The 101616-nt window shown below is 41.4% G+C and overlaps 1 protein-coding gene across 4 annotated transcripts; it reads right to left on the reverse strand.

Moving 5' to 3' along the window:
• Positions 1-10043: 10043 nt before the first annotated feature.
• On the reverse strand, positions 10044-94026 carry SUGT1 (SGT1 homolog, MIS12 kinetochore complex assembly cochaperone). Of its 4 annotated transcripts, none has more exons than XM_063425954.1 (14): positions 93960-94026; positions 93453-93517; positions 88095-88143; positions 85018-85108; positions 82255-82324; positions 77485-77555; positions 68206-68259; positions 67674-67693; positions 55237-55268; positions 50446-50542; positions 34630-34737; positions 14640-14727; positions 13555-13736; positions 10044-10821 (listed from the first exon to the last, which is right to left on the reverse strand). In XM_063425954.1, exons 2-14 carry the CDS (start codon positions 93479-93481, stop codon positions 10720-10722), a joined length of 993 nt encoding a protein of 330 aa, XP_063282024.1. In that variant the 5' UTR covers positions 93482-93517; positions 93960-94026; the 3' UTR covers positions 10044-10719. The 4 variants fall into 4 exon arrangements, with proteins under 4 accessions (XP_063282024.1, XP_063282027.1, XP_063282026.1 ...); XM_063425957.1 differs by lacking the exon at positions 93960-94026 and adding an exon at positions 93897-93957; XM_063425956.1 differs by lacking the exon at positions 93960-94026 and adding an exon at positions 93881-93921.
• Between the last annotated feature and the right edge of the window lie 7590 nt (positions 94027-101616).

Consider the following 101616-nt stretch of genomic DNA (forward strand, 5'->3'; position numbering starts at 1 on the left):
ATTATCCTCCCCCCGGCCCCCACCCCTGAGCGGCGGGTGGGGGCCCTAAAGTAAAATAATAGTGGGGGGGGACCTAATGTCCTCCCCCCTGGCCCCCACCCCTGAGCGGTGGGTGGGGGCCCTAAAAACTAATTGGAGGGGGAACCTAACATCCTCCCCCCTGGCCCCCACCCCTGAGTGGTGGGTGGGGTCCCTAAATTAGAATGAGGGGGGGTACCTAATGTCCTTCCCCCTGGCCCCCACCCCTGAGCGGTGGGTGGGGGCCTTAAATACTAATTGGGGGGGACCTAATGTCCTCCCCCTGGCCCCCACCCCTGAGCGGTGGGTGGGGGCCCTAAATTAGAATGAGGGGGGAGGACCTAATGTCCTCCCCCCTGAGCGGTGGGTGGGGGCCCTAAAATACTAATTAGGGGAGACCTAATGTCCACCCCCCTGCCCCCTACCCCTGAACTTACTATTTGATGTTTTCTTTCTTCTAAAATCTTCTTTTTTCAGCCTCACAAAAGGCCAAATAAAAAGCCATAATAACCGACGCACTTAAAAAAAAAAATTACAAAAAATAAACTAGCGCCAAAAAAAAATCCATCTTCACCCGGCGAGGGCTCCGCGCAGACTGAGCTCTGCAGGGCGGGGGAAGCTTATAAAGCCTTGCCCCGCCCTGCAAGTAGGCTCAGAGCACTCTGATTGGTGGGTTTAAGCCATCCAATCAGAGTGCTCTGACAGGCAAATGAAGAGACTGACAGGTAAGTCTCTACATTTACCTGTCACAGCACTCTGATTGGTTGGCTTGAAATCCACCAGAGTTTATTTAGGTTACTTAATCCACCAGAGTGTTATGAGTCAAATTACACAGCGTGGGAAAATTCCAAAGAACTTTCCCACGCTGTGTAAAATGACACAGAGCACTCTGATTGGTGGATTTCAAACCAACCAATCAGAGTGCTGTGACAGGTAAATGTAGAGACTTACCTGTCAGTCTCTTCATTTACCTGTCAGAGCACTCTGATTGGATGGCTTAAACCCACCAATCAGAGTGCTCTGAGCCTAATTGCAGGGCGGGTCAAGGCTTTATAAGCCTTTCCCCGCCCTGCAGAACTCAGTCTGCACGGAGCCCTCGCCGGGTGAAGATGGATTATTATTTTTTGCGCTGTTTTTTTTTTTTTAAGTGGGTCGGTTATTATGGCTTTTTATTTGGCCTTTTTTGGGGCTGAAAAAATAAGATTTTAGAAGAAAGAAAACATCAAATGGTAAGTTTTTTGGTTTTTTTTCAGGTACTTAGTTAAACGGTCCCCCCCTCATTATTTTTAGGGTGAGGGGGGTAGGTAGGGGTTCATTTTTGGGGGGAGGGGGGTGACTAGGGGTTTGGGGACCCCTAGTCACCCGGGGGAGGTGGGGTTATTTTTTTAATTTAGGGCCCCCACCCTCCGCTCAGAGGTGGGGGCCAGGGGGGAGGACATTAGGTCCCCCTCCCTAATTAGTATTTTAGGGCCCCCACCCACTGCTCAGGGGTGGGGGCCAGGGGGGAGGACATTAGGTCCTCCCCCCTCTTTCTAATTTAGGGCCCCCACCCACCGCTCAGGGGTGGGGGCTAGGACATTAGGTCCTCCCCCCTAATTAGTATTTTAGGGCCCCCACCCACCACTCAGGGGTGGGGGCTAGGGGAGAAGACATTAGGTCCCCCCTAATCAGTATTTTAGGGCCCCCCACCCACCGCTCAGGGGTGGAGGCCAGGGGGGAGGACATTAGGTCCTCTCCCTCATTCTAATTTAGGTCCCCCACCCACCGCTCAGGGGTGGGGGCCAGGGGGGAGGACATTAGGTCCCCCCAATTAGTATTTAGGGCCCCCACCCACCGCTCAGGGGTGGGGGCCAGGGGGCAGGACATTAGGTCCCCCCACCAATTAGTATTTAGGGCCCCCACCCACCGCTCAGGGGTGGGGGGCAGGGGGGAGGACATTAGGTCCCCCAATTAGTATTTAGGGCCCCCACCCACCGCTCAGGGGTGGGGGCCAGGGGGCAGGACATTAGGTCCCCCCCCGCCAATTAGTATTTAGGGCCCCCACCCACCGCTCAAGGGTGGGGGCCAGAGGGGAGGACATTAGGTCCTCCCCCCTAATTAGTATTTTAGGGCCCCCTGGAGGCCAGGGGGGTGGACATTAGGTCTCCCCCATTAGTATTTAGGGCCCCCACCCACCACTCAGGGGTGGGGGCCAAGGGGCAGGACATTAGGTCCCCTTGCCAATTAGTATTTTAGGCCCCCCCCCATTACTTTACGGCCCCCACTCGCCGCTCATGGGTGGGGGCCAGGGGGAGGTCCCCCTAATTAGTATTTTAGGGCCCCCACCCACCACTCAGGGGTGGGGGCCAGGGGGGAGGACATTAGGTCCTCCCCCCTGGCCCCCACCCCTGAGTGGTGGGGGCCCTATATACGAATTGGCAGGGGGACCTAATGTCCTCCCCCTGGCCCCCACCCCTGAGCGGTGGGTGGGGGCCCTAAATTAGAATGAGGGGGAGGACCTAATGTCCTCCACCCCTGAGCGGTGGGTGGGAGCTAGGGGGGGGAGGACATTAGGTCCCCCCCCTAATTAGTATTTTAGGGCCCCCACCCACTGCTCAGGGGTGGCGGCCAAGGGTGAGGACATTAGGTGTCCCCCCAATTAGTATTCAGGGCCCCCACCTGCCGCTCATGGGTGGGGGCCGGGGGGAGTCCCCCCCATTTTACTTTAGGGGCCCCACCCACCGTTCAGGGGTGGGGGCAATAGGTCCCCTCTTCAGGTTAGGAGGGGGAGGGGGGACTTGTCTTTTTATTTTTTTACAGGGAGCAGCCACAGGCTGGGGCTGAAAAAAATAAGATTTCCAGCCTTTGAGTAGATCGCTCCCTAATAACATGGGAATTAGGGAGTTATCTACTTATTCATTCCTGTCATTACATGACTGGCTAAGTACCTTACATTTTATATGAATGTATGTTACTTGATTGTTGTAAGTGTTGCAAATGCTTACAGCTGAATCCTGGCTATGTTTGTATACTTTTTATTTGAAATTGTATACAATGTAACATTCTTCTTCTTTCACTGGGTATAGTATATTAGTACTTAGGCAATACTGTGCTTCGGAACTTCGGCAATACTACACTTCGGAAATTCAGTAATTTCGGCAATTCACCTATTCGGACATTCGGAAGCACCCGAATGTCCGAATTACCCGAAATTCGGGCCGTAACTAATTGCACATGTCTAGTACAGAGACCTCCACAGTCTGCTCAGTGTGGATGGTGGTTAGAAAGTACACATTCTTCTTGTCACTGTACTTACCTGCCAACAGCTCTTCTTGGTCCAGAGCTAAGGTCTCCACCCTTCATAGCCGGGCGCGTGCAAGTTGTCCTGGGAAACCTGCATGTTTCTTTCTGATTATACCGCAAGCTACTGTATCAAAACAATACGCTTGAACAAATGGACATTTGTATCAAATTGCCTATATACAAGTGATACCCTTTGTTCATCAGGGGGAATATCAGGTCCCAGACAATCTTGCCACTGGTTCCCAAATGTTCTGGGCAACCTGGAGGGTCAAGGTGGGTATTCTTTCCCTCTTACACCCAGAAGGCCTGAGTGTACCCAGGATCGCTCTCACAGAGCTTATACACCTTTACACCATACCTGGAGCGCTTGGAAGGAATATACTGCTTGAATCCCATCCTTCCCTTATACTTCATCAGGGATTCATCCATGCATATATTCCTTCAAGGTGTATAAGCCTCTGCAAACCTGGCAGTGAAGAGGGTAATCAGGGGGCACAGGCTGTTGTCACTGAGGTGCATGAAATGTAGAATCATTTCATACCTCTTCCTCAAAATACACTAGGAGTAAATGGGGGTAGAGCAGATAGGGTTAATGCTCCAGTAGGAGCGGATGGAGGGCCTCTTTATGATGCCCATCAGCATTGTCAATGTCATGAATTTATTTTGAATTGTGGCACATCGATGGGGGCCCATTGCTACTTTGCCATAAAAAGAGTCAGGCTTTGAAGCACAGAACTGATAAGCATATAAATTAGTTTGGGCGACAATGTTCCCCAATACATCATCGCCCAGAAACACCTCCATAAACTGTTAGGGGCTAAATCCTGCGACATCCACAGGAGAGGTATTGCAGGATGCCTCTACATCGAGACTATACCCTTAGAGCAGGGGTCAAGTCCTGGGTAAAAAAGTGCAGGAACTCACCCAAGATCCACTCCCCACCCCCTCACCCCAAAAAAATGATACGCTTGTATGCAGGGGCTGAGTAAGGGCACGGGGCTGAGGAGGGGGACAGGAGCTGAGGAAGAGGGACAGGAGCTAAGGAGGGGGGGGGGCATGGGCTGAGGTAAGGGATAGGGGCTGAGGAAAGGGATAGGAACTGAGGGGCTGAGGAAAGGGATAGGAACTGAGGGGCTGAGGAGGGGGACAGGGGCTGACGAAGGGGGCAGGGACTTGAGGAGGCAGACAGGGACTTGAGGAGGGAGACAGGGACTTGAGGAGGGAGACAGGGACTTGAGGAGGGAGACAGGGACTTGAGGAGGGAGACAGGGACTTGAGGAGGGAGACAGGGACTTGAGGAGGGAGACAGGGACTTGAGGAGGGAGACAGGGACTTGAGGAGGGAGACAGGGACTTGAGGAGGGAGACAGGGACTTGAGGAGGGAGACAGGGACTTGAGGAGGGAGACAGGGACTTGAGGAGGGAGACAGGGACTTGAGGAGGGAGACAGGGACTTGAGGAGGGAGACAGGGACTTGAGGAGGGAGACAGGGACTTGAGGAGGGAGACAGGGACTTGAGGAGGGAGACAGGGCCTGAGTAAGGGGACAGGGCCTGAGTAAGGGGACAGGGCCTGAGTAAGGGGACAGGGCCTGAGTAAGGGGACAGGGCCTGAGTAAGGGGACAGGGCCTGAGTAAGGGGACAGGGCCTGAGTAAGGGGACAGGGCTTGAGGAGGGAGACAGGGACTTGAGGAGGGAGACAGGGCCTGAGGAGGGGGGCAGGAACCGAGGAAGGGGAACAGGGCCTTAAATAGGGGGACAGGGACTCAGAAAAGGGACAGGCCTGAGGATGGGGGCAGGGACTGAGGAGGGGGGCAGGGACTGGGTAAGGGGATAGGGCTTGAGGAGGGGGGCAGGGACTGGAGACAGGGACTTGAGGAGGGAGACAGGGACTTGAGGAGGGAGACAGGGACTTGAGGAGGGAGACAGGGACTTGAGGAGGGGGACAGGGCCTGAGGAGTGGGACAGGGCCTGAGTAAGGGGACAGGGCCTGAGGAGGGAGACAGGACCTGAGGAGGGAGACAGGGCCTGAGGAGGGGGGCAGGAACTGAGGAAGGGGAACAGGGCCTTAAATAGGGGGACAGGGACTCAGAAAAGGGACAGGCCTGAGGATGGGGGCAGGGACTGGGTAAGGGGATAGGGCTTGAGGAGGGGGGCAGGGACTGGAGACAGGGACTAAGGAGGGAGACAGGGACTGAGGAGGGGGGACAGGGCCTTAAATAGGGGGACAGGGCCTTCAATAGGGGGACAGGGACTGAGGAGGGGGAACAGGGCCTTAAATATGGGGACAAGGACTGAGGGGGGGACAGGGCCTTAAATAGGGGGACAGGGACTGAGGAGGGGGGACAGGCCCTTAAATAGGGGGACAGGGACTCAGGAAAGAGACAGGCCTGAGGAGGGGGACAGGGACTGAGTAAGGGGATAGGGCTTGAGGAGGGGGATAGGGCTTGAGGAGGGGGACAGGGACTGGGGAAAGGGGCTAAGGAGGGGGACAGGGACTGGGGAAAGGGGCTAAGGAGGGGGGCAGGAACTGAGGAGGGGGGGACAGGGACTGAGGAAAGGGATAAAAAAAAAAACCGAAAGTGCCTTTCCCCCCTCCCTGAGGCTTACCTTGGGCCAGGAGGGGTGGGACAGGATCTGGAACCTGCAGTCAGTGGAGTAAGCCGGCCTCTCCTGATGATGTCAGGAGGAGGGGGCGTGACTTCCTCTGCTCCCCAGCGGTCCTGTGAGAAGAGCAGAGAAAGTCATCATCAGGAGAGGCCGGACGACTCCACTGACTGCAGGGGGAGAGGTGAGTTTAAAAATCCGTCCCCAGTCAGAGGCAGGGGATTCGGATTTGTGCTCTCCCTGCTCTGGCAGCCGCTTGTGCCAGCCCTGGGTCCTGCAGGACTAGTAATGGGAACGGCGTTCCTGCTGTGGAAAAAGTGCAGGAACGCCGTTCCCACGCGTTCCTGCAGGACTCGAGCCCTGCCTTAGAGCGTCTGGAAGTGATCACAATCGCTTCCAGCGCTCATATTTGTTGCAGACGAACTAGGAACGTTCGCAGTCCTTAAGTATTGTTTTTTGTCAGACATACCTAGTATGTCCACGGTCCTTAAGGGGTTAAATAACTGGAGGTTTGTTAATATCTCTCCAATGGCCATTAAAGTGTAAGCTCACCTGCCACATCAAAGCAAACCTCTTAGGCAAGTCCTATACTAATAATTCACCTTGCTTCTTATAGCAAAAAGGTAAAATCTCCAATGAGACAAAGAGGGGTATTTTTTATGCGCCCCATCACAGTTATTAACCCTTAATATAGTGCAGCAGCACTCTAACATGACTAATACAGAAGGATGTAAATAGAGTAAGGAGCACACCAAAAATCTTTATATATATGAAATGAATAAACTTTATTTACATGGGTATATACTCTGGGTCTGTCTCTTTAAATAGTATCCACAGAAATACAAAGTCATGTCTTTGTATTTCTGTGGATACTATTTAAAGAGACAGACCCAGAGTATATACCCATGTAAATAAAGTTTATTCATTTTATATATATATATATAAAATGAATAAACTTTATATATTTTATATATATATATATATATATATATATATATATATATATATATATATAGATTTTTGGTGTGCTCCTTACTCTATTTACATTGTCATGTTTTGGGGGGGTTTCAGGGGATAGAGCCCTATGTGGGTGAGCACCCAGCATATATTACATTAGCCTTTTCCTGGGGCTAATTCAACGTTTAGTCGAGTGTGCCCACCTTTTCTCATTTTTTTTTATCTAATACAGAAGGAAACACAAAATTAAGCCCTGCGCTCAAACTCTCGCTATTCATGGGCAACAGTATACATCAGCCAAAATACATAGATACAATATATAAATGATCAAAAGTTGTTTTGCTTTTTTCCTCATTAAACTATTTCTCTAATCTTTTCTCTCTTGCTTTGCCTGTGAGGCACACACAGGGGAGATACATTCGATAAATAGACAGACAGATATTTAGCTTATTTTAATACAACCATAAAAGCTTTGCCACAGTGTATATAAATCCATAAACCTGGCAAAGCCCGCTCTGCTGTATACATTGAATCAAATGAAGTGTTTGTTAATGAAAATTTCCTTTCAAGAACATCACGTAGCGAATCTGAAACATCTTTCACATATTAATTTCTTGCTTCATGCAGCGAAGCCTTTGATTAAAGAAGATGGATAAGGCAGAAATTGAGTCCACAGATCACCTGTTCTTCATTACAGTTTGTCATTGAGTAATCTGTTCCTTGTGAAATGCACTTATATAAAATCCATATCACTTCATTTCAATGCCACACATCCTGTGTGAATCTGCTGTGAACGTGCATGTTGTATACATTAATCCACGGCATTTGGCATCATATAACTCCTAGTATACTCAGGCAGCAACATACTCTGCTCAGCATATGATGCCATATCTTATGAAAAAAAGTTAGGATAATTTAACGAGTACAGCGATCAGCGAACACACTGCATCTTTACCATGGGAACTCGAATGTCAATAGTTGGATCATTTTTAAAGGGACTCATTTATACAAAATCTCTAAATCCTTCCAGCTTATCTAATATCAATCACTGCATTGTGCAAACTACACCAACAGCTATATAAAAAAAGGCAGCATCACATAGATCTATCACTGGGTAATCCTAATACCAAGGGACGTAAATGGAAATGTCGCATTTATATATAAGGGTTAAGAAAGCAGTCTAATAACACATTAATTAGTAAGCTATAATGACATTCCTAAGATGAAAATGAGGGGGAAAAAACACAAATGAAAGCAAGTGAAACAGTGGAAACAGATAATGAATATATATTTATTTGTCAACGTGAAATAAAAATAACAGGGGAAAAAAGATAAATGGCACATGTAGTTTTGTTTTGACAACTTGCAAGAGCAGGCCCACCCACTGTGCCTGGTTGTCTATATAGTGGTTTGCCAATAAACCTGGAATATTAACTATACTTGAGTGGCCATGTTTTTTTTTTTTTTTTTTTTTTAAATATGCAGCTGCTGTCCCTCTCCATTATTTTAATAGATGGACAGGTTTCTCATTCCAGTCTTTTCCCAGCTGTATTTTTCTCTACATGAGAGAGTGAAAAGTACAGCTTCGATGAAAACGGCAAACAAAAATAAGTAAATTAAATGTGTGTTGGGGAAGATTTGCACCGAATGAATATTAAGATTAAAGGACCACTATAGGCACCCAGACCACTTCAGCTTGAAGTGGTCTGGGTGCCAGGTCCCTCTAGTTTTAACCCTGCAGCTGAAAACATAGCAGTTTCAGAGAAACTGCTATGTCTCACTGAGGGTTAATCCAGCCTCTAGGGGCTGTCTCACTGACAGTCGCTAGAGGCCGCTTCCGCGATTCTTACTGTAAAAATCACAGTGAGAAGACACTGGACGTCCATAGGAGTAATGCTTTCCTATGGGCGCTTTGAATGCGCGTGCGGCTCTTGGTTTTAACCCCTTCAGCCCAGCAGGAGGGGGGCCCTGAGGGTGGGGGGTACCTAATGATCCTATAGTGCTAGGAAAACGAGTTTGTTTTCCTGGCACTGTAGTGGTCCTTTAATTAAATAAGAGTTGCTTTTACTTTAATGTAGGCTAATTTTAAAAAGGTAAAATTCATTTGGATTTTGAAAGATATATTAGACTAAATATAATGTAAGATTTCATAATACACCTTCAAACATAGAACACAGTGTACATATTACTTTGTCACAGCAACAGAATTGAAGGCAAAAAGGTTCCACTGTATGGAAAATAACAAGCTAAATGAATAAAGTAATTTTACATTAGCTTGGAAATCATTTCAATACATCAGCTCAGGGTACTGTGCAGGGTCTAATTCAGCAATAACAAGGTAGAAGAATAATCAGCCGATTTCTTTATGTACAAGGTTATTAATTGTCATATAAATAGCAGGCAAAAACCAACAAAACAAGAGTCTCGGGCCTAGCATGGTAAATAGCAGTGGTTTCCTGAACATCAAATTTATCACACATTACTATGTGAAGCACAATATGAAAAGAGGAAGTCAATGTCCAAGATGAGCAAGTGTCTGCATAAAACAAACAGGCCTTCAAATACTCTAAGATTGAATAAATCTTTCACATCCACCATCTTGCTGCAGCGAAAAAGTCATTTTTATGTCAAATTTTGAGTGTCGAAAACCCATTTTCAGAACTCAGACTAGTTTTTCCAAGTTTCTTTAGAATGTAAGCTCATGTGCGCAGGGCAACCCAATCTTCTTTAGAGGAAATACAGTATTAAACATTTCATAATAAATAGCAGCTTGTAAAGATATGTACTGTACACGTTTCATACAAGTGTAATTACTTGTTGGTGGTATTTGTAGGAATAAAATGTAATCCCATTTCTGGATTTTGATTTACATAGAATGTGTTTCTTATATTCGTTATATATTTTTGCCACACATACTGTATATGATAGAATGGTATTCTGCTTGTAGAATAATGTTTTAGAACCTAACTGAAATACAAAGAAATATATGATGGCATGCAGAGGTTTTATACCGATTAAAAGTGTAAATGCACTGAACGGTTATCTTCGAGGTATCCCTAAACAGCAATATGCACAAAACCGCTGCCATATTCTACATACATGAATTAGCTGTACATTCCAAGTTTCTAATGTTCTGCTATTTTATTATATATTTTTTTAAATTGCAGGCAAAGTAACTTTAAATATTACATCTTACATTTCTACCAAGTCATCTAGCAAGAAATGAGCCCCTTCCAAAGTCTGTGTTCTCCTGATTATACCTGTCCAATTCATCAAGTCTATTTTTTGACAAACGTAAGAGTGATATGAAATGAGCAACCCATTTCCGTTCACGTCAATCAGCAGTCAGTGTTTTCAACTTAATGTGCAAATGAAACAGGACATGAATTCGCATTGCTAATGTATAAATTACAAACTGCTAATGTGAAAATCTGTACTGGAATTAGCGATAAACATACAACACAAACTGAGCACAAGTAATAAACAACAACACTTTTTTGAAAAAGAAATTTAGATTTATATTTTGCAATTCATAAAAGTGAAAACAGTAGGCCATGTGAGAGATTTACAGCAGCTTGCCAAATGTGATTAACATTACCCCCACTCCCCTAATAAAATAGCTGGTATTGTGGACATTAAACATTATTGTACACAGTACTAGGCTGGCTGCTTCTCACAGCAAAATAGTAGATATGGTAGACTTCAGATTCAATACTTAGCAACATTTATTAAGAGCAATGAATGATGGCATTCTGATTAAAGAAATGGCTCTGAAAGCACACAATAGTTGTAAGGACATGTAAGGCTGAACAGCAGACAATGCAGATCTCAGATAGTGTGCACTCCCAAGACGTACATTAGAATTTCTTCCATTCCATATCATCAGGAGGATTTACGTCCACTTTCCTTTTGCCCACATCTGTCCAGTTGGTGCTTAGCACGGTTCCTCCAGACTCCATCTACAAAAAAACAAAGCAAGGGATATTCAGTTTTAGTGCAATAGCAATCTTCCATGACAATCTGTTAAATAAAACGCAGATAAATATTAGAACTAGATATAAATGACTAAAATAAATCAAATATTATAATATATTAACAAGCCATTATATTCAGCCTTCACATGAGACATCTGGGAGAGAAAGCAGACTTCCTTTTGATGCCCAGATTTATCAATCACAGTAGGACTTGTTATTAATATGGCAAAGTGTCTCTGCAGTGGGGGACGTGCTGCTAGTGGCTGGGGACTCTCATTCAGTATCAAACAGTTTGAAAATAGTTTAACACTGAATAATGGAATGGCGGTGGAAGATTAAGTGATTATGGTGCCTAGAGTGTTCCTTTAACAGGAGATATACTAATAACAACCTGCCCAATAGGATGTGCACCTCTACAATGAAAAACAGTAGAAGTAAGAGACAGATTTGTTATTAGAAAGGTTCTATGAAAATAGAAATCTGTATGAAATTTTGCTTTAAAAGGATAAATGAAATTTGTTTTCTCCTTGTGTTTCTTGCCCAGTCCCTTACAAAGAGAAAAAAATATATATATGAAAAGTGCTCTCTTTGCTCATAGTTAGTGTACACATTTAATAAGCACGATATAGGACTGTTTAAATAAAGTGAAGCATGTTATACCGTACAAAGTTATGAATACATTTCTAGTCAAGTTGAAATCACCCAATGGCAATGGACAAACTTCACTGGCTGAGAGTATTGGCAACAACAAAAAATGTTTAAATATACTGTGAAGAGGGAACAGCAGGAATAGACACCCAGGATTCTCAGGAGAGGAGAGTATCAAAGAATTCAAAAACTATTTGACTACTTATTCCTGTATGGTACCAGGACACTCTTGGCACCATAATGAATACAGTTGGATGTAAACTACCCATGTAATACTTAGACTTAAATCAGAGGGAATATTGTTAGCTAACATTTTTTAATTTAGCAAATTTCTATAAAGACCTGTTAAAAGAAAAACACTTTTAAATGGCTATTAGTTAAATTTTTTTCAGGAAACAGATCTTGCAGGATTTTATTGCAAAGAAAGATTATGTTAATTTCATTCCTGCATATGTTATTTTTCAGTCTAGAAGCTGGTGAAATTGCAGTCATGGGTAAAACGGTATTTCAAGCACAACATTAATTTACACCCATTTTACAAAGCGGACATAATTTTACATTTTCTTTCGCTCTTCTTTTAAAACTACCTTAGGATTCTGTGTGTTAAAATGTGATCAAAAAGAAATCTGACACAAAGGGATCATAAAACAAATGTATAACTTTGTAAATACGACCTGCCATTTTCATATATAATTTTCTAATCAATATTTAGACCCATTCAGCAACTTCCAGATAGACAGACAGATCAGTCTGGTTATTAAGCAGTAGCACATTAGTTGTCAGTTTAAAACCAGGTGAATAAAATTCCCTAGTCTATTCACCTATTTCTAAATTTACTATTCATGGAAGCAAGCCCCCTAGCATAATAGTCAGCTTTTAAACTCTCATGAGAGTTTAATATGTATTTTCAAAGTCTACTGCAAATTCAATCCAAAATAAAAAAAGAACTGCTTAACACATGCATAATTTATAGGTGGGCATCTGGGCTAAAAGTCTAGTGGATGATGTAAGAAACAATAATGAGTATTATTAATAAATGGTTTTCTTTCACAGTTTTTCAGAAAAATAAAATAGGTATAAAATAGGTGTAGGATATTTTGGATATTCCAAAAGACAAAGAGATTATTTATCTGCAGGCCTGCACTAAGTACTTGCTACATAGGTTTGTTTTATCTGTATGTAAGGAAAAAATATCACTCATGTCTACCAATCATATGCTACAATTACACTCACATATAACATTTTTGTTACTGGAATAACAGAATTTTAAAACAAGATACCAGTCACTATTTTGTCTAATGATAAGTCGCAGGTTGACAAAATTTGACAAAAAGGCAGAGCTCCGCCATCAACTTTTGTCCAACCTCAGCAGTCGTCAATGCTGAAAGCTGCAGATTTCAACATCAATCTATGGAGGCTCCTGGTAAATGAAGTGCCATGAGACGAGCTGAAAAGTACAGCAGGATGAAGATGGCGACATCATCAAAGGAAAGCTTGAGGTAAGTCAAACTTACCTTTTCCTGCACCTCGTGCCCACAGCACCCACTCCAGATCTGTCACTGTGTTACTTATCTTTGTGACATTTGCAAAGACCCCAAAAGTAACAGAGCCAGTTTAAATGCCAGGGCCCGATTCTTGCCCCAGTCCAGCCCTGACCACTTCAATAAGCTGTAGTAGGAGCGATTAAACAGTGCAGGCAAGACATTAATGAAAAAGAAACAAACATGTTTTTATAGAAAACTGTAGGGTGAAAAAAGCAATTTATGGAAACTTGATAGAAAAAGCAATGACAACGATTTATATTTTCTGTAGACAACAAACAATTGCATTGCACCGGAATGGGTGAACACTCAGAAAAGGCTGAAGGTTTAAAAAAGATTTTAGACAGACGTATACAAGTCTGTATATTTTGATAGATGTATAAGTATTGGACCATTTATTTTGGACTAAATGATGACTCTTGTGTGCTTTCGCCTTTTTTTAATTTGAAACTTTATTTCACTTGTTCTTTCTGTTGGTCTTGTGTTTGGATTTTTATACACCAGTTTAAATGAAATATCTTTCACTTACAAAGGACTTGTTCATTGCCCGCTTTACTTCATCATTTCCATCGGTGTAAATCTGCTGGAAGAGTTTGTTTAAAGCGGCATCCCCTTCAACTTTTTCATTTTTCTCCTCTTCTTTGATTTCAACCACAAGTTTATCCCAGTTCTTGGTATAATGTGAGGATGATGGGTATTTATGCAAGGAATCTGACAAACAAATTCTTGATTAGAACTGCATGTTTCAGAAAAAAATAAAAAAATAAATCTTACAGTAATCTACTACTATTTATAAAAAAAAAAAAAAAGTGTTACCACATAGGAGACAAAATCAGTATTGGTATTTACATTTCTATTGTATCAGGTTTTGATATTTGCTCATTTACGTGATTGGTACCACCATCTTTGCACTGTTCAGTATATCATTCATACTTTCCTATATTCTAAACTTGGGGAAGCCCACTACTCAGTTTTTGCTTTATTGGATCGGTTACTAGAGTTGTGGGACAATGCATAAGGCACTGCACCTGCTGTTTCTGGCTCTTTAAGCACACCTTGCTTTTACCTTTTATTTAAATCCGTTGACACCCACCTTCCACAGTTGGGACAAGGAAGACCTCATTCTAGAGATATGACGGATTAGAAAATAAATATAAATTATAATCTGTGCTGTCTGTTTAGAGATATCCTCATAGTTGAACAGTTGAAGGTAAATGAACACTAGCAGTGTGCATGGGTTTTGTAAAATAAAATTAAAAAAATAATCCCATATTGACATCTCCAGAGTTTGAAAAATCAATCACGGCAACCAGAGCAAACATTTTAAAATCCATTGAGTCTATAATTAAGTATCCTGCTCTGATTTTTTTTTTTTTTTTTTACTATTCTGCATGTTTTTCCTTCTATTTAATTTTAATAAAAGAAGGGTTTTTAAACATTTTCTACAGTCAAAGTGTGGCTTTGTTATGAAGAGCTGAAGCATATATATTTTTTCACATTCTTGCTTTTCAATTACTTGCAACTCCCACCACCACCACCACCACATTTGCTCTTATTAGAGTAGTAAAAACCAGATCCTGTTATTTCAAAATGCTTTTTACAGTAACTGCTTACCTGCGGTAAAGTGTTTCAGAAGAGACTGCTCCTGTCCCTCTAATTTTTCCCACCACATTGCCTCTGTTTTCTTCATTTTTATCTCAATCTAGAATGGGTGAAGCACAAAAGTCAGTTTAATAGTACATTCAAGCACAAACTGCCATACAGAGAAAGTATACTATTACGAAGTCTGTAAAACACTACTTTCACATTAGCCATACTGCCGGTGAATGGGGGTTTAAATATAAACCAATCTAAAGGGAACACAAGTAATAACACAGTCCTAAAGCAAAATGATTTGCCTTAGATAACGGACCACGTACTGAATCTCCATTCCAAAGTCAGAATTAACTCCAAAGCGAATGCTCATTGAGAGTAATAACAGAAAACAAATCTATGAACATTGTAAGCCATTAAAGGACCACTATAGGCACCCAGACCACTTCAGCTTAATGAAGTGGTCTGGGTGCCAGGTCCATCTAGGGTTAACCCTGCCTGCTGTAAACACAGCAGTTGCAGAGAAACTGCTATGTTTACTTTAGGGTTAATCCAGCCTCTAGTGGCTGTCTCACTGACAGCCGCTAGAGGCGCTTCCGCGCTTCTCACTGTGATTTTCACAGTGAGAAGACGCCAGCATCCATAGTAAAGCATTGAGAATGCTTTCCTATGGACTGGCTGAATGTGCTGGAGAAAGTTAAAATATTAACCCCTTCTTCCCCCTTCAGCCCGGCGGGAGGGGGGCCATGAGGGTGGGGGGGGGGGTGTTGAGTGTTGAGTGTTTGCACTGGGAGGAATCATGGCTTGTATTGCAAATAGAAAAAGCAAGTTATCCCACAGAAAAGAACATGAGAATTAAAAAAAATATATATATAGTATCTGTTTCTTAAACTTGGAGGCTGATCCCTGGAGAAGGACATTCAAAAAGCACCATGTGTACGCAGCTTGATACCTGCTGCCACTGGAGTTAGTGAAAGTGCATTATTGGGCCAGATCGTGTACTCAGCATTTGTTTCTATTTAGAAAGAGCTATATTTGCAGCCCATGATACCACTAACAAGCCTTTATTACAATTATCATCAAAAGGTGACCAGGCTCACTCCTGAAGTGTGGGTACCATAGAAAGGTCTGGGGGGAACTAACAGCAACCCCAGGAGTCTTGACAGTAAGGGCGCGCACGGGGGCTGCCGGTGGGCGGCACCCAGGGGTAGAGGGACAAAGAGGGGGAGGGGGCCCAGGGTTGAAGGGGCTAAAGAATATAGCAACCGCATTAGACCAATACAATACCTACGAACTAAGTTCAAAGGGAACGTATACATCTCTCACACACACACATGCGCAAAGACGAGAAAAACGCGACTGAAGTGCAACATAGTTACTGTTAATGTTTAAAATTATGTTTTTTTCTATGTGTATATAAACGTAAATACGTTGACGTCTTGTGCCACTGTAGAACCGAAATGCTAGACATGTACATATGACCTAATCTACACGTCCTTTCTGTAAAAAACAATCAAGCTTGGGTACACTGTTGATAGGCCTTTGCGAAGACATACTGTCACAGCTTAATACTTAAAATGCTGAAACGCTGTACCATTGCCATTCTGTTATGCTCGACAAGATGTACAATTTACCTAACCATGTCTTTCATTCTGTAAAAAGATATCCTGTTCCAACGCACTATAGACGGGCCTCTGCGCAGACCCAATGTGACTTATGCCACACATTATGTCAATGCAAAAATAAAGATTTAAAAAAAAAAAAAAAGGTGACCAAGCTTTAATTCTATTTTAGGATTTAAGAAGATTCTAGCGCAAAATAATCTCATTAACAATAAATCATCAAATAAAACAACTCCTAATAAAAAGTAGTGCAGAGGTAACCCGACCACCCCCCCAAATTTTTTTTAAAAAAATTCAAAACAGAAAACAATATGCAAAAACTTATGTAAAGATAATATGCCTTATATCTTGAGTAATAATATGCTTTACAGTCCAGTGGAGCAATATAGATGTCCCCATGCATCACCAAGTGCATGTTCAGACAGAAAATCATGGAGCCAGGAAATAAATAAAATCACACACATTCTATATATTCGCTGTACGATATACTGAGCTATTTATCAACATTGGACAGTTGTCATCTCTAAGGCTTACGGCTAATTGGCACATTACACAGATACTGAACAACAATGAAAGTCTAATATCTCTCACAGACCTGGTAATACAATATTATGGCACTTGCTTCTTTATGTTTCTCGTGAGGTACATAGGAATAGTCTGCATTTAATGGGATGTAGACATGTGGACCACAGAACCAATAAGACCAACATACATTATGTAGCAGAGGTCTGCGCAAGCAATCCTCAGTTTCCATTCAACAAATGGTTAAATTAATTTGTACAGCTCTCTGTGTTTGTTTTACTTAATAAAAGACAATCTCTGTGCAAATATTGCCCACGTGTGTTGCCCCTAACTTTATTTAAGATTCAATTACCATCAGGCAAAGTAATAAAACGGAGATATTGTTCTACACACAGCCTGGCACGTCCAATGTATTTAAGTGCCATCAAGTATAAGACAGCACCTACTCCCCACCAGTTAAACTGGTCAGTTCTTATATAAAAGGATAGCCATTACAATTACAATCATTGATACAGATCTCACTATGGCACTTGTTTTCAAGGCGTGCTGCCGTGGAAACATTTATACATGCAAGTGTAGCCTTCTCAGAAGTCGCTTTGCAAAAGGTCACTATTTAGAGAAGTATGCAGAGAATCACAAGTACAACCACCACTTCCTCGGGAGCCCTGTAGACCCTACAACAAAAAGCTCTTTGTAGCAAGTAATACGGGCTCCAATCTACAGCAAGGACTTGATGAAACGGAGACATGCTTGTTTGCAATTTAATATATACTTCTGCCTTTCTCTGAGCTAGCTGAAGGTAGAATTTAATTGCATTAGTAGTTTTATTTATGTATTTACCAATCTCCAAGATATTTCACAGTAATGCACAACCCATGATCTAGAATCTAGACCTAGTTCATTATATTGAAAAAAAAGTGCCATAGTGAGTTCAGTTATCTTTCTAATTCACTTAATTATTGAAAAAGATAACTGAAGAAAAAAAAAGTAACCATTTTGACAAAGAAAATAAAATGTATGCCTGTATATGTGTGTGTCTCTACAATTCTGCTGTCTTGTAGGTCACAATTTCAATTAAGGCTTGCGGTATAGACAAGGTTGTCACTAACACATACTGCAATTTAACTCGAAATTGTAATTCCAATCTGGCTCAAGTTTCAGCAAGAGACAATTTTCAACTGTAACTCTCCATTACTGTGACAAACCATATTAACTTCGATCACATTATGGGCCAATCTGATGAAAGACTCCCTGCATACTATATGCACAGGAACAAAATGGAACTCCACACACAAAGGGTATGTCCTGTTTTTTTTTTCATTTTACAAATAGAATAGAATATTGGCAATTTTATAAATTAACCTAGTCAATCAGACGACCAGTCCTGTTACTTCCTGGTTCTTTAGTCAAGAGGCAACAATTGCCCAGAGCACCAGCTTTGCAATTACCGTATATACTCGAGTATAAGCAGAGTTTTTCAGCACATTTTTTGTGCTGAAAACCCCCAACTCGGCTTATGCTCAAGTCAATAGTCTGTATTATGGCAATTTGCATTGCCATAATACAGACTGGGGGCTGGCAGAGCTGTAACTTACCTCTCCTGCAGCTCCTGTCAGCTCTCTCCTCCTCCGTGCCGGTCCGTTCAGCACCTCGGTCAGCTCCCAGTGTAAATCTCGCGAGAGCCGCTACAGTGGGAGCTGACAGAAGAGCTGCACGGACCGGCGCGGAGGAGGAGAGAGCTGACAGGAGCTGCAGGAGAGGTAAGTTACAGCTCTGCCAGCCCCCCTCTCCCCCACTGAACTACCAATGCCACTGGACCACCAGGGAAGGAGAGCCCCCCTCCCTGCCATATATCAAGCAGGGAGGGGGGACGAAAAAAAATATATAATACAAAAATAATTAAATTAAATAAAAATAATAATAAGAAATAATAATAAAAAAAATAATAATAAAATTGCCCACCCCCCACCAAGGCTCTGCAACACACACACACACACACTGCATTCTCATACACACACACACACTGCTCTCATACGCACACACACTGCACTCATACGCACACACTGCATTCATTATACACACACTGTAAATAAATATTCAATTAATATATTTTTTTTAGGATCTAATTTTATTTAGAAATTTACCAGTAGCTGCTGCATTTCCCACCCTAGTCTTAAACTCGAGTCAATAAGTTTTCCCAGTTTTTTGGGGTAAAATTAGGGGCCTCGGCTTATACTCGAGTATATATACGGTACTTCTCATTGAGCTTCATTTTAAAGTCTATGATTGGACATCCACAAAAAGTCTGGGCATTGCAAAGGCTGCAGACAAGATCTGAAGCGGCTTTTGCTAGCTGTTTTAGATATACCCCAATTACGAAATGCATAATTAAGTGCATACAGGTTTTCATTGTGGTGTAAAGACTAAGTAGTGATTTGTTTGTACTTGAGTGTCTCTCTAAAATGCCAAAATAGGCCTGAATTTCAGAAAACAAAACTAAAGGAACAACCCAAGCAATGTAGTGGTTATAGTGCCTGAAATGCTCTTGACATTTCCCGCAGTAAGGCATCAAGCGGGCTGTAGTGGATATGGTGGTTGGAGTGTTCTTTGTAAAGTAATATATCAGCTTAATAAATTAGTTAGGGTGCCAAGACACAGTCCAGGGTTTTGTATAACAATAAATTCTAGAGCAGAGTTATGCTTTAAAGTGGCTCTGTCACTATAATATAATCTTTATGAAATACTGGCCAAGACTACATTAAAATTTCACTGAAATTCTAATGTAATCCAGAGAGATCATAAAGCAAAGTAGGGACTCTACTTTGTCTTGAGATTAATCTGAGGTTGACAAAAGTTGGCAAAAGGCGGAGTTCTGCCATCAACTTTTGTCTAATCCGTGCAGCTGTCACAACCGATGGCTGTGGAATTCAGACATCAATCCTTAGTAATATGCAAATATCTTTGCAAGATCCACTTTAAAGTCACATCAATCAAAGAGCTGGGACTTACACTTTTCCTCTCTAGGGATGCACAACATGCTGACAAACAGTGGCTTTAAAGTACTTGCAAGTCCAAAAACTATCCCTGTCCCTGTGTTGATTGGTGTTGGGTGGGCAATCAGAGAGACAGGTGCAGTCTTTGGATTTGCAAGAAGTTACTCCAGGGGAATAACGCCTGCATGACCATCTATGTGTATGCTGACATACCACCTCATTGGTATGAGTTGGTATGCAAGCCAGGCAGTGCCATTTCTGCTTCTCTGATTGATGGGTTTTGTATGGGCTTTGTAGAACTGTGAACCAATTTCATAATGTACAAACACAAAAAAAAAGCACAGCGCTTACAGCAGTTCCAACAGCTCAAAATACATAGTAAAAACAAAGAGAACGTTACCTGCACTCTGGCCTAATTCCCTATGTACATTTAAACAAAATGGAGGCTCTTTAGTTTTATTCCAATGGCCATTTGAGTATATAAGCTCACCTGCCACATCAAGGCAAGCCTCAAAAGGTGAGTCCTACACTAGCCATTAGATATGCTGATATAAATCTCCAGTGAGACAGGAAGGGGTATTTAGGGGCAGCACCCCTTCCTGTCTCAACAGAGCTGATACCAGCAAGGTGATTCGTATGTGTTGTAGCTCTATTCAGGGTTAATAAGTATGTAGGGGTTTATAAAACACCCCTTCATGTCTCATTAGAGATGTTTACACTTTGTCTGATACCAGCAACGTTTATTGTATGTGTAGAAGCCCTATAAAGGGTTAAATGTGAATAGGTATATAAAATACCCCTTTCTGTCTCACTGGAGATTCTTGGCTGATATCAGCATATCTAATGGCTAGTGTTGAGGCTTGCCTTGACGTGGCAGGTGAGCTTATATATTCAAATGGCCATTGGAATAAAACTAAAAAGAGCCTCCATTTTGTTTAAATGTACATAGGGAGTTAGGCCAGAGTGCAGATAACGTTCTCTTTGTTTTTACAATTTCATAATATGTCAAATGACTGCCTGCAGGTACATGGTCTTAGTAACTTAAAGGACCACTATAGTGCCAGGAAAACATACTCATTTTCCTGGCACTATAGTGCCCTGAGGGTGCCTCCACTCTCAGGGTCCCCCTCCCGCCCGGCTCTGGAAAGGGAAAAAGGGGTAAAACGTACCTTTTTCCAGCGCTGGGCGGGGAGATCTCTGCCTCAGATCCTCCTCCGTTCTGCCCCGTCGGCTGAATGCGCACACGCGGCAAGAGTTGCGCGCGCATTCAGCCGGCCGCATAGGAAAGCATTTACAATGCTTTCCTATGGACGCTTGCGTGCTCTCACTGTGATTTTCACAGTGAGAATCACGCAAGCGCCTCTAGCGGCTGTCAATGAGACAGCCACTAGAGGATTTGGGGGGAAGGCTTAACCCATTAATAAACATAGCAGTTTCTAACCCTAGCTGGACCTGGCACCCAGACCACTTCATTAAGCTGAAGTGGTCTTGATACCGGAGAAACTGACGGAAGCGAAGCACAGAGAGATGGACACAGGTTTCTTCAGGAAGGAAGAGATTCTTTATTGGATCACCGATCGGGACTCAGAGGGACTAATGTCACCAAAATACAGCAAGTTCTGAGCCCCGGACAATAGTGCAGGCTCCTTATATAGGCACATAACTCCTCCCATATTAAGCTCCACCCGCACATTCTCTTGACCAATCAATACAAATAAGAATTAACTTCCTGCTTGACCGCATGGCTTGTCCAGCACAATGGAGGAGGGGAATACTACATCCTGTATTCTTGCACATGCTCCGTATACTACTGATCGTATCTTGCCTCGTGCAACCAACTGATCGATACGTCAGCATATGCACGTACACATGCCACGTGGTAATCTCGGCCTACTAAATTTATTTTTACCGAGATTCCACCACAGTCTGGGTGCCTAGAGTGGTCCTTTAACTCCTTCAATATGCTAATGTTGTTATGATGCCTAGCATATCACTTTAAAGTACTTATAAAGAAGCATTATGGACCTGATTAGCATGTGTGGTGCATGCCACACGTGCATCCAATGCTTTCCTATGAGCTGCAGCATCACAAACACAAATTTTACTGTGTCAGTGCAGTGGAAGCACCTCTAATGGCAGTCAGACAAAATGGCAATGCTTTAGCTTGAAGGATTAAACATACAGGACCACTGCACTCAGGCCACTTCAGTGAGTGCTCTCGGTGACTTTAGTGTTCCTTTAAGTAGATGACCGCATCGTACGAAAACAATTTTTTTTAATTAGGCCTCATTCGTAATAAAATCAAGCAAATTCATACTTTTCATTATGCTTCATCCTGTAAAGAAAATAGCACAAAAAGGGACATATGGTTTCTAACATATAGAGGACCTTTGGTTTAGATAACTTTCTGGGGAGGAGGTGCACTGGATTTCTACCCACAGCAGTTAGGCAGTCCTATAACTCAATTTCCATAATGCAATAAAGCCCATGCATACTGGCACTACAACCACATGTAAATTGGACCCTAGCAAATCAAAACTACTGAAATTCATGTTTATCAAATGTGAGAACATCAAGTAACCAAGGAATGCTTTCACCAACACTGAAGGAATTCATAAACCAACAGCTACCAGAGAGGGCAAACAATGACGCAGGTGACACACTAGGGACGGACAAACATACTTGTGTGAAATAAAGTCATCGCCATATAAACCCAAAGTCACAGTAAAACCAACAATATTTTTAACACCAGCAATGAAAGTTTAGATCTAAGTACTGAAGCAACCAAGACATTTTCCGTATACGTATCCATAACGATCTACAACATTCCACACACCCAGGAGGTTGCAGGTCTTCACTTCACGGATCACCGATTTGTTTTCAGTCTGGAAACACACTGCATATAGGAACAGTGAAGCAAGTCCATGAACATGTGGATTACCAAGATGTTTTCCACTTTCTCTGCTTCTATTCGAAACCTTTACGGACCAGGAAAGATTCAATTCCACATATACATCAAAGACTAAAAACTATGCATTCAAATATTTAAAACAAACAAAATACTCTTCTATAAAACTGAATATTTTCTATTTTCTTTTTTTAATTTCCCCAAAAAGATTTACACTAAATTGGGTCTGTGCACCTGGTTTGTGGTTTCATTCATAAGCATCCTTTAACTCAACACGAGTAAGACAATAGACGAAGATCCTAATAAAGAAGGGGCTCGTTACTGGTAGTTCTAGGATATCTGTAGATCTCTCCCCCAATGCCAAAGCAACAAATTATGCACAGAAACAAATCATAACTAGCATAGGAGAATTTTACATACAATTCTACAAAAGTAGACAATCATAAAACAAGTGATGTCAAACCTTTAGAAAATCCTACTGGCTTGATCCAAATGACCTTTCGTGGTGGCAACTGTTTAATGAAGTGTCTGACTACTCCCTATTTTTTTTTTTATCCGAGAGCAGTTTGTAGCTGTTTTCAAGCATGTCCAGATGTGCAACATAAAATGTAAAGTTTTGGGGGAGGAGCTTGACCACCAGCCTGAACAGACGCCATGCTTGCTAGCTCCTCCGAGCAAAAATCGCATAAAACGACAGCAGGGACATTGGCACAATGTTACAAAAGCCTGCACAGCCCAAACCCGCTCCCGCAGAAACCCTTCGGCCAACTACCCATACCTACCCAAACGAGCAAACACTGCCCGAACACCCGGTGGCCACACAACCAATACCGCCTGAAGCCCCCACCGACGACTAGACACGATCTGAAAGTCTTATTGGCAGATTATCAGAAAATACTAGCGACAGAACCCGCTCCCATCAAAAATTACATGAAAGCCATCACAGACAGAGTACAGGCCTCTGAAAGAGACATCTCGGAAATACAAACACACATGACAGAGCTCCAGAACTCAGTACAGCAGGTCTAGTCCCAACAAAGAGCAATATCCGCACAAGTGACGGCCATGGAGGACCGCTATCGCCGCACTAACATAAAAATAAGGGGCATCCCAATGGCAGTCCCCCGCGGACAAACTACTTCACTATGTCAGGCGCTTACTGGCCTCCATCCTACCTCATGCTGTGGCCAAAAAACTGACGGTTGAGGGGACTTACCGCCTACCTGGACCCGCAGGAGCATTGACCACGGTGACAAGAGACGTCATACTCCGATGTCTCACAGCTCACGCCAAAATATAAATCATGTCGGCAATCAAAGGCAAAACACCTATACACTTCGAAGAGGCTTCTCTAACGTTTTACCAAGACTTAACAAAGGCAACCCTTCTATGGCGCAAAACATTTCATCCAGTGACAAGCCAGCTTCGCTCAGCAAACATAAGCTACAGGTGGGGAATAAGCGGATCCCTGACAGTAACCCGAAATGGAAGCCTGCACACGCTTATCTCGATAGAAGACACATCGCCATTCCTGACAGCACTGGGCCTGGCGCACTTGCCGGCCAGCACACCGAGTGCCTCCACTTGGGACTCTGCACATGCGGCACTGTTCGTCCAGAGGACAGAGAGCACATGAACGACGGGACCAGGAACAAGCTCAAGAAATGATCCGACATAAGGCACCGGAAACCCGGCCGGGAACCCACTCACCCTGCCCAACTGTTCCAAGTCTCCCAAGGGACTGTGTGTTCAGGACTATAGGTTCAGATAACTCATACCTATATGCTTCCCCTCTCTCTCCCTCCCCCTTATATTTTATTCACCACGATTGATAGGACAAATGCTAGCAACATGGCACATAACCCAAGGTTGGGGACACATCTACAACACCAACTTTCCCGCAACAGGGAATGATAACCCACTCCCTCCCCCCCCCCCCCCCTACACACACACACACACTCACATATTCAGGGGTAATCTCTAAACCCTTCACACACCATCCCCTCCCCCGCTACTCCCTCGGTCAGGAGTAACTACACCCAGCGCATAGACCGTGACAAGGCACCTCACGAACACCCACACTTATTCAGCCGCCACAATGGACACCAACCATCACTGCCCACACTCTATGCCCTCATCGCTGCCTCACAGCACAAACGCAAGCAAGCACACATGCTGAGTCTCCAGCTCAGTGACCCTCTACCTGCACCCTCAGCATAGTGAGACATCACCCTTAGGACAGCACGAGAACACCACACACTCGCACACCCTCTATACAAAGGGTGACACACTAGCTGCCTAGGCTTACACAAACCTGTCAAAAATAAAAATGGTGCATGAACCCAATGTAAACCATCTCATACTTATACTGCATATATTCTACCTACTGTCTACCACTGCATTGTTTATGCTCTGCACTGAAAAATAAAGAATAAAAAAAAAATTTTAACGTTTTTTTTAAAACTGGTCATTTTGAACACTGACTGCATTTGACTTGAACAATATGGAGACTGACTGTACTTGCCTCCTACGATATATAACACTGACACACACATCAGACACATATGAAGTGAAATTGCAAAGTAAGACAAGGGGATAGGTGGGGTAAGGATAGACAAAAGGTGGTGAGGTAGGTAAGAAAAAACACAAAGCTGGGGTGGGGTGGGGTGAAGAAACACTAGTTAGAGTTGACTGATTTTTTACACAATACAAAAAAGCACACTATGAATTTCAGGGTGGTGACAGAGAACTCAAACTTGGGTCATAAACTCTTACATACGCCTTTAAAATACAACAGAAGGACAGGAATACTGATCCAAGTATTTTTGTTTCTGAATAAATTATTGGTTTATACTTCGGATTCACGAATGTATCCTTTGATTTTATACTGTACACACCTAAACTAAAAAAAACTTTTAAAATAAAATAACATAAAAGATCAAGAGAAATCCAGGTCTGTCAAGAATAAAGAATATGCATAGCAGTGGACTTGCGTCTGCGATGTTTCAAGAATAAAACAATTGATACTTCCAATAAATAAAATATATGAATAGACAGTTAGCCTCCTGGCATATATAAAATATTCTTGGAAACAAAAATCCTATTTCAGCATTGGATTCCTGGGCTTTGATTGGGAGTTGTAGAAATAGAACATCATCTAGATTTTTGAACGCAGACTGTCACCTGTCACACAAAGGAGCAACAGCTAATTGTTATTCTTACTCATTGTTTTAACTATCATTCTAATAAAAAAAGGTTTAATTTCCATATATCCAGATGCGAGATATACAAGAAATGCCCCACCTAAACCCCGAGTTGCATGCAGGCCACCACATATTCTGACTAATTAGAAACTACTGTGCCCTAAACTAATTAGTTATGCTACTAAGCCTGTTCTTCTGTCAAACAGTGCAAGCAATTAAGGCATGTGTTCCCGGCACATCAGAGCTTTATTTACTGCCATCCATAAGAATAGATATTCTCACAGACAATTTCTTTCATCGGTGAGATTTTCAATAACATTCTGTTTCTATCTCAGTTATGCCGAGAATGCTAATGCCTTAAGGGCATAAGATCTGTCTTCAACGGAATGTTCTTCATAAAACCAACCTACATTGAATACAAAATTCCATCTATTTTCTGTTTTATTGTGTCATATCCTAAGAACTAGGTTTTTTAACCTGGAGCATTTCAAATTCCTTGAGCAGATTCAAATGAAGCATTCCTAAGGGAGGGTGCTAAGCCTATATCCATGCTAGCTTAAGAAATAAAAACAAAATTCCACTCACTGTAAATGTCCTTTTTTCCATAGGTTTAATGACAGAGAGGACAGTGGGGTTATGGATCCTTTTCTCAATGCAACACAGAAGACCTTATAAAACCTTAAAGATAGAGTGTTTCTGCAATCCAAAGTGAGAGTGATACTGCTGAAGCTTTTACTCCTTTTCATTATTTTCAGAGGAAAATCAAAAGATGTTCAGATATCCTATAGTCATATGTAAGGTCTAATTAAGCCTAAGTGCCCACTTCACATCACATCCAAGTGATATTTTCCCTTGTTGCTGAAGGGGTTAAAATCCCTTCAGTGACTTATCAGAATCCAGCGTCGATGTCCCTCGGCGCTGGGTTAGGCTCTGCCTCCGCCAGACGAGGGAGACCAAATGCGCATGCACAGCAATGGCCGTGCGCGCATTAGAACTCCCCATAGGAAAGCATTATTCAATACTTTCCTATGGGGATTCCGGCGACGCTGGAGGTCCTCATGCAGAGCGTGAGGACGTCCAGCGTCGTTTAAAAAACTTTTGGGTTCTAAGAATACGGAAGTCCCTCAAGTAGCTATCTGACAGACAGCCACAAAAGGAGGACTTAACCCTGCAATGTAATTATTGCAGTTTATAAAAACTGCAATAATTACGCTTGCAGGGGTAAGGGTGGTGGGAGTTGGCACCCAGACTACCCTAATGGGCAGAAGTGGTCTGGGTGCCTGGAGTGTCCCTTTAAGACAGTGGTTCCCAAACCTTTTAGGTTCAAGACGTTCTTCAAAATTACTAGGTTGTATATCTGTACAACGCTGCGGCATTTACTGGCGTTCTAGTGTAATGTAAAGTGCTGGTGTTTGAAGGGATGCTTGTATACATTTGTGTTTTAATACTGGGGTGTGTTTGTATGTAATGTTTGCGTTTGATTGCAGGGGTGTATCTGAATGTAATGTTAATTTTTAAATGTGGATGAACATTTGTGTTTGAGTGAAGGGGTGTGTTTGTATGTCATATTTGTGTTAGATTGCAGGAGTGTGCTTGTATGTCGTGCTGGTGTTTGACTGCTTGGATGTATGCACATACACTATCACAGACACAGATACATATAAATACACCAACAAATACACACAAATTCATATAGACACCGACAGATACACACACACACACACATATATATATATATATACATATACACACACACAAACTTAGATACATACCGACACAGACACACATGCACCGATACACACACAAACATTGATACATGCCCACACCATGACACAGACACACACCCTGACACACAGGTACACATACACAGATGTCTGCTCAGACACAGAAGCACCATGACATATATACACACCTAAAAGATTATTATTATTATTATTTTTTTATTTATTTTTTTAATATCTCCAGCCACCCTACTGTTAGCTTACCTTATGTGCCAGGATGGTGGCTTGGAGTCCTGCTGCTTGTGGGAGTGAGGGGTCTGGAGCTCTTCATGCTCCTCTCACACTGCGGCTGCCTCCTCTCCCTCCTGTACTGTCTCCCTGCAGGATGCTGGGAGGAAGTGACAGGCTGTCACTTCCTCCCAGCCGGCCGACATTAAAGCGGCCCGGTCGCGGACCTAAAGGATCGCGGGTCCTTGTTGAGCAGTAATGTTTCCCCGGCACACAGTTTGGAAACCGCTGCCTTAAGAGGATAGTAAGGATACTGTGAGGAAAGTTGGTAAAACCATCTCTTGATAAGTTTATTCCATATTCCGAGGTAAATGGAATGTGTATTTCTTCTTGGCCTAAAATAATGTCTACAACTTCTGTGACCAAACCTTGCTTTTAAAATGCTACTTTCCGACAGAAAACGGTCAGATTTCTTCCTCTTTTGGTTGCATTTAGGTCTTTTTGGACAAAACAGAATGGCTCCCTAAACAGATATTCGATCCATCATATTTTTTGGAATAAGAGCTATTGGAAAAAAAGATATACAATGAGAAAGTTCCAAGTGAATGAGAATACATGCAGAACACGTGGTTTGTCTATTTTGCAAATTGACACATTTCTGTAACTTTTCTTTTGATGTCACAAGGTCTATCACTGGCATTTCAAAGCAGTCTGTGATCTTTTGAAAAATCTTCTGAGTTAATGAACAATATATTTGTTTTAATTTGCTCCTGCTGAGGCTGTAGGCAAGACACATTTTGGATCCTTTTATGTGGACTGCAAGGATCCAAAAACATCACAGTATGATTTTCTTGCAAAATGTAGACAGAAACATAGTCCTGGTTCCTTAATGGTGACTGATGTATAGTACTGTTGCTGAATTGTCTTATCTGCCCTGTAGCCACTGATCCTATAATTGGTATTTCCGATACCCAGATGGACTAAGCAGCAGAGATGAATGGAACACAGGCTTCTGGCATGCTTTACAACTGGAGAACAGGGAATTCTGATGCAGTTCCCCAAGAAGCAGCCCATGCAAAACCACCAGGGAGAAAACATTAAAGTGGCACTATCATCAAACCCTGAAAAACGAGTATTAATTATACTTATTTTCACTGTGTTGAAATTTCACTGAAATTCCAACCCAATCAAGAGATATATAAAGACAAAGTAGTCCCTGCCTTGTCTCAGTATATTTCCTCCACCTGACACTTGGCGGAGCTACCACCGTCTAAACGGGTCAACCAGTGATGGCTGCAGGGAATTGACTGTCTATGAAGGATCCCCTCCATAGACCTCAATGCTGTACTCTTCAGTATCATTGAGAGTACAGCAGTGATGTCGGCTCCTGGTGAAGACGAACCGCCGGAAGAAGAGGACAGTGCCAAGAAGGACAGGATCAGATAAGTAAAACTCACTTTTACCTGCCCCTAACCCCCCTTTGCAAAGTCCCCAGACAGTAACAGTGCCATTTTTGAGTGCTACCTAAACTGTCACCTCAAGAGATAAGCACTTACTGGAGTCCTGAACTGCAAAGTACTTAAAGTAAAATGAGGAGGATTAACCCCTTAAGGACACATGACATGTCTGACACGTCATGATTCCCTTTTATTCCAGAAGTTTGGTCCTTAACCCCTTAAGGACACGTGACGTGTGACATGTCATTATTCCCTTTTATCTCAGAAGTTTGGTCCTTAAGGGGTTAAGGGGTTATTGGAACACTAAAGCGTAAGGAAGCACCTACATTTTTTTTTAACTCACCTTTCTCCAGTGCCTATGCTCTCTTAGTGCGGATTCCTCTCCTCCTCCCGCAATGTCACAGAGGAGGCATAGCTTTCTTCCACAATGGTCAAAAGCAATTCTACTCACAGAGAAGCATTGGGGACCATATGTGCATGCGTAGCTAGAACATCCAAGCTTCCCCATAGAATTTTTTTTTCCTACAGGGGCTTCCGCGTCATGTCGTCATTGCCGCAGAAGCACCTCTAGTAGCTGGCAGTACAAGACGCCGGGAGTAATGCATACTAGGAGCCCTGGGTAGTACTGGTGAGTAACAAGTCATCTGTGGCAAGTAGAAAGGTATCGCTGGTTAGTATGCCATGGGCCTCAAGGCTTGCGGTGAGTAGTTTTTAACTCTCGCTAGTAGCGTAATTAGACATTTTAAGCCCTGCTAGGAATACATGAATGGCTGGTTTTGCCGATTTACTAGGTACATTATTTCATTAGTTACCTTGAGCTAAGTGCTGCAATGTATGCAAAGTCAGCTCACTGGCTGAGGGTGTTAAGAGTGTTTTCCACTGCCAAGTGCAGGGAGCTCTCCACAATGCAGGGTGTTTGCAGTCTGCAGTGATAGAGACTACTTACACTGGGAGGGAATAGGGCACTCCTCGAACCATAACCACTACATCAATACTCAAGTAGTTATGATGCTTGGAGTGTTCCTTTAAGAAAATATGGAATGTTTGTCCTACCTACCATATTTCAATTGGAAGTACAATACTTTAATTTAAAATCAATAAAAAAACAAATACAGAATTGTGGATTTTATAATTAAAAACAACACAAAGCAAAACTAAAAGCATGCATAATTAGCAGAGAAAGACAGATATACACAGAGACACACAACCTGACTTTTCCCATCTAATCTCTCTAGCAGAATCCCCAATGCAACATAGTCGCAGGTGCAGGTTTTTCAATAACAGAATACGTATAAAACACCTGCTCACAGACTCAGTGATTTGAAGAATGAAAACAAGTTCAGCTCCTAATGTATTCAGATGCTTATTATTTGGTTTAATGACAAGTACATTACAATATGGCAATTAGCAAAATATTTAGTCACCACAGTCCATACACTGCAAACACATTATGAGCTCAAAAAAAAAAAAAAAAAAAAAAAAAAAAAGGGGAGCTAGGAAACCAGAGCTCAGGGGAGGGCTGGCAGCCTTAGGCCTAGGGGGCAAAACCAGTCAAGTGGCCCATTGCACCAAGATGAGAGTAAAAACACCTTTCCCATGTGATTGAAAGGAGGGGGGGGGGAGGGGCAGTCACCTAAACAGACACTCAATGACAGGCACACACACACACACTTGCTGATTTGGCACACACTAAAAACACACACACACACACACACACACACACACACACACTGTTACAGGCATACTGACTCAGACAGACAGATATACTGACACACACACACAGGCATACTGACGCGCGCGCACACACACAGACATACTCATATACACACACACATACACCCAAACATTACACTTTTAAAACCAGTAGACAGGGGCTGAATAAGGGGACAGGGTTGTAGTAGGGGGACAGGGGCTGTAGTGGAGGGTATAAGCTGTAATTGGTGGTTTAGGAAATGTAGGGGGGGTAGGGGCTGAATCAGGTTAATTTGTACGAGACTCTGACCGGGGTATACTCATGGGGGCCACAAGAGGCTCCACCACAGTGCCATTTGAAGGAGCTCAATTGGCGCTATACAGAGACTTCTCAAGACACACCGTAATGTGAAGGCAGTCCTTCCGGTAGGTTACCCAGCTACTCCGCGAGCAAACCATTCCTTACAAGTGGGGCCCACACCGACTACAGGTTGTCAAAGTGAAGTGGGCAAGACGTACAAGCTATCACACGCCTCTGAGATACCGACCTTCCTTCAATCGCTTGGCCTACCAACACTGACGGCACAGGAGGCACCTCGTCCAACTTGGACTGTCGCAGAAATTACCCCGAAAATGCTGCAGATGAACATGTTCCCCTTCTCTCTCTCTCTTTATCGGTTGCAGTTTGTAAGAGTTTTCAAAGTTCCCTATAATGATGCAAAAACCCTTTTCCACTGGCTCCGTATGCTGCCAATTAGCTTACCGGGTTCAGTTATCCCCCCCACCCTTACTCTGGTGTGTGCTAGGCAGCCCTTTTTCTGCACATTTAACAAGTGACCCAGGCCGTCCCACCCAGCTATGGCACTAAGCCAACATAGAGGCACGCTACAGATGGATCCATACCAGCTAACTACATGTCCAGAGGAGCCTAATGTCTACTGTAAACGCAGCACAGCGCTACTAAGCCTATGGGCACTAACCGATGCATATTTTTTTTTAGTTCTGCGTGGCATTTTAACTGTGAATGTCATAATACGGTTAGCGGTTACTGCAATAAAATGCACATATTTGTATTGAGCGATGTCTCACGGGTTAAATAGCACCCCCCAAGTACAGGTTTTATAGTGTTTTGGAAAGTTACAGGGTCAAATTTAGCACATTACATTTTTTTAGTTTATACACATTGAAATTTGCCAGACTGGTTATGTTGCCTTTGAGACTGTATGGTAGCCCAGGAATAAAATTACCCCCCTGATAGTATACCATTTGCAAAAGTAGACAACCCAAGGTATTACAAATGGGATATGTCCTGTCTTTTGTAGTAGCCACTTAGTCACAAACTCCACAGTTGAAAATACCATAAAACCTGTACATGGTGGGTACTGCTATATTAGAGAGACTTTGCTGAACACAAATATTAGTGTTTCCAAACATTACAACTTATCACAACAATTATATCATAGACTTTCACAGACAATATCATTGTTGTGATATGTTTTACGGTTTTGAAACACTAATATTTATGATCAGTGAAGTCTCCCGAGTAACACAGTACCCCCTTATGTACAGGTTTTATGGTGTCTTGGAAAGTTACAGGGCTAAATATAGGGCTTGCGATCCATATTCTCTGGACTTACTGTCTGGGTTGTCAGGCAAGTCCCTGAAATAGTAATTAATGTAATGACTTAATCATGTAAAACAATTATATAAATATCTATGTAGAATTTAAATATATATGTGTGTGTATATATATATATATATATATATATATACACACACACATATATATTTTAATATTATTTTATGTATTTATAGACTCCCGATTTGTGCTACAATGTAATTACAGGACCCACCATTGTGACATGCTAAAAGAACTAAACTGGCTGTCATTGGAATCCAGACACATCGTTCATCTTTCCAGCCTTGTGTTTAAGAGCTTTTCTGGGAAGCTCCCGCCCTATAACCTCTGATCCAGTACCAGCATTGTATTTAGTCTACTTCAATACATAGAGAAGCATTGTCTGTGAGTAATTAGTGTGTGTCTGTTAGTGAATGTGTGTATCTATGAATGAGTGCTTGTGTCTGTCAGAGTGCGTCTATTAGTGAGTGAATGTGTGGTCTGTCAGTGAATTTGTCAGTGAGTGTATGTCACTGTATGTTTAGCTGAGACTGTGTGTCAGTGACTGTCAGTCAAACTGCGTGTTGGCCTTAAACGGGAAGAGGTGCGGCCTTGACAGGAAGGGGTGGAGCAAATTTAGATTGGGGGGGGGGGGTGCACAAGTTTCGTCATGCCGAGGGCAGCACAAATGTAAAATACATCACTTGCTATAGTGTCCCTTTAACTTTTAATGTCCAATGCAAACTGCTTTTTAAAGTGTCCATTGGATTTAACACATTCTCAAGCAATATTAGAAAGCAACATACTATCCTCTATTTATGACAAACATATAGTAGCTACCTCTTGGTTCACACATGGTTACCACTTCAATGCCCCTGCCCCGACCTGCTAGTAGGTCACCTGCTCACAGAAGAGCATAACCATTGCAGATTTGAATGGTAGTATACTGCGTGCTTAAAATCCATTTGTAAAATGTCACTAGGACTGATTCTTAAATGAACACATAAAAAGATACATGTTCTCAGATCAGAATGTACCTTGTTTAAATACATTTCTTCCAGGACAGCAATAATGTACAGCAGCTAAAATGGTGGTGATGAATAGCATACACCCCTGCAGCTTTCAAATGGAAAATATTTACAAAATGTCCCGTTGGAATATACTCCTAGCTGCTCACCAGACTTTCATGGACTTTAAAGTATAGTTCTATTCAGACCGTGCCATGCCTCAAGTACTTGGGGACACTTCATGCAAAACATACAATAGAGTCTGATATAGAAAATGTCCGATCTTTATTAAGTAGAATAAAGGTTTTATAATAACATGCAATAAAGGGAAGGGGTCTAGGGGGAGTATCATTAATTACCAAATATTGACAACGATTAACAAATACCATGGACAGCTCGTACAAGCAACATGGTGAAAGCAAACAAATCGCTGCTCTAAAACTTATCTAGGGGGGGCATTACTAGGTGGGGTCTTCTTAGCATAGAAGGATGTAGGGGTAGTGACTTCTTAAAAGAGGGAGGAGCAAAGATTGTCATGTGCATAGAAGATACTACATACATGATGTCCTTGCAGTTGCAGTATACAAGGCTGCTTGTCTTATGAGTTAGCTAAACAGAAATTAACACTTCCAATTCCTATATATTCACCATAATATTTGCTTATAATATACTAAACATTTTAACCAATCATACGTTTAAAACATACACTCGCATGTGATTTAAAATATCAATTACAGATTAAAGTTATTTGATGAATAATGTCAAAACCATTCATTGGCTGAATGATACAATCACAAAGCATTTACATGAAAATATACACAGTGAACAGTGACATTTTAAACATTTTGACACTTCATTATGTTGTTTTGCTTTGACAAAAAAAAACAAAAGTGTGTGTTTCAACCTCTCAGAACTAGTGATATACAAAGACTGCCATGGTACACATTTGTCTTCAAGGACTTAAGCTCCCAACATGTGACTAAAGCATCATGCAATGGCAAATGTGAATGAAGGGGCACGACATTATTTAATGGACTCACCTTTGTTGAAAGGACTTTGAATATACTCTGTTCTGGTACAATAGCATGCAGAAGAAACAGGTTTAAGCTGTAATTGTCTTCAGAAGCTAGGGTTATGTGTACATTTAACTGTTGGAAAAGGAACAAAATGTTTCAACATTGCAGACACCCTCAATGCTAACAACAAAATGTAATAATGCATACAATTTAATAATTCTTTAGAAAAATTAGGTGTTAAGAGAACATGTTTGCATAATCAGATTTATTACTTACAGTGCAAGGATCACTGCACACCAGCCCAGCACTGAATTGGTTACTGAAACAGAAGGCCATAATAATTTGTCTTCTCAAAACAGGCCTTTAATTCAGACTTCACATAAAAGAATGCATTTTTTTTCTATTTTGCAGGCAGGGTGAAAAAAATAAGCATCTGAATAATAAGCACAGGTGCATTTTCCGACAGGGGCTATGAGCTGGTACTTTTTAAATGTATTTTAGATGAAAGGCAGGTGCAGAGCTGAATACGAACCAATGAATGCACAGTGGTAACTAATGTCTGGAAGAAGAAAAAACAGCCCACTAAAGAACACTGTGAAATTCTTATTCTACATGTTAACAAATAAGCAGATGATATATTACAGAAACAGCCACCATGTTTAGAGAGAAAAGAAATTAAAGGGAGCTTTAATTTGTTTAACTAAATCACTACATCTGGATTGCCAAATCACTACTTCCTAGAGTTTATTGAACACCCAGAATTCCCAGAATTATGGTTATTTGTAGTTTGTGTAGTTCACTGGTCGGGGATCTTGGGTAGCCATGCTATGCAGAGTGTGAATACATATAAAATAGAAACCAGAACTGACCTGTCTGCCCTACACCACTAGGAATTTTCCTAAAGAGGAATTTATTATTGCTTAAAAAAAAAAAAAAAAAAAAAGGAAGAAGCAAGAACAAACTGCCCTACAGGAGCTCAATGCATACAATCGCTGATGTTTGGGGAAATGGATGCTCTCAATAAAAATCCAGGTTTTCATGAAAAATGCAAATGCATCCCCTATAAAGCAATGAACTCAAAGAACTTGCTCTCTGTGCTTGTAAATTAGGCATGTAGTCCCATGTACCATGTACAAACTGCATTTTAGAAAGCAATGTAATATTTCATTACATATAAAAATACAAACAATGCGATAAAAAGTATTTCACCACTAGTTGCAATTGTGGAGTGCTAATAAAAGTAAACACTTACCCCTAAGGGTTGAAACAGTAATACAGAGCTGTAAAAATGATAAAACATATATAGTGCAATGTAGTTAAAATACAATTGGTGGTATATAGAATTACAATGGGTACACTCACATGGGAAAGAACCTCTTAAGATAGGCTCAAATCACATGCGCTTGTGCGTACTAAGGTGACAGTGGACCTCTTACTTTTTATCGTATTGTTTGTATCTCTCTCTCTCTCTCTCTCTCTCTCTCTCTCTCTCTCAAATAAATATAAATTGTGTAAAGGTTGAGAGCATTTCCTTTATGTGGCTGCTTTTATAGATTTGCACTTGACTACATTAGAAGCGCCTTTAAGCACAGAGGACTTTGATTTTTAATATTTCATTATGATTGGGAGATTCATATTTAAATTAAGACGAAAACTTTAAAATCTGCTTTAAAAATGGTTCATACAGCCCTTTGTATTTAGGAATACATTTCTTTAAAACCATTCATCAAATGCATTGGTTGCTCACAAGTGTTCATTACATTTACAGGAAAACAATGGCTAAAATACAATGAAGGAAACGAATCTATAAAACCTTAATGTTTTATTCCCATGTCACTGCATTTTACTTAAGAATATATTAGATTCAGTTTAAACGTTGTCAATTGATTATTGCATTACAGTAAATGCTGTCATCTCAGGATATCTTGACAGCCAAGCACATAACTTTCAAAAGCACCATATTTCTGCTCTTACTATTTTTACTTGTTTTAACACTTTCACTAACATTACGTTCCAACTATACTAGACATTAATGCATTTACACATCCTAACGTTTTGGTGTGAGCAAGATTAAATCTCTGATGACACCAGGGAGTGCCATGTATCAATAGATACCTAGGGCTCCCCTCTGTCAGCTGGGGCATATTTTTGGTGGTCCCAGACTGACTGATAAGCTCTAGGCGGCGCAGAAAGTCATTGCTGCATATAACCATTTAAATCCATTGAGAAAACAGCGGCTGAGAGATCAAATGAGAAGCACTGGATTGGACAGGAGACAACATTACTGATATCTTCACAGAGATAGAGAGGCTGCCCTATGGAGCCTGACTAAGTGTTGGAATAAAGAGGAGTTTTAATGAATTAAAAAAAAAAAAAAAAAAAGTGGTTGAGGGGTGCCAGTAATCTATTCAATAACACTATAATCTTAAACATATATACATATTGCTATAAAAGTTATAATCTCAGCATGCCAAATTTTGCAACATTATGGCTTTAAAACCGTAATTCACACTATGCAATATTTTATAACCTCTAAAAATTAATTTGAATCCTACACATATTGGGCATTTTAAAAATCAGAACTAATTGGCAAGTTAGTTTTCTTTAGTTGCACATGGGTAGAAATTAAAAAAAAAAAAAAAAAAAAAAAAAGGATTTCTAATTTATATAATATTATGTTGTGTATGCATATAGTGTATCAAAAGCGGATATAACATATATAACTATTATAAAGAGTGGCACTGTTGTAGAATGAGAGATGGCAAAACTGCCAAAAAGGCCTTGGTCACAAATGTGTTGCATCTCAAAAGAGCCTCGGTCTTTAAAGAGTTGTGTTTATAAAAAATATATATATTTTTAGTACCATGTTTGCCACCCTGATAAAAGCTCCTAAGGTTAGCTAAAACGTTTACTTCTTATTTTATAATATCAATTAAAAGTTATATTTTATCTTTTTGTACCAAGTTCTAGGAGCGTGGTCATTTTTTGGATATAAAGAGATATATATATAAATAAAATATAAATCTAAGGCTCCTGCACTCCAACTTTAACAAAATAAATACCTGGTGCTCTGGTCACAAAAAGTATAAATAATAAAAAAAAATACCGGCACTCCAGGGTTTGGTAAAAAAAAGAGAGGTTAGTTCTTGCCCTGATGAAAGCTCTGTGCTAGAGCTGAAACATTGACTGGAACTGTAAGAATAAAGATGAACTAACCTCTTTTACCAAATCCTGGAGTGTCGTGTTTTTATATATATATATATATATATATATATATATATATATATATATATATATATATATATATATATATATATATATATATATTTATCTCTATATCTACACATATACACACACACACACAGTATCTCACAAAAGTGAGTACACCCCTCACATTTTTGTCAATATTTTATTACATAGCTGAAAAGAGACATTTGTTTTTTGATGTTGATCCAAAAGAAGGCAAAAAAAAAACAACACAGTTTGAAGCACTTACAATTTTGCAACAAGCTAGGAAAAAAAATTCCTTCTTGACCCCAGAATGGCAGTCAGATTTATCCTTGGATCAAGCAGTGATTACCCTACATTGAAAGATTATATCCTTGAATATTCTGTTTTTGCAAGTATGCTGTAGCTGTTTAAACATCTGTATGGACTCTGATAAAACCACCTCTTCAGGCAGAGAATTCCACATCCTGATTGTTCTTACAGTAAAAAAGCCTTTCCTTTGCCTTAGACGAAATCTTCTTTCTAATCTAAACGCATGACCTCGTGTCCTATGTAAAGTCCGGTTTGTGAATAGATTTCCACACAATGGTTTGGCCCCGAATATATTTGTATAATGTTATCATATCCTCTCTCAGGCGACTTTTTTCTAAACTAAATAGGTTTAAATTTGTTAACCTTTCTTGATAACTGATATGTTCCATTCCTTTTATTAATTTTGTAGCCCGCCTCTGCACTTTATCTACTGCCATAATATCCTTCTTTAGAACAGGTGCCCAAAATACCACAGCATATTCAATATGTGGTCTTAGCAGTGATGTATAAAGAGGCAAAATGATATTCTCATCCCAAGAATGAATGCCCTTTTTCATGCATGACAATACCCTACTGGCCTTGGCCACTGCTGATTGACATTGCACATTGTTGCATAGTGTGTTGTCTATAACAATTCCCAAGTCCTTTTCGTGTGTTGTTATGCCTAATTCACTTCCATTAAGGGTATACGTTGCGTGTGTATTCTTTACGCCGAAGTGCATAACTTTGCATTTTTCAACATTAAATTTCATCTGCCATTTGAGTGCCCAGTCACCCAGTCGATCTAAATTACTCTTCCGCAAAGTAATATCTTGCTCACATTGTATTATTTTACAGAGTTTTGTGTCATCTGCAAACACTGAAACATGACTTTCAATGCTTTTTTCAAGATCATTTATAAACATGTTAAATAGAAAGGGTCCCAGAACAGAACCCTGAGGAACACCACTTGCCACCTCTGTCCAGCTTAAAAATGTACCATTAATAACTCTTTGTACTCTGTTTTTAAGCCAACGTTCTACCCAAGAACAAGCATTTTCATCTAGACCGATTTTCTTGAGTTTGAATACTAATCTATTGTGTGGAACTGTATCAAATGCCTTGGCAAAATCCAAAAAGATCACATCCACTGCAACACCCTGATCTATACTTCTACTTACTACTTCGTAGAACTCAAGTTAGTTTGACATTATTATATCTTTTCATGTGACAACACTGAAGAAATGACACTCCGCTACAATGTAAAGTAGTAAGTGTACAGCCTGTATAACAGTGTAAATCTGTCCCCTCAAAATAACTCACAATCATTAATGTCTAAACCGTGAGTACAACCCTAAGTGGAAATGTCCAAATTGTCAATATTTTGTGTGGCCACCATTATGTGCCTTAACCTTCATGGGCATTGAGTACACCAGAGCTTCACAGTTTGCCATTGGAGTCCTCTTCCACTCCTCCATGACAACATCACAGAGCTGGTGGATGTTAGAGACTTTGCGCTCCACCACCGTCCGTTTGAGGATGCCCCACAGATGCTCAATAGGGGCATGCTAGGTGAGTCCATCACCTTTACCTTCAGCTTCTTTAGCAAGGCAGTGGTCGTCTTGGAGGTGTGTTTGGGGTCATTATGATGTTGGAATACTGTTTTGCTAATGTGTGCGGCAACATTCCTCTTGGATGCTGTGGTAGCAGCTCCTATACGGAATGAATGACCCGAGTATTTGGCCGGGTTAAAGCCTAATCGTACCAATAACATTCTCACATAGAGCATGAACCTACTAGTAGTGAGTGTATTGACGTGTAAAGCTAGAAGTGGCTGATTCGATGCGCTTTGAATGGAGGAAAGGTAATGGTCAAAAACTTCCACAAGGCACCATTTATTGCTTGTGGGTTAATACGTGATTGTGACAGTCTGACCCCTTCCACCAGTTTTGGTATGGTTTAGTGAAAGTAGGTAGTGGTCGTCTGATTTTATTAGATGTTCTCTTGTGATGAAGTTTGGGGAGCAAGTGTTAGAGGTGGTGAATTCTCTAGGCCGCAGAAACCCGTAAAATCCTAAATAGATGGCAGTTTTTATGACGTGATTTGTCTGTGTTTCAAAAGGTGAGGCATCTAGGAGGTCTGAAAGTGACTGGAACAGGTGATCATGGATGGGTAATCTAGAAGGTGTGGGTGTAGGTGTGAAGTCCTTGATACCTTTTAATATGGCTTTAACCTGGTAAGACAAAAGGAAACATTGTTTATTAGGCCATGTGGTGAGGATGTGGTGTTGAATACCGGTGAGATATAATTAAATAGTGTTGAAGGATAGCTTTAAGTGAAGGTGGCAAAAGGAAATGAAAGCAATCAAAGTTTCCATTGAGAATTTGTCAATGTGGAATTCAATTAAAAATCGATTGAAAATATAAAAAGCCCTATCGTACAATTTCCTTGTGTTAGATCTAGTTGTGAGAGGTGATGCCCATGAGTATTTAGACCATCTAATTGATAACCATGTCATGCCACCGCAGTGAAAGGGTAGGTATCAGGGCTGCTGTTGGTAGTGCCGCCTGGAACTCCTGAAATCGAGATCAAGATAAATGATTGTCACGGTAAGGCGTGGCCGCCCCTTTAAGAGACCTGGCTGGATTTTAATTCTCAGCTCCAGCATCCCAGTCAGGTTCTCTGCCATAATATCCACCAGGGGGGCTTTAGTTTCTCTTTGCATTATTCTGCTTCCTGACCCCCTTGCCTGGATTAAGCAGTGCTGACCCACCTGCAGCCCTTTTCCAATTAGGGTCAGCTGCATCTAATTAGCAGGCTGTAAAAGCCAGCCCTGCCTGAAACCTAGCATCTGGTCATTTTGCCTGTTTGGTGTTTCCTGCTGGATCTCTGCTTCGTTACTGACCGATTTCCTGGACTCTGACCTCTGCCTGCTTTACCGACTACGTTACTCCGCTGCCAGCCCTGACTTCTGCTTCTTAATCTGTACTGCGCTTTTGTTTTTTGCCTCCTTCATGTGCCATCTCCTGCAATTGGGCTCCAACTCCTGTTAAACTGTTACATAAGTCCCCAGGTGACTGTTACAATGATCAGCTGCGATATTCAGGACTCCAGGAATATGTACGCATGTCAAGAAAAAACTGTGCCTAGCTGCATGCCATGTCAGATTCCTCATGAATTGCAAGATGGCCAGGGATGACAAACGTCCCTTGTTAACAATATGGCAAGTCGCCATGTTATCAGAAAAGCACCGCACCGTATTACCCGACCAGCAAGAGCCCCATTTGACTGCTGCAGCCAATCTGGGGTAAAGCTCAAATTAGTGAACTCCGGGATATATTTAATCTCATCAGGCCAGTTACCCCACATCCAGTTGTTGCCAAAAATTGCAACAAACCCAGATGTGGCAGAAGCATCTGTCCAGGTTGAAAAAGACTTGTCAGTCAAAACTAGAATATGCTTTTCCCGTCCTAATTAAGCAAGAATTCCATCCACATGCGTAAATCTGCGGTGGCATGCGAATCTAGAGCAATGCGTGAGGAATCCGACGAAAAGTGGTGAAAAAGAGAGTAATCAGGATATAAATGCCCGCCCTTGTGGAATAATCATCATGGCAAAATTTAGTGAAGGTACTGGTCAATAGATGAGAGGAGTCCAGAACTACCCCCAGAAAATTGATGATCTTATCGGGGCCTTCAGTTTTGGTTGGTGAAACCGGAATACCCAAGCGTTCAAACAAATGTATAGTAGCCTGGAGGCTACTGGATGGAAGTAGGTTCCTTTCTACAGTCAGAAAATTGTCAAGGTGGGGCATCTAACAGATGTTAAGCAGGATCCAACACAACGTCTCTGCGAACATATCAAAAATCCTCGGACTGCTTTTTGAAACAAAAGTGAGCCGTGTGAAGAAATACTATGATCCTTGCCACTTAACACCATATAGATGCTACGGGGAAGGGTGAAGAGTGAGGAGTTTGAATGCGTTTACTATGTCCGTCTTGCTAAGCCAAGCTCCTACACCTGCTGACAGGATAGCATTTATGGCATTGTCCATAATAGCGTAATGAAGTAAAAATTCCTAAGATGGAATGAGCGAGTTAAGACTAGGTGTTGTCGCAGTATGGGGAGCAGAGCGGTCAATGATCAACTTCTGATTATTAGAGGATTTTCCAGTAACCATACCTATGGGGTTAGTTCACCATACTGAAAAGGGCGGAGAAGTCTAATGTACCCTGGTAGTAAAAAACCCTGGTATATTTCCTTCTGAAGCAGCTCATTAATATTGTATCAGGATTACACAGAGGACTGATAGGCAACGTATACCGGACCTTAGAATGGGCGGACTAACGTACCAAAGAATAGTCAGGAATAGCCGAGGTCAAGGGATACAGAAAGAAACACAACGATAAGTAAAAGCCATGATTCAGGGATGCCAGAAAACAGGGAAGTCAAAAACAATGCGAAAGTCAAATAACCAGAATTACCAGAGTCAATAACGCGTTCTTGGACAACCACAAGGGAAACCACGACAGGGCACTGAGCAGGATGTGAACTGGGCCTAAATACCCCTCCTCTGGATCCAATAGGCTGTAATCGGCCTTTGACCCCAAAGGCAGTTACCAGGTTCCATTTGTATAATTGCTGCTCAGCACAAACCCTCCCGTGGATTTGACTGCTGCTCGGCACAACTTTTCCTGTCAGGACAGTAAATTCCATTAATCACATTTTTATAAGCGGATGAATACGTGACATATTGTCAGTACCAGCAAGGGCAGTCTGCAAGTTTTTACATTCGACTATCCCTGACGGCATATAAATGATCACCGTGTGAAACTCTACCGTGAACCCAGACACCAGAAATTCTACCAGATGTTGAGAGGGGTGGTTACCCAGTATTTCTCGTAGTAGTGAGACATTGAGAGATGACAGATAAGGCTTAGGGTATAATTTATTAGGACACATCGTCTTGGAGTGAGCCCAAAAACCCTGTGAGCACACACTGTAGCCCACACTGTGAGCCCTTCTTATTGCCAAGCGACTTGGAGGCACGATCTATGATTTGGCTCGAGTAGGATACGTGGCCACAGACATTGTGGCAGGATGATGGCCTCTTGGTGACTTGTAAAAGCATAAGACAGAATGGAAGTGACAAGTGAGGCCCTCTATCCAACCAAGCGAGGCGACTAAGAGTTGGCCCAAAGGGCTAACGTACCTCCGAGTTGAGGATGGGTGATGGCCTTAGCGGGACCACTGAGCTAAAGCATAGAAGGCCTGGAAATATCATCCCTAGAGGCTTCCTATCCTCATAAGCCAGTATGCACCTATTGCAAGAACCCCAATGGAGTAATGTAGAAAAATTACACATAAGGACCATGCCCTATGAGACCAAAAGTGGCCAGAATAACCATAATCACTAACCTATATACACAGTGAAATGCAAATGGTAGGAGAGCTGAAGCTCAATTGTTGAATGCTGCGGAGAACTGAAACATAAGATGTCTTTAATCAAACTTATGAACATAATGATAATACACCATGTTTGAATTTACTACCAATTACATAATACACTGAGACCTGGTAATAACTGAATTAACCGAGTCTAAAGACATTAATGCAAGATTAACTAATAAGCGACATACCTAATAAGTAATACTGCTAATGTAACGAAAAAACACAATTAGCAGACAACATCTAAATAACTACTTGTAATAATAAATATGACCACCGGAGGCCTTATATATAAATATGACCACCGGAGGCCTTATATATAAATATGACCACCGGAGGCCACCATCTAACACACAGAAATGGGCGGCCTGACTTACAGTTTTACCAGACACAGCCTCTTGAAGCCACTGTCAGAAACCGTCTCAGGGACGCTCATCTGCATGCTCGTAGTTTTAATCAGGGTCTCGATCTGACTGCAGTTCGTCGTCGTCACCAACATGAGTGGGCAAATGCTCACATTCAATGGCATCTGGCACTTTGGAGAGGTGTTCTCTTCACGGATGAATCACAGTTTTCGCTGTACAGGGCAGATGGCAGCAGGGCCGGACTGGGAAAAAAATTCGGCCCGGGCATTTTTTTACCCCAGCGGCCCACTAAGAAGGGGGCGGGGCAGAGAGGGTGTGTTTTGTCATCACTAATGACAAACACGCCCCCTCTCAAAGTGAGCATGTTGGTTCAATGCTCTTCCAGGACAGACCATGCGCAGAGCTCTGCTGAAGAGCTCTAGCATGAGAAAAAAGCCCTGTATTTGTTCTGCACAGCGCAAGCAATTTTAATAACATGCTTGCACTGTGTTTCCTTGCAACTTGTCTCTGGTGTCTCTATAAATGGAGACCAGGAGACAAAAATGCCAGGAAAGAGTATTGTGCATGTGTTTGGAGCCTGCTTGTGGTAGTGTGTGTGTGCAGAGTGAGCTGATTGTGGTGTGGTATTGTGTTATAAGGTTGGTTTTAGGCGTGTTGTGTTTGTGGTGTAATGTAATGCATATGTGGCTATGGGCTGTAGAGAATGTGTGTGTATATGGGGATGTAGCAAGAGTGTGCATGCAGGCTATGGTGTGTGTGTGTATAAGTGATGTAGTGTTTGTAGAGAGTGTGTGTTTAGGAGTGTAGTATGTGTTTGCTTACAAGGAATCTAGTGTGTGTGTGTATATATATATATATATATATATATATATATATATGTTTGGAAGTATTGTGTATGTGTGTGGTGCAATGTGTCGGGGGGATTCTGTGTGTATGTGAGGGGTGCAGTATGTGTGTATGTGAGGGGTGCAGTATGTGTGTGTGTGTCAGGGTGCTGTGTGTGATTGATTTGTGTGAGGGTGCTGTGTGTGTGGGTGCTGTGGGTGATTTGTGTGTGTGGGTGCTGTGGATGATGTGTGTGTGAGTGCTGTGTGTGATGTGTGTGTGTGAGTGCTGTGTGTGATGTGTGTGTGTGAGTGCTGTGTGTGATGTGTGTGTGTGAGTGCTGTGTGTGATGTGTGTGTGTGTGAGTGCTGTGTGTGATGTGTGTGTGTGTGAGTGCTGTGTGTGATGTGTGTGTGTGAGAGTGCTGTGTGTGATGTGTGTGTGTGAGTGCTGTGTGTGATGTGTGTGTGTGAGAGTGCTGTGTGTGATGTGTGAGAGTGTGATGTGTGTGAGAGAGTGCTGAGTGTGAGAGTGCTGAGTGTGAGAGTGCTGTGTGTGATGTGTGTGAGAGTGCTGTGTGTGATGTGTGTTGGAGTGCTGTGTGTGAGAGTGCTGAGTGTGATGTGTGTGAGAGTGCTGAGTGTGATGTGTGTGATAGTGCTGAGTGTGATGTGTGTGATAGTGCTGTGGATGATGTGTGTGAGTGCTGTGGATGATGTGTGTGAGAGTGCTGAATGTGATAGTGCTGTGGATGATGTGTGTGAGAGTGCTGAGTGTGATAGTGCTGGGGATGATGTGTGTGAGTGCTGTGGATGATGTGTGTGAGAGTGCTGAGTGTGATAGTGCTGGGGATGATGTGTGTGAGTGCTGTGGATGATGTTTGTGAGAGTGCTGAGTGTGATAGTGCTGTGGATGATGTGTGTGAGAGTGCTGAGTGTGATAGTGCTGTGGATGATGTGTTAGTGCTGAGTGTGATAGTGCTGGGGATGATGTGTGTGAGTGCTGTGGATGATGTGTGTGAGAGTGCTGAGTGTGATAGTGCTGGGGATGATGTGTGTGAGTGCTGTGGATGATGTGTGTGAGAAGGGATAAAATAATAATGTGTTATAAAAGGGATAATATAAAATGTGTTTTGGGGGGTAAATAAAAACAAACAAAAATAAGTAATGTATGTCCCCCCCTCCCTTCTTACCTTTTAGCCTGGGAGGGGGGGACCGGCATGCTGGTGAGTGGGTGGGGGGGACCGGCACTCCGACACCATCCCTGGTGGTCCAGTGGTGAGTGAACTCTAGCCTGCGGGCTAGAGTTCACTCTCGCGAGATCCGGTCGTTGCCATGGCAACGCTCCGGATCTCGCGAGAGGAACCCGGCGGAGCTGCAAGATAGAGCTCCGCCGGGTTCCTCTGCTGGCAGGTTGGCTCCCACCCTCTCTCCCCGCCGGCGGCCGCCTTTGACAGCATGTGGGCCGGTGAGGGAGATCTTTGATCTCCCCACCGGCCCTCCATGGAATACAGCGGGGCCGGCGCTAGGATAGTGCCGGCCCTGCAGGGGCCGGCCGGGGAGATCCTGTGATCTCCCTGCCGGCCTCGGCCCACGGCCACCGCGGCCCACCGGGCATTTGCCCGGTGTGCCCGATGGCCAGTCCGGGCCTGGATGGCAGACAGCATGTATGGCGTTGTGTAGGTCAGAGGTTTGCCAATGTCAACGTTGTGGATCGAGTGGTCCATGGTGGCGGTGGGGTTATGGTATGGGCAGGAGTAGGTTATGGACACAGGTACATTTTATTGATGGCATTTTAAATGCACAGAGATAACCTGGTGGGTTTTGTGCACCTCTTGGGCTGTTGGGTAGTAGACTGGGCTTTATTAAATTTATGTCCCTGGGTATTGCTTAAGTGGCGGGCTGGTCGTCAAAGGTACAGTGGCGGGGGTTTGGGTAGCGTTGGAAGTTGGGCCGTATTGAACCTCAACGGCGGTGTAAGGACTTTGTGTGTCTAAGAGCATAGAAAACCTTTGCAGGCATTAACTAATAAAACAAGCAACATTAACTTAAAACAATATGATTGGTCAGGTGTGGCTGTAGTATGGATATTCGCTGGAACAAAAGGGGTCATTTTCACTATGTCCCATGTATGTGGTGGCACTGGGGCGCCACGTGGGCCAGGCCTGGCCATAGAGTCCTGCGGGAGGCCCAGGGTCTCAAGAAGGGCGGCAGACTCTGTCAAGTCACTAACCTCATGGATAACTTTGCCCTGCAGGACCTGCAGCTTCCTCGGTGAGCACCATCTATAATGAATGTTTCTGCTTTGCAGTTCTGCTGTGAAGGGTTGCAGGGATCGTCTCCATGTTAGCGTTTCCCCTGAGAGGTCAGTGTAAAAGGTCAGCAACATATTCTCGAACACGTAAGGTGATGTCCCCTACAGCGCCGCCAGTACTGCTGCTTTATCCCTGTTGCAGGTAAATCATATCACTATGTCATTAGTGGCGGACTCTGGTGCTCTCTGGGGTTTCGGGACTCGAACAGTCCTATCTTTTTGGATGCTTTTGGCCTGTTTGGGAGTTAACAAGGCCCCAATTAATCAGTCTGCGCACCATGTGTGGGAGTTCTGTCGTGGGTAATTCATCGGGTACTCCTCGAACCTTGATATTGTTGTGGCGCCTTGAGTCTTCTAGTAGGGAGAACCGCTGCTCGGATGTAAGTTGTTGCTTTTTAAGATATCGCACTTCCTCTTCTAGAGAGGCGAGCTGTTTAGACTGCTGTGTGGACACGCCCATAAGATCCGAGAGGTCAGAGCGTAGGGAGGCCACATCGGCCTGAATGGTTTTCTGAAGGATGGCAAGCCGTTCTTTCAGGGTGGCCGTGGTCACAGGCTGGGAGTCAGCACTCTGTGGGCCTTTCTGGGTGTGGTGTGGAGGTGACATGATAGTTGTCCCCCAGTCCAGCATCAGTTCTTCCGAGGAGTCTGAGAAGTCATTGTTGTAGTCGGCGGCCATCACGGGTCCTCTCGTGCCATGTGCTTGTCTCAGTAGATCCCTGATATTCATATCCATCCTGGGCTTGTCGGGCTTTTGTTTCTTACTCTTGTGGCCAATTGTGAGTGTGGGTGGCTGTATCTCAGTTTTCGGGTCACTGTGGGGTCTTGATCGCTATTATTATCGCGGTGAAGTACGGAGCCCATGTAATGTGCGTCTGTCTTGCTTGGCTCCCCCACCGGCTCCTAACTTTTTAACTGGCTCCTAGATTCAAAGCAAACTTGTAAAGCACCTAAAATTTCTCAGAACAACCCCACCGCCCAAAATGTAAAGTATCCCTCTTCGACTATTTCAAATATTCGGAGGTATGTAATGCGTAGTCTGTATTTAACACAATCTTTAGTTATTATGACAATCTATAGTAATTTTGCTTTTGTTTTTGAAGTCTTGGAGTGATACATTTTTGTCTGATTAGACAGGACCGCCACGTTCATGTGTGTGTGTGGGGGGGGGGGGAGGAGTTGTTCCCTTTTTTCCTAATTTTGCAAACTGTGTGGAATGCACATTGTCCAACTAATTTTTCTACAAGCGGGCAGTTTGCATAACAATGTTCCTATCTTGTAAATTGCTCCCCAAAACACTAATAAACCTGCTTGATTTCACAACTAGCCCAGTATCCAGATAATAGACTATTCTTGAAATAGAATAATGTTGTAGACACCGTACCTGCCCTCTTACACAAGCTTCACTTCTGAACACTGCCTTTAATGTGCGTGATCTGTCATTTGCTGTAATCATCCTCCATTTTTCTTTTGATCACAACTAACTTTTTTTTTTTTAACTAATTTTAAACTGCCGCTATTAGAATACATTTTTTTTATTTTTTTTATTTCCAAAACAATTCTAAGGTTTGGATTTGCTTCCAAACAATATTCCAATCATATTCCCAGTATACTGGAAGAAAAACTACATTAAAAATAAACTATACACACACTTTTCTTCAGAGTTATATTTTTACATGCCATGGACAAGCCCATGGGCAAGTTAATATAGTTATGCACGAAATATAGTAGTAGAATAGAATAGTAGGGTGGTAATACACAATGTTTACGTGTGCCTTAGCAAATTCTAGTCCTATTCATCGCTCCCACCGATGCACAATACAGAACTAATTGACCATATAAACAGCACAGTAATCTAACTCGATGTCAAGTGATCTACACATTTCTAGAAGCATACAAGGGATATACACTCAGGAATAAATTGGTAGGCATGTTAATTCCTACTCATCACCCACAGGACCTATGTCAATTGGCCCGCTAAAAGCACAATTTTCGAAGTGTCCTGCGCGACCTCAGAAATAACCAATATATGCTCAAAAAATAACAAGAATCACGGTTCCAACTGCAGTACTGTCCAGGGTGCACAAACGGTTACTGTCTTTCTGGACAGCAAACTATGTTTATTGCCTTACTTCTAATGTTAACATACAATGCAGGGTTTATGCTTTTTATTTAAATACTGGAATTTGTGGAAAATCCAGTATCATAAACCACTATTAATAAGGGCACAGGAACGGAGTTCAGGAGCCCTTTAATTGTTTTCTTTTTAGGCATGTTTCAACAAGCTCTGAAATGATGGGAAGATTTTGTCACGTCGTCCTGGATTTTAAACTTCGGATTTTATCGTCTCAATTTTGCTTTGCTGCAGCATTTCTTTCTGCATTGTCACTTATTACCATTATATCAATGTTAAGTCATACGTCACATAGCTGTCAGCATAATATATGGTGGTGGTGTAGCTGCACCTCTATTAAAAGATAAGGGCCAGAGAAAGAATTGGTTCAGCTCGTGTGTATTACTCCACTGCACAGACTAATGAATGGGATGCAGAATTTTACAATATTAAAGGAATTCTATCATTAAAATCTACTCAAATGTAAACATGGCCTAGGGGGATGAAAATGTTCGAATTGGTGAACATAATTTTATGCCTTTTGCTGTTTTTCTTTGAATCAATCCTCCCCCCATGTCACATTAGCTATATTTGTCCTTTCTTGTTTCCTGAATAAACCATTTCTTAGTATCACATAACATTACAGAATGGCTACATGTATAGATTTGTTAAGGATCCCTATTTCATTAAACAACTCAGATTCCACAGAGCTAAAACTGCTCTCAAGCAATACAGTTTTCATGAGGAAGCGGCATTAGACTTTAATGAAAAACGTGTCCATAAAGAATGATTTCAAAACCAGGAAAAATCTCAATGCAAACAAAATTCCCTAGAACATTTGCGAATGTATAAAACCATTACTTACATCTTCATACTTATAAGAAGACACTATATTTTTACGTGACGAATTTGTCAATTGAATGTAATCGTTTATTTTTTCCTCAGCAATTGGTTACCCATGACAGAAAACCAACAAAGACATCAGCAAGTAGAAGTTCAACCCCGGTGAGTGTGCCATGGACCCCCAGGCTTGCAGAGGTGAGTAACATTTGGGCCTGGCTATTAGTGCTGGACTTTAATTTCTGAGCTTTGAGCGATACATCATATACACAAACATCTTCTGAAAGTCAAGGCATGGTGCACGCATATGTAAGGTGCACAGCATATAATTATACCTTAGTGTAGAAGAATATACACCTAGTGCTCTGACATTGCATCCATATATAATGATTAATTTAGATAGTGCATCTGTCTTACCTCTCGCTCGGAAAACTGCACATGAACATCACTCTTCGGTACATTCTTGATCATTAAATTAATGATGACATGAGATTCTGTTTGATACCAGTCATACCTTCAAAAATAAATAAATAGAAATAAGGGACAGGTGGCCTTGCTGTGTTATTCAGCCAATTTCCAAGTATGGGTGCATTGCTCATTAATAGGCTTATATACCTGCAATTTTCTCACAATGCAGATGCTGTACCCTGAAGGAGGATCTGTTTCCAGTTTGTTTTTTGGGTGATTAATCTACTTTTTGAACAGACTATCTCATTTTTAGATAGTGTATTTGCTCTTGGATATATTTAAGCAACTAGTTATGGGTTGCTGCATCTTTACAAAATACTACCCAAAGTCTTAGTATGTCTTAAAGAATACTTATTCACTTATGTAGTATAGACAAACTTCTTTAACTTTAATGAATGCCGATATGCATATTTGGTAAGGAGTGGAATAAATTAATTGGAGGAATAGTGATGCAATGTAAGCCAAATACCTAAATACGGTAGGCATTTCAGAAGGTGGCAAGTCCACCTACACACCACAGATGGCCTATTAACCCGTTGAATGCAAATGTTTTCAAAACGGTCAACAGAACAGATTTTAAGGAAATACTGAAATACCAATATTTAAGCAAAATCACCTTTGATTCTAGCTTCATGTTTTGAAATTATTGTCATGAACGGTTATACACCAGCCACATACAATCTAACAATGCAAGAATACATTGTGGCTGACCATATAAACCAAGATATGTAATGAAACTATTAACATAGAAAGAAATATTGCCAAAACCACAACTAATAGAGAATGTCAATGTGGTATCCTGGAATTGACTTCCCTTCCTCACAAGTTAATCTTAATCAAATATCTTAAAAAATCTTTTTTGAATCACGTACAAAACAAAACAATGCGAAGAATTTAGCTGCATTCGAGGACTTGGTCGCACATGATCCTGAGCACTGCAGGAGGTCATGCGTAAAATAATTCCCGGGAAGTAGATTAAGAGCCGTTTTTCTTTAGGCAGAAACTCAAGAGAAGAACGTTTGCTGTTACAAATATAACCTATACGTACCAAGGATTTATTTCAAAGGTACACACAGAGCAAACAAATTAGCAGCAGATGATTTTTAGAATTAATTGTCTCCTTTACAGGTTGGTATTTTAACACAAAGCAAAAATGTATCTGATTGTGATTCACAAAGGGCTTATTATTTCTATATTTTGTGAAAATCCAAGGCATTTTATATGCAATATGAACTGAAAGACACATTATAAAAGGTTTTTAAAGGCTTCCACTGTTTTTTATTTTACTTTCATCACAAACCCCTAGAAATCTTAACAACACAAGTTTTGAAATATTCTAGGCTTTTATCATAAAATGCATTCTATCATAATAACATAGAGCATTAACATACAATAGAGCAACACTGCAGACTAGAGGCCAGCCATGGAACAAGATTATAAGTTGTTTTGTATAGCTACTCCCACATATCTTATTAATAAAAGAAAAATATAGCTTCATAATGATAAGACTGAATATTTTGCCAAGAATTATCTTTTTGAAATGGGATGCCTAAACACACACGTTTAACAGTTAAAATCTTCCCTGAATAAAAAGATATGAAATTACCGCAGCACATGTACTGGGCACTGAAGGAGTATCACCTAACAAACAAATGAGCTAAAACAGCTCACCCACTCACAAGGCTGCGCAATATTCATTTGCATATGGACTGATCCTGGGAAATCGTTGCCTTGAGAAGTAACAATGTGCAGAAGTGAAATTACAGAAAATGTAATTATACTCCTGACACAGGCCACTGAATTATCTATACAACAGGAATGGGTTTCCTAACTTCCAGTCCTAAGGCACATAACCGTGCATAATTTAAAAGGGAAGTGTTCGTAAATAAACAAAACAAGCTTTTCACTAAAATGACATCTTATCACCCTGTCCCATGCCGCAGCATCAATTACCAACAACACAAACATGCATTTTCTGACATTGTCATCCACCTGCCCAAAACATATTAGCCATCGACATGGAGCTATAGACACATTGCTAAGAAAAAACACTGCCTAACTCAGGGGTAGACAACCTTGAGCACTCCAGATCTCGGGGCTCACACTTCCCATAATGCTGGCAAAGCATCAGGCAAGATGTAGCCCAAAACATATGGCGTGCTTACCAACGACTATTTGCACACCATAATGCACACCATAATGCAAAAGAAAGAAGAGGAAAAGGTGTGAATTTGTGTTAGCAAAACAGGGGTATTAAGGAAGGACTATCCAGGGGGGAAATGATCCAGGGAAGGAGATGAGAAAGCATGGATGGATGGATCAGCGAGATCAGTGAGAACTAGCAACAAGTATCTGAGAGTAAGGAAGCAAGACAGTAATGACTGTAGTGTGTTTGGAGAATGTCTGACTGATAAGCAAGTCTGTATCAAATTCAACATAAAGAGGACAGACAATAAATCGCTGTCATAGTACTCCATCCATGCACCATTTTACAAGGGGACACTATCTGGTTAACTATCTCCAGTTTAATATTTGGAGAACAACCTAAATTAAAAGGTGTTGATTATGTGTACATAGATTTGCAGAACTACAATGGGATTAAAGGGACACTCCATGAAAGAGTGCTGGATGTCGTCACTTTGCGTCTTCAAAATCCCCATATGAAAGCGTTGATTTACTGCTTTCCTATGGGGAAGGCCTTATGTGCACACAGAGCTAACCACACATGTGCACTAGGTCTCCACTTACGATGACGGAGTCTGGAATATGATGAGTGCTTAAAGGGTTATTTAACCCTCTGGGTGCCAAGGCAGAGGGGACATAGGGACATTACAGTGTGAGGAATACAACTTTGTATACCTAAAATATAGTGTTACTTTAAAGACTTTTTATCAACTCTGTATGTTTATTTTTTTAAATGTTTACTGTTAAAAAGTGCATGTTATCTCTGGAATGCAAGTTCAATTAACTTGGATTATGCTGAATAACCTTTCGACTAATATATTTTAAATGAAAAAACTTTCTTTAGAGTTTTCCTCCTAGACAGAGTTTTCATATTTAAATTAAAACATCCATTTTAAATTGGGGAAGAAAAATAAAAATCTGATCTAAATAGATTTTTATCAACTCTAATGTTAACCGATATATGAGAGGTGAAGAGGGCCCTGCTCAAACAAGGTTTCAATCTAAGAAATTACAAAGCATTGCTTTACTGGCCTTGTATTGAGTGCATTGGAACACCTGCAAATGCAGATTCATAGGATTGGCACGTCACTTGCAAAAATTAGGATGGAAGAATGTTGTGAGCAAGATTATATAGAGAAGAGGGTGTGGAAAGGCTTTGAATACAAAGAGGGAGTATTGTGAGGCACTATGGATTATAGAGGATAGGGTGTGAAAGGGCATGGGCTACTTATAGGGAAGTGTGTGAGATGGTAATGAGCCATAGGTATTGGTAATACTTTACTCTGAAAAAACAGACTTGCAAATGTAATTGTATGATACCAGCTATATATAGATATATTAAACTCAGCAATTTTATGCTGTATAAATCGATGTGCATATAATCTCTGCTGAGATATGAGCTAACATGCATTTGGTTAGATAAATGATCTAATCAACAGAGGTAAATGTGCAAAAGACTGCATAAATTAAAGTATTTTACCTTGCAAAGTAGAACTAGGGCATGAACGAAGTACTTTCTCCACAAAGGGAGCGAGCTTTGGGAATGGCAATGTTTCACAGGGATTTTATAATATATGCGTTTTGTACGTCAGTAAGCTCTATTTTATATGGCTATAGGTGACCAAAGAGAAAATTCAACAAAATAAGAAACACAAAGGAAGAAAAAAAAAATGCAAATATGAATATTTTATAAACCAACAACGGTTATAAAAAAGTATAATCACCATCTTTATAATTCAATGTAAATCTCTGACTAATAAATTATATTGAGTAGTTAAAGTGTAGTTTTTCAAGGAAATCCTCTCATTGTGCTGGAAAGTTTGGCTAAAGGCAATGTACTGGGTATCTATTCGATGGAACAGGGGCAGGCTCCCTTTGGTACGCTAGATGTGGACTACATCTCACATAATGCTCTTACAGCCATAATGCTGGCAATAAATAAGGGGAGATGTTGCTCACTACATCTGGAGTGCCAAAGGTTGCCTACTTGAGAGCTAGCGGCTAGGGTGAGGCGGGAAATCAACATTGGCACCTTGAATATTAGCTTGATCTGACTCACCCACATGAACTGGGAGGTTTTACAATTTCATTGTGAGTGGCTATGAGCCGAAGTAACTTGCAACAAGTACTCCTACAATGAACCTAATCTGGTCTACTTCTACCCTACTGAAAGGGACATTATATTCTCCAGAAACCACTGCAGCTTAATGAAGTTGTTCTGTTCCCTGCAGGCTTTTTAATGCAACAACTGCATTTCCAGAGAAGAATATATATACATATATGTGTGTGTGTGTGTGTGTGTGTGTGTGTGTGTGTGTGTATATATATATATACACACACATACACATATATATATACACATACACACACGTGTGTGTGTATATATATATATATATATATATATATACATATACACACACACACACACACACATATATACATACATACATACATACACACACACACACATATATATATACACACATATATATACACACACACCACAAAAATTAGCAAAAGGAAAAAAAACAACCCTCCTCCCCCATAATAACTTACCTGTACTTTGATGATGTTTGTAGATTTGCAGACTGTGTGTAACGAAAAGAAACATTTTAGAAACATGTAAGTTACTCACACAATTTATAGTACTTTACTGCAATTAATTTACAAGTATACAAGAAAGATGGTGTATTGTTATTCTTATGCACTGCTACATATTTTGACAGATATTGTAACACATATACATATCAAACCAGCCTTATCAGCTGTCAGACAATGTCAAGTGGGGACCCAGGGGATATCTGCTAAGAAAGCAACGCTTAAAGGACCACTCTAGGCACCCAGACCACTTCAGCTTACTGAGGTGGTCTGGGTGCCAGGTCCTTCTAGGGTTAACCCATTTTTTCATAAACATAGCAGTTTCAGAGAAACTGCTATGTTTGTGAATGGGTTAAGCCTTCCCCTATTTCCTCTAATGGCTGTCTCACTGACAGCCGCTAGAGGCGCTTGCGTGATTCTCACTGTGAAAATCACAGTGAGAGCACGCAAGCGTCCATAGGAAAGCATTATGAATGCTTTCCTATGTGACCGGCTGAATGCGCGCGCAGCTCTTGCCGCGCGTGCGCATTCAGCCGACGGGGAGGAACGGAGGAGGAGAGCAGGAGGAGATCTCTCCGCCCAGCGCTGGAAAAAGGTAAGATTTAACCCCTTTCCCCTTTCCAGAGCCGGGCGGGAGGGGGTCCCTGAGGGTGGGGGCACCCTCAGGGCACTCTAGTGCCAGGAAAACGAGTATGCTTTCCTGGCACTAGAGTGGTCCTTTAACCCCTTAAGGACACATGACGTGTGTGACACGTCACAATTCCCTTTTATTCCAGAAGTTTGGTCCTTAAGGGGTTAAAGGGTTACTCCATGAACACTTCTGCTTTTAGAAGTAATTGTAGTGGTAGCAGTTTGTATGTGCTGAATATCTGCTTGAATGCTGCACATCCAGTGCCATATACAATAGAGCTTGGTGATGTATAAATAAATAACAATATTCACTTTTGTCGTGGTCTCCCCCCTGCTCCCCCACCCCTGAATTCTGTGAAAAGCATTTGATGGGACCTCCTGAGGGCAGGGATGATGTTGGACGGAGGCCTGGAAAGGAGCACCAGGAACGTCGATCAGTATTACAGGTAAGTGTATTACCTTTTTTTTTACAGGTTACTGGCTATGGGGGGGGGGGGGATAATGTATAATAAACACAGGTTACTGGCTATGGGAGGGATAATGTATAATAAGCACAGGTTACTGGCTATGGGAGGGATAATGTATACTAATAAGCACAGGTTACTGGCTATGGGAGGATAATGTATAATAAACACAGGTTACTGGCTATGGGGGGATAATGTATAATAAACACAGGTTACTGGCTATGAGAGGGATAATGTATACTAAGCACAGGTTACTGGCTATGGGAGGATAATGTATAATAAACACAGGTTACTGGCTATGGGAGGGATAATGTATAATAAACACAGGTTACTGGCTATGGGGGGGATAATGTATAATAAACACAAGTTACTGGCTATGGGGGAATAATCTATAATAAACGCAGGTTACTGACTATGGGGGATAATGTATAATAAACACAGGTTACTGGCTATGGGGGAATTAATCTAAATTGTATGCTGTCTAGGAGGTGGGAGAGACTGGGAGGGAGAGTCTGCTGCTGATTGGCTGGAATGTGTCTGCTGACTGTGAGGTACAGGGTCAAAGTTTACTCAATGATGACGAATAGGGGGCGGACCGAACATCGCATATGTTCGCCGTCCGTGGCGAACGCGAACATGCTATGTTCGCTAGGAACTATTCGCCAGCGAACCATTCGGGACATCACTAATGACCAATAGAACATTTAATAAAATATACATTTAAACACTTGAAATGTGTTCGAGTAACACTTTAACGCTTGCTTCAAGCCAAGAATCAAATGTTAAAACTTAATTTAAATATCAGTTTAAATGAGACAATTTGTTTAGTTTAATATCCATGTTTCCAGGTTCAGAAAAAAAAAAAAAATGATTCTCCAGCCCTTAGCAGTATGGTGTTAATATCATTACATTGACATGTGGACCAATGTAAGGTTTGTGCAGTACATACACAAGCAGGGGTGTAACTAGAAACCAAAGACCCCTGTGTAAGAATTAGCGAATGGACTTCTACATACTGAAATATTTATGCAGCATATATCAAACGAATATATCAAACGAATACAGCAAGTGATATATGATGTATTCAATGCAATTGGGACATTTTAGGCAAACTTAAGAACTACATAACTGGGTCACTTTAAACTAAACGGCAAAAAAGATGAGTTTTTGCACTCAAAATTCAATGTTTTACAATTTACTGTTTAACCCCTTCAGGACGGAGTCAATAGTACACGTTCTGATCAAAACAAAACGTAAACAAAAAATGTCTGTTCACCCGTAGTTCCCCTCTTTCATATTATATGCACCCACACTTATTATATATCATTTCAGGAGAAACAGGGCTTTAATTTATCATTAACTATTCATATATGGAACATAATTTATTATGAATACAATTTAAAAAACTGTGAGAAAATACGATTTTTTTTAAAAATTTGTATTTCCGTCTGACATTTTAGCTGTAAATGTCATAAAACTGTTTTACTGCAAAAGAATGCACATATTTGTAATCAGTGGTGTCTCACGGGTACAACAGTACCCTCCATTAACAGGTTTTATGGTGTTTTGGAAAGTTACAGGGTCAAATATAGAACGTTCCAGTTTTAAACACTAATATTTGAGTTCAGCGAAGTCTCCCGAGTAAAACAGTACCCCCTATGTACAGGTTTTATGGTGTCTTGGAGAGTTACAGGGTCAAATATAGTGCTTGCAAATTAAATTCTCTGCACTTTCTCCCTGTGTTGTCAGGCATGTCAATTAAATTTTAATTAATCAAATGACATAGTTATGTTAAAATATTACTTAAATATACACGTAGAATTTTAATATATGCATTTATAGGAATTTAAATTCTACGTGTATACTAATGTAATCTTTTATGTAATTTTATGTATTTATCTCTATCTATATATATATATATATATATATATATATCTATATCTATATCTATATATATATCTATATATATATAGAGAGAGAGAGAGAGAGAGAGAGAGAGAGAGATGTCATTCTAAGTGTATTTTGTTACCAATATATATTAATAACAAAATACAGTTAGAATGAAATTACATATGAATATATAATTTATTTAAAATTGTTTCAATATTTTATTTTATTATTTTATTTATTTATTATTGTAATTATACATGTGTGTGTATATATATATATATATATATATATATATATATATATATATGTATACATCTATTATATATATAATATATATTATATATATGTAACGTCATTCTACGTGTATTTTAATACTAATATATACTAATATTAAAATATATTACGTAAGACGTTACATATATATATATATATATATATATATATACACACACACACACACACACACACACACACACACATATATTATATATATAAAAATACTTTTAATTTATTTTACACATGTTTAATGATTTTTTTTTTTTTTACAGATCCCACCAGCAGGGGGACTGTCTGATATTTCAGACAGTCCCCCTGCTGGCAGATCCACAGCCACCTATAGGGGGCCATGTGATCGCTCTCAAAGAGCGATCACATGGCCCCCGGGGGCCTCACTTGCCGGGGGAGGGCTGCCTGGGCTGTCAGGCAGCCCTCCAGAAGAGGATTGCGGCGGAGGTAAGTACCGCCGAGGTCCTGGGGGCTTAAGCCGGTACGGCGTTCTATGCCGCCGCAACGGCTTTAAAGCCCTTTAAAGCCGCGACGGCATAGAACGCCGTAACGGCGTAAAGGGGTTAATGCTGGGTTTGACAAATTTGTTTGGAAACAAGGAACCAGGTTTTTTTTTTTAAACTAACAAAGCTTTATTTTAAAAGACAAAAATACAATTCATAAAGGGACACTATAGTCACCAGAACCACTACAGGTGAATGCAGTTCTGGTGTATATAGTCTGTCCCTACAGAGAAAAGGCAGGGTTTACATTGCTGTCTAGTAACACCTCTAGTGACAGTCACTGACAGCCACTAGAGATGCTTCCTATGTTTAGCGTCTCCACATCGAGGTGTAGAATGTTCCCCATAGAGACGCATTGCTTTAATTCACCTCTGTGAGAAAATGTTGAATGGCGCAGCACAGAGTTTTTCCTATAGGAAAGTACTGACTTGGCTGAGATCATTAAGATTGATAATCTCAGACATGGAGGCGGGGCCAGCCACAGTGAGATTTTAATTTAGAGCTGAAGTGGATCCATTCCCTGGGCTCCAGTGGAACTGTTGTGATCCTGTATTTAAGCTCTTCTTGAACTGCAGCTCCACTGGCCGCTCACTGTTTAGTAGAAGCGCCCCTTCTCGCAGTATAGCGAGGTGGGGCAAAAGGGAGAATTAAAACTCGCTTATTAACTAATACTAAGTATTCTTAACTTAGTATTTGTAAAGTTGACTGAAAGACCAAAATTGTATTGGTCTTTCAGCCTTTTGGTAGATAGCCCTAATACTGTGGGAATAAGGGAGCCATTTACTAAACGGCTGCAAGATGCAGCCGCGGCATGAATAGGATCGGAATTTCATTCATTCAAATGAAATGCTGATCGAACACAAAGTACTGAATGGGGTCTTAACACGAATGAACAAACTACGCTCATTCGGTTATCACGAAATTCCGTCGTTTCGCCAGCGTCCTGTCTAAATGACAAGTCGTTCAGGAATAGTGAAAGGTGGCATTGCGAGATGGAGTATTGTGGGAATATTTCTTTGACCTCAGGAAGTGGGTCAAAGCTGGTCAAGGAAAAATACTTAAGACAAAGTAGTCCCTAATTTGTCTAATGTTTTAAAGAAAACTAGATCAGATAGGAAGAAAAGAAGAACAGATCCTGAGAGAGGGAGATAGAAGAGTAAGCGATTGGGGAAAGGTAAGTTCGACATGACAGTGCTGCTTTAAGCAAAAGTTATTTTGGTGCTTATAGAGTCCCTTTAATGGATTTAAATATTTCAATCTCGTTTATCACAAACTTCGTTGGGGATAACATTTTTTTTTTTTTTATTAGCTTGGAAAACCACTATGCTGATAAAGCACAATAAAAGGCAATAGTGGCCAAATCTACCACGGCATGACTCTTGAGAACTATAAATGTGTGTTTTGAAGTAGCAGTATAAACAAGTATATCACATGCATGCATCTATGCACTCCAACAATGCCAATCATTCAATGCTGTGTCAAGTATTATGGGAGCTTACAAATGTGCGCACAGACCACAGCATGGAGAAATCTTCAGGTTAAGTAAAACATTCAGCCTACACATTTGCTAGCTATTGTGTTTTGCACAATATATAAATGTTATTTTTCTGAACCTGCCCTTGTCATTCACACATTTTCTAGATGAAAGGTCTACTTTAAAGCACTCTGTTCAATGTGATCTATAGGTTTGTCAACAAATAATGTAGCTTTCCCTCCAGTAGTTCTTCCTTTTTAAATGCATGCAACGTAAAACAAATCTGAACAGATTACTTATTACAGTTGTGACATAGGAACTGTCATTACTAAGACAGTATGACAATTCTGACATCAATTAAAATCCAACTGATGTTCCATTTGAACACTTCAACAGCACCACCTGCTGCTGATTTACATTACAATCAACGCAAAGACAGGATGAAAGGCACAAGATGATAAGCCAGAAAGTTAGATGAAAAGTAAGACTGAAGAAATCTAATTGCAGGGAAAATAATTCAGAAAAAAACATGCTATAGATCAATGCAGTGTTCATTTAACGTGTGAAAGGCTAACATGTAAATCCTTCACGACACACAGTACACAAGTTTATATATACAAAGATATATCTTACTGTATGGCACATGAATAAGAAGTTGAGATAAGACCATAGTAGTGAGAACCAGACTTAGACTTTCTAGATGTCATCATAAAAAGGAAAAAAATAGAAATATATGGCTCACCACATCATCAGTAACCGACACAAGTATTAAACATTGTGTTTTGTCTCCTACATTAGTCCTCCTTAGAAATGGAGAGTGTAGGTGCTTAAACTGTGATATTACTTAAGTGCTGCAAACTGCTAACACTTCGCACTATGTGCAAAAGTTGAAGGGAAACTCAAGTGCCAGGTAAACAATCCGTTTTCCTGGCACTGCAGGTCCCCCTCTCCATCCCACCTCCCATTCCCGGTAGCTGAAGGGGCTAAAACCCCTTCAGGTCACTTACCCGGGACCCCGTCGATGTCCCTCGGCGGTGGTTTCTGCTCACCGCCGCTCCTCCCAGTAATTACGCCAGCCGGTGGGCGAGACTGATCCCACCCACCGGCTGAGGAAACCTAATGCGCCGCGCATGCGCATTAAAGCTATCCATAGGAAAGCATTAAAAATGCTTTTTAATGGTTTCCTATGGGGAATTGAGCGATGCTGGAGGTCCTCACACAGCGTGTGTTCCTGACCCTATAGTGTTCCATTAAGCTAAAGTTGTTTAGGTGACTTTAGTGTTCTTTTAACCTTTTTGTCTATGTGATGCTCTATTTTCTTGTAAATAGTAAAGATTGGCAAAAACCATCATAATCCTTTTTAATCAAGGCAAAGACAGGACAAAGAAAGGTACAACGTTTACTAGATTTGATTCCACCGCCCCACCCCACCCCACCATCATAAATCATAAAAACATATACAAAATGGCATTGCAGCGTAATAGCCCTGAACAGCATAGCCGTGAGCATTTAACAACATCGTTATTAAATAAATTTTAAGTACATACATAGAAACTGAGCTCCTGACATCACACCACCCTATAGCTCATTACTCTCCTCTTAATATTATTTATACCCTTTCAACTGCACGTAAAAGAACACTCAGAGCAACATAACCAAGCATTGTAGTGGTTACGGTGGCAAAAATATCCTTGTTCTTGGTCAAACCAATTAAATCAGTTGGAGATCTCCTAAACTACAGGAGCTGCCAACTCTCTTCGCTACTGCAAGGAAACTAGAAACGACACCCAGTGGACTATTAGTAAGAAGTCAAACCAATATAAAAGTGATTACCTACAAAGGAGGGGTACCAGGGAATGACTGGCACTATTGCTACTACTGCAGACTGTAGTGGATATGGTGCTTGGAGTGTACCTATACGTTTTGTTGGTATCCCGAGTGCTAATTTACATTGGATTGTTTTTTGTTACAGCTTACACTCATAATACATTTACATTGCAAGCTAAAGGTCTGCCTTGCAGGGCACTTTGTACAACGTGCCGCATGCTTCGAATTCAATCATACATGCAGGGTTCTCTAATCATTTTGTATAAGTGTGTTTCACTGTATATCCCGCTATATGTAAATGTTCCTTTCTGCAACAGAGGACAAAAAAGGTGCAGAAAAACAAATATATATATATATATATATATATATATAGGTGCATTTGTTGCTATGCCGCTTCATCTGATAATTTTAATCTAATGCTTTAATTGACAGGATAAAACCTGGCAAATTCAATTCTAATCCTACTGGGCAGTATTTTCCAATATCCAGGCCTCCAGGCACAGAACAGTGCTTGGGTTACAGATATCTCTTTATCAGCGCAAGTGGATTACTCAAACACTTGATTATTTCAACTACAAAACGAGACTGACAACTATTGCTTACTTTATTTTATTCAACTGTGTATTTAACTAGCTCAAATTTCTTCTATTTTTTTTATTGAAGGGGTTTAATCCACAAACAGTCAACTGAAGTTGGTTAAAATTCCACTTGGAATTTTTTTTTTTTTTAAATCCCAGAATAGCTGGGGAGTTTGAGTTTGTTTTATTTATTTTTAAACATCCAGACTATTTTGATCTAAACATTTTTGTCAAGCTACTTCTGACACTACTAAATCTTCTACGTACGATCACATGTACATTTCACATAATTTATCAGCTCTCTCTATGAACATTAACAATAGGTGTGCATGTGTTCCTTCAAAATACTACACAGATAGAGGGGGAAACACATGTTTAACCCCTTAAGGACACATGACATGTGTGACATGTCAGGATTCCCTTTTATTCCAGAAGTTTGGTCCTTAAGGGGTTAAAGATACTCATTAAGGTCATAAAAGCCTGACCACAGTTTAATTAGCAATGCTAGGTAGTTTCATTCACACCATGAATGAAACTACATGGGGCTGCTGAACTATATGTCCCATGAACTTCTGCTGGTGGTAAATTTGTTTCCACTGAGCGAGTACATTTTGTATCTTTAGTTTTAGTACCTTTTCATAGCATTATTCAAATAATGCAATTAAAAAGGAGTATAAAAGCTAGGGCCATCTTGACCATTTTATTAAACTCCCTTCTCTGAAAAAAAAAAAAGAGGCACATAGACTGTATATTATATTGACAATAATAACAGTGACATCTTCTTTGATGAAGAGTACATGACGGAATGGTCCAAAGAAAAGCAAAAACTGTCTGCCATGCATGGGCAGTAGACAAGCAATGAATTGACAACAGAACAGACAGACAGTGAGAATCCTATATTCTTCAAAAAGCATGCCACATCGTAAACATGCTTTGTGAGTAATATATCTGTAAAAAAAAAAAAAAAAATACATTCAAAACTCAAAAGCAAGAATGCAGGAAAACAGGACAACGCTTTGCAGATTAGATAAGAGATTCCTAATTCTTCAGCATCTATTAGAATATTGACGATACTAAAACTCCATATCTTACTGTGCTAATATACAGAGATAGTTAAAATGCGACTCACGACTATCGTCGAAACCTGGACTGTTAGGAGTATTTGATGACACGCAAACAAAATAAATAATTATTTGAACCTAATCACAGTTTATGCTAGAGATAAAGGAATAATGAACCATGCATGAAATCACTAAATAAGCACAGGCTTTTCCAAGTAAAGTTTGGCAGACTGCCTTTTTTTTTTTTTTTTTTTTTTTTTAAACTGCTACAAAATTGAGAGCACCTGCTAAAAATGATATTGATTGAAGAGTCACCTCATATACCTTTATACTAACTAAAGAGTAACTAGGGATTGTGTGTGTTTTGTTTCTTTTTCTTGAAAGTATGAATTCCTTTTGTGTTTATAAAATATAGGAGCCATCAAACTAAATCATTGCACAGGATTCAAATCATTGTAATCACATGAACAAACATGCATGTGCACTGCATCATCAGGAGTACTGCCTGTTCCACATGCGCACGCACATTTTACTGGAAGACAATGACAGGAAGGTGTTCTCTGCATCACAACAAAATACTGGCAACAGTAGGAGAATTTGTAATAAAGGTTTATGGAGCTGTGTAAGGAATTGTGTTGTGTTGGCATTCTAGCTCACTTCCTCTAGATTTAGTTCCTGCTCAAACCATAGAATTGTTTAAAGAGTTAAAGGGCACATTTACAGTACCCAAAATGTGATAAAAAAAAATAAAAAAAAAACCTGCTCAGAATTAAGGGATGGGACTACAAGAAAATCTTAATTTAACCATAATCTCTACGATAAGATTTAATGGTTATGTAGCTTGCATGTTCTCTTTAGGTGTCATTGTAGACTATATCTAAAAACACAAATCTTGTACGGAAACCTGGAGGCCGCCGGCCAGCTGCGTGAGCCTGGAGGCCCCGGTTGAGAGAAAATGCAGTCAGGCGGCGAGGTAGGGAGCTGTAATCTCCCTGTTCTTCTTGCTCTACTCCCTTGCGGAGAGCTGGGATATGACGTCACTTTGTCCCCGGCAGTACTAAACAGTGCACAAGGATCACAACATACCAAACCCCAAGGAAAGGATCCACTCCAGCATTTCCCAAGGTAGGGAGGCTGGGTGGACTTAAATTAAAATAAAATTAATCATTTGAGTGTGTGAGATAATGTTTGTGTGTGTCTGTCCAAGAGTGTTTGTGTGTGTCTGTCCAAGAGTGTTTGTGTGTGTCTGTCCAAGAGTGTTTGTGTGTGTCTGTCCAAGAGTGTTTGTGTGTGTCTGTCCAAGAGTGTTTGTGTGTGTGTGTGCACGCGTGTCTGTCCAAGAGTGTGTGTGTACACGCGCGCCTGTCCAAGAGAGTGTGTGTCCAAGAGTGTGTGTGTATGCGCGTGTGTGTCCAAGAGTGTGTGTGTATGCGCGTGTGTGTCCAAGAGTGTGTCTCTGTCCAAGAGTGTGTGTGTATGCGTGTCTGTCTAAGAGAGAGAGTGTGTGTGTGTCTGTATGCACGTGTCTGTCCAAGTGTGTTTGTGTGTGTGTGTGTGTGCGCGCCTGTCCAAGAGCGTGCGTGTGTTTGGGGGGGTAAAGGGTGTGTGAGGGTGTGTGTGCGCACAGGTCTGTCCAAGAGTGGTTGTGCGTGTGTGTGCGCGGGTGAGGGTGTGTGAGGGTGTGCGCACGTGTCTGCCCTAGAGTGGTTGTGTGTGTGTGTGCGCGCGCAAGCCAGTCCAAGAGTGTGTGTGTGTGTGTGTCTGTATGCACGTGTCTGTCCAAGTGTGTTTGTGTGTGTGTGCGCGCGCGCGCCTGTCCAAGAGCGTGCGTGTGTTTGGGGGGGTAAAGGGTGTGTGAGGGTGTGTGTGCGCACAGGTCTGTCCAAGAGTGGTTGTGCGTGTGTGTGCGCGGGTGAGGGTGTGTGAGGGTGTGCGCACGTGTCTGTCCTAGAGTGGTTGTGTGTGTGTGTGTGCGCGCAAGCCAGTCCAAGAGTGTGCGTGTGCACGTACGCGCGCCTGGCCAAGAGAGTGCGTGTCTGTCCAAGAGTGTTTGTGTGTGCACGCGTGTCTGTCCAAGAGTGGTTGTGCATGTGTGTGCAAGCGGCTGTCCAAGAGTGTTTGTGCGTGTGTACACGCGCATGTCTGTCCAAGAGTGTTTGTGCGTGTGTGCGCGCGTCTGTCCAAGAGTGTTTGTGCGTGTGTGCGCGCGTCTGTCCAAGAGTGTTTGTGCGTGTGTGCGCGCGTCTGTCCAAGAGTGTTTGTGCGTGTGTGCGCGCGTCTGTCCAAGAGTGTTTGTGCGTGTGTGCGCGCGTCTGTCCAAGAGTGTTTGTGCGCGCGTCTGTCCAAGAGTGTTTGTGCGTTTGTGCGCGCGTCTGTCCAAGAGTGTTTGTGCGTGTGTGCGCGCGTCTGTCCAAGAGTGTTTGTGCGTGTGTGCGCGCGTCTGTCCAAGAGTGTTTGTGCGTGTGTGCGCGCGTCTGTCCAAGAGTGTTTGTGCGTGTGTGCGCGCGTGTCTGTCCAAGAGTGTTTGTGCGTGTGTGCGCACGTGTCTGTCCAAGAGTGTTTGTGCGTGTGTGCGCGCGTGTCTGTCCAAGAGTGTTTGTGCGTGTGTGCGCGCGTGTCTGTCCAAGAGTGTTTGTGCGTGCGTGTGTGGGTGCGCGTGTGTCTGTCCAAAAGTGTGCGTGTGCGCGTGTGTGGGTGCGCGTGTGTCTGTCCAAAAGTGTGCGTGTGCACGCTTGTCTGTCCAAAAGTGTGCGTGTGCACGCTTGTCTGTCCAAAAGTGTGCGTGTGCACGCTTGTCTGTCCAAAAGTGTGCGTGTGCACGCTTGTCTGTCCAAAAGTGTGCGTGTGCACGCTTGTCTGTCCAAAAGTGTGCGTGTGCACGCTTGTCTGTCCAAAAGTGTGCGTGTGCACGCTTGTCTGTCCAAAAGTGTGCGTGTGCACGCTTGTCTGTCCAAAAGTGTTTGCTTGTCTCTGTCGGAGTCCCATAGGAAAGCATTGGGAGGCTATTGCGCATGCGCTGATCAGCATTTCCTCAGAGATACAATAAATGCAGCTCTATGGGGAACATTGGGCACCTCCATGGAGAGCGTAGAGACTCTGAACGTAGATGCTGCACACTGTGCCGCACTGGACAAGGAATCACCTCTAGTGGCCGTCTAAGTGATGTTATTAGGCAGCAATGTAAACACTACCTTTTCTCTAAAGGCAGTGTTCACATTGAAAAGCATTGCATTAAGAATTGTATTTGTGCTCTTGAAAATGAAGCTTTGTTAGTTTGAAAAAAAAGAAAGAAAGAAAGAAAGAAAGAAAAAAAACTGGCTTGTAACACGTTTGTCAATCCCTGCTGCACAGTGACCAATAATTGTATAAGGCATCCAGTTCTTTTGTTTTAGATTTGAGACCACATACTGGCGCAAAGAGATCAGGGCTCTAAATTTCCACTTGCCACTAGCTATTGGTGAATTCCCCCACTGCTACATACTGTACAGATTTACAGTAGCGAGTAACTTTTAAGGACTATATGATATAAACAGACGCAAAACCTGAACAACTTTGAAAATGCATTTTCAGCCAGGTGAAAGCTATTTTTAAGAAGCATAAAAAAAGTGGTTCACATCACTAGGAATTTTAATAATAACGTGGTTAAAGAAGCTTCACAAAAATGGTAAAAAAGATACACTTACCTGTTCCACTTGTGAAGATGCTACAATAAAAATCAATTAAAAAAATCATTAGAAATGGCTTTCACTTAATTACTGTAGCCACATGTTTGTAAGCTTCGTCTCCCAGCATCTAAATTGAATTTTAATTCCTATATTTTAAAAGATCTGTTTAGTGGGAATGCATTGGACTTGTTATGAAAACAAGAAACTATAGAAATGCCTGAACACTTTCATTTAACCCACTGCAAGAATATCTCTTGGTATTCTGATACGCTCACTTTCTATAGACTAGATTACAGGGGTAGGCAACCTTTGGCACTCCAGATGTTTTGGACTACATCTCCCATAATGCACTTACAGCCATAATACTGGCAAAGCATCAAGGCAGTTGTAGTCCACAACATCTCGGGTGCCGAAGGTTGCCCATCCCTGGACTAGAACTACATACAAATAGATCCAACACCCCATTTCTTTCCATTGTTAGGCAAATTTAAAATGCCAACATATATTTATAAGGGACGTCTACACAGTGTACAACTACACAAAAACTTACCATTTAATTTTTCTTCACATTTCTTTATCCATATAGAGAACGTTGAATCTGATACTAAAAATAAACAGGACATATTAGAAAACTTATGCCACTCAAATATTATAATACAGTCTTTGAAGATTAAATATCAAGTATATTGCTACAACACACTCTCTAAAATTCATTGTCCTCATTTAATAAAGATAAAGTCCTCATAGTAGGTCGTTGTTACGGTCACTTTTTTTGCCCCCTAAAAAAACCTGCCTATGGTTTGAACACCTTGAGTGCCAGCAGACTTTTTCCTATTTGCACTATCCTCAATACAATTCTTTTTTGTTTAACATGTTTAATTAAAAGACCACTATAGGCACCCAGACCACTTCAGCTCAATGAAGTGGTCTGGGTGCCCAGGCCATCTAGTGTTAACCATGCAGCTGAGAACCTGCTATGTTTACACAAGGGTTAATCCGGCCTCTAGTGGCTGTCTCATTGACAGACGCTAGAGGCGCTTCCGCGCTTCTCACTGTGAAAATCACAGTGAGAAGACGCTGGACGTCCATAGGAAAGCATTGAGAAATGTTCTCCAATGGACAGTCTGAATGCGTGCAGCTCTTGCCTCGCATGCGCATTCAGCGCTGAGGTCGGGGGGAGGAGGAGGAGTTTCCCAGCTCTGAGGAAGCCCGGCGCTGGAGTAAGGTAAGTATGTGTATATATATATATATATATATATATATATATATAGATCTATCTCAATATCTACTTGTATTGGTTATTTCGTTAGAGTAACAAATACAATGTATTGTATATATTACGTCCATACAATGAATACAATGTATTGTATATTGTATGTCCACTTAATTACATGTTGTAAGTAAAAACTGCATAAATTACAAAACAAGTAGATATTCAATTTAACCTTCTGTCATCTCTAATGGCTAAAATATAATTCTACGGATTTGTTTTTTCTATCATAATATGATCACATGAAAAGTTATGTCAGTTCTCTGGAAAATACATAATTAAAGAAAACTTTAAAAATAAAATACAAGTTATTTTTCATGTGATCCTTTGTTTTCTTTTAAATCTATCTAAAATCATCCCAATTCCGTTCAAGCACAGCCAGGGCACAAATACATATTTCTTAAATGTTGGTGATAATAAGATATATTAAAAACCCTGGGAAGTGACAGCTTCCAGAATTAAAAGTGAGCATATAAACACTGGTATCAATGTGTTCAGTGCTAGCAAAAGTTATACTGTTTTATATCAGCTTATGAAGAAAATTAACAACTTGAAAATGTAAGTTGTTAAGTTAAAGTTATAGGTGTTTATGACCTGTACTAACACACAAAACAACCATGTCGATACACAAAGAAATTAGAATGTTATGGTGCCTGAGTGATACCTTTAACCCCTTAAGGACCAAACTTCTGGAATAAAAGGGAATCATGACATGTCACACATGTTATGTGTCCTTAAGGGGTTAAAAAAGAGCAAAGTGCCATAATTAATAAAGCACACTGTAGTGGTTATAGTGCCAGGGATGCTCTAGAAGCCTCCCCACTGTAAGGTATCAAACCATTTTAGAACTGTTTAACGTGTTGCTCCTGTCTCCATTATTTCGAATAGAGAGCTGGAAGTTCTGTGTCTGAGCTAAGCCTAGAGGGGTAGAGATTAGCTCATTGACAGAGTGAAAACTGCATGACTTAGTCCACCTTAGAGAACAAAATGAAAGCAATGCCTCACCCTGCGCACAGAAATAGGACTGCACATGCCATAAAAGTCATCAGGTAGTCCCATTTATGAAGAAACACTTGACTACAAGTACCGGTATGTGTTAACAAAAGCTACTCCACTGAATATATTATCTTGCACAGTAGTTTTGGCCTGGACTGGCTGATAGGCACAGTCTTTGGTTTTATTGGAAAAAAATAAATAATGTTTCCGCTTATACTGATAACCGGATTTTACATAAAAAATATATAAGAGAAAGTTCTATGTAGATACATGTGACTCATAAGCAAATAGACATATTTGTGTGGCATGAGGCGGGGGGAAATTATTACAATAAATAAAGGAGTTAATATAAAAACAAAAAACAACAGTGCTTGCATTATTTAAAGTCAATCAGACACAAGAATATAATTCTGTGCTCCATGGTACAAGGATCACGGTTTATTAATATAGTAAAGAGCAGAGCTATATATATTCAAACATTAACCAGCGAAGAGGAAAAAAGAAGAATGTATTTCTATTACTTGTTAAACAACAAGATGACTTTCAATTTGCAAGAAATGAGGAAAGGGCTAATAAAGATTAAGGAATGGCACAGGAGCTCTAGGGAATTACAGGAGCATATATCTGGAAGTCAACTAAGGCTTTCTTCTTCTCCCCTTTAATTAGCCTGTCAGCAACAAAAGCAATACTCATGTGAACCATACTAACTGTGAATCAGAATTAGTCACTTGTTAGAAATCAACATTTGTGGTATGAACGGACTAGAAGGCTGTTCAGATAAAGAATACTACTGGCACGAGGCAACAGGAAGCGATTGGGGGGGAAATAAGAAAGCAATGCTTAATGGAAGGCATTGTGTCAGAGTGAGAAAAAGATGAAAGGATTTGGAATAAGAAGAAAAGAATAGAAGATATAAAAAAAGACAGGGTTGGTGTGCGTAGGAAGAGCAGAGGGTTAAATAAATGTATACACATATAAGAGAAATGTGTGCACAAACCTAGTGGGAGAGAATATGTTAGAAGTATGAGAGGTTACTGCACAGCAATCCCAATAACGGTTCATAGAATTCGCTACATACATGTGGTTGGCTTTTCTCACTTTACACAATTTGCACATGTCTTCTTTGTTGGTTCAAGTGATTTCCCTCCCACCTCTATACATGTAGGTTGCATCTTTGTGACTTGAAAATAAAATGTCTGTATGTCAGATGGGATCCTCTGGACAAGGATTCTTGACACTGGAGATGACATTGAACATTATTTTCATGCTATATGAACTAGCTTTCTTGCAGAACTTGATTGCCAAGACTAGCATTAAAAATAACGTCCAGACTACCCAACTTTACCAGCAAAATTACGTTCCCTTGATCCGCACTTTAATTTCAGATATGGACAAATGGCAGGATAAGCCGATCTCTTGGATCAGTAGGATCCACTCGGTAAAAATGAACGTTGTCCCCAGGATTTTGTTCCTGTTTCAGGCTCTCCCGGTTAGGCTGACTAAGTCTGACCTGGGCGCGCTCCAGCAGGCTATGGGAAAATGTATTTGGCAGAACAGGAAACAGAGTTTAACGCAACATTCAATACAGAGGAAAGCCGAGGGGAGGCCTAGGTTTGCCGAATCTATATTTTTATTAACTGGCGGCCCAGCTAACACAAATAGCGTTTTGGCACTCTCCTCCGGAAGAGAGGAGGTGGGTAGACTTAGAGTCATCTCTCATGGGGCCTGACATCCCCCAGCTCTTCATGTGGATCCCTCGGGACCATAGACCGCCAACACACATCGATTGCCCAGCTATAGCAAACTCCTTGAAAATTTGGGATGCCACGTCAATTAAGTATGGGTTGTCCCCACAACTGTCCCCGTTAGCTCCCTATTTGAGAAACACGGCTTTCACCCCGGGATTGGATGCAAGAGATTTTAAGGGTATTGAAAGCACGGGTGTCCAACGATTATGTCATCTATATGAAGGCGGCTCGCTTCTTCAATTTGAAGATTTAAAAACCAGGGCTAATCTACGCCCTTCTGATTTCTTTAGGTACCTTCAGCTTAGGGATTATGCCCAGACTCCGGAGGTTAAAACTAGCGCATTGACAACACCTACTTTCTTCGAAAACATGTGCCTTAAAGAACAATTCCCAAAAGGTCTCATTACAGCTATCTATGCACATTTAAGTACGTCCACGTCAGAATGGGGTGAGCTCACTTACATATCCCAATGGGAAGCTGATCTTGGTGAGGAACTAGAGGGGGTGGATTGGCAGGAGATCTGGGAGGCTGCGGCGACTTCGTCTATCTGTGTCTCCGTGCAGGAACAAGCTTATAAGACCATGTGTTCAGGTGGTACGCCACCCCAGTGAAACTTTGTAGAATGCATAAAATGTCTACAGATTTGTGCTGGAGAGGATGTGGACACAAAGGAACCTATTTACACATGTGGTGGGAATGTCCAGAGGCTCAAAAATTCTGGAAACAGGTAGCGGAGTTACTGAGGGATATCTTCCGTAGAGAGGTAAAGCTGGACCCATGGGTGTTCCTTCTGGCCAGGCCCCTGGAGGACTGGTACAGAGCTGAACAGAAGTTGGTACATAAGGTGAATTTGGCAGCAAGGAGGGCCCTAGCTCAAGTGTGGCTACAAAATGTAACCCCCCCCCCCCCCCCACACTTCATATTGTGATACAAAAGATTAAAGACTCGTTCCTTATGTATAAGCTAACGGCGAGGGTCAGGGGCACAAATGCAAAGTTTTACAAGGTCTGGGCTCCATGGATCGATAGCGGAGTGGGCGATCAGAAGAAGGGGGGATGGACTCATACCTACATACCCCTGTCTCTATGCCAATTTTCTGGAACCGACTAACTTACTCGATTTAATCTCCTTTAGTGGGACTTTAAGGCTCCCGCTGGGAGGCCTACAGGACACAGCCGGCCTCGTAGGTGCCATAATACTCGTTGCCATAGGCAATTATGCAACACTTCGATCACGTACAATAAATATCATATTGGTGGGTACATCCCTGCAGCATCCCCTCCAATTTACCCTCCCTCCTCCCCCCTCCCCAGTCCCGTCCTTTTACTCTTTTCCGTTTCTGCTTTCCTCGGTCACTCCTACTTTCTCTTCGTATCATCTCTTTTGTCAATCTGATTTTTATTAAGGCATATAGTATGGGGTACAGAAGAGAAGACGGAGGAAACGTTAAAGCGAGTTACATTATAGGGTCGGTACAACAGTACACAAAGTCAAAGTACATTTCCAGATTTTCAATGCCTAATTTTTTTTTTTTTTTTTTTTTTTTATGTAACGTAGTTAAGCACCAATTTGAAAATACAAGCTGAGGATCGTAGGATCCGGAGTAATATCTCGCTAGGTCATGCTAGTCAGGCGACAGATTACACATAGATAAAAAAAAAACATTAGTTACTTATGCTAGGTACATGCTAACTGCAATATGCAAGCAGGTCTGGCTAGTTCAGCGTTAGTGACACTGGTCAGGTAAGTTAAGCTATGCACAAGTTACGACATTTTTAAAACATGTGCGCACAGGTGTTTTGCCAAATTTCGTCACGTAAATACATAGATATTTCAGGCTTATTTTTGTGTCGGTTAACAAGTATACTCAAAATTTAAGAATAACAGATCCAGCTTAACGTAGAATGTATGCGAGGTCTAATCAAAGCAAAATCAAATAATAATAATCAAGTGTATCTACTAGCAGGTAGGTGCAGAACAAGGTATGGTTTGTTGGTCACAGTTCAGCAGGGGCACCTGTGGCCAGGTAGGTATCTGGGCTGTAGGTCATCGTCAGCAGTGATAATGTCCCTGAGGGTGCCAGGCATGTAAGCTGGGGCCTTGCACTACAGGCTGTTTGAACTCGTCCCCTTCAGCCTATACCCACCGGGTGTACAGACCTGTCCATCTTGAGGGTGGCCTGCCCGGGGGCGTCGTTGGTCTGAGTGTGGAGCTTCGTGTGAGCTTGGTCATGAGGCTTCCATGGTGCCCTTGGAGTGGCGGTCGAGGCATGGGTGATCTGGATTGAGCAGGGTCGTCGCGAGGGAGGAGGGACCTCTCCCCAGCCCCAAGCTTCTTGGTGGGTCGGCTTCGGTGTGCCACAGGCTCGGGAACGCAATTGGACCGGGCCTTTCCCTAAACGGGCGCTGCAGATAGCCCCGGTGTTTCGCCGCCGCCAGCGGCGGGCGGGCTTCCGGCGAGGTGGCAGAAGCTTTAGAGGGAACCCCCTAGTGACCCGCAGCTTGGGCGGGCAAACAGCGGCAGTTGCAGACATATGGGTACAAGCGTTACCCGGGGTCGGTCTGCTCCGTCTCCTCATCGCCATCCCTGCTGTCTGTACTTCGTGGACAGGGGAGGCTCTGGCGAGGCGTTTTTCCAGCCGGTCCCAGAACCTCTGAAAAATCAAATCCAGGCTGGTAAGTTGGGGTTGTGTCGGTGGAGGCCTTGGTGTGTCGTCCGCCAGGTTGTTGGGCTCTATATTGGCAGGGCCCCAGCCAGGGTGGGCAGTCGTAGGCCTTGTTGCCGAGTGTGTCAGATTGGTGAGGACCGGGATAACCCCCGCCGGTCCATAGGGGGGGGGAACGGTGGCTTGAGCCTTGTCTCCCACCGCGGTGAGATGGCGGGAGAGCGGCCGTCTCCCCCGCCTCCGCCACGTGTGTAGGCCTCAACGGCTGTGTGAGCGGGAACAGTGCGGTGAGCCTCGAGAGTGGTATCATTGTGCAGGTCTCGGTGCCCCAAGTCGTTTGGGAGTCAAGAGGGTTCGGTTCACGGGTTCTGCTCCGCTGGAACCGGTTCTTGGCGCTGTAGAGTGCGGGAGCAGCAGAGACCTGCGACCGTCCCGCTCTGCAGTCAGGCCCCGCCCCCCGTATCATCTCTTTTCACTCTGACTGGCTTCGCATTCTTCTTTACTAATTTAACAGCAAAATCCTCACCCTAATTGTAGTGAGTTGCAAGCGCCTAGAGATTATCTTAGATTTGTAAAACCATCCTAATAGGCGAACTCGTCCGCAGGGATGGGTGATGTAACCAAGTGGTACGTGAGTTATACGACTCCGTGCATTTAAATTTTTTGTTAGAATAACTCGTGCTACAGTCATTCATGTTTCTTAGTTTTACGTATATCTTAAAATTAGGTGGGACACCATAATTTTGTATGGACTTTCATGGCCAACGTGCAATTGTTATCTACGAGGCTAACAAAGGATTTTATGACGTTCAATTTTATGTGCTTCCTATATATGTTGGTGTATGATTCTGTCCATTTTGGCTTGCATATATTATCGTTTCTGTTAAATATGGTGTTTGACCTTGTAATAAATAAAGAATTAAAAAAATAAAAATAACGCCCAGAAACACTGGCAAAGGGGAGGGTTAAAAATAAAACCTAACATTACATTATAGAGAAGAATACAGCAATCGGCTTACTGTATAAAAAGCTACAACATCATGATAGGCATGTTAAATAGTATGTCTGCCTTAAAATAACCAGACAGACATACTTTCAATTTCCCTGAAAGGCAGACTGTTCATAGATGATAAAGGATGAAATTAGACGAACAGCAACACCTGGTGGCCAATACACACACACCAGAAAACATGGCTTGTTATGTTTACGGTTTCTAGAATCCAAAATTATATACAAAATTATTTAGTTAGCAAGGCTGCATTTAAGCTTTCATGCAAAATATTAAATAAGAATAATGAGTGATTGCAGCATGTTTAAAGTCTGTAAAAAAAATAAAAATAATAACAATTTAGAAAATAATTGAAATATTTTTTTTCAAATTCAGAGTGAAAATCAAACAATAATGCATTAGATTGTTATTGTTACTGTAGGTGACGGAAGTGTATATAATTCAGGGTTGGGCCAAAGTAAGACGTTTTAATTAGTACAGATTATCAAAAAAATAAAAAATAAAAAATAAATATGTTTCCCTTACAGAGCTCTACAATTGTATATAAATGTCAGGTAGCTCAGCCCACTTGCTTGTGGACATTGATTGTAGGCTATAGGTCAGGGATAGGCAACCTTCATCACTCCAGATGTTGTGAACTACATCTCCCCTGATGCTTTGCCAGTATTATAAAGCATTATGTATACTATCCTTACCTTTAGTGTCACTATACCCCACTCCCTCTAGTATGTAAGCTCATTGAGCAGGGCCCTCAACCCCTCTGTTCCTGTCTGTCCAACTGTCTGGTTACAACTACATGTCTGTTCATCCACCCATTGCAAAGCGCTGCGGAATTTGTTGGTGCTATATAAATAACACAATAATAATAATAATCATAATAATAATAATCATAATAATAATAATGTGAGCTGTAGTTCATAACATTTGGAGAGCTGAAGGTTGCCTATCCCTGCTGTAGTTCGCGCTGAGAGCTGGAGCTAGCATACGGCACATATAGTCTGGGAGATTTTTTAGAGAAGTGGTAACAAATTATTCAGCATGGTGAAAGTAAAGACTGGATTCAAGTGTTATCCCGTTCAGCTATTTTAAGCTAATCAACATGAAAAGCAGTGTAATTACATTGGAGAACAAAGCAGAAGAGTGAATTATAGAGTGCTGCAAATCAACATAGGATAGAGAAACATATTCGAGAGCAGGGGTAGGCAACCGTCAGCACTCCAGATGTTGTGGACTTTTTCTCCCACAATGCTCTTACAGCCATAATGTAGGTAAAGAATCATGGGAGGTTTAGTCCAAAACATCTGCAGTTCAGCAGGCTGCCTATCATTGTTCTAGCGCCTCCACAGTCAATGGCTGGCAGTGGCATTTGCTGTACAATGTATTTTCTAACAGGGTATTAGCAGGGTTATGTACTAAAGCGATAATTCAAAGTTTATTTCAAATTTAAGGCCAGAGTTGCCCAACTGAGCGCATAGCTGACTTACAGCTTTTACCAACTTTGACCGTAATTTTTAATTCTCACTTTAGTAAATAACCCTCTAAGATAATATGTTTACAAGCCAAGCCTTTTTGTAGACTTTCGTGGTCTTTAAATATCCCCTTCTCTCACATTCTCGCTTTTTTACATTTGTATACATTAATTAATACAAATTTATAAATCTTCAATTTCATTTTGCACATACACTAAAGCCGTCACTCAGATAACGTGACAAGTTAATAAACTAGAACTTGCCGAGAAACCCTTTAAAATATTTGCGTTTACTGATTACGTGACAGTCATTTCACACCTCACCTTTCCTACAAATGTCAGATGAATTTCTAATTAAATTCTCCACCTCCTAATTTTCTGAAGAGAAAATTCTCACTATTATTGAAAATGAGAACAGTTCAACACCTAAAGGAAAGACAGTAGGCACTACATATTGTCCACCATTGGTCTAGAACATGTGACTGCCCTTGTGGTAGCAATCACCCCCCACCCCCACCCCCACTCAAATAGCAAATAGCTGTGAAAAAGAAAAAACAACAAACACTGGCAATCAGGACTTAAATACTTATGCATAAATCCTACATGAGAAATGTTAAAGTCAATATATATGACATATTGTAACCTTTAAGAAGATTAAACATAGATACATACGGTTTAATTTCTGTCCTTCTTTAAAAGTGTCTTCCGCAGAGGTATAATTCTGTAAATGGAATTCAGCCTCCCTGTACAGAGAAGATGATAGTAAATTAGAAGCTGTCAGTACTGGATAATATGATGCCAGATGTCACTGCATCTTTAATGAATGTAAAGCAAGTGAGAAGAAAAATAAATAAATTAAACACAAAAACGTTAGAATCTTGAAAGATCAGCAGGAACACACACACACTCATACACATGTAAACTGAAAACAATATTTATATAGCCAGTATTTAAAAGGACATTTTATTCCAATGAATATTACCAAGTATAAAAAAGGGGCTGGCATTAAAGGACACTCCACTGCCTAAATACGTAATTTACAAAATCACTGTTTAGTAAATATACCCCATATGAAAGCATGCATTTAATTGTGTATATTTTCATTGAGGGTATATCTTAAACAGATTGCAAAAGCCGCAGTTATCTTGTCCCTCCCCTTCTTTCCCACATCAGTTTTTCTGTGGCTGCCTGATCTCATATATCCAAAAGCAGTCCAATGAGAAGTGTTTGCAAGGCAGGTGCTCTGAGCAAGAGCTGCCTCGAGCTTAAAACCCAGGAAGTGACAGGACTGGCTGTCTCACCGACAGCCAGTGTGGTGTAACGAAGTTAAAGGGACACTATAGTCACCAGAACAATGTAGTTCTGGTGAGTATAATAGCTCCCTTCAGGCATTTTCATATTGCCCCTAGGGATACCTCCAAGTGGCCACTCCTTAAATGGACACTGGAGGGGCTTCCTGGCTCAGGGCTGCACAGTATGCAGCCCTGACGTTCAGCATGGAGACGCTGAGACGCTGAGACGCTGAATTTTCCTCATAGAGATGCATTGATTCAATGCATCTCCATGAAAAGGTCCTGATTGGCCAAAACAGCATGTGGCCCCGCCCCCTTGCCAGTTTTAATCAATCCAATGCTTTCCCCATCGGCAATTTTGACGATGTTACCAAGGGGGTGGGGCCAGCGCCGGCAGCCCTGGGGAGACCTGAAAATAAAGTGAGTTTTAACCCATTCTGACTGGGATATGGGGGGGGGGGGATTTACTATAGGGTCAGGAATACATGTTAGTGTTCCTGACCCTATAATGATCCTTTAATTAATAAACGTGACATAGATCTATTGAAATCTGCACTTTTTGTAAAATGGAAAGAAAAAAAAATAGAGAACACACTCTTCACAAATAAAGCATTCAGCAAGTCCTTTAGGGGTCTGGAGTGTTCGTTTAACAAAACCACACTTTTAAAGAAGCCGTGTCACTGTCAGTGTTTGACACAACGTAGGTAGATTAATTTATCTGAAGCTGTCCACACAGGAACAGCCATCACCTTCTTTCTTTAGTTGTAGCACATCATGTGAGCTGTACCCTCAACTCTTTAAAGGATCCCACAAGAACCTCTATAGACTAGTTGCATGAGAAGATGCTCTATTCCCTAACAAACTCACAAAGCGTGATGGCAATAGCTTAAAGGGACACTATAGTCACCAGAACAACTACAGCTTATTGAATTTGTTCTGGTGAGTAGAATCATTACCTTCAGGCTTTTTGCTGTAAACACTGTCTTTTCAGAGAAAATGCAGTGTTTACATTACAGCCTAGTGATAACTTCACTGGCCACTCCTCAGATGGCTGTTAGAGATCCTTCCTGGGTCATGACTGCCTAAAATGCATCCAAACATTTAGTGTCTCCTCCCTCTGCATGCAGACACTGAACTTTCCTCATAGAGATTCATTGATTCAATTCATCTCTATGAGGAGATGCTGATTGGCCAGGGCTGTGTTTGAATCATGCTGGCTCTGCCACTGATCTGCCTCCTTGTCAGTCTCAGCCAATCCTATGGGGAAGCACTGTGATTGGATCAGGCCACCAATTCTAATGATGTCAGAGGAAGTTCACAGGCAGAGGCAGCAACTTCAGACTTGAAATCAAGTATGATTTTACTATCATTAAGGAGGCAAAGGGGGCTAGATAGTGGTTTTAACACTATAGGGTCAGGAATACATGTTTGTGTTCCTGACCCTATAATGCTCCTTTAAACTTCTGCCAAGTTTTGTCAACCCTGGAATTGGACCATAAGACAAGGACTTTATATGCTTTATATTTTAAATTCTTTCCACTGTGTTGGAACATTTTTAAATACTCAAAAATCAATAATCGCCTCATAAAATAAAACAAAACATAGCATTGATTTCTAAACTATTAAATGTAAACAGAAAAATGATACTGTCCACATACAAAAAAAAACTAATAATAGGGAGTAAAAAAAAAAAAAAAAACAACAATTAGTCTCTGCTCAGATCTGAAGCTGGTTTTAACTCACAAGTGCAATTACAGAGCAAAACTACACAGTTTGCAATCTACCCCTTGCCTCAAAGGCAGTCCAGAACTGCAGCTTCCCAATAGATACAGAAAATATCAACAAACTATTTCAGCCTTCTTTAGTCCCATCATTGCCACCTGTGTGTGCATTGAGCAAAGGGGACACATCTGGATCATCCTACCTACTTAGGGGGACACAAAGTATATGCAAAAAAAATGCCAAAATAGTATGCAAGAAAGCCCCACAAATGAACAAATACTCAGTTGCTTGCCTTTGTGTGAGGTCGGAGTAGCACAGAAATTCAAGACAGTGAGTTTAGCAAGTTTATGTTCATTGGCAGTATAAATTGTGTTATGTATGGTCTACATTGGGCCTTTTGTCAAAATTGTATAAAACGATGCTTCATTTGCACAGTAGGAGATTCTGCGAGATGAGAAGCTTTTGTCAGCTACCTACTCTACAAAGCTGGCATGTGCATTCCAGAAACCTTTGGTTTGTTTGCAGTTTCTCAGCATGTTACATCTAAGCAACATCATGTGCAAACCGACCATGAGAGCAAAACATAAAAATGCTGTAGTTTGGTAGGGAATATAGAAAGAGAGGGCAGATGGCACAAAACTTTAAAGAAAGAAAAAAAGTCACCATTTAACATGATCTCTCAGAGACTCTGCAGCCACTCTCTTAGCAGACAGTGCATTCAATAACGTCATAGTCCTTTCTGTAAGCAATTCGTTCTCTTGTGAAGAAAAATTGTACCACATAAATATTACCCAGTTTCTGAATCACAACTCAAGCGAAGCATAATGTCTAAGAAGCCAAAGGCCAACCCCCCACTGCACTAATGTATATGGCAATAAAGATCTAACCAAGAAAAGAACTCTATGGCTAGAAGATCAGTTCCCTTTCAGATATAGCATTTGTATTTAAACATTATAATGGGGAAAGAGCTCTTGAAACTGCACACACTCAACAAGTGATAAAGTAAATATGGAAATCTTTATTGTAAGTATCATTCCCTTACACTGGCTCAGTAAATATATAAATCATCTTGCAGCACATTAATATAGCAGTAAATGAAAACTGTAACTCAACATTTTAAACACACACAGTCAGGCAGACAAAACGATTATTAAAGTAGTAACGCACCAGGATAGCCAACATTTTACAATTTTTTTGGGACAAGGGAAGAGAAGATAGTGATTGTAACACTAAGAACAAAATAAATATACAAAGATTTAAATCAAGGCCATATCCATTGCAGCACAACAATCGGCAGCTGCTCCCTATCCCTAATTAGCCAAGAATCTAAATTAAACAAAGGGTATATATTCCCCATCCCAGTCCTCCTAGCCTCACAGGTTTCTTTTTTTGTTCCTGCCCTATCCCTATAGAATAGATTTAGTCTTTTTTAATCACTTAATTATGAATTAAATGTAAAGTATTCAAATTCGGGTATATACTTAATACTTTTTATATAATTTAAAGCATTCCATATTTAATGCAGTAAAACTGGTTAAATAAACAATTTAGCGATATACAATCATTAGGCTAAATGATATCTTGTTAGAATGAATGAGTTCTGTTGTCAGAATGATGCAATATTTAAGGGCGTAAACTTTAGGTACAAAATATAAGTGTTATGTTCTAAAGAATAAACACATATCTTAAATGGATGCATGTTGTATGCCTCATGAAGAGATGACATCTAATACAAAGCCTGCAGGTACAAAGCTTTGTTCTGATCTAAGACAAGCTGAATTGGTACCTATAGAGACACTGCATATCCTGCTCAACACGATGCAGTCAAGAAAAAGGAAGACTCAAAAAGCAAAAAACTTTCAAACTGCAGTTGCCATAGAAACTAATCAGGAAGTACATCAAAGGAGCACACTAAAAATACACTGATGCAGTTTGAATTCACATTTCCATGTTGTATCCCAAATCAGTGTGTCCAAGTTCTGAAAAAAATGAGTCTAGAGCTGGGGTTTCTGAATACACTTCCCATAATATTCTGCCAGCGATCATGTCAACTATAGTCCATTTTTACTTGTCGGGCCAGGATTAAACTTAACCTGATCTGGATGAATGATTACTTAAAAACAGACTTTATAATTTAGCAGGAATTACTATTTTTTTGTGTGATTTGTATCTGCGGTGTACAGATCTTTGTGCAAAGTAAAGTGGCAAAAAAGATTTGCTGGAATTTCCAACTATGGTAATAAAGAAAAGTAATACATTGTATATGCAACTGTCAAGGTTTGTCACTTGCTCATTGGTATTCCTGGTCCTGTCATAGGACAACTTCATCCATATTACAGCAGCACTGATGAATATCCAATTTAACGCTGCATGGCCAGAGGTTTGCAGACGGTAATAAATGTAATTGGAAACTAGTACTGACACGTACCCCTTCCTGAGGAAAGCATTCACATTGTTAGGTTGGAGCTCGAGGGACCTCTTCGCATCCAAAACAGCATCTGCATTAACCAAAAGCATTGAGAATTCAAACACATTCAATCCTGAATTACACTGAGAAGCCTTGCTCTAACTGCAAACTAGATCTGCAATGGTACGTGAACAAGAAACCTTTAACTCCTTCATTATCAACAAATGTAAGGCATAAAAGACTTGTTTTTTGAGAGCATTTTAAAAATGATCTTGTTTGAATTGAACGCTACACAGTCTATTGAATCACAGTTTTAAAAAAAAACCACTGGGTTTGCAAACATTATAATAAAGGCTGGAATCAGTAACAGGTGTATTATAGGTTTGATTTTAATGTTAAACTGAGAATGCAAAACAAAAGGAGAACACTCAATTTTCATTATTTATTTCGTTTTTGAGTGTCATGTTGTCTTACATCAAACATCTCTTTTAGGGCCACATTTAGGCAATTAAATTGGGCCCTGAAGGTGATTAAGAACAAAAACAAGATGGGTTAGGGGTGTTACAGTTCATGCAAACCTCCAATTAGATGGCTATTATAGAATTAAATATGGCTACTTTATTTCTGGCATTTGCACTTCAAATACAACTACAAACTACAGATTGGCTATCCTTAACACTGACTTAGGACACAGTATGATACCTGAAAAATGCAGGTATTAATAAAACATTACAGGCAAGGTATGAAAAAAGAAGGCATTGAGAGACTAAAATAGTTTTTTCATTTTAAATTAAATTTGAGAACTACGAATCCTACCGTTTTTTTATGATTCACCATGCTTACATTTTTTAATTTTATGTATTCTTTGGCTGTAGCACCATTGCAAACTGCCGGAACACTGCACAAGACATTCCACATTTGTTCCCACAAAGTGTACAAAGCATAGCCAAATGCATGTGGCACTCACAAGTTACCTTTTATTCTAAAGAAATACAGGCAATAGTAAGGATCTCCACTTCCTCCACTCTACTCGGACACTAGACATTGATTTGTTTTCATTCAATATCCAGAACTTGTCCAAGATTGGGTACTGGATGGTTCCAAGATTGGGTACTGGATGGTTCCAAGATTGGGTACTGGATGGTTCCAAGTCTTAACACCAAATATTTTCAAAGTATTCAATGAGGCAGAGGTCAGGATTCTGGTTTTCTCACCAATCTCTAACAGAACCATTTATGTCTCTTTCTTTGCACATAGGGGGTTGTCATGCTGAAACAAAATCCTGCCTTCCTCAACTGCTGCCAAACTTTAAAAGAGCAGTCTAGACCAATGGTTGTCGACCACATTCTCTGGGCAGACCAGCAATCCAGGTTTTGTTACGTTAGTTCCTCCCTTAAACATTAGCAGCATGCAGCTAGCACTGTCCAGCGTCCGCCAAATTTAGTCACCCACTGGACAGTCAGAAATGGATGAACAATGTATTACTCCAATTAATATTATTCAATTTTCCACTACTCCTTTAACCCCTTAAGGACACATGACGTGTGACATGTCATGATTCCCTTTAATTCCAGAAGTTTGGTCCTTAAGGGGTTAAAGAGGCAAGCTTTATGTGTCTACTAAAAGACACTTGGAGTTATATGTGGGGATTTTCAGCTTGTGTTTGCTTGCTTGGCTATAGAAATCTATTTTAGAAAGCTCCACATTGTTCTTGTGCCTACATTGCTTCCAGTGCTATAGAACATGGTGATGATTGTTGAAGTAGAAAACAATCTATCTACACTCAGAAGACTTAACTACTCTGCAGTCCAATTCTGCGATCTTGTAAAGTTAGGATGTTACTGCTAGTAGATATTTTTTCTTAAGAATAATAGAACTTACAGTTGGCCTGGGCAGCGCTTTATTGGCAGAATTTTACCAACTGACTTTTCGGAAAGGTATCACACGGACACCATTTTCTGCAGATATACCATTCCTTTGCGAATGTTTACATTTGGAGAGTACTTGGCTCTGTGCTTGAGTGTATATGTTTTTCATAAATGTATACGGATGCAATAATTATGTCCTATAAGCGGAGCCCACATACGTTTGGCTATGCATATTGAACACTGTTTCACCAGACCACGAAGGCCTTTGAGATATTTTTAGGGTGTTCAATTTTGAAAAACAAAAATCCTTTCAAAACAAAAAGTAAAACATGAAACTTTACATTACATGACAATGCTACTTCAGAAAACTAAACTGTGACACACATTAAGAATAAAATGATTTTTACAGGAATATAAAAGATTTTCAGAGTACGGCAACAAAATGAAAATATACAGAGTAGGTTTGTTCAGTTTAAATATGCTTGAGACAAAGTAGAGAGAATAGAAATGAATGTGGTCTCATTTATATTGTAAAAGTGAGAGCACTTGTGGCAGGTCGCTATAAAAGAAAAAAAAAAAAAAAGAAGGATTGTGCTTTGACAGTAGTTTCATTGTTGGCTTTAATGACAAACCATTTATTGGCCGACTAAGTAATGCCAGCTAGCTTTCTAAATGCAAACTAGCTACAAAAGAAATTGCTTATATGTAAGTTTACTGCACAATAATCAGATTCAAAGTGTGTCTTGTATTAAAAATGTTTAAAATGTTCTTTCCACAGCTCATTTATTTATTGCCCAGAAAAATTTCAGCAGCAAAACAGAATACTGAATGTCAACATGCTGGAAGTGCTACAAATGGTATTAGAATAAGCCGAATTGGAAGTGTGAAAAATAATTACAATCAAGTAAGCGGTTACCATTGTAATTCCGGAGAAGTATGTGGGCATATGCTCTTTGGCAGAAGCATTCTGCATCATCAGGCTTCTCCTCCAAAGCCTTTGTCAGCTCCTAAAATGAAGGAGGGGGGGGGAATAAAATGCAATTCAAATTTTCAATAATTTTAAAAAGGATTAACATACTAAGACCAATTAAAATTCAAGCAAAATTTTAAATAAGCAGACCATTGACTTGCTTCTCTCTGCATGAGCTGTAATGTATATACAAATAAATTTATAGATCTAGATACCTTCAAATATTAGAGCACGGCTAGATTAATCTGAAGCATCATGAAGCCACTGTGACCCAGATATGAAAAATCGATTCTCTCTGCCTTTTTCGAGCTGGATGGCGAGTTCATGAAATACCCACTCCCACACACAGACATCTTGTGTTTCAGCCAGCATGAAATGATCAGTCTCTCTTCCTCCAACACAGACCACTAGCAATGCTTCCTCTAGGTATTCAGAATGGACTAAGCCAGTTCACTCATGGATCCACTGAGTGAGAGGGAGTCCTGAATGTGTGCATGGCAAGTTCAGCAAATACAGATCTCACAATCAGTACCAATAAAAATATGCAAGGATTGCTCTAACTCATTAGGAAAACTGCCAGTGATATAGTTCCTCTCACCTAGCAGATCTTATTTTTATAGTTTTATTCACCACATAGGAGAGAAGCTGACAGGAGGAGGAAAGGCAAATACACCACAGCAGACACACAAAAAGACGCACCCACACATTATTAATGCACACACAGACCTTGGACTCTTTGCCCCCACATCCATGCACATTGTAGTAATTATGGTGTCAAAAGTGCAATGGAGATGTCCCATGGTAAGCGTTCAAACCATTTTAACCAGTGCCACATCTTGTCTTTTACAACCGCCGGATTGCTTTATGGCACATAGCAGGACCAATCAGAAGGGTCAGCTGAGCACTCCCAGCCAATAGCTCAGTCCCGAATCAGCAGTGCTTTACTCTACAGTAAAAAAAATACTGCACAATTCTTAGTGACCCACCCAGATCTGATAAAGACCTAGCAGGGACAAACATTGCCTATTATTCTGGCACCACATTTAAGAATTGTGCTGGATTTTTTTATTTATTTTTATGTAGAAAAATACATTTATATCTAAATAAAAAGTTATCTAATTGGCGCCTGTGACTGAGCTGGAGTCTGTGAACTCCTCTATGGTGGACTGTGTCCTCAATAAGCTACTCACTCTACAGAAACATAAGTCTTTTTCCTACTGGAGAAGACGGATGCACCCGTAGGAGCCAATGCGACACAGGTAAGTTGTCAAACCATGCTAAAACAATCTGACATTTTACTATGGGAGGGCCATATCCTGGCCTTCCCCCATTAACCCTGCAGCTGAAAACATTTCCGTTTTGCAGGAACTGCGTCAAATAGGTGGAGCTGCAAGATAGAGACTAGGTGAGTAAATAAATTAATACACTTTTTTAACCATGTTAGCAGGTGCCCGATCACATAAACATTTGTATTCCTAATGCTATCGTGTTCCTATAAAATGTTTCTGTCACTGGCTTAGCAGTAAAGAATACAAATAGTGCAAGATATCCTGGAACTAAGCATGCAATCAGAAGCTAGGGACTGCTAAATGCTAGGGGTTATGCAACCATGCATGATAATGTCCTGTCCATTCCTTATGGTTATATTGCCTTGCAGAGGTAAATCATGTTTAGACTAGGCTTGCAATAAAGAACTTTAACTTTTAAGCCCCTAATTTCTTCACATATCAATATGAAACCAAACCCCATTTGTAAAAGTCATCCAATATACCTATGATTCTCTATAGTGTGCCAACAGGCCAAGCCCTGCGTCAATGCACATGGAAACCTTATTGAATTTAAAAGTGATCTGTAACTTGATCAGGTGGGACATCTGAAGTACCAGAAGAAAAAGGAATTGTAATGCACATATTACTCCATGACTGTGGAGATCAGAAACCCCTTTTTATTTTACTTTGTACATAATTACCTGCTGATCAATAATTACTAACCCATCAAACGGCTTCAATAAAGGGAAGCCATTTACTGGCCATCATTGAGTTATAGCACCCACCCAAAGTACCCTCTAACCACAATGTGAGGTTAGACATGATACCCATGGAGTAAATCAAGTTATGCCATCTTAAAATAGACGGAGTTTTGTACATGATTAAAGAGATTTGACCATTTCTAGTATGGTGAATTAGGTATAGTTACGCTTATTTAAGAAACCAAGATAGAGATGAATTATGCGTTCAATATAAAATTTACAGATATGTTTACTCTACTTTGGTCAACACCTCCATATCTGTAGCTTGGCACCTGTAACATTACTGTAACACCCACCTCGGGTCACCTCTTCCCCTCCTCCCACACCTAATTCAATATGCCCTGCTTGGGAACACTCCAGAGTGAACACCAACCCATTGCCCTTTATTGCCAGTGTATTAGCATCTGAACAGAGTGGCATCAATCACTTGTTCCTACACTCCGCTAACTAGCATCAGAAGAATGGCTAGGAAGTAAACATAGCAATTTCTGCACATACATTGTGGTTGCTGTACCTCATCGGCAAGCAGTCTAAGTCTGATCTATGCCCAAAATAAATGGTTAGCAGATACATTTTAATTTATTGTTAAAGAAAACAAATGTGTGTGTACCATGACAGGTACACTATAAATGTTTCCAAGATAATAAGTTAGGAGAAATGTGTAGTTTTGTGGCTGCACAAAAAAATAATAGTTTTGTGGCTGCAACTCATATTTCAACACACCAGACCACACTGTGTTACTTTCATATTTGCAAACACTGCCTAACATGATTTCTTTAAGAAAATCACAAAATGAAAAACCTTGGAAACATATATAAACTTGAATAATATCAAAGTGTCAAATGTTCAAAAATATAGCCCTTGTTGTTAGTTTTGTTTAAAAAAAAAAAAAAAAAAAAAAGAGCTTGGTTTCTCATTTTAAATCATTTCTTGTTTAATTTAGCTAGAATGGAGGCACCCGGTAGGCAGAATATAATTAAATACTAGAACTAACCTCCAGAGATTTACATGGGTCTTGATCGATGTAATTGTCCGTAAACGACCTGTAGGAGCATAAACAAATTATTAGGCTTTAATGCTGGTGTTAACTAGAATCTCACTTTCTTTAATGAATACGATAGTAGAATGCATAGCATGTAAAACATTTCTGAGGTTTTGTCTTCCATTTAACATAGTCACATAGAATGTGACGGCAGATAAGAACCATTCGGTCCATCTACTCTGCCAAAATGCCTAAGTACTTTAATTAATCCCTGGCCTTATCTTATAGTTAGGATAGCTTTATGCCTATCCCACCCATGTTTAAACTCCTTTTCTGTGTTAACCTCTACCACTTCAGCTGGAAGGCTATTCCACCCATCAATTATCCTCTCAGTAAAGTAATACTTAATGATAATTTTAAACTTTGGCCCCTCTAATTCAATAATATATCCTCTTGTTGTGGTAGTTTTTCTTCTTCTAAATATACTCTCCTCCTTTACGGAGTTAAATCTCTTTATATATTTAAATGTTTCTATCTTATCCCCCATCTTGTCTTTCCTCCAAGCTATACATATCAAATAATATCAGGAAGTATTACTTTACTGAGAGGGTAGTGGATGCATGGAATAGCCTTCCAGCTGAAGTGGTAGAGGTTAACACAGTAAAGGAGTTTAACCCCTTAAGGACCAAACTTCTGGAATAAAAGGGCATCATGACATGTCACACATGTCATGTGTCCTTAAGGGGTTAAGCATGCGTGGGATAGGCATAAGGCTATCCTAACTATAAGAAAGGGCCAGGGACTAATGAAACTATTTAGAAAACTGGGAAGACTAGATGGGCCGAATGGTTCTTATCTGCCGTCACATTCTATGTTTCTACCTGTTAAGATCCTTTAATCTTTCCAAGGAAGTTTTACCCTGCAATCCATGAACCAGTCTAGTAGCCCTTCTCTGAACTCTCTCCAAAGTATCAATATCCTTCTGGAGATACAGTCTCCAGTATTGTTTACCTAAACCATTGTCAATATTACCTGTTATTTTCATTACCCAACCCCAAAAAATCAATAAGATTAGTTAGGCATGATCTCCCTGAAGTAAACCCATGTCACTGATCTTGAAAAACAGAATTTGATGCATTTGTTCACAAATTCCAAGAAAAGCACAAGTGCATCTGTTTACTGCTACATGCAGTGTCATTCACTAAGGATCACAACCTAAATTGGCTTGATAAACTAGCTTTGCAGTGTACACTGTCAAGGGTTTTGGGTTAAAAAGGACACTGCAAGCACCGTAACAATTCACTGTACAAGCATAGTACAACAAGATCCACTAGTCTTTGTTTCCTTGGCTAATCCAGTGCAATGAAGAGTAGAGTTCTTGGACATGAAGAGTGAAACACTGCACTGGATGGGTAAACGTTTTAGATGGGACTGTGGTGAGGGAGTATGAAGGGTAATTTGCAATAGAGGTTGGTAAAATGAAGGGCTTGAGTGGTTAATAGTATGTAGGAAGAGTTCATGTCATTAAAAAAAATGAGTAGAATACTTATGCCAATTGTATTATGGTGATTACAATGGGCATATTATTAATATGAGGTCTGCACTGGCTAATCTGATTTTAGTATATCAGATGTGTCCTAACATGTATTTTAAAAAATTGACAGAGAATTGAGCATTGAGACTGCAGGCGCATGCTCTATACACCCAAACTGTTTAATTAAGCTGAAGTTGTTTTGGTGACTGTGGTGTCCCTTTAAAGGAATGCTCAGTGATCTCAATGTAGTGGTGCCCTAGTGCCATCTTACTCGTTTCCAAACAGTTTAAGACAGAAGTGTCCCCACGTGCTGGGCCTTGTGCCTCTTCTCCAATACTCACAGGCTATCACTGCCTCCACTTTGCTGCTCAAGCTAATGCTTCCACATTACTCTGTGCTAGCAGGAGGAAAGGCAACAAGGGACATTTGTTAGGTGTTAAGCCATTTAAAAACAGTTGAACATTAAAGGTAAGGAACTCCTGGCAGCATAACTGCTTCGTTGAGATGATGATTTTAAATGCCCAGTGTTGCTTTAAAGTTTTTATCCTCCACTTACAGTTTTAGCAGAGGATTGAGTGAGAGAGCGGGTAAGACAATCCTCCCAAAGGCGGCTCTCTTGCTACCTGTCACTGTACTACTCACCCAGCAAGCATTTCTCTTACTTTTGTAAATATAGGAATCACTGTTGCATTATCTGTGAGGATTCCTCTGCATGGGGAAGCTTACTTAAACAAAGCCAATCACAGCAGAGAGAAGGTTGCAGTGGAGGGTAGGTGTTACAACAGGGTGGTGGCACAAAAAGGTAAGTAATGCTAGAACTGTTTGCAAATCATAGAAATATATAATTTGATAAATGATAAACTTATTTATGCAATGCCTCTGGCGCTGACACCATAAATGTTATAAATAAACTATATTAGGTTAAAGGGTTTTCTTTAACCATCATATCCACTACAGTCCAAAGGAGTACCCTGATGTCGTACTGGGAATGGGGCAAACTGTTCTACATTTGCCCTCTTGCCTGCTCCTGTCAGGCACCGAAGGTCCCATAAGGGCGGCTGAACCGGAGAAAATGGATGCTGTCCCTGCTGTTCATTCACTGGCTGAGTGCACCAGCTGATTGCACTCAGCCAATTAATGAGTGTGCACAGACTTAGTAATGACGCTTCAGTGATATTGCCGGTGTTGATTAGCACCTATAGGAGCTAAGGGGTTAAACTTACTATGTGCAGCCTTTTAAACTCTGCACATACACACTCCAAGAACCATGATAAACTTCAAATCACTGAAGTGGTCATGGTGCTTGGAGTAACCCTTTAAAACTTTGATCATCCAATCGGGACAAGAAAGCATATTTTAAAGAGGGCTCATTTCTCCAAATGGGTCAGTTTCAGAACTATAAAAATACGTTATTATTGAAAATACATGATGCTTGGAGCACCCTGAGCCCACTCTTTTCTGAGAGTGGCTTATAACGGCAGTGATTTGTAAAGCAAGTTCCTGCTATATGACAAATAGGAAATCTAAATTCTGAGTTGCAGCATGCACCTTAGGCTAAGCTATTCCTCTTCCCTGGAACTACGCAAGCGGCTGACTTTTGTAAATGCGGTCCTTGACTCACACAATAGCAAAAGACAGCCAAGTTCACTAATCAGTGTACCAGTCTGTGCATAAATTGACAGCAATCTGCCGTATGACTGCTGTCTTTTTATAGAGTAATTTAAACCACCTGTATAATGCATTAAAAATATAGGATACATTTTAACAAGACTAAACCTTTTATTTTTTAAATACTTTTAAGACAAGTTTCACAAATAAGTAGATGTAAATCGGACATAATTCCAGATGAAATAATACATCCATCTTCCATAAATGAAATAGGAATCAAGGCACCTGTGCTTTAGGCGTTATGACAAAGATTAAAGCAGGGTTCGATAAATCCCAGGTGCCTGAGATTTGTCCTGGCACGTGGGATTTGTGAGCCTGTTCAGCCACTGAGTTCACCGGCTCAGTAACACTGAGCATGCGGGCATGCTGCGGTATCAGTGGGCGTGCGGGCGTGCTGCGGTATCAGTGGGCGTGCGGGCGTGCTGCGGTATCAGTGGGCGTGCGGGCGTGCTGCGGTATCAGTGGGCGTGCGGGCGTGCTGCGGTACCAGTGGGCGTGCGGGCGTGCTGCGGTACCAGTGGGCGTGCGGGAGTGCTGCGGTACCAGTGGGCGTGCGGGAGTGCTGCGGTACCAGTGGGCGTGCGGGAGTGCTGCGGTACCAGTGGGCGTGCGGGAGTGCTGCGGTACCAGTGGGCGTGCGGGAGTGCTGCGGTACCAGTGGGCGTGCGGGAGTGCTGCGGTACCAGTGGGCGTGCGGGAGTGCTGCGGTACCAGTGGGCGTGCGGGAGTGCTGCGGTACCAGTGGGCGTGCGGGAGTGCTGCGGTACCAGTGGGCGTGCGGGAGTGCTGCGGTACCAGTGGGCGTGCGGGAGTGCTGCGGTATCAGTGGGCGTGCGGGAGTGCTGCGGTATCAGTGGGCGTGCGGGAGTGCTGCGGTATCAGTGGGCGTGCGGGAGTGCTGCGGTATCAGTGGGCATGCGGGAGTGCTGCGGTATCAGTGGGCATGCGGGAGTGCTGCGGTATCAGTGAGCGTGTGTGTCTGTTAAGGTGAACTACCCCCCTCCCCCCAGTCACATGGGAATTGTGTTTTTCCTCACGCCATGGTTGGCCTATCCTCCATGGCTGAATAAATATATTTTGATGATCTCAGTCAATCCAATGCTTCCCACTTATACTACAGCCCTAAGAGACTATTGTGCATGCGTGGCAAAATGTTTCACTACGCCACTCAACATCTCCTCACAGACATGCATTGAATCCATGCACCCCTATGGGAAGAGAATTAAAGGACCACTATAGGATCAGCAATACAAACATGTATTCCTGACCCTATAGGGTTAAAACCACCATCTAACCACACTGGCCCCCTCATGCCTCCGCTAAATATAGTAAAATCTTACTTGTATGCAAGTCTGTAGCTGAGTTTTTTTTCCCTTTATTATTTGTTTCCTTTATACCTGCCCACTGCCTGCTGACATCATCAGAAGTGGTAGCCTGATCCAATCACAATGTTTTGCCATAGGCATGGCTGAGACTGACAAAGAGGCAGATCAGGGGCAGAGCCAGCACAATTCAAACACAGACATGGTCAAACAGCATCTCCTTATAGAGATGAATTGAATCAATGAATCTCTATGAGGAAAGTTCAGTGTCCGCATACAGAGGGAGGAGACACTGAATGTTTGGATGCATTTTAGGCAGCCATGACACAGGAAGGATCTCTAACAGCCATCTGAGGAGTGGCCAGTGAAGTTATCACTAGGTTGTAATGTAAACACTGCATTTTCTCTTAAAATACAATGTTTAAAGCAAAATGCCTGCAGGTGATGATTCTATTTACCAGAACAAATTCAATAAGCTGTAGTTGTTCTGGTGACTATACTGTCCCTTTAAGTACCTTCATGCAGTGCGTGGAGACACTTAACAGAAGTGCTGCACCCAGGAAGCACTTCTAGAGGCCGTCTGAGTAACTGGAAACTAGAGGGGTTACCAGGCAGCAACGTAAATATTGCCTTTTGTCTGAAAAGATCGTGTTTACACTGAAAAGCGTACACGGACAGACTATAGACTTCAGAAAAACAACATTAAGCTGCAGTCGTTCTGGTGAATATAGTATTAGTATACATTGGAAAAACCTGGCTCCTAGATTCCAAGCAAATTTGTCAAACCCTGGCTTAAAAAAAAAAAAGGCAAAAAATGTACAGGTTTACAAAGATTACTATACTCACACTGCAGAAGATGCGCCTGAGTCTGTCATGATGTCTGTGTGAGATCGCAGCTCTACAGCCGGATACTGTGAATACAAGTGATAAATCATAAAGATAATATAAAACAATAAAAGTGTACAATGTAACCCACCAGACAATAACATTATTTTATAATGTGTTAGCTCATGTGACAGGGACATGTTTCACACCCATGCCCAAAAGTGTCAAAGCTCACCTTCCAGTGCCCCTGGCTCCTCTATCACCCACACACACTATGTAAACAAACAAAGGGGGGGGCAGAGTATAAACCCTCCACCCATCACATGAAAGGCTATGGCATGCACACACACAGATATAAAGTCACACTGTGTACACTGACAGGCTACAGCTATATGGCACAGGAAGTGGAAGCTATAGAGAGCTGAGGATAGAGTGTATGGGCATACTACCAGCCGCTGGCCGCACTCTATCAGTCCTGCTCCGGACTCCGGGCCGTTTACACTCAGTCACTGAGAGGGTAACACTAACCCAGCTCCGCCAACGGGAAAGTTCTGGACTGGCCGGGCAGTTACTCCAGCAACCAGCGAGACGAGGAAGTGACTAGAGCGGTGACAGAAAGTTGAACAGCGACACCTGCTGGACAGGAGTATGACAGCTCAGGCTGTGCTGATACACAGTTGTGTGGAAGGGATATAAAACTGGTTGAAGAGGGGGTTTAGAAGAACAAAGATTGACACTTTACATTTTTTTCTGATGTTAGTGGGTGATGTGGTCAGGGGCAGGGCTGTTCTAAAAAAAATGTGGTCACTTAATATTTACAAAATAGGCACTGTCCCTTCTAAATAGGGACACTTGGGAGGTATGTCCCAGGCTGTGCATAGTACTTTTAAGACCTAGGGCCATTGTACCTAGAGAAAATTGCAGTGTAAACGGTTAAAAATAATAATTTTAAAAGTTTAGTAGGAAATAATACTTGTCCCCAGTGATACCGTCCGTGCAAAGATAGCCAAGTATATATTTTTCTTGTTTGAAATCGTAGCAAGTTAACTAAATGTGACTGTATAGGGGTAAAAGAGACCTAAAATCTGGAAGAGGAGGACATTTTGCCCATTGTTAAAGGGTCACACCAAGCACCATGACCACTTCAGTGACTTCAAGTTGTCGTACCTCCTGGAGTCTGTATGTACAGGTAAGAGCAGTATATTAAAGTGTCCATTAAAAAATACAACCTAAACATAAACATATTAAATAAAAAAATAAAAAAACCTTAGCATTCCCTAAACCTAGGCTGCACTCCCCGGTATAAAACATGGCTCACAGTCTATAAAGATAAGCACTCAAAGGGACTGAAGCAAATTACTGTAATGATGTTAACACTGGCCAAAATAGTGGCACAGAGGCTTTAGGTTAATGTCATTATTATTATTTATATAGCGATAAATTCCATAGCTAGGAGGGGGAGATTTAGCAATAAATGAGACAATTACAAAAGATTACAGGAACAATAAGCTCAAACAAGCTTACAGTCTACTCTAGATGATCAAACATGTAGCAATTTTTGACAATTGATAGCTGAGAACCAACAGCTTGGTAAGCAATGCCAGTAGCAAAAGGACAACTTTTACTGGGTCATGCGCTCACATCCCATCAGTTTCCAATATTCCTAAATCTCTCTCTGTACATATATATGTATATATTTTAATGATATCAAGTTCTCTGTTACCTGGGAGCACTAAGCTCAGGCAAGCATGTGCTGTATACAGTGGTGTACCTACCACGGTCGCAGCTGCAACTGGGCCCGTCACTCTAGGTGTATAGATAACGCCCCTGCAGTCTCACTACTCAATTCTCGTAGTTAAAGGGACACTCCAGGCACCCAGACCACTTCTGCTCATTGGAGTGGTCTGGGTGCCAACTCCCACTACCCTTAACCCTGCAAGTGTAATTATTGCTGGTTTCATACACTGCAATATTTACCTTGCAGGGTTAACTCCTCCTCTAGTGGCTGTCTACTAGATAGCCACTAGAGGGCACTTCCGGGATTCTAGCACAGGTTTTCTGTGCCATAGCGTCGCTGGACGTCTTCACGCTGTGTGAGGACCTCCAGCGTCGCAAAAATCCCCATAGGAAAGCATTTTCAATGCTTTCCTATGGTGAGGTCAAATGCACGTGCGCGGCATTGCAGCGCATGCGCATTAGGTCTCCCCCGCCGGATGACGTGGTGATGGGGAGGAGCGTGAGCGGACCCAGAAGCAGTGCCGAGGGACATCGGCGCTGCCTCAGGTGAGTCACTAAAGGGGTTTTGACCCCTTCAGCAACCACGGATGGGATGTGGGAGGGAGAGGGGACCTGCAGTGCCAGGAAAACGATTTGTCTTCCTGGCACTGGAGAGTCCCTTTAAATCACTTTGTTTATTCAGCCCTAGACACACCTCCATGAGATTTGCACAGCCTTCCTAAACACTTCCTGAAAAGGAACCTAGATATTTTAGGCTCCTCTATTGCACATTCTGTTTATTTTAGAATGTATCTCCTGTTCTACTAATAGCCTCCTAGACCCTGCAGGAGCCTCCTGTGTGTAATCTAAGTTTAATATACAGAGCAAGAGATAACAAAAACTTCTAAAGCAAGTATAATATATGGTTGAAATTGAAAAAATAATTTAAAGGACCACTCTAGGCACCCAGAGCACTTCAGCTTAATGAAGTGGTCTGGGTGCCAGGTCCAGCTAGGGTTAACTAATTGTTTTATAAACATAGCAGTTTAAGAGAAACTGCTATGTTTATCAATTAGTTAAGCCTTCCCCCTAATTCTCTAGTGGCTGTCTCATTGACAGCCGCTAGAGGCGCTTGCGTGATTCTCACTGTGAAAATCACAGTGAGAGCACGCAAGCGTCCATAGGAAAGCATTATGAATGCTTTCCTATGTGACCGGCTGAATGCGCGCGCAGCTCTTGCCGCGCATGCGCATTCAGCCGACGGGGAGGAATGGAGGCGGAGAGGAGGAGGAGAGCTCCCCGCCCAGCGCTGGAAAAAGGTAAGTTTTTACCCCTTTCCCCTTTCCAGAGCCGGGCGGGAGTGGGTCCCTGAGGGTGGGGGCACCCTCAGGGCACTCTAGTGCCAGGAAAACGAGTATGCTTTCCTGGCACTAGAGTGGTCCTTTAATGCAGACTTTGTCAGCCACAGGCACGGGAATTGCAGCGACGGCTGCATAAACAGGACAAAGTAATTAAACTCCTAAATTGCAGTTAATTAAAGGGACACTGTAGGCACCCAGACCACTTCAGCTCATTAAAGTGATCCGGTTACAAAATCCCATCACCCTTAACCCTGGGCATGTAATTATTGCAGTTTTTAATAAACTGCAATAATTAGCTGCTAGGGTTAACTCCATCTCTAGTGGCTGTCTAGTAGACAGCCACTAGAGGGACTTCCAGGCTCAAATGTGACTTTTGGTCGCCTAAATGACGCTGGATGTCCTCACGCTATGCATGAGGGATTCCAGCGTCACCGGAATCCCCATAGGGATTTCCCTTTGGGTGAAATCCTAATGCGAGTGCAGCCATTGCCGCACATGTGCATTAGGTTTCCTCCGCCAGGTGGCGCTGGACCCAGGTAAGTGACAGAAGAGATTATTATCCCCTTCTGCACCACGGGAGTGGGGGCACTATAGTTTCCCTTTAAGGTTACGTTGTTTTGATGCCTTTAGTGTCCCTTTACCTGCATCCATAGATAATATATATTGATTTTTAAAGGACCAAAAAAGGAGCTTTCTATATGTATAACTAACACAACATTACATTTAAATAAAATGTTGAAAATGAGGGGGAAAACGATTTATTTCACATTTTTGTTTATAATAAATTTTACACATCAAGTGCAACTAAAGGAAAATAACTTAGTTTCTTGTATTAGTAGTTTTTATTAAATGACTTGTTTGTCTGAGATCTAAATTAATTTTTGGTAGTTAATGCTAGCTGTATACTGTATATCTACCCTAGCATTGCCCCTAAAACAGCATTGATGCTTACCTTACCCTAACACTAATTGTAACCTACCCCTATATGATTCCCTCTGCTTTTGCCAGTATTGATATAAGCACAGGGATTTCCAAGTTAAAACAGTAGACATCAGTCTGTTACTACAAGGCTGTTTGCAGATCTAGCATGCAGTCTCTGCAGTTCACACTGTGATCAGTGCTGGGCAGCTGGCAAGGCTAAGCACCAATCACAATAGACGGGGGGCATGCATATAGCTAATTGGTCAGTCTGGGGCCACTAAATATCAATAGATACCTGGGTCTCTCTGGTGTAAGTAGGAATTTAACCAGAACTAGACCGATGGGACATTTGATAACGTGCTAATGGCATTAAAGTCCAATATTGTTAGGATGTAATGGAACATCCTAAAGGAGTTACGGAATAAGGTAACCTAATCTTAGTTCTTACTCTAGACATTATTCTAACCTTAACTGTATGCTCATGCAAGTTTAGTTCCTAAACGTAACCCTAATGTAACTTTAAATTACCTTAACTTCCTGGGCTGCAGGGCAACCCCTAACTCTAAATCTGTAAGGTATAAGACTAACTTTGACACATCTCTGTCAAGAACAGGGATCAGGGATCTATTATAATAGGCACACTGGCAGCACTTATAAATCTACAATTCCACCCTCTCTTCTCAACTAGACATCATGGCACCTTCTACATTTAAACGCCGCAGGCACCCCCAACAACAACCCTGGCACACCAAGCTCACTCGATACCTCCAAAAATGAATTTCTCCACTATAAATTTATGCTGAGCTCATACAGCTTGGCTCTTTCCTCTGCAAAAGTAAATTACTTCAATATGTTCATAACCACACTCTCCCGCGAACCCAAACAACTATTTCACACATTTAACTCTCTTCTACGCCCTGTTGTTCCTCCTTCATCTACTAACGTGACCGCCTCAGACTTTGCAACTCCCTTCACTGACAAGATCTCTACAATCAGGCAAGAGATCTCTTATCTTTCTTCTTCCCCTTACAATACTTCCCCTAACTTCACTCCCTCTACTGTTCTATGTTCACTCGCACCCACTACATTGAAAGAGGTTTCTGCTCCAGTCCTCCCGCCCCACCACCTGCTCCCTAGATCCAATTCCCTCGCATCTCATCTGTACTCTGTCTTCTTCTCTTTCTCCACCTCTCACTAAAATTCTCAATCTCTCCCTCTCCTCTGGTATATTTCCCTCGCCCTTCAAAAATACAACTGTAACCCCAATTCTAAAGAAGCCCGATCTTGACCCTAACTCCCAATCCAACTACCGTCCTATCTCGCTACTGCTTTTGGATCCAAGATCCTTGAAAGAATTGTGTATGCGAGACTGACAGCCTTCCTCGAGTCCAACTCTCTGCTAGACCCGCTTCAGTCTGGTTTCCGCGCTAAGCACTCTGTGGAAACGGCACTGACCAAAGTATCCAATGATCTACTCACTGCAAAATCTCGTGGTCACTACTCTATCCTAATTCTCCTTGACCTGTCTGCGGCTTCTGACACTGTTGATCATCAACAGCTTCTTTTCATCCTCCGCTATATCGGTCTACAAGATATTGCTCTCTCCTGGTGCTCCTCCTACCTCTCCCAGCGCTCTTTCAGTGTTTCTTTCCCTGGCTCTGTTTCTTCTCCCCAACTCCTCTCTGTTGGTGTACCCCAAGGTTCAGTCCTTGGTCCCCTACTGTTCTCCATTTATACTGCCTCCCTTGGTAAACTCATTAGCTCCTTTGGCTTCCAATGTCATTTCTATGCAGATGACACGCAAATCTACCTGTCCTCTCCTGATCTCTCCCTGTCCCTCTTGACTAGTGTCTCTGACTGCCTCTCTGCTATTTCTAACTGGATGGCTGCCCACTTCCTTAACCCCTTAAGGACACACGACATGTGTGACATGTCATGATTCCCTTTTATTCCAGAAGTTTGGTCCTTAAGGGGTTAAACTAAACTTGACCAAAACTGAAATTCTGGTCTTCCCTCCTTCAAGTGTTGTTACTCCTGTGTCTGTCTCCCTCCAAGTCAACAGTGCTACCATCAGCTCCACCATGCAGGCTTGTTGCCTAGGTGTTCTCTTTGACTCAGACCTCTCCTTCAAGCCTCATGTTCAGTCTATCCCCAAATCCTTCCATTTCCATCTCAAAAACATTGCGCGCATCCGCCCCTACTTAACGCCTGATGCGACTAAGGTGCTGGTCTATTCCACTGTCCTTTCTCGCCTTAACTACTGTAATCCGCTTCTCAGTGGTCTTATGTGCTCCCAACTTGCACCGTTACAGTCCATAACGAATGCGGGGGAGAGGCTCATCTTCCTGTCCGCCCGGACCTCCAACGCCTCACCCTTCTGTCAGTCCCTACATTGGCTTCCTATAAGATATAGAGCTCAATTTAAAATTCTGGTTCTTGCTTTCAAATCTCTACATAATGCTGCTCCCACCTATCTATCCTCCCTTATACACAAGTATGTCCCATCTAGGCCCTTACGACTTACATCTATCTTCTGTCCGTACTCCCACCTCTGATGCTCGCCTTCAAGATTTCTCGAGGGCTGCACCGTTCCTGTGGAACTCACTTCCCTCCTCCGTAAGATGCTCACCCAGTCTCCACTCCTTCAAAAAATCATTAAAAACCCACTTCTCCATAAAAGCATATCAATTGAACTGTTAATAGCTCCTGACCGATTCCTCTTCTGCAACTGTCACTAGTCTAATACTATCCTTACCTTTTTGTGTCATTTTACCCCACTCCCTCTAGCCTGTAAGCTCATTGAGCAGGGCCCTCAATCCCTCTGTGTCCTACTGACCTTTGCTTCTTTTTATGATTTTTCTATCTTGAGGTACTGTCCGATGCACTACACACGTCAGTAATGCTAAAAAGCTCAGGCCTATATAAACCTTAGAAACCATAGACCTGTGCCTCTTATGGATTCCTGACCCTTAAGCGCATTACTTTTTTCTTGTTTGCATTTTTATTTGTGAAACAGAACCTTGCTTGTTCCTTGATTTTGCCTAGTCCCCTATTGTGTATGTTCATGTTGACCCTGACTTTCTGCTTTCTCCTTTGTTCCTATCTGTGGCAAAGTTCCTGACTTCACATTTGCCTTGTGTTTATGATATTTAGTATTTCCAATATCGGTTTGGCATCAGCTTTTTTTTTTCCTTTCTGGCTAAAATGTAATGTTAGTTTGGTTCTGAAAGTTTCACATTAATTCTAGCTTTAGTAAGTCCTGGTAATAAGCCTAACTATCCTTTCTTACTTTGCATTTGGTTAGGTTGCAGCTTGTACCTTGCAAAGGATTCCTTGAGTATCCGGACAGAATCTCATGGATACCTTACCTTGCGGTATCTCATTAAAAGAACAGATTATGAAAAATAATAACTTTATCTACACTCTTACCTCAGAAACCGAATTCCACCTAGGAGAGCAGAGACAAGCACTTGATGCTCACTTTGCAGTTAAACTGTTCAAGGACATTTTAACCCCTTGAGACAAGAGTATGCCCAGGGACCTCATGGCACCATAACATTTAGATTGTCGTTTTTGTGCCTGGAGTGTTCCTTTAGGTAGCCCTCTTCAGCCATTATGTGTGCAGGTTCCCGAGAGATCACAAAAAAACGCTAGAGGGAATCAACTTTGGGACGAATAAAAGACAGATTGTGGAGGAGGTAGACCATTTGATTGGATATGTTACCTGTTCGTCTGGTGTCCATATAGATATGAATCCAACACAGGATGTGGATATGAGATTTGAGCTAGGAAGTCTTGGCTCTATTTTCTCTGATAATGTTTAACCATGAGTGTGGCTGAAATCATTAGATTTTCTTACTAGAAGAGGTGTGTATGTATAATGTAAACAAGCAAGTACTGTCCAACCAACCTGACATCATGTTGGTAGACAAGGAACAGAAGACTGCAGTAGTGGTGGATGTGGCAATACCCAGTTACTATAAAAGCAGGAAGAAGGAACACGAGAAGATAGACAAATACCAAGGACTGAAGTAGGAGCTAGAAAGTATGTGGAAAGTGAAGGCAGCAGTAGTCCCAATTGTTATAGGAGCACTTCTATAGTGTGTTGTGACTCCCCAAATTGGTGGGAGTGGCTTCAACAGATTCCAGGTGGGACATCTGAGATCGCTGTCCAGAAAAGTGCAGTT

Source organism: Pelobates fuscus, chromosome 1 (genome assembly GCF_036172605.1).
Source record: "Pelobates fuscus isolate aPelFus1 chromosome 1, aPelFus1.pri, whole genome shotgun sequence".
Lineage (NCBI taxonomy): Eukaryota > Metazoa > Chordata > Amphibia > Anura > Pelobatidae > Pelobates > Pelobates fuscus.

Coding starts and splice junctions, on each gene's coding strand:
- SUGT1 (XM_063425954.1), bottom strand. CDS start 93,481: ATGACAGACTCAGGCGCATCTTCTGCAGT. Junction 50,543..55,236: donor CAAACATCATCAAAGTACAG/GTAAGTTATTAT, acceptor TTATTTTTGAAG/GTATGACTGGTATCAAACAG. Junction 10,822..13,554: donor GGGCAATGAACAAGTCCTTT/GTAAGTGAAAGA, acceptor GTTTTTTTGTAG/ATGGAGTCTGGAGGAACCGT.